This window comes from Thalassophryne amazonica, chromosome 20 (assembly GCF_902500255.1).
Source record: "Thalassophryne amazonica chromosome 20, fThaAma1.1, whole genome shotgun sequence".
NCBI lineage: Eukaryota > Metazoa > Chordata > Actinopteri > Batrachoidiformes > Batrachoididae > Thalassophryne > Thalassophryne amazonica.
Genome location: NC_047122.1, coordinates 41,950,540 through 42,094,718, shown reverse-complemented (window position 1 = coordinate 42,094,718; position 144,179 = coordinate 41,950,540). Strand labels below are relative to the sequence as shown.

The 144,179-nt window shown below is 41.8% G+C and overlaps 1 protein-coding gene across 2 annotated transcripts; it reads right to left on the bottom strand.

Moving 5' to 3' along the window:
- Positions 1-46,342: 46,342 nt before the first annotated feature.
- tshz1 (teashirt zinc finger homeobox 1) lies at positions 46,343-122,214 on the bottom strand. 2 transcript variants are annotated; one of them, XM_034160524.1, is made up of 2 exons: positions 121,707-122,214; positions 46,343-50,813 (listed from the first exon to the last, which is right to left on the bottom strand). In XM_034160524.1, the coding sequence occupies exons 1-2, from the start codon at positions 121,744-121,746 to the stop codon at positions 47,476-47,478; spliced, it is 3,378 nt and encodes a 1,125-aa protein (XP_034016415.1). In that variant the 5' UTR covers positions 121,747-122,214; the 3' UTR covers positions 46,343-47,475. The 2 variants fall into 2 exon arrangements, with proteins under 2 accessions (XP_034016415.1, XP_034016416.1); XM_034160525.1 differs by lacking the exon at positions 121,707-122,214 and adding an exon at positions 87,181-87,281.
- Between the last annotated feature and the right edge of the window lie 21,965 nt (positions 122,215-144,179).

Here is a 144,179-nt window from a genome sequence, read left to right as displayed (position 1 = left end):
AATTGTCTCCATATGCTTAATGGTGGAGTCTTGTAGTGGACACAGTGGAACACACTGCCCCCCACTTCAATATACCTCACCCCCAAAGTCATCCTGCTATCTTATTTGGCATTAGGACAAATTAGCTCCAAAACTACAGTACGGGAACAACTTCAATCCTCTTACGGATGTCTGACGTCTGAAAAGCAACCTGCAATTAAGAAGCTCAATTTAACAAAGTGCGTGTGATTAAGGAATTGCCACGGTAGCCTTAAGGAGGAGACAAATCTTATATATCCCTGGAAATGGCTCTATATCAGAACTGATTCACCAGTGAAATTTGAAGCTTTTAATAGATGGTATTAAAATGTTATCAAAAAACAAAAAACTTGTCACTTTGTTGATTCTTGCATAAAAATATATTAGACCAACAAAAGTCATTATTACCCAGAGGTGGGAAGAAGTCACCAGCCAGTCACTCTCAAGTCATGAATCAGCAAGTCACAAGTCTCAAGTCAAGTCACAATGACAAACAACTTTTTTCAAGCTGACTTGAGAATGATTTGACAGTGACTTCGTCCCACCTCTGTTATTACCACACTAATACATGTCTGTTTGTGTAGAAAGAACGGGGCTCAGTCTTAATGTGGCATCAAAGCCACAGTGGGAAAACACAAAATCTTATTTGTCTAATTTCCAGTTAATATATTTAATCTACACTGAATATAAAATGTCAGTGAGCTATAAGGACATACTTCATCCACTCAGCATACCCGCAGATGCCATCCTATTCACCATGGATATACTGACAGCCTATACACAAATATTGACATCAAAGAAGGCATACAAGCCATTCAAAAAAAAAAATTCAAAAATACCCAAACAAAAAAGACCAGACAAAGAACTCCTACAACTATTAGAAATAAATTTGACCAGGAATGATTTCGAATTCAATGGTGATTTCTTCCTTCAAATCAAGGGCACAGCCATGGGTAAAAAGTTTGCACCGGCCTAAGCAAATATCTTTATGGCTGAATGGGAGACCTCTGCCTTGGCTACTTGTCCAAAAAAACAAAAAAAAAGCAAGATGACATTTGGGGAGTCTGGACTTACTCCAAAGAGGAATTCAACCAGTTCTTGTCCTGTCTGAATAATCACAATAAATCCATTACTCTTAAATCCACCATGGACTTGACCTCGGTAAATTTTCTGGACACAACAACATACAAGGGGAAGAACTTTTTGGAAACCAATAACCTGGACATCAAAGTGTTTTTTAAGGAGACAGACACACATTCACTGCTTTACAAAAAAGTCATCATCCCAAGCACACCTTTGCAGGTTTGATCAAATCACAGCTATTATGCTTTCATAGAATATACACACACAGGGATGACTTTAAAAAAGCTACCAAAACATTATTCTCAGTCCTATATACGAGGGGATATTCCAGATCAGTCCTCAGAAAATCATACAAAACATTTCTGCAAACTAAACCCATAGAATATCTTTTTTTTTTAAAAGAAACTTAGGTGTACCTTAGTAAACACTAGTAGAGTTCCACCTTAGAATTGGAATGTATAATAGAAGATATACCTTACTGAATTTTCATATCAATATGATAAATGATGTGACTCTGATTTGACACAAAGTGCAGCAACAGTGAAAATTAAACATTCTTAAACAAAACAGTAATAATACCACACTCATTTTGCACTCACCATAAGGTTAGGATACTGTGCCCTCCAAAAGTATTGGAACACTTGGAATTTCACATATTTTAATTTGTTTATGTCATTTTAAATACAAGAAATACACAAAAAAAAAAAGAATTAACATTTCTAATTCAGATCTCTAAAACTTGATAAAACCTGTAAATAATAATCAGTTTTATTGCCAGTTTTCTTCAGACATGACAGAGGATGGAAACATGAACATTTCCAAGTCACTGAATATGTCTTGGACTTTATTTACACCGGTTATGAAGAAATACAAAAGTTTCTTTCACCAAAACATTAAATCTAGGCTTTCATCTCAAATGTACTTTATGTCAAATTGTAGCTGAACTTTCAGGTCTTCTTTTTAAGAAAATTCTCCTCTACACCACTTCATCAGGAAGCTGGATTTTATATTTTTAATTCATTTATATCAAGTTGTAGAGATTTGCTTTCAGTTTGAGTATATATTTGCAATAAATGCAATAAACAAATTAAAATGTGTGAAATACCAAGTGTTCCAATAGTTCTGAGGGCAATTGAGAAACACATCTCATATATAGTGCAGCAGATAAGAGAACATTTAGAGTGGAATCCTGCAAATGGTGATACAAGCATCAAATTTGACACAAATATTCCACAGACGTTAACTTTTTAAAAAAACTGATTGGCCACTTGAATTTTCAATAGGCAGCCAGGTTGGGGTCAACTGATTAATATCACTTTGAGTAGATGGAATCAGAATAAGCCAACAACAATAAGCCACCTGAATTAAAAGAGAAATGCTGCTTTTAACAACCTGGACCTCATTTCTGGCATAAAATAGGGTCGTTTACTCACCAGTATAAGTTTGGTGTGATTAGAAGTCCATAGTTCAAACAACGTGTTCAGTTCAAATCTGGAGCAAACATTTTTCTTTTTTGTGGTACACAGCACCAACTACTGGACAGGAGGATCCTACCAGTCAATGTGACTCACTGATTTCAAAATGCAGCTCTTTCATCCATACGTGTGATGCTGTGACATGTCAATCATATGTGTCCAATCAGATTTCAGGAGAGTCCAGTGAAACACCGGCTTCCGCTCTAGCTCCACCCATGCCAGGAAGTGTTTGACATTTGAACATTTCCTGTTTCACTGTGACTGATAAATTGGCACTTCCTGTTTGAGTGAGAGCTTGCCACTGAGTTCCCGCAAGATTCCATGGGATATCGTGTGTCAATCCATGAAGTGTTTGACATTTGAACATTTCCTGTTTTACTGTGGATTTGAAAATGGACACTTCCTGTTTAGGACGCCCTGTACCATGAGTGAGCTTCACGTTTTCCTCATGTAATCCCTTTTGCTCCTGTCTGCTATGTATTGTTGCAAGATTGCTAAGAGGAGCTGAGCTCCATTCTGCCCCTAGCAGAAAGGATCTGGCTATCAAACTACCACCAAAAAAAAAAAAAAAACATTATTCCTTAACCCTATACTAGTGGTCCAGCGATGAGGCAGAGGTCTTGAAATGGGAAGCAGGTTTCACTTATGGTTTTGCTTTATAAATAAAACTATTCCTGATAGAATTACTACATTAATGTAAACTCTTAAAATGTACAAAGTGATATATAACACATATCTGTTCATTTTAAAATAATGCACTCATTCTGAAGATTTGAATATTAATACACAGGTGCCCAAAGGGATTCTGGGTAAACTTAGCCTCCGCTCATACTGATTGGTTGACTAATTCATTCTATGTAAAAACTAACACAAGTGAATCAATGTAACATGTGTTAGTGTTTACAAATAAATGTGGTTTTGTAAAATATGTCATTTTTTCATTTGTGTAAAAAAAAAAAAAAAAAAAAGCATTTGCAAAGCCGAAAAGTCTGTTAAATTGTGATTCAGGCCATGTGATATAACCGGAGTCAAAATGCATAGAACACTGCCATCCACTGGTGACGGTTATATCACAGTGTTGTCGACCGCAGGATTTAAAAATTATCTGTAGGTTTCCAAAACCTGAGCGACCACACATGTGGAGATAAAAAAAAAAATCAGAGATCTGACAGGTTTAGTTGTACAGTGTGTGGCGTCATCCACATGGCAAAAACAACACACACGAACAGATTTCACACACGAACATTCCCAGGTCAGACACCTCGCTTTCTGATTGGCTGCATATCACATTTAGCTGCTTGCATCCTTCTGAGCAGATCAGAGTGCTCTGAACACACCACACACACGGCAGGAATATCTTATAAAATTATATTTAGTGTCATCACAATTGCCGGGGTCTCCTTCGGAAGGGGAAGATCGGGTCCGATGTCGGCCTAATTATCTTGCCATGTGAACCAGGCTTGCTGTTATGACGCCTCACGGAGCGACTTATTGATCAGTTATGACACCGCACCGAGCCGCTAACCGATCGGATGTTATGACGCCTCACGGCGCGACTGATTGATCAGTTATGACACCGCATCGAGCTTATTGAAAGAAAATTTGTCTCCCTAACAGGATAGAGTTGTGATGTCATCACGCATGTGCTTAGGCGCTGTCTAGTGGGATCTTGGAAATTTCTTTCTTTCTTTTTTTAGACAGATAAAAAATGACATATTTTACAAAAGCACATTTATTTGTAAACACCAACACATGTTACATTGATTCACTTGTGTTGGTGTTTACATAGAATGAATGAATCAACCAATCAGTATGAGTGGAGGCTTAGTTTTACCCATAATCCCTTTGGGCATCTGTGTGTTAATGTTCAAATCTTCAGAATTAGTGCATTATTTTAAAATTAACAGATATGTGTTATATATCACTTTGTACATTTTAAGAGTTTACATTAATGTATTGATTCTATCAGGAATAATTTTATTTATAAAGCAAAACCATAATTCAAACCTGCTTTCCATTTCAGGCCGTCTGCCTCATCGCAGGACCACTGTATCCTGTCAAGGTAAATGACACTTCTCTACAGCAGAGCATAGAGCGCACGGCGCACAAAGACAGAAGCGCTGGCTCATTGGCTGTTTGGGTTTGTGATCACCTTTGATTCTATTAGAAGCTCTTGTGGTGTTTAAACTTAAAATAAGCTTGTTAATAGCTGAGAGCGTATGGGAGGCAAAACTGAAAGTTATCGGTTAGCTGTAGCTTCCAATAAGTTTTTCGGCACTTTATCAGTTTAGCGTTAAAAAAAGATAACTTTTCAGTTAGCTGATTACCAGTTATTGAAGCTAACTTTTTGGTTACCTGTGCCCACCACTGTCTAAAAGGTAGTGAAAAGCCTATAGCCAGAAGGTTTTATCTGTTCCACAAGATACACAAAAATCCAGAGGTCTGGAGGAAACCACTTGAGATTCCTCAAAGAAGACTGATTGTCTCTGACTGCAGCAGTGAGACATACAGGATTGCAGAATATCTGGATCAACTCAATACAATATCATCAAAACACCCTAGTGATCTGAAAGACACCTATGTGTTTTTATCAAAGGTTAAGAATCTGCACGTTCCCACAGGAGCCTTTCTATTGACTAAGGACATAGTTTATACACAACTATCAATATAAATGCAGGTATGGAGGCTGTCAAACTCTCTCCAAATAGTCATGTCCAAGATGCTCAAACACATCCTGAAATGATTAGAAATCAATTTAAGACAGAATGACTTTGTAATCAACTCAAAATTCTACCTTCAGATCAAATGGACAGCCATGGGAAAGACATTTGCTCCTTCATATGCAAATAACTATATGGCAAACTGGGAATATTGTGCCTTGGCTTCTGCCCCGTTCCACACACTCCAAACAGGATTTTGAAACATTTGCAGATCACCTTATGCTCCATGCTTCCATAAAAATAAAGCACAATATTGATGACACAGGAGAATTTCTTGGACACCATCACATTCAAAGGGCCAGACTTCCAGAATACACACAACCTACAGACAAAGGTATATTTCTAGGAAACGGATACACATGCAGTTCTGTACAAAATGAGTTTCCATCCAAGATACACATACAGAGGACTCATCGAATCACTTGTGTGCTTCTATACAATGCTACTGGACCCTCAATTTCCCTGAGGGAGTCTTCCCAAGGGATCAATAAAGTTCTTTCTAATCTAATCTAAACTTGCTGAGAAAACAAATTTTAAGATCTCCAAGACTCTTTCACAAAAGACTTTTAAGATGGATGGATTCAGGTAGACAACCAAATTTTGTCTGTTATAATCAAAATCTGCTATATAAAATGGACAAAATCTGTTATATGTATGTAACAGATTAGTTATAGTCAGGAGGCGCTGAACTATCTACAGGGAATCTTTATTTGCGGGGTTTATGTATGTCCTTGATTAAAAGCCTGACCTTGAATAGGGGCGTGCCTCATTTAATGGCTTGGTCAAAACTTTGTCTGAAAAAAAAAGCCTTCCTTAAATAAATAAATAAATAAAAATTCTAGAAAATATGGATATTTTCACTATAAATTAGACAAACATATTTGGTCAGATTGTGTTTTTTCAGTGTAGTCTATGTTGCTGAGCATCATAAGACCTCCAGTTTCCTGAGTATTAATGATGCGATGCATTAATCTGAGATGTACACAACACCTGCTACTGGATGGCAACTGGGGACCGGCTGGGCCCCGTCCTCCCTCGGGAACCCGAGAACAGGTGTGGTGCCGGATGTTTACTGTGGCAGAGTTGCACTGGAAATGCCGTCACTTTCATTAATGAACTTGTCGAAAAACTGCACTAAATTTCTGATTTAAAGTTGGACTGATGTTTCTCAGAAGTTAGTTCAAGCCTCGCTTTGAAAACATTTGACAACACCTACCTCTGGAAAGATGGGGGTGACTGAAAAAAAGGAGAGCGAGAAAGAGAGAGGCGACGAGAGCAGCATATGAGGCGACGTTAAAACATTTCATATGAAAGGTGCGTCAGAAGAGGTTGTCAGTGCATTACCGCCAAGATTAAAGGGGTCTCTGTGTCTTCTGTCGGGTTCAAGGGAGACTGCATGAGGATTTGGCTCAGACTCTTAAATACCTCTGTCGACTATGATTTAAAAAACACTTCCAGAATAATTACGTTGACTTTTTTCATTGGTAGGAGCAAAGGTAAAACATTTTAAATTTAACTTCTACACCGTCAGTGTAACTACTCAATTGTGTTCATTCAAGCTGAAAGTTTGTATCCACCGATTAGGGCACAAGGCATAGAAAATATAATGCTAGACCGCTTAGAACTTCAGAGTTCAAGAGGAATTTAAGGTTACGAAATTAATGTGCCATCGTTTATCATTAAAAAAAACAAAACAAAAAAAAGAGTAGCCGTGACAAATGTTTCTTGAAGGAATCCTGCTAACAATAGCAACTTTGAAAAAATTGTTTCTGGCTTAAAACATACACAGGTCTACTTTGCTAGTCCTCACAGCGGATAGAAAACGTTTCATCAGCAGAAAGTGTCGTCGTCTTTACTACACCCCAATTTTACAACCAAGAATGTTAAGCTGGACCATTTGGAGGGAGGAAAATTGTGCACACATTGTGTTCTGTAAAGCAGTCAGCTGCACAGTGGGAAACCACCGACTGCCAGCGTCCTTAAAAGCAGAAGCTGTCAGCGCTGACAAGGTGGCTGAACCCGAGATGAGTCTGTCAGACGTCCAAGCAGCTGTGTCCGGTGCTGCTCAATGCAAACATGAGAGGACATTTGTATGGATTTGGCAGGCTGAGAAGTGACTGTCAAAACCTGGTTTCAGGGGTTGATGCGCACGCGGTATCTGTCTTACTTGTGTTGAAAATTTGTGCAGAGAAACAAAATGCTGAGCTGTTCCATGAGGCAAAAATGCAGCAGTTCTTTAAAAGAGAAACTCAATGATATTTGTTCAAGCATCAACCAGCCTGTTTGCAGTGGTGGACACAGTTCCCCTAATCTGCTAATTGCTAATTAGCAAAGCTAATGTTTTTGTTAGCAGATTAGCTTTTCAGATAACTTTGAAAACCATCCCCGGACCAATTTGCTTCTGCTACATTTAGTTCCTCTAACTTTCAATCCACTAACATTTTTTTTTTTTTTTTTGGCTGGTAAAGTGAGTAAAGTTTAACGTTTGGAAACCCTAAAATCATACATGTCTAGCTAACACTTCCGGTTCACAGGTCAAAGCACGCAAGCGCTGCTAAGAAGACACTGCTGTTGTTGCAACATAGAGCCAAAAGAAGATATATTGTGCACAAAAATGGCATGTAAGCAGCTCAAAAGTCAGTATTCTTATTTATTTATGTTTTTGTGCATTTGTGTTGTGTTTATGAATGCAATACGGGTGAGCCGTTAGTTACGTTAATGTTTATAAATATAATGTACAGGTAAACTGTGACTATTAATACTGCCATTTACTGTTTTTGATGAAGATGATGACAGTTTTTGGGGTTTTATTTTTTTATTTATTTATTTTTCATGCTTGTGATCCTGGGAATGTGCGGGTTATGTGACTTGACCTTTGAATTTACCCAACAGCCCCTGCGGCGCTTAAAGTCGAAACTGGCTTATCAGTAGCTGACAGTGTAATCCGATGTGGTCGCGACCAAGTCAGTGCTAAAAATTAGTGGTAACGTCTGCTATATATTTTTTTATCGGTTTATCGTTTAGGGTTATAAAAGTTAACTTTTCAGTTAAGGGATTAATGGTTATCAAAGCTAACTTTTCGGTTAGCTGTGCCCACCACTGCTTGCTTGTTTTCTCTCTATAGCATATTAAGTCGAGGTGTACATGTAATTATGTCGAAACATTGTGGTGCAGTCATTCTCACTTTGTAACTCCGCTTTTCCCCCCAGTTGTTATTTCAGCCTATGTGCAGAGGGCAGCATCTGCTGTGTGGGAACACCACAGTTCCCCTTTTAATAATTATGATGATGGACAATGACATGTGGATTGTACAAAGGTTATACAGTGGCATTGTTCATGTGCGGTCGGTTGTACATTGAACCTGAAGTGAATGTCAGTGGTACAAGAAACCTGCCTCTTGCTAACAATTCAGACTGGGTTACAGCAATAACACATGCCACACGTGTTTGAACAGCAGCAGATATGCCACCAGATGCTGCTGCAAAGAACATGGGTTTTCAACACAAGCTGAAAGTAATTTAGCCCCATTACAAAGTACCCTTTCTCTACTTTTGAATTTTGAAAAAAGTTCAGTGTTACATTGTATCAAAAATGCACCAAACCATGATATTTGATTGCTAATATTCCTAATATTTGGCATTTCATTTGTTGCAATGCCTTGCAAAAGTACCCATTGCCGTTTTTCTTATTTTCTTCCATTACAGCCCATAATTTAAATGGCGTTTTACTTGGATTTCACGCAGTGGACCTCCACAATATAGTCCAAATTGCTGAACTTGTTTAAAAAAAATTCTAAAAACTAAAAAATTGATTACGGTAACCCAAGTAAATCATTACTTTCACAGCGAGTTTCATTTAGACAAGTCAGGGAATGTCTAGTTGGACAATTCCAAGTCACTGAATATGTCTTGGACTTGATTCGCATCAACTATTCAGAAATACAAACAGTACGGTACTGTATGTTAAATCTGCCAGGAGGAGACAATTCTCCAGTGACTCTAAGTTATAGGCTACCATGGCTATAGAGAAACTGCATATCTGTTAAACTCATCAGTTATACAGCTTCATGATGGAGGGGAACAGTGAAGGATTGTTAAATTTCATCTACAGTTGCAGAAGACACATAGGACACTTGTAATAACACCAAGGCCAATGCCAAGGAAAAAAAGAGTCACAAGGTGCCTTAAAACCATCAAACGCCACTAAAACACAGTTATTAAAAGAAGTATTTGGACCACAAATGTGTGTGTGTGTGTCTGAGTGGAAGAAAAATAGTTTGACTTTCTTGTCAGTCATCAGTAAATCACAAATTCCTTTTATGTTTGAGCTTAATAAAACCAAGTGTTACCAAAATAAAGCTAATTTTATCAAACAGACATTAAGTCAGGCTTTTTAAAGAAGAAAGAAAATATAAAATGTCATGTTTTGGAATTGTTTCCTAACAAATGGACATATCTTTCCCACAGTAAGGAAAACGTAGCAGCATATAATAACACAGAGTGATGCTAAGCTACTTATTGTAAATTCTGCCCTGGAGAAGACAACTGTGCTCTCTTTATTTGCCCCCTACAGGGGCATGTACACATGACAACAATGAGAGAAAAAGCAGCAAAAATGAAGTGAAAAAACATGTGGATGCAAAATGAAGTGCCTGAAAATTGATTTCAAGTTCTGTCAGCGATGGTGAAGAAAACACTGAACACACACACATGCAACATCTCGCACAAACCGCCAAGAGAAAACAAAACGGTGTCATTAAAAATATAATAGGATTATGGTTTCTGTTTGTTTGTCACGGTGGATCAAATAAATTACAGTTAAGAGACGAGCTTAGAGCCACATTGTTATCGGCACTTCAGAAAACCAGGCAAACACACATCATTTGCATATTCGCTGGCTGCTTTTGAAATTCACTTTTTTTAAAATTAGTCTGTGTGTAACAATCACTTAATATCTGGAAACATTCTGACACAGAGAGCTGACACAAACACATCAGCATCGCCATTTAACACGGGATCACCGAACAGCGATGATACGCGTCGAAGTGGGAGGGAGATAGATGTTTGTTTGTTTGTTTGTTGGTGTAAAGAACAAAAACAAGACAAAAAGATTTGTGAGTGAAAGCTGTAGGAACATCCCCGAGTCCCAAACTTATTCACATCATCTCAGTGTGCCGTCTTATTTTTTTTTTGTTTGTTTGTTTGTGTTGTTGTTTTTGTTTGTTTCTTGTTTGTGAAGCAGAAGCTCACTGCTTCACCTTTCTGATAAACCTCACTGTCATCATCTGGAGATGACAGCAGCAGGTGGGCAATTCTATGATAATGGAATTATAATCACAACCAATTTTTTTTATGGTAATTTAAAATATTTCCCAGATTTTGCTCTCAGTGGAATTCCGTTAACATAGAACTGCTTAGTTTCCGAAAATCACTAAAGTCCCTGTGGCAAAGTCTTTAATACCCAAGTTGCTCCCAGATTACAGTGTATGAATGTGTGAATGTAAGGCATCACTGTAAAGCACTTTGAGCATCTGCATCAGATGGAAAAGCACGTTCATTCATTTTCTGACATGACAGATCCTAAACTAGAGTGTATTTGGAGTGTATGTGACTGCCAAGGCCCAACAGTTTTTTTTTGTTTGTTTTTTTTTAACTGACCTTCACTTTCTCCAGTAAAAAAAAAAAATCATCCTGGATACACATCCACTTCAAAATCGAATCAACTCTTACATAACACAAGGCCTGACCTGACCTCATATAGGCCAGTGAGTGTCATAAAAAGACATATGATGTTTACAGCAAAGAATATCTGAATATATCTATTTCAGTTCTTTAATGGAGCTGTACACATCAATTATAAATTAGTCTCAGATACTTGAAGCAAATTCAAAGCATCACATAAATATTTGTATTTTAACAAAATACAAATGCAAAAACTGATATCTATGAAAGTAAAACATAGACTTCTTTTAAGAAAATTTGACTTAATTTTTCCCTAAATAGAAAAATAATCTTGTCAAGCATTTTTTTACATAAGAAAAGTTTTTGCAGTGTTATGTTAAGAGAGATCTTTTTACTCAAACATGTAATGTTGAAGTGGTTTGTCTTCTCCAGCAGGTTTCAAAACTGCAAACTCCATTCTGCTATGATTCAACTCTGTCTCATTTCTAAGCAAAAATCTTCGCTGAAAAATTTGCATGATAAGGGAAATAATTATGCTAATATGCATCACCGAGTCCAACCTCAAACTTGTGCAAGACCTACTCTACATTTGCAGGTTTCATCATGATCCACAAAGTCATTGTGACCTCATCACGTGCATGAAGTTTCAGAGATGGTGCCACTGGTGGGCACAATTAAAACCGAAATGCTCCCAAATGTCAGCTATCTGAGGTCTTAGTGAGGTGACTTGGTGTTCCAAGTTTGACCTTGTTACACAAATTCTTTGTCAGGATATTGCAAACACAAGGTGTCAGATATTTGACCCCTCGGTGTCCATGATGAGAATCAAAATGCAACCAACTCTGAACTTGTCTAATGTTGGAGTGAGGTGACCTTGTGTACAAAGTTTTACCGAGATACACAAAGTCTTTGTGAAGATATTATGTGCGCATCCACGACACCATCGGACAGGTAGGCGCGCAGGCGCACTTAAGGAGTCAAGCAGAAGCAAAACCTGCTCTGCCTTTGGCAATGCAGGTAAATTGAAATGAAATAAGAAAAGTGAAGCAAACGGAGAGCGAAATGAAAACGCCTGTAACTGATTCCATCTCTAGAGCGAGTGAAGATGAGCAGTTTCAGGGAAAAATGCACATTTCAAACAAAACTGCCACCTCAAACGTATCGCTCGGATATTCACCATTTTATTTAATTATTATTATTATTATTTTTTACAGTAGTATCACATTGATATAAAACATGAAAACTACAAATATTTAAGCTGAGACATCAGGACGGACTGATGGGGGCCGGGCTGACAGCTGTCAATCACCTGATGCTGCAGCATCATTTTGCAGATGTGCTACGTGTTAACATTGTGACAGATGTACAGAAACAGCAGCAGCACAGGAACAAAGTGCATCTCCGAGATGCAGTGGTGTTCTTGTGCCTCCGGGTGTTGTACCTGTCCTTGTACCAGGTGGGACAAGTGTTTCCCTAAGTCATAAGGTGCCTTAAAATCAAGCAAACGCCACTAAAACACAGTTATTAAAAGATGGTTTTGGCGTCATCCTTACTCTGAGAGAACCACAGAAATACTGACGGGGCTGCTGCAAAAACCCTTGATGCTCTGAGCAAACAAGACTTCCTTACAACATTATCATGACATCAATCAATCACAAATATTTTGCTGATCAACAGAAACTTCAAATCATCCCTGTAGCCCTGTTGGTTGTGGAGCTACAGCTGAAAATATGTTTTCGCACCATGTTTTTCTTGGCCTTTGGTCTGATCATCTCCAAACCGCATTCATCTTGAGAAATGCGCCCAAGTAATATTCTGACCAAATTTGGTGATAATCCCTTCCAACCATAACTTTGCAACTTTGCCAAGTCATTGGTGCTCAGAGTAATAAAACAAGAGCAACCAGTGATTTCTGACATCTGCCAATCCGGATCCGGATCACTTCCAAAATTCAGTGGAGTCTTCCATGGCCTAATATGTATCAGTGATAAAAATTTGGTGAGAATCCATGAAGCAGTTTTGATGTAATCCTTCAAAGGCTATATAAAGTGAATCTTGATCCAGAATCCAGATATGGATCCAGATCACCTCCAAAATTCAGTGCAGTCTTCCATTCCCTAATATCTATCTGTGGTGCAAATTTGGTGATCATCCGTGAAGTAGTTTAGATGCAATCCTTCAATGCCTATATAAAGTGAATCTTGATCCACAATCCAGATCTGGATCCGGATTACCTCCAAAATTCAGTGCAGTCTTCCGTGGCCTAATATCTATCTGTGGTGCGAATTTGGTGAGAATCCGTGAAGCAGTTTTGATATAATCCTTCAAAGCCTATATAAAGTGACACTTGATCCAGAATCTGGATCCGGATCCAGATCCAGATCACCTCCAAAATTTAAGGGAGTCTTCCGTGGCCTAATATGTATCAGTGGTAGAAATTTGGTGAGAATCCATGAAGCAGTTTTGACATAATCCTTCAAAGCCTATATAAAGTGAATCTTGATCCAGAATCCAGATCTGGATCCAGATCACCTCCAAATTTCAGTGCAGTCTTCCATTCCCTAATATCTATCTGTGGATCCAGATCCAGATCACCTCCAAAATTTAATGGAGTCTTCCATGCCCTAATATCTAATTGTGGTGAAAATTTCATCAAAATCCATGCAGTAGTTTTGACGTAATCCTGCTAAGAGTAATCCTTCAAAGCCTATATAAAGTGAAACTTGATCCAGAATCTGGATCCGGATCCAGATCACCTCCAAAATTTAATGGTTTCTTCTATGGCCTAATATCTCTGTGGTGAAAATTTTGTCAAAATCCATTCAGTAGTTTTGACGCAATCCTCCTAACAGACAGACAAATAAGTGCAAATGATTTTAGATTTCAGCAGCATTACTGTCTGAATTTCACTTATCGTTGTCACTCATGGATAATTTGTTTCGTTTTCCTCAAAGTGACTCCCATTTGTAACCCTGATATCAGCGGCATGAGTGTTAAAAATGTTAAATAATCAAGAGGAATTCATTGGCCTCAAACCAGCAGGGAGACATGAAGTCAAACACTGTTCGATTAAAGACATTTATAATCTTATCAAACAGAGCAGAAGGCAAAATCTACGATAAAATGGTTTTCTTTTAGTCCAAACAAATGATTTTCTCTTCATATTTCAATCATTCACACAGACAGCAGCTCGGCTCCTCTGAGTGACACATTTACTTGGAAAACATGACAGGTAGTATTTTATTTTGCCTTTGTGATTTTTTTTTTCTTTTTTCTTCTTTCAAAAGAGAAAACATATTTGTACAGGCTTCGTACCTGTTGCAGCAGTTTGTGACAATTTCTATGAAAAGTGTCAAGATGGTCATTTCATAAAGCTTTTCAGGAAACTGCAGGATTAAACAAAAACTTGAACAAAAAGCTGCTAAATATCCAATATTATAAATAAAAAATGAAATAAATATGACAAATATAAACAAGATGAATTTGAACCTGCTTTGCGATGGACTGGTGACCTGTCCAGGGTGAACCCCGTCTCACTCCAACAAAAACCAACAAGCAAACAAAATAATCTCAATTTAAAGAGATCATGATGCCGATCATCTTCCCACCATATGCAAATTAGATGTGATTACATCATTGCATAACCAAGTGACTTTTAGCATCATTTCAGAGTCAGTAGTGACTTCTGATGAGGGTTTAAAAAAAAAAGTTTTTCCCTCTGTTTGTTTGTTTGTCTGTTTGCTTGTGAACAACTGATTCAGTTTTCAAGGTCATAGATCAAAAGGTCAAAGTCTGAAAAAATCTTGGAAAATTGCAAAAAATCCCTATTCTTTAACATTGAGAAAATGTTCAAAAATTCATAACTGTCAAAACAAACAAATTTCTTTCAGATTTGAGGGTGTTATATAGGATTATATCCTTTATCGACTGACAAGGTTTGATTTTGTGGCCATTTAAATTTTTCATTGAAAACCCCATTTAATGTATATTTTACATTATATCTTGACCAAACATGCCCCAATCACTCTCATATTTGAAAGTGAGGTGCAGACTGGCACTCACTATCGCCTGACAAAATTTGATCTGGATCTGATCCAGAGTACTTATTTTATGGCCATTTAAATTTATCATTGAAAACCCTTTCAATGGATAGATTACATTATATCTTAATCAAACATGCCCCAATCACTCTCATATTTTAAAGTGAGGTGCAGACTGGCACAGAATATCACCTGACAAAGTTTGATCTGGATCTGATCCAGATTACAGATTTTCTGGCCATTTAAATTTAACATTGAAAACCCCATTTAAGGGCGGCACGGTGGCTTAGTGGTTAGCACTGTTGCCTCACAGCGAGTAGGTCATAGGTTCAATTCCTGGGCCCTTTCTGTGTGGAGTTTGCATGTTCTCCCCGTGTTTGCGTGGGTTTCCTCCGAGTGCTCCGGTTTCCTCCCACATCCAAAGACGTGGGTTAGGTGGATTGGAATCTTTAACAAAATTGTCCATATGTGTGTGTGTGGGTGTGTCTGTGTTTGTTTGTCTGTTTGTGGCCCTGCGACAGACTGGCGTCCTGTCCTGGGTGTACCCCCGCCTCACGCCCTATGACTGCTGGGATAGGCTCCAGCCCCCCGCGACCCTTGATTGGACTAAGCGGTAGAAGATGGATGGAACCCCATTTAATGTATAGTTTTCATTATATCTCAACCAAACATACCCCAATCATGCTCACATTTGAAAATGAGGTGCAGACTGGCACTCTCTATCACCTGGCAAAGTTTGATCCAGATCTGATCCAGATTGTGGATTTTGTGGATGTTTTAATTTAATATTGAAAAGCCCATTTGGTGTGCATTTTGCTTTATATCTCAATCAAAAGTGCCTCAGTCACTCTCATTTTTCTGTTATGGATTTACCTACACCACCAAAATTGGATGGAGGTTCCAATTTTATGCCTGTTTGTCTTCCAGTTATCAGTCGGAAACCAAGTGCCAAACGTCAATGACAAATTATGCATTGCAATGATAACCAATGCTCTGTAAAAATTATCTGAAAAGGGATTCAGAAACTGAAAAAAGTTGGAAAAAAAAAAAACTTGACAACACCACAAAAAAAACTTCAATTCCAGTTCATGAACTAATGCATCCTCCTGACATTTGATCTAATTTAGCTCATGAAAAGCCACTTCTATCAGAACTTTGACCTTGAACGTTTTTTCCAAGGTAAGATTTTGTGGAATTGGAAACTAGTGTTGGCGGAGGTTTGCACACAAGTGCGGTGCTCTAGTTTTTTTTTTTGTTGTTGTTTTGGCCAACACTGGGATTTCCATACAGCGCATTACAGAAATCCAAACCTTGACTGCATCTTATTTTAACTTGAAATCTAAAACAGCTACTACAGGCTTAAACTTTGCTCAAAGCTTCTACATGCACAGAAAAATAACTGGGAATTTCTTAATGTTAAGCACAATATGGCCTCTTTAAATGAGAGAATGCAGTGCCTAAAAGATTGATAGGATCTGACTCCAGACTGGCACATCCATTGCGATCAAAATTAATCTGTAGTTTCTTCTAAACATGCAGTTAAAGCCGGTCCAGGTTTATTTTAAAAGATATCCCAGCAGTGTTGGCAGAAAGCAGAGCTGAAAGAATCACTGCATGCTCTGTAAAATGCACAACCAAACCTGTTTCCATCTCAGGGCTGTTGCGTAGCACTTTGTGACGTTTGATGTGTTTGCACGTTTCACCGTGACGTGCGTGTACATAAATAACACGACTCTGTTGATGTGTGTGTGCAGGCTGGGCCGGGCGGGGGTGTGTGCGTGCGTGCTCTTCCGCAGTGCTTGTCTTGTCGCCGCATTTCTCGTTGACAGGTCTGATCAGAAAGTGATGACAGCCTATGATTGTCAAAAGGCCTGTCGCTGAGTGGCAGCTCTGCTTTGGCATGTGCTACAGCTCTGCCTTATTTTCCACTTCCCTTCCCCCGGTTTTGTCACATCTCTTTCGCGGCGGCCGGGTTGGCTTAACTCGGAGTGAAGGTAAGAAGAGAACGCACAGGCAGCATTGGGGAACTCAATCTTGGCGTGTTGTGTTCAGGCAGTTGTAGATGTCACGCGTTAATACTCCCACGGTGGCGGGAAAGCGAGCCGGATAGTGACAATGTGGGAGTTAAAGCGGGAGTCGGAGAGCCAACTTTGGCGAGTGTCTTGACAAACAAAGCTCGAGCTGCTCCTCGCATTGTGTGCTGGACAGGTGTGACAAGAGTAATAAGTGAAGTTTGAAACCGAAAATCCTTGAATGCTGTATCAACAGGTTTATTTCACAATAAAAGTCTTATTTATTTTGGGGACGTGAGTTTTACTCAGTCCTTGCTCGATGCAAAGAGCCAAGTCCCAAAGCCTGGTTACACTGTGTAAAGTCCTGACAATTCATGGAATCCACAATAAGTTGCCGGACATAGCTGGATGTTAAAAGCACTGCGAGTGCAGCCTAGAGTGGGGAGAGTTTCTGACTTCTTCCCCTTGAATTCTGGCATTCACCAGGGATGTTTTTTGGGTCTCCAGTGCTTACATGAACTGGGTGTTGGGTAGGGTTATGGATTCCAGCAACTTGGTTCTCTTTGTCCCTGAGGACAAATGATACTATGATGTTTGTTGAGTCAATAAGTGCTCTTGAGGAGTCTTAGTGTCTGGATTTACAATCGTCCTGGATCAAGATTAAGAACCTGGCTTTCAGTAAAATCCTGAGCTCAGTCATCAGAAGTGTTCCTTTTGTGATGAAAGCATCAAACATGTTCAATTTTCTCAGCAGTGACATTCATGTCTTTGCCTTTGAGATCAAGCGACACTGGTGAAGTGGTTATGCCGTCACGAAGTCAGTGGACAGGCAGACTTGACACTGCCAATACCTTTGCAGGAAGTCAAAAGTCCAAGTCTTGAAGGTCCTAGTGTTTCCTGTCTTACTTTATGGTTTGAGAATTTTGTACCAGCAGTGACCTAATGGGATGACTGGATGTGTTTGAAGAATCTTTGGGTATCACTGGAATGACTTTGTGTCAAGGGGTTACTTAGGGAGGGTCAGATGAGGCCAATGACTTGCATTGTGATGAAATGTAAGTTATAAAATTTTGGCAAAATGGAATGCTTCCCTGAGCATGATTCAGTGTGCTGGTACCTCAATCCTTAAGACTCCGGCAACTGTGAAAGAAGAAGGTGATAAATGCGTATCACTTGACAATGGCAGATGGTTCTGTGGTGTGGTTGATCTAGCAAAGTGTGGCACCAGTGTACACTTCCAAATCAGACCAGATCTTCAGACATGAGAGTCTATAATCAAAATAATCATTAATTGCTGTCCAAGTGATCAATAAGACCTTCCGGAGACCAGTTAATGCCACAAAACCAGCTAGCTCCATCTGGTCATTAAATAAACGCTTGATGAAAATCAAACATCTTTATGCAGTATGTTCCACTGAACAAAATCTTGCTAAACCCCATTTACACCGAGTCCATGACTGAGTTGTGATCAAAAAATGGCCTCTGCTTGCCATCACTCTCATTGACTCCCACTGGGGTTGCAGGCCGGTCACAGTGGGGTCTCCATGGTCTTAAAAAAGGTCCCCCTTTGTTGCCATCACTCCCCATCGATCCCAGTTAACAGCTACATGGGTCTCATAATCGGTCTTGATAAACTCACACGTCTCAACTCACTCTCAGCTTGATCCTGTGGGTGGTAACAGACTTTTAATTGACTCTTCATGGGGTTGCATCAGTGATCACGAATATGAACATATTTTTCACTTGCACAATTTTGTCGCAATGCAAGTTTGGTGTAAACGCAAATAACAGACCATAACAAAGACCAGCCAAGACGTGAGAGCTGACAAAATGTCATGATCTTGTAGGTCTTATATAGGTCTCAGTCCGGTGTAGCATGTAGCAAGATGCAAAGATTTTCCACCCATCATTCACAAGGTGGACAGTGCCACTGAGTGGACAAAGCACCTCAAGGAGTATCCCTGTTTACTGTATAGTCTGGTTCAAGTAGATGGGCGGTAGTCATGACTCCATGTGCAAAACAAACTGCCCGTTTTAAACCTTTATTAGAGTTTTAAGGTCTCAGCGTGGATCTAAACACATGCAAATGTCCATCAGTAAGAAAACAGCTGTTTTGCTTTCATCATATTAACACGTCTTATTTATACATTTTAATACAAAGTTCACACCAGTCACTATGTTACTTCTCCTCTTCCACCCTCCTGTCACTTCCCTGTCGTTCCACTTGCACTGCGATCATAATTGCTAGATAGCTGTTAATGAGACATCAAACTTGAGCTACTCATCAGAGCTTAATTTAGGGGTTCAAAACAAAACTATTTGTCTTCGAACACAGTATAAGAAGACAAAGAAAGACTCCTGCTCCTCCTCCTTACCAACTTTACACAAGTTAGTTGTTGTTGTGGATCCAGGACATGACTTACCCTCCTTGGAGACGTTTGGCAAGGCACAAGTGACAGGCCAACATCCATCCGCCTCCTCAACTTGTCTATTTATATGTATATTCATATTCATGAGCTATTGGACCATGTGCTGTTGGCGATGCATTTAGCGTTATTGGAAAAACTGAATCTCGGTCCTCCCCCCTGGCAGCTGACAGAGAAAGATTGCAGTGCCCAAGTGACAAAGGACTGGCAGGCCCTGGTACTAAATCATCATATTGACGCAGGCGGTGAAAGGAGAGTCTCATCCCCAGACTTGTAAAAATGACTCTACCCTTCACTTTGGGCATTAAGTGGATTGTTGGTTTTTCTATTAATACAGCTCTTGAAGACATATGTCTTTGAGCAACAGAGGAATGCGCCCAATGTGATCAGTTCTGACTTCACTGCTTTTCTCCAACCTGTTTCAAGAACACTTTTGGCCCAAAGAGGAGATGTGGTCAAGTACAGTAGCCTTGCTTGGGAAACATACAGAATGCTTTTGTAGAACTAATTCATAGAACGTTGTAGAAACAGAATTGCATAAAAGTAATACAGAGCCAAATACAGAGGTATAACAATTATAAACCCCAACACTGTTACATGATAAATCATATTTAGTTAAGTCATACTGCATTAAATTACCCTACGGTCATATTAGCTACAAGCTACAGAGGCACAGCGAGCAGCTGCCATTCATTTTTAATCAGAGTAGCAACAAGAGACAACAGATGCCATACCACAAGCTAGGAGAGGCCAAAATAGATGAGAAGTCTACTTTATGCTGAGCGACTTTACATGCCGACTGATGGGCAATCTTAAAACGCACATGCTCATTATGGGTGTCGGAAAAAAATCGATTCACGTCCGAATCGCGATTTATTTATTACGATTCTGAATCGATCCAAAATGTTTTAAAAAGCATTTTTTAAAACATTTTCTTGCTAACTCGCTGCGTGTACTGTTTGTCAGGCACTGGCCTCTGTACTGCAGCGTCCCCGCGAGGGGAGGGTCCGGCGTGCTTCAAACATTCGTGAGCTGCAGCTTAGCATGGCGGACGAAGAGCTAATTCAGCCAGCACCGTCTTTGCTGAAGGCAAATGTTTTGGGTGCATTTTGGATTTTATTATTTGCTGTGTAAGAAGGAGCTTGACATGACTTATGCAGTGTGCAAAATTTGCAAAATGAAAGTCAGGTACTTCGGAAACACTTCAAATCCGCAAGACCACATGCTACGCTATCACCCGGAGGTAAAAGAGGGGAGCAGCGGTATCTGCTGACTACTGACCAGCGCTTCGCTAAACTGCCAGCCAACTCTGAACGAGCAAAGCAGATAAGTAAATTTACATCTAGAATCACTTGATTAACCTTGTAAAGCTGCATTTTCTTAAACATAAACATTTTTTAAGTAATATAACTATTTCTCAGAGCTCTTTGAATCAAAAATCGATTCTGAATCGAATCGTCACCCCAAGAATCGGAATAGAACTGAATCATGAGTTGTTGTACGATTCACATCCCTAATGCTCATGCTAAACACAAACTGCCCATAATAGTGTGAAATATGGTTTTATTGTCATCTTGACTTGTTTTTAAAGTAATAATTGGGTAAATCTTGGAATAGAGTTGCAGTGAAATGAAAGCAATCATGCACTCATATAGCATGTTAAATGCAGACAGCCTCTGCTGCTTGGCGCTCCACAGGAAGCAGCTTGATGCACATTGGTGTCTAAGCACAAAAATAATCACTTTGAAATATGAGGATCTGAGGATGGAGTGTGCGCTTTGCTGAACTGAGTACGGGTGGGGGCAAGGTGGCTCGGAGTCTCCTGAGCTCATGAAAAAAAAAGACATTTTGTGAGTTTGTTGAGCAGTATGTCTGCTTGGGTGGACTTAGTGCATGTAGGATGAAGCAATCAAATGAGGTGCAGCGAGTTGCCTCCGGGCACGTCAGTATCTTGTGAGATGGTGTTATATTTTATTTTGAAATGTTATTTAAACATTGGGCACCTTGTTTTTCAGTCAAGAACCATGTGCCAAAGATCATTGTTCTTTAAGTTCTTTAATCCTGCCCAGGGTGAACCCCGCCTCACGCCCCATGACTGCTGGGATAGGCTCCAGCCCCCTGTGACACTTAATTGGAGTAAGCGGGTATAGAAAATAGATGGATGGGTGGATAAATGAAAAGTAAAAGTATATTTGTCTCCCCCTTTTGTGGCGGTCTGAAAAATGTTTAAACCGAACGTTTAAGCCGAACACGATCACTGTTTTGTAGATTTCAGGTCTGCTGTGATGGACAAGAAGAAAACATTTGCAATGTGTTTGCATTGTCTAATTTCACATACCTATGCTACAGAACTACTTAAATATGGTAAGTGTGATGTTGTCTATCACACTCAACATTACAACACTTGATCACTTTTGTGCACTGGTGTCCTTCAACCTGATCAGTATCAGTATTTGGAGGATCAAAAATACAGAAAGAGTGAAGATGAGGCAGATAAAATGAGGCACTTTTGCCAGTTCAGCACTGCAAAGTCCACCCAGTGCTCCAACAGCAAAGTACGTAAATCCACATTTGCTTTGATACAGAGGTGCGTACTTTGCTTGCACGGTTCCAACACAGTGTCACGCAGTATTTACTCGATTGAAGAAAATGTCTGCATCAGAAGTACAGTAATATTGCCTTAATTAAAGGGGGAAAAGGCAGATATAACATATTTTAACACAAAGAAATCCAGCCCCTCTTATTGATTTGCAGCCTCCCTCCATGTCTATTCCTCCTGCACTTCTCTTCTTAGTTGTTCCTTCAAGCCTCTGACAGAAGCGCTGCACGTAAAGACACTGCTACCTTCGCATAATGCGGATGCACCTTCTGTAGGTCGAATGAAGCTCCTTCGACATGTGTCAGAAGCTTGCCGTGTAGGCTTGGACTAATGATGGCATGGCGGCCAGCCCACTGCCCCTCAGCATATGCCCACTCTCACATGTATGAGCGTGTGTGTGTGCGCACGCTGGGGGTGGCAGGGTTCGTCACGCTGATTAAAAGTAACCCCCCCCCCCCCACCTTCTCACAAAGCCGCTCAGAAAAAGACAGCGGGGAACATGAACCACTGTCAGGTTGGCCCAGATGAGGACACGGGATCCGTGTCACCTGAATTTACCGGCCTAATATGACAGCCGAGTTGTGATCCCTTGTCTGGGACGTGTCACGTTTGCAGAGTTTGGGCTTATTCTCATGCAAATGATGTCAGATTTGGACAGAATGTGAATGAGACTCGTCACACTGTCCAAGGGTCTAAAACGAGGCGCATGACAGTGGTTCCTAGCGTAGCTCCGGATGAAATGAATGCGACATTTGACATTCAAACCTGGCAACCAAATCCAGGAATAGTTCCAAATAATGAGGAATTTGTGAGTGGAACCAGAGTACCATAAGCGTAACCTATTTACCTTTCTCAGGTCCTAAATAGCACACATCCGATCTCCGACAGGAACACTCTGCAACGTCTCCCCCATGTTAAACAATACCGTTTACTCACAAGATCTGATTCAGATGATAAATTCCATGAAACAAAACTTTTATTAATTTTTTTTAAATATAAAAACTGGTTCTCAAGCTACAGGGCAGGTCTATCCCAGGTCTCTCCCGAGTGTGAACAGTCATAAGAAAGGTAAGAAAAATTGAATGAAGTTTAATCATGCTTTAACAATTAACATGACGAGGCTGCCGTGACACCCACAAGAAAAAATGAACAAAGTTTTCATGAGAAAGGAAACCTAAAATTCTATGATGGCTGATGGAGGCCACAATACTTAAAAATGATTGCAAACACGGACACCACAAACAAATATAAAGTATAGCACATACAATTTATTTCGATAATGCGTCTGCAGCAAATTCCAGCCCAGTCTCACGTTTTTTTTTTTGTGCTCCCGTCACGAAATGATTCAAATTTTCGTGATATTTTTTTTAACTCACTATTACTAACCCTACTCCTACCCCCAACCCTAACCATAACCACCCCACCCCCCCACCCGCTGCATTTTTAATTATGTGCAGCCATCATGGAATGAATTAGAATAAATTTGTGCTCCGATGACGAAAATTTTGCACTTTTCGTGACAATATGATGAACCAATAAATTAATGTATATTTCGTACTGCTGAATCACGACAATCCGTGAGACTGGGTTGGAAAATTCACATAACATACACAAATAAACAGAAACACAACACAAAGTTTCTATGGGGACGACTTTTACTGTTCAGTGCATCACAGCGCTCTATCTTCACCTGGAAGACAGTGAAAAGCAAGTTTCTTTCTTTATATATTACTTTGATTTTACTGTTAAATTTGCTATATTTTCACGTTTTATTATTTTATTTGCAATGCATTGAACAGTAGAAGTCAGTTAAACTCCACTCGGCAGCTTTTAGTACTTCATTTGCATTGTGGCTACGTGCACGTCTGTTTTTGCGTGCTTTGTGTGAATTTGCAGTAGACACATTATCAACTTAAACTGTTTCATGTACTGTAGGTTATATCTGCATTCTGTATGTTTGTAAGAATTTTTAAAATTAGCAAGACATATTTGATCACCTGTTGTACAAGTGATACAGATGGGGGTTTTTCTGCTTGTGTTTTCTACATTTGCTAGTATCTTAACTCTTAACTAGCGTGTTGTGGTTTCTCTTGGCAATTGTAATAATAATAATAAAAAATTGTACTAATCCCACATTGGCCTTTTGTCTTTAATTTTACTGGATTATTGTGTTTTTAATGTCTAAAACTTTGTGCAGAGGTTTAATGGGTGAGTAGCACTGTTTTTACAATGTCTGGAAAAAAAAAGTCTGAGAGTCAAAAATTTAATTTAAAAAATAAGGTTGTGGCTACAGGAATGGAAAACTGAATGCATATGGCTGTCTGATTGCCTTTATGTCTCCTGATCCACAAGACATGAAATTTCTTCCAGTTTCAAACTATTTCTTGTAGCTCTTTACATTTTGTACCATGAATTCATGTTTTTGAGTAAGATTCCATATGTGTAGACACTTAGAAAATAGTGATAAACTAAAGAAAGTAACACTGAATTAACAAAAATTTGGGACTTTTTAAGCAAATATGAAGAGTTCAGATGCAAAACCCAGTATTTCCCAAACCATAAATTTTTAGTTGAGTCCAACATCTACTTGGCTGTCAAGGGAACCATCAGTGTGCAAAATATGAAAGAATTTGAACAAAGTGTTTTCATTTTTTTGATAAAAGTCTGGGCATTTACAAATATGGTTTCCTTTAAATCTCCATTTTCAACTGCATTTTTCTCCATAAAAAAAAAAAAAATAATAATAAAAAAAAATACTTACTGGGTCATCTATGAGCAGTTTCACTGTCAAAGTGAGATGTTTATATCAAAACATGGAAATATTTCCACGTTCTGACACACCAGTGATGGCATTTTGCATCATACCTGCGAGCTTTACACAAAAAGCAAATAGATTTCTAAAAAATGTGGGTAAAAGGCTTTGATAGATCCTTAAAGACACTCCATCCATTCAGGACGCTGGCAGCCGTCATTATTCTCCAAATAATCCTCTTTGCCACTTCTCCATTCTTCAAGAGACTTCCCCTCAGCCTGATGAATTATGTCGTGTGTATCTTCCAAAACAAGACTCACTCCTGACAGGTACACAACACTTTACAAGACGGTTCTGACGGCTCGCAGATCTCAGCGGGGACAAACGTGTCAACCGGCTCTGGATTGAACTCTCTGTCCATGATGAGACATCTCAGGTGGATTTAAACCTTCAGTTTCACGTCATGTGTGGTGTTGAGGCCTAATATTTTTACTAAGTGTAGAGTACAGTGTTATTTTGCTGTCAGAGTGGTTCTGGCAAAAAGCAATGAAAGTCCCACCTCAGGTGTATTTATTTGATGCGTGTGAAATAGGGCTGCACAATTCAGTCCAAAAAAGGATTTGGCTGAACTTGGAGAAGATCGACTCAGTACATCAGGAAATTTTAAGTTTTATTTGTGATTGGATCACAAATAAAAGACTTTATGTTCAGGTGATCTTTTGTAGTCATACTTATAGTCAAGTATAAACCGAATTACACCCGATTACACTGGACAATCCCACATCACAAAAGTTGTGGTAGTATAACAAAATGCAAAAAAACAAAAACAAACAAACAAACAAACAAACAAAAATGTGGTTATGAAGGGCTCATTCTCAGCTTATGAAAACACATAAATTCATTGTTGCACATAATTATACACTAATAAACAGATGGTTATGAATACTATCTTATATATCACTAGCATGTTGCCCGTGGGGATCCACTGGCTCTAGATTGGTTAGTGCTTATAAAATAGGTAGCTGACAGTTTTCAAGGGTGGCAATAAATTGTGCAGTTTCTATAATGAGTTGGAATGGTGTGTGAATCCAGAATGTTTTTAGGTGTACCTTAGTACACACTAGTAGAGTTCCACCTTAGATTTGGAATGTATAATAGAAGATATACCTTATTGAATTTTCATATTAATATGATAAATGATGTGACTCTGATTTGACACAAAGTGCAGTAACAGTGAAAATTAAACATTTTAAACAAAACAGTAATAATACCACACTCATTTTGCACTCAACATAAGGTTAGGATACTGTGTCCTCCAAAAGTATTGGAACACTTGGAATTTCACACATTTTAATTTGTTTATGCCATTTTAAATATAAGAAATACAAAAAAAAAAAAAAAAAAAAGAAAAGTTTCTAAAATTATCTTCCTCAAACTCAGACTGAAAGCAAATCTCTAAAACTTGATAAAACCTGCAAATAATAATCCGTTTTATTGCCAGTTTTCTTTAGACAAGTCAGGGGATGGAAACATGAACATTTCCAAGTCACTGAATAAGTCTTGAACTTTATTTATATCAATTATGAAGAAATACAAAAATTTCTTTCACCAAAACATCAAATCTAGGTTTTCATCTCAAATGTACTTTCTGTCAAATTGTAGCTGAACTTTCAGGTCTTCTTCTAAAGAAAATCCTTCTCTACACCACTGCAGGAAGCTGGATTTTATATTTTTAATTTATATCAAGTTGTAGACATTTGCTTTAAGTTTGAGTTAAGAAAGACAATTGTAGAAAAAAAAATGTATTTGAAATGGAATGAACAATTTAAAATGTGTGAAATACCAAGTGTTCCAATACCTTTGAGGGCAAATGAGAAACACTGAGGAGCAGCATCTTACATCTCATATATAGTGCAGCAGATAAGAGAATATTTAGAGTGGAATCATGTAAATGGTGATACAAGCATCAAATTTGGCACAAATAATCCAAAGACATTAACTTTTTAAAAAAACTGATTGACCACTTGAATTTTCAATAGGCAGCAAGGTAGGGGCCAAAATTAAAAGATGCTCCAATCATATAGAAATCTACACCACATTATTTGCCTGATCATAAAGATTCCAAAAAGGTATAGTTTGGACAATCTGTGACTGAATGTTATGGAGTTATGAGGTAAAAGCAGCAAAAATGGTGACAAAGGTCAGTTTCAGTTTGTGGGTGATTCTTTAACTACGGGCACTATTGGCCTTGTAAATGTAATTTCCACCTCACCATTGCCTTACAATATAAAGCGCCTTGGGGCAACTGTTTGTTGTGATTTGGCGCTATATACATGTGCTCTGATGTCACTGTTTATCTCGATAGAAACTACCCAAACAATCTTTCATACAAACTGTTTAAAGGGACATTACATGTTGTGGTGGAAATTATGGCAATAGTGTGGGACAACTACATTTTGTTTAAAAAAATCACAACAGTTGTATGACATTGAATACCCCAATTATGTTTTGATTATTTTACTGATATTTTATTCAGAGATATTTTAAAACATTAGAAAAAATGCTTCTTTACCATTCATTTTTATCATTGAAAATCAAAAGTCTGGGTGTGGGACAAGCACAAAATGGCAATATTTCAATCAATCAATCAATCAACTCTTTTTTTATATAGCGCCAAATCACAACAAACAGTCGCCCCAAGGCGCTTTACATTGTAAGGCAAGGCCACACAACAATTATGAAAAACCCCAACGGTCAAAACGACCCCCTGTGAGCAAGCACTTGGCCACAGTGGGAAGGAAAAACTCCCTTTTAACAGGAAGAAACCTCCAGCAGAACCAGGCTCAGGGAGGGGCAGTCTTCTGCTGAGACTGGTTGGGGCTGAGGGAAAGAACCAGGAAAAAGACATGCTGTGGAGGGGGGCAGAGATCGATCACCAATGATTAAATGCGGAGTGATGCATACAGAGCAAAAAGAGAAAGAAACAGTGCATCATGGGAACCCCCCCACAGTCTACGTCTAAAGCAGCACAACCAAGGGATAGTCCAGGGTCACCTGATCCAGCCCTAACTATAAGCCTTAGCGAAAAGGAAAGTTTTAAGCCTAATCTTAAAAGTAGAGAGGGTATCTGTCTCCCTGATCTGAATTGGGAGCTGGTTCCACAGGAGAGGAGCCTGAAAGCTAAAGGCTCTGCCTCCCATTCTACTCTTACAAACCCTAGGAACTACAAGTAAGCCTGCAGTCTGAGAGCGAAGCGCTCTATTAGGGTGATATGGTACTACGAGGTCCCTAAGATAAGATGGGACCTGATTATTCAAAACCTTATAAGTAAGAAGAAGAATTTTAAATTCTATTCTAGAATTAACAGGAAGCCAATGAAGAGAGGCCAACACGGGTGAGATATGCTCTCTCCTGCTAGTCCCCGTCAGTACTCTAGCTGCAGCATTTTGAATTAACTGAAGGCTTTTTAGGGAATTTTTAGGACAACCTGATAATAAAGAATTACAATAGTACAATAGTCCAGCCTAGAGGAAATAAATGCATGAATTAGTTTTTCAGCATCACTCTGAGACAAGACCTTTCTGATTTTGGAGATATTGCGTAAATGCAAAAAGGCAGTCCTACATATTTGTTTAATATGCGCTTTGAATGACATATCCTGATCAAAAATGACTCCAAGATTTCTCACAGTATTACTAGAGGTCAGGGAAATGCCATCCAGAGTAAAGATCTGGTTAGACACCATGCTTCTAAGATTTGTGGGGCCAAGTACAATAACTTCAGTTTTATCTGAGTTTAAAAGCAGGAAATTAGAGGTCATCCATGTCTTTATGTCTGTAAGACAATCCACAATTCACTTCAAATCTGAAGCAAACATTTTTGTTCTTCTACTAAGGTGGGTTAGATGTTTTTGTGGTACACAGCACTAACTACTGGACAGGAGGAACCTAGCAGTTAGTGTGACTCACTGATTTCAAAATGCAGGTCTTTCAACCAGACGTGTGGTGCCGTGACATGACAATCATCTGTGTCCAATCAGATTTCATGGGAGTCCAGTGAAACCCCGGCCTCCGCTTTAGCTCCACCCATGTCAGGAAGTATTCAACATTAGACATTTCCTGTTTCAATGTGACTGAGAATTTCACTTCCTGTTTGAGTGTGAGCTTGCCACTGAGTTCCTGCAAGATTCCATGGGCTCTCGTCTGTCAAGCCAGGAAGTGTTTGACATTTGAACATTTCCTGTTTTACTGTGGATTTGAAATTTGGCACTTTCTGTTTAGGACACCCTGTACCATGAGTGAGCTTCGTGCAGCTGTGCGACGCTTTGCTCATATTATTATTTTATTGTATTATTACTTCTATTTTCTTATTTGATTTTTGAGTGGACCACAATGGAATTGTGTTTTCACTTTCTTGTGTCATCCATATATTTTTAATGTATTTACAGTTAAATTATGTACCTACGTTGAACTTACTAAATAAAATCATGCACACATGCTTTTAAGATGATTTACCACCCCCCCCTGCTGGATTGGTGTGAGAAGAGAATGTAATTATCAACGTCCATTGTTCAGTGTTGTTAGCTAATATCCGTAGTTTCTCCAAAAATATTAGTCCTATCAACATTCTGTTTTAGTGGCATTCATCCTTGACAAAAAATACATAAGCATAGCAAATGCCAAAAGTCAGCTTTCCACGGTTTGTCCATGATTGAAATTATATGCACGCATGCAGAGCTTTTTGTCTTTTCTGCATTCTGCCACAAGCAGGTGCTTTTATTTTTACATGCCCACAAACTGAGACGGTGGCGGGAGACGTCAAATGCACTACCCTTCTCACTCATGGTAACGGCAACATGACACTTAAGTCACTCATGGTAACAGCAACATGACACTTAACTAAACTGACTAAACTACAAAACACAATAAATCATTAACATGAACAACACTGCTAAACTAACATGAACAACAACACCAACATTTAAAATCCCCAAACCCTGAATTCCCATGGTGCACTGCAGCACAACGTCCATTATTCGCTGTTGTTACCTAATACTGCTAATTTCTCCAAAAATATTAGTCCTATCAACTTTCCTTTTTCGCAGTGTTCATCCTTGGCACAAAATACATAAGCATGTCAAACAGCAAATGTCAGCTCTCCCCCGTTTCTCCGTGATCTGGCACAGGTTTTACGCCGGATGCCCTTCCTGACGCAACTTCACATTACATGGAGAAATGTGGCAGGGGTGGGATTTGAACCCAGAACCTTCTGAACTGAAACCAAGCGCATTAACCACTTGGCCACCACCCCCTTGGCTATTATAATATAGATTGTAAATCCTACACACTGCTTCTTTAATGCAAAACCTTTTCTTCAGGGTTGTGTGGAGGTATGACCATGTTGCTTAAGTTCTCCTAAGTAATATGTGAAACAATCACAAATAACAGTTTATGTTCCTGATTTAATCCATTTTTATGCAGAAATAGTCTGTCTCTCTCACTGACAACTACACCTGCTCCTAATTTTTCAGCATCCAGTTTACACTTACCATGTAGCTCGTGGCATGTATGTCAAAAGCATATCATATAAGCAAAACAAAGATGCTATTTCAATTGATGGGTTGCGTCAAACTTCACCAAATTTTATTCAGTTTATCCCCATTATTGTCAATAATCATGATCAATAATCAGTAATGTCAATACTGACCCCTTATAAACTGTAAATATACAAGTTGATAACAGGATTTTTCTTTTCTTTTTTTGCTGATTTGCCACTCAAAATCTATCACAATTGAGGCAAAAACTCATCTGTGACAGTAGAATGGACAGAAGCTTGGTTTTCTGCTGTGGGTGAGTTTGTTTTATTGTCATACATTATAAACTAATCCTTGTTAGCTGTTTGTGTCATAGAAACAAATCCCATGTGCAGGCTTTATTTTTGCCACTGAACATGCTGGAAAGAAAGAGTTGTCTTTCAATGCGTTTTTACCAGGAAAAAAACTAAAAAACAAAAAACAACAACAAAAAATAAACGCTATATGTACATTGGGCCTAAGGTTGTAAAAGGTTTACGTGTCCTTTAAGTGTCTGTTTTCACACTTTCAACCATGTTTGATTTAAATAAGAAATATTACGCCTTTGGAACATGACTCTCAGAAACGTGTTTGCAGCTTTGCACTTTTCTCAACATATGTCTGCTAAGTGATTTCCATCTTTTTACTGTTGCACAGAAAGAACGTTGTCCGGGAAGAACTGAGGGACAACGCGATGAGGCTAATTCACCGAGTCCTCGCTGTTGGCATGAGCACACACAACATGCATGTCACATGGACTCAGACACTTCTCGCTGACATGTAGTACTTCATGGAGTTACAGATGTTGTACTGACTTGAAGTTCTCTGTTCAGATTATTATAAATGGATAACAGGCTGCACTGTGGCGCCTCTTGTCATCAGCGCACTTTTGTTTAATGTCATATTTGTGCTGCTGTCTTCTGAGCTTCAGTTTGCCTGGTAATGGTGATGACACGGAGCCAATTTATTTTCCCTTTGCTTTAAAGCAAACATGAGTCGCTAGAGAACAAAGTCGTATGTGAAGCTGTTCTTCCTGTTGTGAAGAAGAGACAAAGATGGCCTGTTTTACAGCAGCCACATGTCTGTGCTGTGTGTTTGGGACATCATAATAAGTGCATCAACTAACTACAAGGTAACTCAAACAGACCCATGCCTCTGCCTACCAACACATTAGGGCGGCCGGTCAGATTGTCCATTATTGTTCCGTTCAGCCTGTACACACTTACCCCAAAGTTATGACATATAACAGGAATGTTTAGTTTTGTTCATGATGTCATAAAGCAAGAAGATTATATTTTTGGATGGATGGATGGATAGCTTTTATTATCATTGTCATTACAACAACGAGATTTCCCACACTCACATTCCACAGACAAACAGCAATTAATCCACAGTTATTACTTGTTTACTGTAATAATGGCACACATCAGAATTAAGACAACACATATACATTTGACATTGTTTATGTGTACTACACTTGAAACAGTCCGTTTTCCAAATTGAGGCATGTGAGTGTGTGGTAGCCGCTGCAACTGGAGTCACGCCGCCTGCCAGCTTGGGAAGATCGGGGGCCTGCCGCGGGGGGGCAGGAAGGAGGTAAAAGGAGAAGCTGGAGCATGCTTCAGTCCATGTGTAAGTCACTTATTGTCTTTGTGGGTTGAGATAAGAATGGAGCCGAATAATCTCACCAAGGCCTGAATAAATTCCTCTGGAGGTAAACAGTGGGCAGTTTGTTCTTGAGGGTAGATAGCCTGGAGTGTTGTAGCTGAGCAGTGAAAAACACTTTGAACAGTTCCACTTCAACAACCAAATCCCAATTATGAATTAAGAATATTCTCAATTATGAATTAAGAATATTCACTGGCCTCTGAAACCTTCAGCTTCAACTGCAAGGCATGCATCAGCTCCAAGGTGTCATCCAATTTGCGTCTGAGTTCAAGAGTCAACGTAGTCTGAGAATGCACTGCCTTGCCAACCTCGTTAATCATGACGGACAAGCGAGGGCCCATGGTTCTTGATGCCGCCGTCTTGCCAACTTTCCGGTAGATCAGGGCTGTTGGGAAAGTGTAAGTACATGGACCCACAACAGGGGGCGCAAATGAACGGAGAATGGAATAGGTCAAATAACACACTTTACTGTTGTGAATACGCACAACAAGGACAACAGATCACAATAAAGGGACAAAGTCAAATTCACACAGGTGTCGTGTGGGCAGGCTCGAAGATAGGAGGCACCTCTCCAAAGTAGAACCGGAACCACACGGTTTCCTCCGCCACCAGACCCCGGGAATACTGGAGCCGCCAAGTCCCGAACTCCCAGGTGGCCACTGCCTCCGTGTGTCGGACCTGGTACTGCTGGCGAGGAATAAAGAACAGTTAAAAGAGGGCGCATTCGCACCCAGGAATCCGAACGACAGGTAAGCTACCTCCACCTCTCGTTGGGAAGTTCTCTCAGAGTAATGCACAAGTTACAAAGATCACTGTTAATCAGCTAGCAGAGCACGTTACCTTCTCGGTAGAAACGATATCTCGGCAAAGAGGTGGAGACGTCGTCCTGCTGATGTACTCCTGCCGATCAGATGATTGGTAAGAGCTGTTGCGGGTGATGCGTGACAGCTGTCACCCTGGCTGCTCCTGTGAGACGGCTGCGCCCTCTGGTGCCTGGAGCCCAAACTCCAGACAGGGCGCCCTCTGGTGGTGGGCCAGCAGTACCTCCTCTTCTGGCGGCCCACACAACAGGACCCCCCCCCTCAAGACCAGGCTTGTCCGGGTGGCGGCGGTAGAAATCGGCCAGGAGGGCCGGGTCCAGGATGAAGCTCCTCTTCACCCAGGAGCGTTCTTCAGGTCCGTACCCCTCCCAGTCCACCAAATACTGGAAGCCCCGGCCCATCCTACGGACATCTAAGAGCCGGCGCACAGTCCAAGCCGGCTCGCCATCGATGATCCGGGCAGGAGGTGGTGCCGGACCGGGAGTACAGAGGGGTGAGGTGTGATGGGGCTTGATCCGGGACACGTGAAAAACGGGATGGATCCACAGTGAGGCCGGAAGCTGAAGCCTCACTGCGGCTGGACTGATGACCTTGATGATTTTGAACGGACCGATATACCGGTCCTGCAGTTTAGGGGAGTCCACTTGAAGGGGTATGTCCTTGGTAGACAACCACACTGCCTGCCCTGGCCGGTACGTAGGGGCCGGGGTCCGCCGACGGTCTGCATGGGCCTTTGTCCTCATCCGGGCCCTCAGCAAGGCAGAACGGGCGGCACGCCACACCCGACGGCACTTCCGTAGGTGGGCCTGGACTGAGGGCACACCGACCTCTCCCTCAACCACCGGAAACAAAGGAGGTTGGTACCCCAGACATACCTCGAAAGGGGAGAGGCCGGTGGCTGACGACACCTGGCTGTTATGGGCATACTCGATCCAGGCCAGATGGGTACTCCAGGCCGCCGGGTGCGCGGCTGTCACGCAACGCAGGGCCTGCTCCATCTCCTGATTGGCCCGTTCTGCTTGCCCGTTGGTCTGGGGATGATACCCGGATGAGATACCCGGATGAGTTCCCGGCAGAAGCTCCTCCAGACGTGCGAGGAGAACTGGGGACCGTGATCGGAGACGATGTCTGTTGGGATCCCATGCAGCCGGACGACGTGGTGAACCAGGAGGTCCGCTGTCTCCTGGGCCGTCGGGAGCTTCGGGAGGGCCACGAAGTGGGCCGCCTTGGAGAATCGGTCCACTATCGTGAGAATGGTGGTGTTGCCCTGGGACGGCGGGAGGCCCGTGACAAAATCCAGGCTGATGTGGGACCAGGGGCGATGGGGCACGGGCAGCGGCTGGAGCAGTCCCGAAGCCCTGCGATGGTCAGCCTTGCCCCTGGCGCAAGTGGTGCAGGCCTGGATATAATCCCGGACGTCGGCCTCTAGGGACGCCCACCAGAAGCGCTGCCGGACAACTGCCACGGTTCTTTGCACCCCTGGATGACAGGAGAGCTTAGAGCCGTGACAGAAGTCCAGGACTGCAGCCCTAGCTTCTGGTGGGACGTAGAGTCTGTTCTTCGGCCCAGTTCCGGGGTCCGGGCTTCGTGCCAGGGCCTCCCGGACGGTTCTCTCTACGTCCCAGGTGAGGGTGGCCACGATAGTAGACTCCGGGATGATGGGTTCCGGTGGATCCGACAACTCCGTTTTGACTTCATCTTCATGTACCCGGGACAAGGCATCCGATCTCTGGTTTTTGGTCCCGGGACGGTAGGTGATCCGGAAGTCAAAACGGCCGAAGAACAGTGACCAGCGGGCTTGCCTGGGGTTCAGCCGCTTTGCGGTCCTGATATACTCCAGGTTCCGGTGGTCAGTGAAAACCGTGAATGGCACGGACGTTCCCTCCAACAGATGTCTCCACTCTTCAAGAGCCTCTTTCACCGCAAGGAGTTCTCGATTGCCGACGTCATAATTCCGTTCGGCCGGGGTCAACCTGCGGGAAAAGTAGGCACACGGGTGAAGGACCTTATCGGTCTTCCCGCTCTGGGAAAGCACAGCTCCTATCCCTGAGTCCGAGGCGTCCACTTCAACCACTAACTGGCGACTAGGATCGGGCTGCACCAGAACGGGTGCAGACGAGAAGCGCCGTTTCAACTCCTTGAACGCGGCATCGCAACGATCCGACCAGGTGAAGGGGACTTTTGGTGAGGTCAGGGCTGTCAGGGGGCTAACTACCTGACTGTAGCCCTTAATGAACCTCCTGTAGAAATTAGCAAAGCCGAGGAACTGTTGCAGCTTCCTACGGCTAGTGGGTTGGGGCCAGTCTCTCACCGCCGCAACCTTGGCCGGATCAGGAGCGACGGAGTTGGGGGAGATGATAAACCCCAGGAAGGACAAAGATGTGCGGTGGAATTCACACTTCTCACCCTTCACAAACAGCCGGTTCTCCAACAACCGCTGCAGGACCTGACGTACATGCTGGACATGAGTCTCAGGATTTGGAGAAAAGATGAGTATATCGTCTAGATATACGAAGACGAATCGGTGCAGGAAATCCCACAAGACATCATTAACCAAAGCTTGGAACGTCACGGGGGCGTTTGTGAGGCCAAACGGCATGACCAGGTACTCAAAGTGACCTAAGGGGGTGTTAAATGCCGTCTTCCACTCGTCTCCCTTCCGGATCCGAACCAGGTGATACGCATTTCTAAGATCTAGCTTAGTGAATATTCGGGCTCCATGCAGGGGCGTGAACACTGAATCCAATAGGGGCAACGGGTATCGATTACGAACCGTGATTTCGTTCAGTCCCCTATAATCACTGCATGGACGAAGTCCGCCGTCTTTTTTACCCACAAAAAAGAAACCTGCACCCATCGGGGAGGTGGAATTCCGGATCAACCCGGCGGCTAACGAGTCCCGGATGTAGGTCTCCATTGATTCGCGCTCAGGTCGTGAGAGGTTGTACAGCCTGCTGGACGGGAACTCAACGCCTGGAACCAAATCAATGGCACAATCGTACGGACGGTGGGGGGGAAGGGTGAGCGCCAGATCCTTACTGAACACATCTACAAGGTCATGGTACTCCACCGGCACCGTCCCCAGATTGGGCGGGACTCTGACCTCCTCCTTAGCCTGGGAACCGGGAGGAACCGAGGAACCTAAACATACCCGATGGCAGGTCTCGCTCCACTGAACCACTACCCCGGACGGCCAATCGATCCGGGGATTGTGTTTTAACATCCAGGGGAACCCTAAAATCACACGGGAGGTAGTAGGAGTTACAAAAAACTCGATCTCCTCCCGGTGATTTCCTGACACCACCAGAGTTACTGGTGGTGTCTTATGTGTGATTGGTGGGAGTAGGGAGCCATCTAGTGCCCGCACCTGCACAGGCGAGGTAAGCGCCACCAGAGGGAGCCCTATCTCCCTTGCCCATCTGCTGTCTAACAGATTCCCTTCAGAGCCCGTGTCCACCAGTGCTGGGGCCTTCAGGGTTAAATCCTCATAAAGGATTGTCACTGGGAGTCGTGTGGCAATATGGGTATGTCCCACGTGAATGTTTTGGCCCACCCCTAACCCAGTGTCTATGGGCGGGTGTTGGTGTTTTAACCGCTCGGGGCAGTCCCTTACTTGATGCTCTATTGAGCCACAAACAAAGCACGCTCCGCGGGCCAGCCTCCTCTGTCTATCTGGTGCCCTAAATTTGGCCCTGCTCATGTCCATAGCTTCATCAGCAGGGGGAGCTGTCACCACACGGAGCGTAGAGGCCGTGGAGCGTGGGGAGGGCGGAACTCGGTCGGAACCAGAAGGGAGAGGGACGGCGCGTGCCCGGCCACGCCCTTCGTCTCGTTCCCGACGGCGTTCTTCTAACCGATTGTCTAATCGTATAACGAGATCAATAAGCCCGTCTAAATCCCGCGGTTCGTCCTTGGCCACCAGGAGCTCCTTCAGGACCAACGACAGTCCGTTTACGAAGGCGGCGCGGAGGGCAGTGTTATTCCAGCCGGACCTCGCAGCCGCGATGCGGAAGTCGACTGCATAAACAGCTGCGCTCCGGCGCCCCTGGCTCATTGACAGCAGCACGGCTGAAGCGGTCTCTCCTCTATTTGGGTGATCGAACACTGTTCTGAACTCCCTCACAAACCCATCATATGTCAGAAGAAGCCGTGAATTTTGCTCCCAGAGCGCTGTAGCCCAAGCGCGTGCCTTGCCGCGAAGCAGATTAATTACATAAGCTATCTTACTAGCATCAGTCGCGTACATGACGGGATGTTGTGCGAAGACGAGCGAACACTGCATAAGAAAGTCCGCGCATGTCTCCACACAACCCCCGTATGGCTCTGGAGGGCTTATGTATGCTTCAGGGGAAGGTGGGAGGGGGCGTTGAACGACCTGTGGAACGTCACTGTTGCGCACAGGATCGACAGGAGGGAGAGCCGCAGCAGCACCCTGAGGGCGCACCTCCACCTGCACGGCGAGAGCCTCCACCCTGCGGTTAAGGAGGACGTTCTGCTCGGTCATTAGATCCAACCGAGCCGTAAAAGCGGTGAGGATTCGCTGCAACTCACCGACCATTCCTCCTGCAGACGCCTGTGCGCCCTGCTCTTCCATTGGCCGTTCAACAGCCGGTTGACGCCCCTCGGGATCCATGATGTTGGCCGAGATATCCTGTTGGGAAAGTGTAAGTACACGGACCCACAACAGGGGGCGCAAATGAATGGACAATGGAATAGGTCAAATAACACACTTTACTGTTGTGAATACGCACAACAAGGACAACAGATCACAATAAAGGGACAAAGTCAAATTCACACAGGTGTCGTGTGGGCAGGCTCGAAGATAGGAGACACCTCTCCAAAGTAGAACCGGAACCACACGGTTTCCTCCACCACCAGACCCCGGGAATACTGGAGCCGGCAAGTCCCGAACTCCCAGGTGGCCACTGCCTCCGCGTGTCGGACCTGGTACTGCTGGCGAGGAATAAAGAACAGTTAAAAGAGGGCGCGTTCGCACCCAGGAATCCGAACGACAGGTAAGCTACCTCCACCTCTCGTTGGGAAGTTCTCTCAGAGTAATGCACAAGTTACAAAGATCACTGTTAATCAGCTAGCAGAGTACGTTACCTTCTCGGTAGAAACGATATCTCGGCAAAGAGGTGGAGACGTCGTCCTGCTGATGTACTCCTGCCGATCAGATGATTGGTAACAGCTGTTGCGGGTGATGCATGACAGCTGTCACCCTGGCTGCTCCTGTGAGGTGGCTGCGCCCTCTGGTGCCTGGAGCCCGCACTCCAGACAGGGCGCCCTCTGGTGGCGGGCCAGCAGTACCTCCTCTTCTGGCGGCCCACACAACAAGGGCAGCAAATAAGCCAAAAAGTACCAGCCCTGCTGCCATGAGACCAAAAATGAATAAAATGAATAAATCCTCGACATCGTCAACGGAGAAAGGCGTCAAGCATGCAACACGCCAAGACCCCCAGGAGTCGAGGATACGTTCCATCTGGGCAGGTAGGATCCCCTGGTCCTGACCTTCTTGTAGAAAAAATGGTGTCAATAGTATTCAGAGACCAGCTGATCAATTCCATGGTTAATCCAATAGTAGTCCAATAGATCCAGAATCCAATATAGTTTTGAGGAATTCACAGTCTGGTGAAGTAGGGACTTGAAGGTTAAAGGCAGAGAGATAAGGGAGAGTGGAGGAGATGCGACCGCCCTCGTCGGAGTCCCAAGCTTTGTTTGTGATGTTGTAAAACAAAGTTAGATGTTTCTTTATGCCATCACAAGGCAAGAAGCATAGATTTTTCTATATGAGGTCATAATGCTGAGTAATTTGCTGTGGCTGGGAAGTGCAAATCAAAATTACAAAATGAAAAACATGTTTACAAATGGTAGAACACTTTTACAAGTCCCGAAACAAATTTACAAACAGCAGATTCTAACAAAAGGGGAATGTAACAAGATGGAAGAAGAATGTGCCAAATGACAGATTCTAATAGATGGAGAATGTACCAAATGCCGAATGAGACGGAAGAGGAATGTACCAAATGCTGAACATGATGGAAGGGGAATGTCTGTCATTTGGTACATTCCCTTTCTGTCAGAATCTATCCTTTGCAAATTTGTTTCAGGACTTCTTGTAAAAGTGTTCTGCCATTTGTAGGTTTTTTGCATTTTCCAGCCACCCTAGTAATTCAAAAATGTTTGTTTTTTCTGATGTTGTAAGACAGAAAGTTTTTTTTATGGAGTTATTTAGCAAAAAGGTGAGGATCTCTGTTATAGTGTCATGAAGCGGGTGATGTTTTACTTTATGACTTTTTAAGCCGGGCAGCACAGTGGCTTTGTGGTTCAACTGTTGCCTCATAGCAATGAGGTTTTGGGATTGCTTCCCACCTGTGGCTTTCTGTGTGGAGTTTGCATGTTTTCCCCGTGTTTGCGTGAGGTCCACCCAAGTGCTCCGGTTTCCTCCCACATTCAACAACGTGCAGGTTAGGTGAATTAGAAACTTTAAATTGACTGTAGATGTGCATGGATGTGTTTGTTTATCTATGTGGTCCTGCAACAGACTGGCATCCTGTCTAGGATGTACCCCACCTGATGCTGTATGACTACTAGGTTAGGCTCCAGCTCCCCCATGACCCTCAGTTGGAGTAAGCGGGTATAGAAAATGGATGGATGGATGGATGGATGGATGGATGGATGGATGGATGGATGGATGGATGGATGGATGGATGGATGGATGGGGGACTTCTTCAGGCAGGATTGTCAGGTGTTTATAGTGGCATAAGGCAGGAAAGTTAAATATTTCTTTATGGCACTAAGATAACAAGAGTCATTGGGAGAGATGGCATATCCCTTGGTCCCCACAAGATTACAAAGTGTCAGAGATCACCCCTATGCTAAATATGAACGAAATTTGTTAACTGGTTCTTGAGAAATCTTGCTAACAAGGGTGGCAATGATGATATCTTGAATATCTCACTGTGATCTTGAAATTGACTCCAAGGTCACTGTAATTGACTGGTCTCAGGGATCAACCAAGTACACATTTATGCTAAATATGAATGAAATTGGTCAATTTGTTCTTGAGATATCGCGCTACAAGCAAAAATGGGTGGACGGATGGACAAACAGACATGCTGTTTGCTATATCCCCCCGTAATGGGTTAACAACTTTAGGTTTTTGTTTATACATCATAAAGCAGGAAGGTTACATTTCGTCACCTTCCTAAAATATGGCCTAAGGTTACATTTTTGTTTATGCCCACTAAGGTAAAAAAGTGGTTTTCCTTTATGATGTAGCAAGGCAAGAAAATGTGTTTTTTTTCTCTTTATGGCATCATTGAGAAAGGGCATTTCTGTTATAGTGTCATAAGGCATATGAGGTTTTACTTTATGACATCTTAAGTTATGAAGTGTAGAGGTTTACATATAATGACATGGCAGGAAAGTCCCTGTCTGTCCGTCCATCTGTCTGTGCTCAGCATAAGTCCATCTCTCCATGTAATATGGAGTTGCGTCAGAAAGGGCATGTGGTGTGAAACCTCTGCCAAATCAACATGCAGATCCACCTTAGATCTGCTGTGGCACCCCGAGTGGAAAACAAGGGAGCAGCCAAAGGGACTTACTGTTTTACATGAGCAAAATAAATTTTCTTTGCATTTATCTGGTGCATTAAAGTTAACCATCTAATATATTTATACACCCTTTTAATTTAGCAACTCTTCAATTAGTTCGTTTGCTTGCAGCAGGTGCAGGCAAACATAGCCACTGGTGTGCACAGCTAACCCAAAAATTAGCTTTGATAACCACAAATCTGCTAATTGTAAAGTTATGACTAAAATACCTTAACTGTAACTAAAATATTCAGTTGGAGCTACTGATAACTGCTAAGATTTCTTATGTGAATTTAGCTTTTGTCACTAAAATATTTAGTTGGAGCTACTGATAATGGTTAATATTTATTATGTGAATTTAGCTTTGGATTGTTTTTTTTTTTTGTTTTTTTTTTTGGCTCTATAACATTGAAAAACACACCAAGAACTGAAATTTTAATATGTTTAGGCATGAATTTACATGTTTCCAAAAAGGTTTGGCACGCCAATATCAGATGAAGATCAAGATCTACATAAATAAATGAACAAATTAAATTAAATGCTCATTTACATTCAACCCACAGTTTGGTTGCAGTGCAGGAAGTATTAAAAATCATGAAAAATAATTTAAATAATCTAATTAATGTATTTATTCTGGGTTGACCGCCACAATCTCACAATTTATGCTTGTTGCCTTCATGCAATATGTCAGTTTTGCTTACTGGATTAGTGTATAAGCTTCAGTAGGAACAAACATGACTTTGGGTTCACAAACATTTTTGAGTGTAAACTTTATTACAAAAAAAGTTAGCCACCTTCAAATTAGGGGATGTTAATTTAGTTGACAATAATCAGTCTGCTAATGGTTTTCAAAGATAACTGAAAAGCTAATCCACTAGCATAAAAAGTTAGCTTTGCTAATTAGCTCTTAGCTGATTAGCTGAACTGTACCCACCACTGTGAATAGCTACTTTTGCTCACTGTAAAATTTGCCCACAACTGTGTAAACAAGATAGGAGTGATGTGTTAATACTAAAAAAGATTGAACTGACTCTTGGGCATGTATTGAAAGTTATTTTGTATCATTTCATGTTCTGTTGCATTTCATACATACAGCGGTTAATTTCCTCTGCATGGCGCTTTCATTGTGGCCCCTTCCTGTATTTCTGACTGCTCTTTCATACGTTTCTGTGCACGCCGAGTGCACTGGAAGGCAGCGCCACGGTGTTGTTTCTTGGGGAAAACGCCTCGGGCTAATGTTGAAGAGCTGCGTGGGGTGGAAGCGTGTCGACTTAAATTTCTTCAGCGGAGATGTGCTGCGGCCTCTTTTATCAGGCGTCTCACTCGCTGAACTATAAAGCTTAGCGCCGTGTTAAACCACCAAGCTTCGACAATTCCTGATTTTTTTCGTGACAATGTTTCATTCACCTTCTTCTCTTAAAAAAGGATTATGTCTGAATCTTAACCTGCTTGTGCACATTTGCTGTGTTGAAAAATAGCAACACTCTCCAGTTGCCACATCCTAAAAGGTTTAAAGCCAAACTCGCCATTGTTAAACGCAGACAGATATTGGTCTGCACTTACTGGCGGGTCTCTATAGTTTTTTCTCCATTTAAAATGATAGCACTGCCTTTCTGCTCTGCATGTATGACAGGTCCCTACACCAAAGGCACTCAGGCTCCATCTGGCACCTGAGGAGACTCAGCGCCTCGTCATGTCAGAGATTGGGAGCCTACAGGCGATGTTTGAAACCTGCTGCACTGAACACTTTCATACAGCTCTGGCTCAGAGTGACGGGTCATGTCACACATGCCGGCATTAGCTCAGTTGGACCTGAAATGCCGAATCAGTCTGCCTTTGAGGAGTGTACTGTGGAGTTTTCACAAGTCTGGGCACTCCTGAGTAGAGGTGGGCGATACCGGGAATTTTGGTATTGATCCAATACCAAGTAAATACAGGCCCAGTATCGCCGATATCGATACCGATACTTTTTCATATTTAAGCTTCATAGATCCAAAGGATCCAAAAGACCTAGGATAGAATTTCGCCAAACATTGTATGTGACAACAAAATACTTTATTATCACAATCAACATTTTTGTTTAAAAAAAAATGACTCAACACAACTTAAAACAAAATCTCCTGAGGTAGAGGGCTGACAAACCACAATACAAGGGTGCGCTGCTCCGTGTTGTGCGCAGCGCTGCTCTTACAGACAGAGAGGAGACTTTGATGAATCTACGTGCGCAGCAGTCAGTGCGTGCAGGAGAGAAAAAAAGCTTGAGTATCGATCTTTTTATACGAGGATCGTTCAGTATCAATACCAGCATTGGTATCGATATTATCGATATTAGGATTGATCCGCCCACCTGTACCCCTGAGGTTGGAAGGAATGGATGTTGGAGTGCAACCAAATGGTTTTCCCTGTGTTATTTACAAATTACGAATGGTCTTGAGACTGGGTTGAGGTGGAGTAATGTAATGTTAAAATGGGATGTCTAATATTTATGGCAGATTCACACAATTTAAGTAAACTTGGTATAAATGACAGAGGTGATGGAGTTGGGAGTGACGACCTGGATTTGTGCGCTGGAGTCATGAGAGGAAAAAGTAAGTAATATGTTGCCTCTGTTGCTCTCGAGGGCAGAACTTTTTTCAGTTTGGGAGGAACAATGTTTTCGTTGTGGTCCGTTTTGTGTCAAGCCTCCAAAGCTAGGGTTGATTGCCCAGGAATCACATGACCATTAGGCACTGAGTATCAGTGAAGAGATAAGGTGTCATAACTGGCGAGAAAGAACTGAAATGCCACAACACTTCATTAACATATATTAATATTTTAAATGAGTATTACTTCGTACATATCGTGCACTGAATAAAAATAATTGTTGAACCAAGCTAATAAAATAATTAGGTTTATCCAATTAATATTTATGCCAATTTAAATTCATTTTGACAACTTAATTTCCTTGAGTCTTACCAATTCAAGCAATTTAATTAGGTTTTCTTTTTTTTTGTCCCACTGTGATTGTGCTCTATCCAGGCTGGAATTTGTGTAGAATATAGTTTTTGTCATGCATCAAGTACCACCTTTTTGGCTTTGAGACAATGACATTTTACTTGATACAATAAGGGAAATGCTTCAGATCCTTCACAAGCATTTTTGTTCATTTGGACAGACTCTTCAACTGCTGCATGACAGAACTGCAGAGAAATTTATTAGAAACCGTACAGGAGATAACACAAATGCGATAGGGCAAGCACAAGAGGAGAAGTGAGACGCCTCATTAAATGCCTCAATCGTTGAGAAAAAAAATGCAGAAAACTCCTTTTCCACAGGATATGATAGAATCTTTCCAGACATGTCTATGTGCATGGGATTAGTATAAACTGAGGTAATTTCTACAGATCGTTTAAAGAAGGTAAAAATCATTGGAATAGTTACTGACACACTAAGCACACAGTCGATAAAAATAACTGACATGGCGCACTGTTGGTGCCACACCTCTGCTCTACTCACCTGTTAACAGTTGCATCGTAGGGGAGAAATCCCATTTTCCACAAATTGCTGAAAATTAAATACAGCTCTAAATACACTCAAATACATTTTCCAAATTTTAGGGCACCTTCACACATAGTGCAAATATGTACAACTCAGGGCCATGGGCGCAATTTGGTGGGGGATAGGAGGGACATGCCCCCCCACCTTTTCAACCGGGGGGACAGAATATGGTATGTCCCCCCCACCTTCTGACATATGTGTGTGTACTTGAAACATGCTATGCCAGTCTTATGTGCAAACCAGGTCAGTCTTATGTGCAAAACCATGTCAGAATAGTATCTTTGTTTCTGCAAGTTTGTATTTTTAGCAGCATTGACACCTGTTTCTTGTTTGTCACATTCGGAATTTTCTGGGGCTGAATTTGCCCAGATTTGAAACCAAAAATAGTTGCCGCTAGGGACTAGTATCTACACATAAGTATCAATGGACCATATGCTAATTTACTAAATTCTGAAAGTTAGAAAAGGAAATCAGAAAAGTGTTGTCATTAGTGCCACTTCGAAAATTAAATTCATGATAAGTAATGTATCCTAAACTTGAAATTAAATTCATGATAAGTAATGTATCCTAAACTTATGATCTGTTGATTTTTCAAACTTATGCAAAAACAAATCTTGAGAAAAAAAAATACAGTATGCGATAGTTAATAATTATTAAGAGCCTGTTCTTTCATATTTATGAAAACATTTTACCACATTGCAGTTGTTTTTTTTTTAATGAAAACTCAACCTATCATTCTTTTTGAGTTCTACACATGTGGTGATACCTTATTTACACCAGGATGTTAATAAAATCAATGCTGGCTATTCTCAGAATAAAGTATTTATATCCACAGTTTCAAATTGCATAAGTCAAAAGGTGTCCACTTTATGGTCTTCTCAGAATATTAAACTTACTGTTCTGGATGCTCAGAATGCATCTAAGCTTATCTAGAAACTGTTGGCTTGTGTTAATTTAACACTGTCAGTGTTAGTTTTACACTGGTGAATTTACTGTGTAACTAGCCTAGTTTGTGAGACCTGCCTACTCCTACCAGATTTACCATATAGTACCCTACGTGTTTATATTTCTTAATAACTGATGAAAATGAAATACTCAGTGACTGGAGGAGTAAAGCAAATTGACTATAAAAATACTTAGTCTGTCCAAATTACTAATCTGTAATCCCTATATATTGAATTTTGTTAATGTGAAGTTGAAAGTCTAAACTACAAGCACATCTTGACTGACTGAGTTTTTTTTTATTTTTATTTCAACTCCATTGTGGTAGTGTACTGAGGTAACATTTCAAATGTCTCTCTGTCCAGATACCTATGAACCTGACTGGAGGTTTAAGAAGTTGCAGAGGCGACTGTATGTCAGATGGTAGAATCGAAGGTTAAATGAAAGTTTGGTGGGTTTGATCCCTTTTTTCCATTAAGTGTCAGATGTATCCTTGTGCAATACACTTAACTCCAAACTTCTTCAACCATTCGCCCTATTGATGTATCCCATAATCCCTTGCGTGCCAGATAGTCGCTGCAGTCAAACAATATAGAGAATCAACACAATGACAGTTGTAAATTAATATTATACTACAAAAATGTATTTTTTTTTTTATGTTTTTCGTCACATTAATAAGAGACTGCTGCATGATACCCTGAAAACTTGCTAAAACAAGTATAACAAATAATCCGTGTCTGTTACGTTTAATCTGCGTGGAATTTAATAAATGCAAACCGAATTTCAGACATATATATATATATATTAGTCTGGAACAAAGAGGACAAACAGTGTTGTAAAGAACAATAATCAAGACATTAAAGAGCAAACTTCACTTTCCCCCAGAAAGACATGAACACGAAGTGAGTGTAGCTCACAGCAACTACCATTGAAAATAACAGAGAAACAGTCTGTGATTCTCACGTTTACATAAAACAAACGCAATAACAACGTCTATAAACCCAGAGAATATATTCATGAGAGTTTTAAGCACAATATAAAAATAGTTTTATGTTGCGATGTTAATGGTGTTGTCCGTGTGCAGCGGTTAAAGTGCAGCCCGATCAGCGCGTCTCAATGCAGTTCTCAATGTTACTGAGATCTCGCAGCGCGGCGACCTCTCCAAGATTTTGTGGGATTTGAAACGTCAATAGGGCGAATGGGGCACATCAACAAGAAAAGGAACTTTAAGAAGAAATTGTACAAATACAACATGGAATCCCTGCTCCAGAATTGAATACTTAAAATGTATTTAGACAAAAGAAAAACAAGGACACTAATAAAAATCTTTGGAATAAATCACTGGCTTTCAAGTTCAGTATCTCTCACTTGGAATTTAAATACTCCCAAAAACCATTCAACAACTTTTAATCCAGAACATGGAGTTTATTTTTACAATTGTGGAATAAAAGGACGCCATTCTAAATAAGTGGGCCAAAGATAAAACCCGGATCATCTGTCACTGAGTGAGAATTAATATTTTCAATGTTATGTACAATATCGTGCATGAGAACAGATGCCGGTACAGTTGTATCATTTCATATAAACCACATTGAGGGCCGACTTTTCACTGGAAAAAATGACATAGCGGTCCAACAATATCTGTAGGTTTTTACACATTTCTCCCCCGTATTTGTCTAGAAAATAACATTATTAAAAAATGCACACAGTACAAATCATGTTGAACTGTAAAGAGCAAGATATCCTGAAATACATGTTTACATAGTTTTTGATTATTCCTACAATACGTTTTAAACTTTGTAAGATTTACAACTGTAGCTTCACAACAATAGAATCGAGCCTAGTAATGCAAATACTGTACACGTTGAAACAACCAGAAAATGACAATTTACGAGAAAAACAACAATTATAAACATGTTTCGTAAGAATTTGTGAATTGTGGCAAAAGCAAAACAATATCAAAAGAACAAAGTTCAATTTCCCCAAATTTGGCATTGACGACATTTTTTTTTAATATATTTCTTCAATATTTTACACGTATTTAAAGTGTTTAAACTTCTGTTTAATGCAATTCCTTCATATAAATGGCTATTCTCAAAACATTTGTTTTATCAGAAGGGCTCCAATTTTATTAGACACATAAACACATGCACAACCTGTCTCATAAATAATATGCAAGTTCTGTGTTGAAATACATTTCTGAAACTTAAAAGAACAAAACGGCAATAAAATAAGAGCATGGTCCAGTTTACAAAGAACAGATGGGCTACTCCCGAAGGCTCAGATACGATGCAGTGCATTAAGGAAACAACAATCAGTGTGGCTGCTGCGCCACTTTGAATTTGGTACGCTCGTGTCACCAAAAATTCACCTTCTACAGCTTCCATTTCTTTTTTGTGGCATTAAAGCTACCATTTGCTTTATAACGATGTCTGTTGTAACAATTCTTAAGCGGCACCTTTACACCCGACAGGTTGCAGCTTAGACGAACAGTGCAACAGCAATCTCCCTGAAGCCATCATATTTCTCCGATTTCACTGTTTGTCAAACTTTTCCAGCTCTTTCACAAAAATAAGATGGTCCTCGGGAGATTTTCCATGTGTTTTGCAAAGGTGCAATTTGATTGCGTGTTTGCTCATGAATGTCCGATTGCACAGTTTGCACTGAAATATTGAGCAAGCATCCTCATCTGACAGTCCAGATGAATTCATGGTCTTGTCTTCTATTCTACTTGCTGCTTGTTTTTCGATTAATTTTACAGAAAGTTTTGAGAGGTCTTTCAGGGTAAACCCAAGGTGGGACTCCAGATGATGAATGTAGGAGGAAGGAGTCCTAAACTGGGATGCACAGTCACTGCACAAAAATAGAGGTTGGCCAGAGTCAATGTTTTTAAGAAACTTCGTGCCCCCTGTCCGTTTTAACTGGTACTTTACATTGGCCAGCCAATGTGAGATAGTAGTCATGGACAGACCAGTGAATTTACAGATGTGGACACGTTCCTGGGGTCCTAGGTCACTAATTATAAACTTTCCCTCTGGAGTCTCCCTGAGACTAGAGGCAAACTGGGCCTGGAGGATCAGGAGGTGCTGAGGATTCCAGTTTGACTGTCGACCTTTCCGCCTGTGGATGGGAGAGAGCTCCTCCAACCCATCCTCGAAAACACAGCTGTCGATGTCAGATTTCTCTGAGATGGAAGACGGTGTTGTAGACTTTGGTGTCAAATGGCCAGTTAGATTTTTCACCATGTCTGATATATCCATTAATGCATTTTCCCGTAGAGGCGGAGATGATGACTGGGAACATTTTTTGAAAAAAGGTTTGTTGCTGTTTACACTGTTATTTAGTGTGGTAGGACCACACTTATTTGCACCTCCATTGGTTGTTTTGGATTTTGTCAAATCAATGGGCTGATCGTCATCATGGTATTGATTCCCAGGTTCTGCTTGCTTAACCTGAGCGGAATTGCTCATCTTATAAAGCACTGCAAATGGATCTATGAATGGCGTGGCCACTTTGGCAGCTTTATCCAAGTGATTGTTCATGATCGACTGCAAAGCACTGAGAGGGTTCACGAGTGGTTGTTCAGGAGAATGATCTGTAATGATGCTCAGGTTATTGCAGCCGTTGCTAATAGTTTTCTTTGGTGAATTAGCTTCACGTTTTATCTGCGTATCTGATTTACTCTCTGCTGGCTCACCATCTTTGCCTCCAGACTCAGTCTGGTCGCCCTCAGCAGAGTTTTTTATTGCCTTCATGTTATCGGGATTGGGTGAAGTGTGCTGGTCCACAGGCATTGGCAGTGGTGACTTTGTCAACCTGGACTTGGATTTGTTCTCCACAAGCTTTTGCTTGTTTTCATTCTTCACTGAGATTTTCCCTGTTACTTTCTCCACAAGCTCCTCCATTGCCAGGACGTTGCTCTTGTGACTCGGAGGTGGAGAAGGGCTATTTGGAGAATGGATCAGCATGCCCATGTCGGAGGACACAGCCTTCAAACTGTTGTTGCTAAATAAAGGCTGAATCTGTGCACACGAAGGCAAGCCAGACTTCAGAGACCCGTGGAGTTGATAGGCAGCATGAATACTTGGGTAACCCCCCCAGGTTGGTGTGCCTGTCTGGGCCTTGCTGATTGCACTAGATACTGTGTTCTCTAAAGACTTCAGAATGTCCAGACCACCTTTAGGTGTCTTCTCCAAATCTTCTTCTGTCAGATATTGGTAAGAGCTTCCCTTCACAGCGTTATTATCCTTTTCAGGCAACTCTTCCTTTTCCTCTTTTATTTTTTTCTCAGCATCCCTCGATTCTAGTTTCTCTCCCACTGCCTCATCCTCTTTCTTTTCTTCTATCTTCTCCTCAGGGCTGTCTGGGTGCAAGGGGGAGTCAGACTGCTTCCCATTCGGAGCTGGAAGTCTTGTGGTAGTTGGTGGCAGAGGAATCGACTGAAATTTGTCTTCAATTACAGGGTCAAAAACTAACTGCTTCCCCTTTTTAGAGGCTGAATTAGTGACTTTAAGAAAGTGTCCCGTGACCATCATGTGTGCAGTCAGTTGTTGCAAGGTGTCATGTGAACTGCCACATTCCATGCATTTGAGAATTTGTGCCTTGCGTGCCTCAAACTGCCAAGTATAGCTTGCGCCATTTTGGTAGCCATATCGATTATTTGGCGTGACGTAGGGATTGGCCCCCTTTTGGTCTTTCAGATTATCTCCCAGGAGTATACCAGATGAGACAGACTCTGGTGAGCTTGGCGACATCAAGTCTTGAAATGCTCTTTTTTTGGTTGGGGGTACCAGTTTTGTAGTGAGGGCTGGCATCGGCTCTTTTAGAGGCACTTTCTGATAATGTTTTGTTTTGATCATGTGGACACTAAGGTCTTGCAAGGACTCAAAAGAGTGGCCACAGTACATGCATTTAAGAACTTTCTGGGCATCTTCCTTGCCTTCCATCTCCAGCAGAGAACGTTTGCGTGGTTTGGACCACTTCTTACCTCTGTCTTCCTCTGTGTCTTTATTGTCGTCACGATAGTGACCAGTCTCATTCATATGCACCGTGAGTCCAACTAAAGTGTCATAGGCTGCGCTACAGTCCTTGCACCTGAACTTGCTAGCACCGGTAAATACTGGGCCATAGAGCTTATTGTTCTGCCTGTAGAGCTGCACAGTGCTGAAAAGGCTTGGTTCAGGGAGGAGTTGATATGGAGTCTGCTGTAGGGTTTTGGCCAAAGCTGCCTGGTGCCAATCATAGGCAATACCTCCTGCACTGCCAGGAATTACACTGGTGCCATTGCTGTTGCTTGAGACCGTTTTTGTGGTGGTACTGCTGGTGGTAATATTAGTAGTCGGTGAGGCATTGCTACTGCTACATTTGTTCTTCACATGGACGTTGCTCTGACTGTTAAGGAACCCATTGCTCGCTTTGTGATTGCTCCCACTACCATTGCTCATTGAAAGGTTGCTCTCTTGCTTGCTTTTAAGCATGTCCAGAGCAATGTTGGACCAGGAGGTATCAGAGATCAGATTTGCATAGACGGCTTTCATTTTGGCAAGACTATCCTGCAGTGAGAGGCTATTAATGGACTCTGGACTCTCTCTACCCTGGTTCCCTTCTACCTTGTCTTGAACATCACTGAAGGAAGAAGTAGTCTTAAGGTCCACCAACTGATCACTGCTGGTGCTGAGGGGTGACGCATATCCTGCATCAGGGTTTGTGCCAATGCTGATTGGAGAGTTCTGGCAGCTATACCGATCTTTTGCATCCTCCTCATCATTGAGCAAATAATCTGCATCTTGACCATCCAGAGAGAGGCCATCATCCTGCAGAAGTTCCTCTTCATCGACCTTGTCCGCTTTAAATTCATCTTCAGGCCCATAAGCTGAACGACAAGAAACACAAGGGAAAGTGATATTAAACATTATTTTTCCACACGTTCACACAGCAAACAAGTTAGAATGACAGTGTAGAATACGAGGTCTATTAGAAAAGTATCCGACCTTATTATTTTTTTCAAAAACCATATGGATTTGAATCACGTGTGATTACGTCAGACAAGCTTGAACCCTCGTGCGCATGCGTAAGTTTTTCCATGCCTGTCGGTTGCATCATTCGCCTGTGACCAGGCTTTGAGTGAGGAGTGGTCCACCCCCTCGGCGGATTTTCATTGTCAGGAAATGGCGGACTGATTTGGGCTTTTTTTCCATCAGAATTTTTTCAGAAACTGTTAGAGACTGGCACCTGGAAACCATTCAAAAAATTTATCTGGCTTTCGGTGAAAATTTTACGGGCTTCACAGAGAATAAGGACTGTTACTACAGCTTTAAGGACGGCTTTAAGGACGCTCGGCGCGCCGCGCTCTGTGCCGCCATCGAGAGCCACAAACCACCGGATCATTTCTAAACAGATGGCTCTGTGGAGCCGGGACCGTCGTGTGCACTTTCTCTGGTTATCACAAGAGCTGGACATCAACCATTTTCCGGCAGATTTCACTTTTAACAAGAGATTTTGTCATGGAAAGCCCAGCGGAGGCTTCGCGCATCACTGCTGATGGAGCGAGACAAAGGAACACCTCCGTTTTGGTCTCACAGGACAGCTTTGAGATGGCGTTCAGACAGCTGTCTGTGGTTTTTCCATCGAGTGATTATCCGAGAAATTGTGAATGTGCCTGGACATGCCAGAACATGTCCCGTGAGGCTTCATCACTGTGTTGCTGTGCGCCATGCGGCACCGCTGTGATGCGCGAAGCCTCCGCTCCTCTTTCCATGACAAAAACTCCTGTAACAGTGGAATGTGCTGTTCATTTCCAAACTGGACGCTGTGTTTTATCCGGGACGTTGTCTGACTAGCACAGGAATTGTGAAAAGACGTGGACATCAGCACTTTTTCGCCACATTGAGACAGATGTGTGGAGGAATTCCGCGCGTCGCGGCGGTGCCGCATGGCGCACAGCAACGCCGTGATGAAGCCTCACGGGACATGTTCTGGCATGTCCAGGCACATCCACAATTTCTCGGATAATCACTCGATGGAAAAACCACCGACAGCTGTCTGAACGCCATCTCAAAGCCGTCCTGTGAGACCAAAACAGAGGTGGTTTTGTCTCGCTCCAGTAGCGAATCCATCGTGACGTGCGAAGCCTCCACTCGGCTTTCCATGACAAAATCTCTTGTTAAAAGTGAAATCTGCTGGAAAATGGTTGATGTCCAGCTCTTGTGATAATCAGAGAAATGGCACACGATGGTCACGGATCCAGACAGCCATCCGTTTAGAAATGAAATGGTCATTCAGCCTGTCGATGGCGGCTTCGGAGTGCGGCGTGCCCCACAGCCGCTAGGGGCCGTCCTTAAAGCGACAGTAACACTCCTTATTCTCTACCAAGCCCGTAACATTTTCACCGAAAGCCAGATAAATTTTTCTAATGGTTTCCAGCAGCCAGTCTCTAACAGTTTCTGAAAAAATTCTGATGGAAAAAAAGCCCAAATCATTCCGCCATTTCCTGACAATGAAAATCCGACGAGGGGGCTGGACCACTCCTCACTCAAAGCCTGCTCACAGGCGAATGACGCAACCGACAGGCGTGGAAAAACTCACGCATGCACACGAGGGTTCAAGCTTGTCTGACGCAATCACACGTGATTCAAATCCATATGGTTTTTGAAAAAAAATAATAAGGTCGGATACTTTTCTAATAGACCTCGTATACCTATAAAAATGCAAAGATTTGTTTTTTTTTTCCAATAATCCCTGCAGAGGACACAGATTTACAATAATAAAATGGAAAACATCCACATATTGACAATGATAGATTGTCTTCTTCACTGCACTCTGTAATGAAGCTTCTGAACACTCCAACTTACAAGAGCAAAGAGCAGAGATAAGTCGCAGAAAGGTTTCCATAAGCTTAGTTTGTTAATGATACCTGTGATGACTGAATAATTTCAGTGTTTTCATCTTATATAAAAATGATCAGAAAAATTACATTATTTTGCTGCTACAGAGAAATCCTAATCCTAAATTTATGCTCAAATTTTATTTGCTTTATTCCACGAACATGCCACGTGCAGTTTGGATTCACAAGGAAGAGGTGGTGGTGACACAGGGAGCCAGCTGAATCAGCTTTGCCAAGCTGTGGCTGGACGGGCTTAGCTTGGCATCGGCTGTGGAAGTTTTCACAGCGTGATGTCAGGAAACGGCCAGCAGACTCAACATGATTTGTTGTTACTGCAAAATCCACATGGTGGAAAATGTGCCATCTTACAAGGGGAGGAAAAGAGCTGCAGTATTAATATAAGACATGCTACACAGCGCATAATGTAGTGGATCAAGAATAGGACACAAAACCAAATTTCATCTGTGAGGGCCTGAATGAAGTGGTCTATACATCAACAGTATCACAAAGAGGAAAAAAATGAATGCTGCCTTTTAAATGGTGCATTCTAAAGCATTTTTTGTCATTTTTCCGTGTTTAATTTCATCCTTTGTTGTTGTCATTATTATTATTATTAATAATAATACAAATTTATATACATATATATATATATATATATATATATATATATATATATATATATATATATATATATATACAGTGAGGAAAATACTGTAAGTATTTGAACACCCTGTGATTTTGCAAGTTCTCCCACTTAGGAATCATGGAGGGGTCTGAAATTTTCATCTTAGGTGCATGTCCACTGTGACAGACATAATCTAAAAAAAAAAGAAAAAAAAAAATCCGGAAATCACAATGTATGATTTTTTAATAATTTATTTGTATGTTACTGCTGGAAATAAGTAACTGAACACCTGTGAAAATCAATGTTAATATTTGGTACAGCAGCTTTTGTTTGCAATTACAGAGGTCAAACGTTTCCTGTAGTTTTTCACCAGGTTCGCACACACGGCAGCAGGGATTTTGGCAAGACTATCCATACAGATCTTCTCCAAACCTTTCAGGTTTGGAGTTTCAGGTCCCTCCAAAGATTTTCTATTGAGTTCAGGTCTGGAGACTGGCCAGGCCACTCCAGGACCTTGAAATGCTTCTTACGGAGCCCCTCCTTACTTGCCCTGGCTGTGTGTTTGGGGTCATTGTCATGCTGGAAGACCCAGCCATGACCCATCTTCAATGCTCTTACTGAGGGAAGGAGGTTGTTTGCCAAAATCTCACAATACATGACCCCATCCATCCTCCCTTCAATATGGTGCAGTCGTCCTGTCCCCTTTGCAGAAGAGCACCCCCAGAGTATGATGTTTCCACCCCCATGCTTCACGGTTGGAATGGTTTTCTTGGGGTTGTTCTCATCCTCTAAACATGGTAAGTGGAGTTGATTCCAAAAAGCTCTATTCTTGTCTCATCTGACCACATAACCTTCTCCTATGCCTCCTCTGGATCATCCAGATGGTCACTGGTGAACTTTAAACGGGCCTGGACATGTGCTGGATTGAGCAGGGGGACCTTGCTGCCCTGCAGGATTTTAAACCATGACAGCATCATGTGTTACTAATGTAATCTTTGTGACTGTGGTCCCAGCTCTCTTCAGGTCATTGACCAGGTCCTCCTGTGTAGTTCTGAGCTTTCTCAGAATCATCCTTACACCAGAAAGTGAGCTCTTGCATGGGATCCAAGACCGAGGGAGATTGACAGTCATCTTGTGTTTCTTCCACTTTCTAATAAATAATCATAACAGTTGTTGTCTTCTACCAAGCTGCTTGCCTGTTGTCCTGTTTTCCATCCCAGCCTTGTGCAGGTCTACAGTTTTGTCCCTGGTGTCCTTAGACAGCTCTTTGGTCTTGGCTATGGAGGACAGGTTGGAGTGTGATTGACTGAGTGTGTGAACAGGTGTCTTTTATACAGGTAACAAGTTCAAACAGGTGCAATTAATACAGGTAAAGAGTGCAGAATAAGAGGGCTTCTTAAAGAAAAATTAACAGGTCTGTGAGAGACAGAATTCTTGCTGGTTGGTAGGTGTTCAAATACGTATTTGCAGCAGTAACATACAAATAAATTTTTAAAAAATTATACATTGTGATTTCTGGAATTTTTTTTTAGATTATGTCTCTCACAGTGGACATGCACCGAAGATGAAAATTTCAGACCCCTCCATGATTTCTATGTGGGAGAACTTGCAAACCGCAGAGTGTTCAAATACTTATTTTCCTCATTGTAAATAAATATATATATATATATATATATATATATATATATATATATATATATATATATATGTGTGTGTGTGTGTGTGTGTGTGTTTAAGGATTTAAACAATGAGAAGCCGTGCATTATACGGTTTGAATGCACGATGCGGAGTCTAAAACACAAAACACTCCACGAAGTGCATTCAAACCGTATAATGCACGGCTTTGAGTTGTTTAATCCGCTTATACCATGGTCCCACACAGTGAGCTAACACACAAATATGTATTTAAGTTAACAGAACTTGATAAAAATGCGTAAGTATTTGGGACTATTTTATGCCAGTCTCAAGATATTTTCATCCTTGGCAACCGTTCTCTTCTTCTTTCCCGTCTTTAGTCTTGTCCAGTTCATCCGATGTAAATCTTTATGCCGTTGATTTTGCTGTTCTTCTTGTTTGCTCTCCTCCTCTTCCCATTCCTCAAACATTTTATTTTGGCCAAAAATATTAAAATTCACTTGGAAATCCATGTTTTATCGTGTTTCTGTCATTCACCTGTCAAAACACAGCTGATCTGTGCCAACTGATTTGCGTGTTGCTATGGTGACGACCAGAGTGGAGTGATATTACAGTGACTTAACTTGCCAAACTATGTGTGCGTATACACAAAAATAATGCACACCAGTTAGACATGTAATTCTCACTGACCATGGTATAAAATAAAATACAAATAATAATAATAAAAATAAATAAATATATACAGTAGTGTTCAGAATAATAGTAGTGCTATGTGACTAAAAAGATTAATGCAGGTTTTGAGTATATTTCTTATTGTTTCATGGGAAACAAGGTACCAGTAGATTCAGTAGATTCTCACAAATCCAACAAGACCAAGCATTCATGATATGCACACTCTTAAGGCTATGAAATTGGGCTATTAGTAAAAAAAAGTAGAAAAGGGGGTGTTCACAATAATAGTACCATCTGCTGTTGACACTACAAACTCAAAACTATTATGTTCAAATTGCTTTTTTAGCAATCGTGTGAATCACTAAACTAGTATTTAGTTGTATAACCACAGTTTTTCATGATTTCTTCACATCTGCGAGGCATTAATTTTGTTGGTTTGGAACCAAGATTTTGCTGGTTTACTAGTGTGCTTGGGGTCATTGTCTTGTTGAAACACCCATTTCAAGGGCATGTCCTCTTCAGCATAAGGCAACATGACCTCTTCAAGTATTTTGACATATCCAAACTGATCCATGATACCTGGTATGCGATATATAGGCCCAACACCATAGTAGGAGAAACATGCCCATATCATGATGCTTGCACCACCATGCTTCACTGTCTTCACTGTGAACTGTGGCTTGAATTCAGAGTTTGGGGGTCGTCTCACGAACTGTCTGCGGCCCTTGGACCCAAAAAGAACTATTTTACTCTCATCAGTCCACAAAATATTCCTGCATTTCTCTTTAGGCCAGTTGATGTGTTCTTTGGCAAATTGTAACCTCTTCTGCACGTCTTTTATTTAACAGAGGGACTTTGCGGAGGATTCTTGCAAATAAATTAGCTTCACACAGGCGTCTTCTAACTGTCACAGCACTTACAGGTAACTCCAGACTGTCTTTGATCATCCTGGAGCTGATCAATAGGTGAGCCTTTGCCATTCTGGTTATTCTTCTATCCATTTTGATGGTTGTTTTCCGTTTTCTTCCACGCGTCTCTGTTTTTTTGTCCATTTTAAAGCATTGGAGATCATTGTAGATGAACAGCCTATAATTTTTTGCACCTGCGTATAGGTTTTCCCCTCTCCAATCAACTTTTTAATCAAACTACGCTGTTCTTCTGAACAATGTCTTGAACGTCCCATTTTCCTCAGCTTTCAAAGAGAAAAGCATGTTCAACAGGTGCTGATTCACACCTGTTTGTTCCACAAAATTGACAAACTCACTGACCGAATGCCACACTGCTATTATTGTCAACACCCCCTTTTCTACTGTTTTTTAATAATAGCCCAATTTCATAGCCTTAAGAGTGTGCATATCATGAATGCTTGGTCTTGTTGGATTTGTGAGAATCTACTGGTACCTTGTTTCCCATGTAACAATAAGAAATATACTCAAAACCTGGATTAATCTGTTTAGTCACATAGCACTATTATTATTCTGAACACTACTGTACATATATACTTGTGTGTGTGTGTGTATATATATATATATATATACACACACACACACACACACACACACACACACACACACACACACACACACACACACACACACACACACACACACACACACACACACAATGCTCATACGGCCGAGGGTATTTTAGCATTGCATTATATTTTGATAAGGTCTTCAATTTGGGATTTTTGTCCATTGTTGTGGTGCACTTTTTTTATTGGAGTTTCTTTTGTTGAGTGTGCTGATTCCTGGGAAAGACCAACATAAATAGTTATTATTATTATTTATCATAATGAATGTGTGATTTTTCAGCACTCTAAGAAATGAAACAATTTTGTTAATTTTAGGGATTTAAGTAATAATGTTTAATTTGGTTTAATTAATTTCAACTACAATATTTTTTGTCCTTAATTGCCAATGTTATGTGGAAAACGTTATCTTAACTTTATCAATAAAATTCAACATTTTATTTCTTAGAGTGAGGATATAAGTCACACGAGAGTCTATGTCACAGTTCCAAAGTAGTTAAAAAAACAAACAAACAAACAATATGGTAAATAGGTTTTAAGATTTGCTTTAAAAGATTCACTTCCTAATTACAACAGGGAAACTGTTCCACAAAGTAGGAGCATTTTAGGCAAAGGATCTGAAGCTTGGTGACTTCCTTTGGGGGGCATAGCCACATGTGGGGGGGCTGGTGCTTCTCCAGCCCCCTTTCCTCCAAACTACCCGCTCCAAGACATATGGAAATCATATTTGAAACTAAATCGACCTAAATTTTTATCTGGCTGCTTGGAGCCCCGTGAGAGCGGATAAAAAGATTGTGAAAGTAGATTAAGAGAGAAAAATAGAAGGTTAAATGTGCAACGGCAGCTCCCCCCCGCTCCCCCCACTCCACCCAGCACTCATATGATGCTTGTCTGAGATGCCAGGATCAGTCTCCAGTGAGAAGGCAGATGCGCTGTCAGCTTCAAACAGCGTGTAGCTCTCGATCCTGTAATCGGAATGGACATAATACCTGATGTTTGCGAGATGCCAGTTACTGCTGCAGGTCCAACAGCTGGAACTGTGGATGCTACAAAGCAGAATGGTGCAACGTGCATCTTTGTACTTGTTAAATAATCTTATTTTCCACCCTTTATTACTCTCAAAGCTTCATTTTGCACAGGCCAGAGTGAAATTATTTATTACTGCATCATGGTGTTTTTCACTGTATCGCAGGATTTTGTGAATAATGCAGCTTTCTTTCAACACCTGCACGTCTAGATGCACAACCGAGTCCGTCGCAGTGAAATAAATGCAAGACTGAATCTATTCAAAGTCACAACGGTGAGAAGAGTTCAAGACAAAGCAGCTGACAAAATGAAAGAAATCTGACAGCATGACAAACACACACAGACACTAAATTTGAGTTTTTTGTGCCATTCTCCCTGTATTGCCTCGACAGGCGTCAGTGTCAGGAGTGTGTCAGTGTCAGTCTGAGGTGTCAGTGTCCACACAAACAAGTCTGAGAAGAGGTGGGAGGGGAACCTAACAACAACAAACACAAGTCAGCCATTTTTTTTTGCCCCCTCTTCGCTCCATCTGTGCTCGGCGCCTCCTTCACCATCTGTGTCAGAAGAGCTGCGGGTGCCACCGCCGGCTAATAAGGCAATCAGAGATGGAAAAGATGCTGACACAGCGGCTTTCGAGCGTCACTCAGAACAAAAGAGGAAGAGGAGAAGAGAGAGAGCGAGGGATGGGGAGGGGATTAAACCGAGGTGGAGGCGAGGAGGGGGAAGGTGTCTGTTGTGGCTGTCAGTCGAAAAAAAAAAAAACCTGTAAGCCCACTTTGTGCTGTCAGGCTGGATCGGGAGACGAGGGGAAGTTTTCAAAAGAGAGGAGAAAGGATGTGTTTAGGCCAGAGAATACAAGGTGTGTGTGTGTGTGTGTGTGTGTGTGTGTGTGTGGGTCTGATGAAAAGAGGAGACATGAAGGGGAAACAAGTTAAACAGCATCCAACCAATCACGCATGAGATGGCAGTATGATTTTTTTTTTCCGTCATGTGTGTGGCTGAATGTGTGCATGTGATGTGTCACAGTGCGTCAGGTGCATGCGGAGTTGGTGTGTGTGGTGGTGGTGGAGGGGGAGCGAAGCCATCTGGGTGTGGAGAGGAACCTGTCACTACTGTTGAGCCCAGAGTCCAGGATTTCCTCCTGCAGACAGATGACACCACAATGGGAAGTGCACACACACACACACACACACACATACACACACACACACACACTGCGCTGACTAAATTGCCACAGACGCCAACACACGTGGCCAAAGTGAAAACTGACGAGAACTCTTCATTCTGCTGCAAGTGGACACTCGAAGAAAACAGCTTAGTCCACTGTGCTAAGGACTGGATCTCACTACAGGTGGTGGTCGGGGGGGGGGGGGGGGGGGGGGGGGTGGGGGGGGGGGTGGTGACTTGGTTAGGTGTGCAGAAAGCCCCTACTGAGGAGGTCCAGGGGCATATGCATACTTAATATCCCTTTTTCCCTGCATTCTAAGACAATCTGGGAAGCTCCTTATTAACTCTCCAGTCATCATTTTTCAGTCACCCTTAGTTCCTTGGTTTATGGAAGACCTTTCCCATATGTTATCGCACCTTTTGTCAGTGGCCTGGTGGTGGTGTGGTGATGGGGGGCTGTACAATCCCTCAGTCATCCCTCTGGACCCACTCACTTGCACTTACTGGCAATTTCATTAGGGACACCTGTTCAACTGCTCATCAAAGCACATATTTAATCAGCCAATCAGGGTGTAGAAATCCATTACATTTAGGCATATAGATATGGTCAAGAGGATCTGTTGCAATTCAAACTGAGCAATGTAGGCTGATTTAAGTGTCTCTGAAGATGTTGTGGTTGGTGGTGCCATCTAGAGTGGTTTAAGTGGTACACAAACTTCTCATTTACAGAGAATTCCATAATTAACTATTTCTGAGGCTTTCCCAAGAAGAAGAATAAACATCCTGTGAGCAGTGGTTGTCGGTGTAAAAATATATTGTTGATGGCAGAGGTCAACGAGCCGATACAAGCTGATAGAAGCAGTGACTCAAGTAACCGCTCTATATGACCAAAGTCTTCAAAAGAGTAAATGGAAGACTGTGTAAATGTTGTCTGGTGTGATGAGTATCGTTTTCTGCTGAAACTTCATGATTGGGTCAATATGAAAGCGTGGATCCATTGTACCTACAACCAACAGCTCATGCTGCTGGTTGAATGGGCACGTAGCTATGTGATGAACAGTGATGCCGGTAATGCATTACTCTAATCTAACCACAATTTTTAGTAATGAGTAATCTAACGCGTTAATCGTTCCAAATCGGTAATCAGATTAAAGTTACTTCTCCAAGTCACTGTGCGTTACTATTATTTTTGCAATGTGGGTCGATAGCAGCATTAAACTTGGTCCGTGGGCAGGAGGTCAGGGTTCGACTGAACTGCCCACTTTAAGCGAGCTGTGAGCTTGTCATCCATGGTTTTCTGCAGCAGCTACGACTCGTCTTCACCTCTTAAAGCACCTCTTACACCTGCACTGAGCTTTACAAAGACATTTTTTTGCTTTTTTCTCCTTTATTTAGAATTCTGAGCTGAGCCGCTCCGTATCTCTTCGTTAAAAACAGCTGATCCTCTGCGACACGTCAACAACTAACACTATTTTCCACTCAGATGCACCTAAACTCTCTTTCTGAGGAGCACATGATGTGAAAACGCAATAAAACTTTCTTACCTGTAAATCTGGTCATGTTTTCTTCATTAATAAATGTTATCCATTCTTTGTGCTCAAACGCCAAAGCAGGGGCAAATCCAGATGGAATGGGGGTATGGGGCAAGGATGTGCCCCCCCACAACAACCCTAGATTAAAGGTCCAGTTTTGAAGCCTTTTTTACTATAACTACTACTACTACAACCCCTGGCAAAAATTATGGAATTACCAGCCTTGGAGGATGTTCATTCAGTTGTTTAATTTTGTAGAAAAAAAGCAGATTACAGACATGACACAAAACTAAAGTAATTTCAAATGGCAACTTTCTGGCTTTAAGAAACACTATAAGAAATCAGGAAAAAAAATTGTGGCAGTCAGTAACAGTTACTTTTTTAGACCAAGCAGAGGGAAAAAAAATATGGACTCACTCAATTCTGAGGAATAAATTATGGAATCACCCTGTACATTTTCATCCCCAAAACTAACACCTGCATCAAATCAGATCTGCTCGTTAGTCTGCATCTAAAAAGGAGTGATCACACCTTGGAGAGCTGTTGCACCAAGTGGACTGACATGGATCATGGCCCCAACACGAGAGATGTCAGTTGAAACAAAGGAGAGGATTATCAAACTCTTAAAAGAGGGTAAATCATCATGCAATGTTGCAAAAGATGTTGGTTGTTCACAGTCAGCTGTGTCTGAACTCTGGACCAATTACAAACAACATGGGAAGGTTGTTAAAGGCAAACATACTGGTAGACCAAGGAAGACATCAAAGCGTCAAGACAGAAAACTTAAAGCAATATGTCTCAAAAATCGAAAAATGCACAACAAAACAAATGAGGAACGAATGGGAGGAAACTGGATTCAACATCTGTGACCGAACTGTAAGAAACCGCCTAAAGGAAATGGGACTTACATACAGAAAAGCTAAACAAAAGCCATCATTAACACCTAAACAGAAAAAAACAAGGTTACAATGGGCTAAGAAAAAGCAATCGTGGACTGTGGATGAAAGTCATATTCTGTGATGAATCTCGAATCTGCATTGGGCAAGGTGATGATGCTGGAACTTTTGTTTGGTGCCGTTCCAATGAGATTTATAAAGATGACTGCCTGAAGAGAACATGTAAATTTCCACAGTCATTGATGATATGGGGCTGCATGTCAGGTAAAGGCACTGGGGAGATGGCTGTCATTACATCATCAATAAATGCACAAGTTTACGTTGATATCAATTGAAAGGATGTTTGGGGATGATGAAATCATTTTTCAAGATGAGAATGCATCTTGCCATAGAGCAAAAACTGTGAAAACATTCCTTGCAAAAAGACACATAGGGTCAATGTCATGGCCTGCAAATAGTCCGGATCTTAATCCAATTGAAAATCTTTGGTGGAAGTTGAAGAAAATGGTCCATGACAAGGCTCCAACCTGCAAAGCTGATCTGGCAACAGCAATCAGAGAAAGTTGGAGCCAGATTGATGAAGAGTACTGTTTGTCACTCATTAAGTCCATGCCTCAGAGACTGCAAGCTGTTATAAAAGCCAGAGGTGGTGCAACAAAATACTAGTGATGTGTTGGAGCGTTCTTTTATTTTTCATAATTCCATAAGTTTTTCCTCAGAATTGAGTGAGTCCATATTTTTTTCCCTCTGCTTGGTCTAAAAAAGTAACCGTTACTGACTGCCACAATTATTTTTCCTGATTTCTTATAGTGTTTCTTAAAGCCAGAAAGTTGCCATTTGAAATGACTTTAGTTTTGTGTCATGTCTGTGATCTGCTTTTTTCCTACAAAATTAAACAACTGAATGAACATCCTTCGAGGCCGGTGATTCCATAATTTTTGCCAGGGGTTGTACTTATAATAATAATAATTTCGACAAGTAAAATGTTTAGAGAGAATTTAAATGTTAGAAAAATGTTAGAAAGAATTTAATAGTTACATTTATAAACAATGCAGGTTAGAAATTGCACGTTTTACTGTTACAGTGCTGTCAGCAGTTAAATATGAGGTCAAGAAAGACGTCTTTATTTTACTTTTTATAAAACAAGTATTTATTTTCATTGAAGTCAAGAAAGGGTGACTATAAAGTGAGTTTTGGCAAAACAAGTATCATTGTCATTTTGAGGTGGCAGAGGGTTATTGTCAGCAGCTGGGGAAAGTAACTAAAAAAGTAACTAGTAATCTAACTTAGTCACTTTTACAATTGAGTAATCAGTAAAGTAACGGAGTTACTTTTTCAAGGGGTAATCAGTAATCAGTAATTGGATTACTTTTTCAAAGTAACTGTGGCAACACTGGTGATGAATATGAAACATCATGAAACTTTGTTGTTGCATAAAAAAATCTATGTTTAATTTTATCAACTATGTAATTATCAAGTTACGATCTTTATTATAAAAGAAAGAAAAGAAAATGTCTTTGCAGGTGTATACCGTCTGGAACATGACAATTCAAAAACAGTCAATAATATAATAAAATGTTTGAAAAAACCTGAATAACCCACCAATCAAACACTCTAAAAAGTTAAACTTGGTCACACATTTTACTTATTTATATTGAATCTTCAACATGAGCACCCCCACCCCACGTTTTACCTTTCAAATGTGTCAAAATGCTTTACACAGTACTGTCTATAGAAAAAATGTATTTGGGGGAAAACCATTCCTACAGACACGTTGTAAGGTACATTGCAAAAAGCCAGGAGTCTGAAATGACTTGAAGTAAGCAAAAATTTCTCCCAATAGAACAAATACTTTGTTTTTGGAAATTTATAGAAATGAGAGAAACCGAATGATCCGCACAGCCACAGCGCTCCGATACAAAAAAAAAATAAATAAATTCACAAAAGATAACGTTTGTAGTTGCTGCCCGAAACGTTCTTTAACGTATCTTTAACAAAAGATAAATGTACATTTAACAAAAAATAAATGTACATTTATCTTATCATTTTTATTTTATTTTGTTAAATACAATTTTTTCTGCATCAGAGCGCTGTGGCTGTGCAGATCATTCGGTTTCTCTCTTTGGTATATTTTTTGTGTTTTGGATGTGTGTGTCTTTATTGCATCACTTACAATTTCTGTAAATGAGTCAGATTCTAACAGCACTTTGAAGTATATGAGGCTATCTTGTCTGTATTTAAGATGCTCTGAGTTTTCAGTTTTGTCAGTTTTTGCTTTATAACTGTCTCATCATGTGAAATGGGGAAAATAAATAATTCTAGCAATATTTTCAGTATAAAGGTTTATAAGCATGATTTTTTTTATGTATTTATTTACTTATTATTGCCCGACAGCACAAAATAAAAGCAAAAAACATGTAATGACCTGGTGTCAGATAATCTGCCCATTTCTTGGAAATGACCTGAAATGGGGTCAGAGATAACTTAAATATGACACGACATTGCCAACTATCAACACAACTTTTGCCTGCTCTTTTACACACACACACTTTCCTCTATAAACCGTCTTCATTTATTCATGTTGTCTCACAGAAGAGGGCAATCCCAGCCCTCATTTACAGTGCTAATGTCCAATTCCGCCAGCTTTCACCCTGCTGATTTAGCCAGCGTGGCGGACGGCGAGGCTCCCTCGCACCATTTAGCCGCCCTTCAGAACTGGCGCTGTGGCGTGGCAGTCTTATTTCCCTCTCCCGTTTCGCTTTGTCACCAGCCCCTCCATTTGCTGCCACTCACCTCTGATAGCTTTGGACAGGCGTGATCAGTGCGTGTCACTGACCTGTGCAATGTTCCAGAGTGTTTGTGTGTTTCAGGCTGTAAATAAAATGACATTATTATTTCCTCCATCATATCATGTAGAAAAGCCAATTGTGGTAATACTTAGCATGTCAGGCAATCTCACTTTCTGCTCCCATATTCCTCTTTATTCTTGCTCTGATTCCTGTCCCGTAGCTTAGGTTTTGAAGGACCTGACACGCAGTTGCTCACAAACTGTTCTGCAGCTAAAAATGTGTAAAATAACTCTTTGGATCACTATTGGTCAATCAAGCTTTCCGCCTGCCGCCTGTTACCTCATCTGTTGCTTGACATTCCAGGAGCTACTTTGTACCGCTAATTTCAGGTGCATGTTTTACATCCTCACCTCTCGTGACACCGTGTAGAATTACATCGTTCTGCGTAGCCGTGAATGCCCTGATGGAGCAGCCACAGCATGCCGATCACACCAAAGCCATAACCTCCGATACTGAAGAATAAAGAAAATGCATGAGTGCCAGTTTGGGGTGAATGGCTGTTTGAGGCTGGCTCCATAGGGGAAATCACTCCCCATAGACCCCCATGTTAAAATGTCCAACTTTACAGCAGAAATAAACATGAAAATTTTTGGTTTTGGTTTATAGCTAGTTTTCACGCTCATAACAACTATATGGGAGGTGAATTTTTAACCACATATAACTTATAGGGGTGCCAGAAAAAATCAATTCACGTCCGAATCGCGATTCTTATTTATTACGATTTTTTAAAAAGCATTTTAAAACATTTTCTTGCTAACTCGCTGCGTGTACTGTTTGTCAGGCAATGGCTTCTGTACTGCAGCGTCCCCGCTAGGGGAGGGTCTGGCGTGCTTCAAACATTCATGAGCTGCAGCTTAGCATGGCAGACGAAGAGCTAATTCAGCCAGCACCGTCTTTGCTGAAGGCAAATGTTTGGGTGCATTTTGGATTTTATTATTTGCTGTGTAAGAAAGAGCTTGACATGACTTACGCAGTGTGCAAAATCTGCAAAATGAAAGTCAAGTACTTCGGAAACACTTTAAATCCGCAAGCCCACATGCTACGCCATCACCCGGAGGTAAAAGAAGTGGAGAGCGGTCTCTGCCGACTACTGATCAGCGCTTCGCTAAACTGCCAGCCAACTCTGAATGAGCAAAGCAGATAAGTAAATTTACATCTAGAATCACTTGATTAACCTTGTAAAGCTGCATTTTCTTAAACATAAACATTTTTAAGTAATATAACTATTTCTCAGTGTTGTGTGGGCCGCTGAAGAGGAGGTACTGCTGGCCCACCACCACCAGAGGGCGCCCTGCCTGGAGTGCGGGCTCCAGGCACCAGAGGGCGCTGCCGCCGACGAAGGCTGTCAGGATGACAGCTGTCACCCATTACTGGACACAGCTGACTGCACTCAGGACGGAGTATATCAGCAGGACAGCGTCTCCACCTCAGTGCCGAGATATCGCCTTGAGCCTAAGGTAATCTTCTCTGCTGCTTATTTAAGTAAAATATTATAAATACGTGTTAAACCTTTCAGGACAGCTGACTACCGAAAGCCGAGTGATCGGATAAGTACTCACCTTCCTGCTTATTGTGACAAGAGGTGGAGGCGGCTTGCCCCTCTCATCTACTGGGTGCGGTCGCATCCCAACCTGTGTGTTTGTGTTCTTTCCCGCCAGCAGTACCGGATCCGACGAGCGAAGGCAGTGGCCACCTGGGAATTCGGGACTTGGCGGTTCCAGTACTTCTGGGTTTCGGTGGCAGAGGAAATCTGGGTGGTTCCGGTTCGACTAGGACGGACGTCTCCTACCTTCGGGCCTGCCCACAGGACACCAGCAGATTTCGGCTTACACCTCCAAATTGTGCATTATTGTATCAGTTGTGCTGATTTCACAACAGTAAAACTTGTTATTCACCTTTCTCCATTGTCCGTTCATTGCGCCCCCTGTTGTGGGTCCGTGTACCTACACTTTCACAACAGGATATCTCGGCCAGCGTCATGGATCCCGAGGGGCGTCAACCGGCTGTTGAACGGCCAATGGAAGAACAGGGCGCAGCGGCGGCTTCGGGAGGGGTAATCGGTGAGTTGCAGCGGATCCTCACCGCTTTCACCACTCGGATCGATTTCATGACCGAGCAGCACGTTCTCCTAAACCGCAGGGTGGAGGCTCTCGCCGCACAAGTGGAAGCGCGCCCTCCGGGCGCCGCTGCGGCTCTCCCTCCCGAGGACCCTGCGTGTGAGAATGACGTTCCACTGGTCGTTCAACGGTCCCTTCCTCCGTCCCCTGAAGCATACATAAGCCCTCCAGAACCGTACGACGGCTGTGTGGAGACGTGCGCGGACTTCCTTATGCAATGTTCGCTCGTCTTCGCTCAGCGTCCCGTGATGTACGCAGCTGATGCTAGCAGGGTAGCTTATGTGATAAATCTGCTTCGCGGGGAGGCACGCGCTTGGGCTACAGCGCTCTGGGAACAGAGCTCACGGCTCCTTCAGTCTTACGACGGGTTTGTACGGGAGCTCAGAACGGTGTTCGATCATCCCAACAGAGGAGAGTCCGCTTCAACCGCATTACTGTCCATACGACAGGGACGTCGGAGCGCAGCTGCCTATGCAGTCGCCTTCCGCATCGCGGCAGCGAGATCCGGCTGGAATAGCACTGCCCTCCGCGCTGCCTTTGTAAATGGATTGTCTCTGGTCCTAAAAGAGCACCTGGTGGCTAAAGACGAACCGCGGGATTTAGATGGGCTCATTGATCTGGTCATACGGCTTGACAACCGGTTAGAAGAACGTCGCCGGGAGCGAGGCGAAGGGCGTGGCCAGGCACGGGTCGTCCCTCTCCCTTCCGGGTCCGGTCGAGTTCCGCCGTCCCCACGCTCCTCTGTTCCGGCGCTCCGTGCGCTTACGGCTCCCCCTGCTGACGAAGCTATGGACACGAGCAGGGCAACATTTAGGGCACCTGAAGCACAAAGGAGGCGGGCCCACGGAGCTTGTTATGTTTGTGGCTCGAGTGAGCATATGGCAAACGACTGCCCCGAGCGGTTAAACTCCAACGCCCGCCCCTAGAGACTGGGCCAGGGGTGGGCCAAAACATTCACGTGGGACACACCCACATTGCTACACGACTCCCAGTCACGATCCTGTATGAGGATTCAACCCTGAAGGCCCCAGCACTGGTGGACACGGGCTCTGAGGGGAATCTGCTTGACAGCAGATGGGCCAGGGAGATAGGGCTCCCTCTGGTGGCTCTTACCTCGCCTGTGCAGGTTCGGGCACTAGACGGCTCCCTACTCCCACCAATCACGCACAAGACACCTCCAGTAACTCTGGTGGTGTCAGGTAACCACCGGGAGGTGATCGAGTTCTTCGTGACTCAGGCCACCTCCCGTGTGGTTTTAGGGTTTCCATGGATGCTGAAGCACAATCCCCGGATTGATTGGCCGTCCGGGGTAGTGGTACAGTGGAGCGAAACCTGCCATCGGGAGTGTCTCGGTTCCTCGGTTCCTCCTGGCTCCCAAGCTAAGGAGGAGGTCCGAGTCCCGCCCAATCTGAAGGCGGTGCCAGCGGAGTACCATGACCTCGCTGACGTGTTCAGCAAGGATCTGGCCCTCACGCTACCACCCCACCGCCCGTATGATTGTGCCATTGATTTGGTTCCAGGCAGTGAGTTTCCGTCCAGTAGGCTGTACAACCTCTCACGGCCGGAACGCGAATCCATGGAGACCTACATCCGGGACTCATTAGCTGCCGGGTTGATCCGGAATTCCACCTCACCGATGGGCGCAGGTTTCTTTTTTGTGGGTAAAAAGGATGGCGGGCTTCGTCCATGCATTGATTATAGGGGGTTGAACGAGATCACGGTTCGCAATCGATACCCGTTGCCCTTGTTAGATTCGGTGTTCACCCCCCTGCATGGAGCCAAGATGTTCACCAAGCTGGATCTTAGGAATGCGTATCATTTGGTTCGGATTCGGAAGGGAGACGAATGGAAGACGGCATTCAACACCCCCTTAGGTCATTTTGAGTACCTGGTCATGCCGTTCGGTCTCACTAATGCTCCCGCGACCTTCCAAGCGTTGGTAAACGATGTCTTGCGGGACTTCCTGCACCGGTTTGTCTTCGTATATCTAGACGATATACTCATCTTTTCCCCGGATCCTGAGACTCATGTCCGGCATGTCCGTCAGGTCCTGCAGCGGTTGTTGGAGAACCGTCTGTTTGTGAAGGGCGAGAAGTGTGAGTTCCACCGCACTTCTTTGTCCTTCCTGGGGTTTATCATCTCCTCCAACTCCGTCGCCCCGGATCCGGCCAAGGTTGCGGCGGTGAGAGATTGGCCCCAACCCACTAGCCGTAGGAAGCTGCAACAGTTCCTCGGCTTCGCTAATTTCTACAGGAGGTTCATTAAGGGCTACAGTCAGGTAGTTAGCCCCCTGACAGCCCTGACCTCTCCAAAAGTTCCCTTCACCTGGTCGGACCGGTGCGAGGCCGCGTTCAAGGAGTTGAAACGGCGCTTCTCGTCTGCACCAGTTCTGGTGCAGCCCGATCCTAGCCGCCAGTTAGTGGTTGAAGTGGATGCCTCGGACTCAGGGATAGGAGCGGTGCTCTCCCAGAGCGGGAAGACCGATAAGGTCCTTCACCCGTGTGCCTATTTTTCTCGCAGGTTGACCCCCGCTGAACGGAATTATGACGTCGGCAATCGGGAACTCCTTGCTGTGAAAGAGGCCCTCGAAGAGTGGAGACATCTGTTGGAGGGAACAGCCGTGCCATTCACGGTTTTCACTGACCATCGGAACCTGGAGTACATCAGGACCGCTAAGCGTCTGAACCCCAGGCAAGCCCGCTGGTCATTGTTCTTTGGCCGTTTTGACTTCCGGATAACCTACCGCCCCGGGACCAAGAACCAGCGATCGGATGCATTGTCCCGGGTGCACGAAGAGGAGGTCAGAGCGGAACCGTCGGATCCCCCGGATCCCATCATCCCGGAGTCCGCTATCGTGGCCGCCCTCACCTGGGACGTGGAGAAGACCGTCCGGGAGGCCCTGACCCGTGTCCCGGACCCCGGAAACGGACCAAAGAACAAACTATACGTCCCACCAGAGGCCAGGGCCGCAGTCCTAGACTTCTGTCACGGTTCTAAGCTCTCCTGTCACCCAGGGGTGCAAAGGACCGTGGCAGTCGTCCGGCAACGCTTCTGGTGGGCATCCCTGGAGACCGACGTCCGGGACTACGTCCAGGCTTGTACCACCTGCGCCAGGGGCAAGGCCAATCACCAAAAGACCTCAGGGCAGCTACAGCCACTGCCCGTGCCTTATCGCCCCTGGTCCCACATCGGCCTGGACTTCGTCACGGGTCTCCCGCCGTCCCAGGGAAACACCGTCGTCTTCACGATAGTGGACCGTTTCTCCAAGGCGGCCCACTTCGTGGCCCTCCCGAAGCTCCCTACGGCCCAGGAGACAGCGGACCTCCTGGTCCACCACGTCGTCCGTCTGCATGGCATACCATCAGACATCGTCTCCGATCGCGGTCCCCAGTTCACCTCACATGTCTGGAGGAGCTTCTGCCGGGAACTGGGGGCCTCGGTCAGCCTGTCGTCCGGGTACCACCCCCAGACCAACGGGCAAGCAGAGCGGGCCAACCAAGAATTGGAGCAGACACTACGCTGTGTGACAGCCGCGCACCCGACGGCCTGGAGTACCCACCTGGCCTGGATCGAGTACGCCCACAACAGCCAAGTGTCGTCAGCCACCGGCCTCTCCCCGTTTGAGGTGTGCTTGGGGTATCAGCCCCCCTTGTTTCCGGTGGTCGAGGGAGAGGTCGGTGTGCCCTCGGTCCAGGCCCACCTACGGAAGTGCCGTCGGGTGTGGCGTGCTGCCCGCTCTGCTTTGTTGAAGGCCCGGACGAGGGCGAAGACACATGCAGACCGGCGGCGGGCCCCGGCCCCCACGTACCGTCCTGGGCAGGAAGTGTGGTTGTCCACCAAGGACATTCCCCTTCAAGTGGACTCCCCCAAGCTCCAAGAACGATACATCGGTCCCTTCAAGGTCGTCAAAGTCATCAATCCCGCCGCAGTGAGGCTTCAGCTTCCGGCCTCACTGCGGATTCACCCAGTGTTTCACGTCTCCCGGATAAAACCCCATCACACCTCACCCCTCTGCACCCCGGGTCCGGCACCACCTCCTGCCCGGATCATCGACGGGGAACCGGCTTGGACCGTGCGCCGGCTCCTCGATGTCCGTCGAATGGGCCGGGGGTTTCAGTACCTGGTGGACTGGGAGGGGTACGGCCCCGAGGAGCGCTCCTGGGTGAAGAAGGGCTTCATCCTGGACCCGGCCCTCCTGGCCGACTTCTACCGACGCCATCCGGACAAGCCCGGTCGTGCGCCAGGAGGCGCCCGTTGAGGGGGGGGTCCTGTTGTGTGGGCCGCTGAAGAGGAGGTACTGCTGGCCCACCACCACCAGAGGGCGCCCTGCCTGGAGTGCGGGCTCCAGGCACCAGAGGGCGCTGCCGCCGACGAAGGCTGTCAGGATGACAGCTGTCACCCATTACTGGACACAGCTGACTGCACTCAGGACGGAGTATATCAGCAGGACAGCGTCTCCACCTCAGTGCCGAGATATCGCCTTGAGCCTAAGGTAATCTTCTCTGCTGCTTATTTAAGTAAAATATTATAAATACGTGTTAAACCTTTCAGGACAGCTGACTACCGAAAGCCGAGTGATCGGATAAGTACTCACCTTCCTGCTTATTGTGACAAGAGGTGGAGGCGGCTTGCCCCTCTCATCTACTGGGTGCGGTCGCATCCCAACCTGTGTGTTTGTGTTCTTTCCCGCCAGCAGTACCGGATCCGACGAGCGAAGGCAGTGGCCACCTGGGAATTCGGGACTTGGCGGTTCCAGTACTTCTGGGTTTCGGTGGCAGAGGAAATCTGGGTGGTTCCGGTTCGACTAGGACGGACGTCTCCTACCTTCGGGCCTGCCCACAGGACACCAGCAGATTTCGGCTTACACCTCCAAATTGTGCATTATTGTATCAGTTGTGCTGATTTCACAACAGTAAAACTTGTTATTCACCTTTCTCCATTGTCCGTTCATTGCGCCCCCTGTTGTGGGTCCGTGTACCTACACTTTCACAACACTCAGAGCTCTTTGAATCGAAAATCGATTCTGAATCGAATCGTCACCCCACGAATCAGAATTGAATTGAATCGTGAGATGTTGTAAGATTTACATTCCTAATAACTTATTGGTTTAAGGTAGTTTAAGTCATAAAGTTAAGAATAATTCTGAGTGTATTCGCTTTGAGTAACAGCTAATGTGCAGAGGTCAGGGCCCCACTACCAGAGGCTGCTGCTGATGCTAGCTGCTGGCGACTTGACGCAGCTGAGTTGACTATTTATACACTGAGAATTTTATTAGAAATATCTGGGATAATATGGCTTGCTATTTGGTTAATTGTACAAAGGAATCATCAAAGACGTTGCTGCTCCAGTATTTTCATTGAGTGAAATTTTATTATTTCTTCATATGTTACCATCGTTAGCACCATGTTAACATTAATTTAAATCTGTTTGAGTTCTTGTGTGACGTACAAAAGTTCAGGAACTTGACCAGAAGTACTGCAATTTGAAGAATAAAATGACCTTTTCCTAAAGTTATACCTACCCTGTAATCTGCAATTACCTTCAGTCATATTATGCTAATAGGCTACTTAAATGGGTTGTATAGCATATTGTAGCGACCCTGCAAATATGTTCAGGTTGAAAATGTTATGAGATGTTCTGGGTTACTGACTGTTTGTAAATGCATTGTTGTGTGTGGGGTAAAAGACAGGTATGTGATTGGACCAGATGGGGAGGGGCGGGCTAGAGAGCAGGAGTATAAAGTGTTGGTGTGTACGTGCAGATTTGGCCTCCGTGAGTGTTGAGCTGTGTAGTAGCCGCTTGTGCAGAGACAGCTGTATTGGCGTGGTTGTGGCCGACAGTAACCATTAAGTTTCCATAAAGAGACGGTTGTTCACGTCTATCTCGTTCTTCCTTTCGTCACGTTCAGTTGGACGCGACAATATTTTAGCACTGGTTTAGCCTCATTAGCCTACTGGCAGTGAAAGCAACAATAACCACTCTGAAGCTGTTTCCTGAACTACGTTTACAATTCTTGTTATCCTTCTGTTTTTTTCTTTTGTCCAGATCTCCCCTGAGTCAGCGTTGACATGCCATGACAGTGACTGCAGTCTATAAATCACCTTTTCCATGGACTGTCAGTGAGCGCATGTTGTGAGATGAAATAACAGCCATTATTATCACTTTACTGAGGCGTTGCTAGGCCGGTAGCGTAGATTTACATCGACGCTACCTGGCTATACCTGCCCACAGTAGCGAATGAGTATTGGCTTACCCGCCCGCTGTGCGTAAACAAATGACATCATAGTGCACGTGTAGCTCAACAACTGTCCGCAGAGGAAAAGATGAAAAGGCGAGAAGTGTGTGTTGGTCCCAATATTTTAATGCCGGATGATTTTCTCATGGATAGTACGACAATGAACAGCAGCAAAAGCAGCTAGCTTGATGAGGAATTTGGAGAGCAGCGCGCCAGCTGACACGACAAAAGTTAAAGTGAGCCAACTTTTTATGTCCGCGTTTGCTGGGTGTCGTGCGTGTTGAAATGACATTAAATACTGTTAATGTGATTCCACGTGTTGTGTATCTCAGTAAGTGATAATAATGCAAATAACATGCTGTTGTCGTGCGGTATGCATCTTATGAGTCCCTCCGTCCATGTCGTCACCCAAAATGACAGATATTCGCCCGAGTTAGATGAGGGCGAATATCTGTCATTTTGGGCGACTGGGCATGGACGTCTGGCCTCTGAAAATGCATACCGCCCTCCAAAAGCATGTTATTGTATTATTAGCTCTTTGGGACCAGAGCTTACCGCAGTTTGTGCTAGACGCCGCTGAATGCAATGAGTATATGCTACCCCATTATTTTGCATAAGTAATGCTAGTTAAAATGTATGCAACTGAGATTCTTAGGTAATGTTGAGATTTAAATCAACATAACACTTTTTTCCCAGCAGCAGATATCAAATACAGTGAGTTTAATAAATTCAGATGTCAACATTAGGCTGCAACATCACCAGCCATATTGATACAACTTTTTTCAAGAGTGGCCGTAGTTTTGAAATCTGAAAATCTAAATTAAAAATAAATAAATGAATAAATAAATAAATAAATGAACATCCGTTCTTTCACAGGTCTCCTTTTGAATTCACCTTGATGGTGATGCCCCCGTATTAAACAACAGCTGCTCTCATTGCCTAGCAACAACCACTTGATGGATGACCCCAAAGATGGATAATTACTATGAATCACTGTGGTTGTGTAGAGAACAGAAGGAGAAAATCACAGAAAGAACAAAAGACTTAACCACAGTTTGGACGAGTGCATCTGGTGCTTAGGAGTAACCAGTAAACAGCAGGATCACCCTGATGCTAACGCTGCGCTGGCATTTATGCTGTAGTAATGCAGCTGAAACCTCCCCAACATGCCCGGCTTAAGCGGCCACCCTTGTTACTTTCTGTCTGTGCTGTTTTCTTCAACAAATCCTGATGTTTGGATGCTTCTTTTCTCTGTCATAATGAAACACCCTTGGCTGGTTACAGCACAACAAGCTAAAAGTGCGTGCCATGCTAAACTCAAAACAGAACTTAAATTTGAGTCAAATGACCAGTGACGTTGCGAGACTTACTTTCATTAAACGGAATGTTCGAAAGCAGGCAAAAAGACTTAATCCCAAAATGTCCTGAAAATTTTACATCTGTTTTAAAGACTTTAACTGATGTTAGCTTAACCTTGATTAGAACCGTGTTTGCTAATGTAATGTTAGGCCAAGGGCTGTCTTTCAAAATGAAGCTGTTTTGTATGAACCCTCTGCTGCATTGACACACCAGCTTGACTAACATCGCATGCTCGTTTGATGTGCAAAATGTGTTAAAGGTGTTCAAAAGAAGGATGAGATACAACAGGACTACAGCAACATGAGAATATTACTGTAGGTGACGAATTTGATACTCGCCAGCAATCACTGTCAATGCTGAGCTCACCGAGTTACATCAATCTATCGTGGTATTATACACTGTCAGAGAAACGTAACAAGTGCTTCAAAACAGATAGTAAAGATTGCAGCTTCAAATGCCTCAGACACTTGAGACACTGAGCTCATTTCTGTGATATTTTCATCAACCATCTTGTGTAAGGAATTGCCATTTTTCCGTGTGCTTGTACTTATGGGTGACAATTGATTATTGTAAATGGAATCTAGTAGCATTTTCTTGAATACTGAACATGAATATTGACATTACTGCTTCAGTTTTTCAGTTGGCTTGTGCTATACTGGTACATGAGGAGGGCTGCAAAATAAACAAGAGTAAACAGAGATTTCTGACGTCCACCAATCCGGCTCCCGATCACCTCCAACATTCAGTGGAGTCTTCCATGCCCTACTATCTATCTGTGGTGCAAATTTGGTGAGAATCTGTGAAGTAGTTTTGAGGAAATCCTTCAAAGCCTATATAAAGGGAAACCTTGAGCCAGAATCCAGATCTGGATCCAGATCACCTCCAAAATTCATTGGAGTCTTCCATGCCTTAATATCTATATGTGGTGCAAATTTGGTGAGAATCTGTGAAGTAGTTTTGAAGTAATTGTTGAAAGCCTATATGAAGTGAAATTTTGATCCAGAATCTGGATCCAGATTGGGATCACCTCCAAAATTCTGTGGAATCTTCCCGGCCCCAATATCTATCCGTGGTTAAAATTTTAAGTGAATCCGTGAAGTAGTTTTGACGTAATCCTTCAAAGCCTATATAAAATGAAACTTGATCCAGAATCCAGATCCAGATCACCTCTGGGGGCAGTGTCACATACAGTATCAGAAGAAGAATAAGGCCAGAAGCAGAAGCCAGGACATTTTTAGCCTGTTAGCATAGCATAGGATAGCAGAGCAGTTTATTTCCAGCATTGAGTTTATCTATTATTTGGCTATGGTTCCAGCTTGTTGTCCATCAAAGACAATACACTTTTACGAGTTGTTCGGGTGATGTCAGTATACGTCAAAAAAGCTGCCATGTCATTTGATGATCCATCATTTCTTATTTGTGTTGGCAAGAAGTGATGCAGCTCTGCAAGGCTAAAAACAGATCTTCAAGGCATTTTAACAAGCAGAGTAACAATCTTTCCCGCTATGAACCGGTATGATGGTATTTAGAAATTTTGAGTTGAATGTTAATTTTCAACCGGTTTACTGGTCCAAGTCCACGTTGGGAGTGGTTAATTTGAAACCAAAAACCATGTTTAGGTGTATAAAGTAGATTAAAAATAGACTTTTTGTCATATGAACCCTTTTATACAATTTTGCTAAATTCCTCCTACAGATTTACAAGCTGTTCCAAATGTACATCAATGGATTCTGCAGTTAGTTTTAAGAAAAAAATTGAGTGATTCAGCATCACGAAATATACTGTACATTAATCTATTGGTTTGTGATATTGCCACGAAACGTGCCACACTTTCTTAGGGGAGCATGAATTCATTCAAATACATTCTGTGATGGGAGCCGAAATGAAAAGTGATGCAGGGGGGGTTATGGTTAGGGTTAGGCGGAGGGGTAAGGTTAGTAATAGTAAGATTAGGAAAAAAACCTGTCATGAAAATGTGACTCATTTCATGACGGGAGCACAAAAAACTTGAGACTGGGTTGGCTTTGGGAGCGGTTGAACGCAACTAGTGTTGCCAGGTGTGCTTCTTAAAAGAAAATATGGATGTGCTTTTTAAAATTCAAACAAACCAAGAAGGTATTTATTTATTTATTTATTACAATATTCAAATGCAAAAACAATCAACATGAAGTTAAAGCTTGAATTTGTTCCTACAAACATAACATCCCCAAATCATGGAGAAATTGTGCTGAATTAGATTGTGTTGTGATTATTATTTTTAAAGACGTGAATTGAATTTTAGGAAGTGCAAGAGGAAAACAAGCAAAGTCACTTTTTTACTTGCTTTCACAGCAACGGGTGCTTGTTTCCCTTTGCAGTTATGGCAACAGTGAGCTAGACTGTGTTCATAAAATTTGCACTGGTTGTCACTAATGTGACCGCAGTATTACATTTGCTTTTTGGACTTCTGATGGACAGATACAGTATGTTTTGGGGCTTCAAAATAAAATTTGGTCAAATGACTAATGGCACAAAACAACACATCCTGAAGGAACAGTGCCAAAGAAAACAAACTGTGTCGAGGAAGGAAGAAAGGAAACGGCAAAGAATGAATGATGGCACCAGTGAAGGGTTTTAGTGCAGGAAAGAAGACGGGGGTTAGGTGAGGAGAATCACAGACATGTATGTTTGTGCATGAGTGTACGTACGCAAAAGTGACACAAACAGACGTGCGATGCAAAGATAAAAAAAAGAGAGAAAAAGAAAATGAGAGGGCACGGGGCCAAAACAGGGTCACAACCTAACCAGTTCCGTCTAGTCGAGTCCAGTTGCACAATAAGCCATCAATCAAGCTTTGCTGCGCTGTCAGCGTTCCCTTCAATTCACAAAGGCCATCCTCTCTGTACAAAACACAGACTCACACAAAGACACAAAAACATACAGACACACTTCCATGCATGTCGAAACACCTTAGAACACCATCAACTCTTCTTCAGCCTCTCTATGAGTCAGCTCACAGTTTTGGTTTCATCTACGGAAACTAAAACAACTACAAGGATCCTGGATCCAAAATATGTTCACATTCAAAATAAAACCTCTCAGACATTATCCACCTGCTCAGCAAATTACATCAACGAACATTTTTGAGTTAAATGTTGCTTTGTAACAAACATTCTTTTTGATCTCAGTTCCAGAATACATATTCTGGATCACCAAAAAACCGCATCACTTATTTCCAGGAACATTATCTACCTGCTCAAATGTCAAATGTCATTACGTTATGAGTTATCCTGTTAATACACAAACAAACAAACAAAGTCTGGTGAAAACTTCACCTCGATGGTAATAGATGTTTTCATCCCAATTTTTATGATGTAATAAAACTAAGGGCTCCTTCACACAGAACATGAAAGACGCAGAAACTAGAAGAAAATCTGTGAACCAAAAACGAAATGGGGAACCACGAAACATTGCACTTGCTGTCGGGAGGGACACACAGTTGGACAGGCATGCACGAAACTGCGGCGACGGTTTTGTGCACGCTCGTGTTCGCACGCACAAACACAGTGCGAGCATGTGGAAAGTTGCACACACAGCAGCGGAGGAAAAAAAATTAAAACACCACAATTTATAATAATTATGTTTTACATGAATTACCTGATGCACTCGAGCTGGCCGGCTCCCGTGTCATGAAGAGTCAGCTCTCGCATCGTGAACACATCAGCAGTGATCCGCTGCAAATGTGATATGTGTTTTAATTATTACAATGTGGGGAAATCCCACAGTGACACGTGCCTTGCGGGGGCATCCCATGGGGTGATTCCTGCATGGCACAATATTCAGCAGCTTTGCGGTGCGCTGACACGCCAGTCAGCCGAAGCAATGTTTTAATTTAAATCCCACATGAGGACAGCATGCCAACGTCCGCGCTTCATGCTGTAGTTATGCAACTTAATTTCCTACAAACCACTACAGGTGTTCCTGAGCTGTGGCTTGCGAGCAGAAATATTTGAACACCTGCACGTCACAGGGGAACACGCCCACCTCTGTCAGCGGACAACGTCGGGTTACAGAAAAAAGAGGCTCACTCTCTGTTGCTTTGTTCTGTGATTTTAATTTCATGTATTATTATGTGTTTGTCCTGCATCTTTCTGACGTCTGTGTTGTAAAGTAACACCTTGTGTACATGGTCACGTCCAGCTGTCAGTCAGTCGGCGGTCAGCTGACAGGTGCTGTATGTCCTCAGCAAAGCGTATGAGCAAAGCGATCACACAAGAATGAGTTCACACCTTCACCCTTATTTGTTTGATTTAATTTCCTCTCTTTCTCTCTGTCATGTAAACTGCAATTCACATGGTGGAAGTGACATCCACTGGCTAGGCGACTTCACAACCCACAACATAGTATATTTTGTGCACAGATGATAGCCGGTCCTCAAGAGAACGTGAGCGCCCACGCACACAGGTGCACTGCATGTTCTCCAGCTGAGGTGCAGGGCACAGCGGTCAGCCGGGACCTTCAGCCGCAGCTGACAATGTTGAATTCATGATGTGTTTATGTATGTGTGTTTGTGTGTGTGTTGGTGGTGGTGGTGGGGGGGTTGATGACGACACATCCACACGCCATTCGGGTATGTGTGTGTGTGTATGTGTGTGTTTGTGTTGGGGGGAGATGGACGACAACAATGACGACACATCCCACAAGCCATGTGTGTGTGTGTGTGTGTGTGTGGGGGGGGGTTCGGCACAGTCACACCAATGTGTGTTACTGGGTGTGGCACTTTGACACTTTTCACAGACAGGTCGAATGTGGTCATCTGCTGTTTACTATCGTACCAGGTGCGCGAATAGTCCCGTCTTTTCTAAGTGTCCAGCCAGGGGTGTTAGATGTTTGTGTGCGACACCTGGAATTTGCCCGACACCTGCCAAGAGGGGGATCGAATGAGCACGTGCAGGGCATTCGCTGTCTTTCAGCTGCTTGTGTGTGCGAACATTTGTGGTGACAGCTGTACATGGCGTTTGGCGGCTCCGATTTTTCATGAATGGCATGCAATCCCTCCTTTGTGTGCTAGTCGGCTTCAATCATGTTATGTGTGAACAGGCCCTAAAACAGGACTTATGGAATGAATGAGGAAAGGAATTTTTTTTCTCCATTCTGAGTGTATTAACTTTTCATACTTTAGAATCCATGTTTGATTGGTGGTGATTAAGGAAGGGGGGGGGGTCTGACACCCCTAATTAACACTTGGAAGCTCTCCCAATCCCCCCAAAAAAGGCAAAAACAAAAAGTTAGTAGGTTTCAAAACATATAACCTTTTTACCCGCAATTGTAAATATTACCATTTTTCCCATATTAATGCCTGAATCTAATTTCAGACACTCTGAAAGTGGACCATACCATTTGTTAATGTTTGTTGGCCATCTCTTATACCTGTCTGACTCTCATCATTGCAATACCTCTTTTACTACTGCCAAATCGTCCTTTGATGTAAATGTCATTTTTTTTGGTATGCTGAAGAAGGACAGTGATGCCAAGTTGGCTAAAAGTTTCGCTCCAATGCTCCTCAGTGCGCTCCTGGAGGTGTTCCACCTGCTGCTGCGCCTGATGTTTGGAAAAACGAGCGAGGCGAGAGCCACATGAAGCCACACATCTGGGTCTCTCCGACTCCTCCTCCTCTCTGTGCCACTCCATGGCACAGAGCTCAACGAAGCATGCAGTCACAAAGTTCTTCTGCTGTGGAGCAAACTGGAGCAATCTGAATTGTTCAGCAGCTGATGGATGAATATGGGTGTGTGTGGAGACAATTCGCCTCATTCACAACATGACAGAACTTAATAATGCGCTGTTACATGCAATAGTGCGCAACAGTGCACAACAGTGCACAACAACGCGGAAACTTATTCTTGACCGTGCGTAATGGTTCCTGATAATTCTCCAGCAACACATGCCATTAATTGTAATGCCTGGTAACAGGTTACAGCAGTTCCTGAGGACACCTGAGGGCATTCGTGACTTGTCATCGTTATGTGTAAACGCACCTTAAGACTCAAACTGAAAGAAAATCTCTACAACTTGATATAAATTAATTAAAAATATAAAAGCCAAGATGATGGGTTGCATAAGTAATCAGCCCCTTTGGTATAATACCTGTAAATAATCAGCTGAATTGCCAGTTTTCTTCAGACAAGTCAGGGGATGGATACATGAACATTTCCAAGTCACTGAATATGGCTTGAACTTTATTTACATCTGTTATGCAGAAATACAAACAGCATGACACTCTATGGTAAATCTGTGTGGAGTAGACAGTTCTCAAAAGCTGAGTGACTGTGCAAGAAGGAAAAGAGTGAGGAAAGCCATCAATACACCCAGACAACCTGGAAGAAGTTACAGGCTTCTGTTGCTGTGATTGGAGAAATTGTGCATCGTGCATGTTTTACATTTTGTATCCCCAGTTATACAGCTTCTTAATGAAGTGGGACAGAGGATGTTTTTCTTTCACCAAAACATCAGTTGTAGGCTTACATATCAGATGTACCTTCTGGCAAATTGCAGCTGAAGTTTCAGATCTTCTTTTTAATAAAATCCTCCTCTATAACACTTCATTATGAAGCTGTATAACTGGGGATACAAAATGCAAAATATGCACTATGCACAATTTCTCCAATCACAGGCAGCGAAGCCTGTAACTTCTTCTGGGTTGTCTGGATGTCTTGGTGGCTTTCCTCACTCTTCTCCTTCTTGCACAGTCACTCAGTTTTTGAGAACTGTCTCCTCCACACAGATTTACCATAGAGTGTCATACTGTTTGTATTTCTTCAAAACTGATGTAAATAAAGTTCAAGACATATTCAGTGACTTGGAAATGTTCATGTATCCATCCCCTGACTTGTCTGAAGAAAACTGGCAATTAAAGTAATCATTTACAGGTATTATACCAAAGGGGCTGATTACTTATGCAACTCATCATCTTGGCTTTTATATTTTTAATTAATTTATATCACGTTGTACAAATTTACTTTCAGTTTAAGTCTAAGGAAGATAATTTTAGAAATTTTTATATTGAGAAGCCTGATTTACTTGTTGTATCTGAAATGCCATAAACAAATTAAAATGCATGAAATACCAAGGGGCTGAATACTTTTGCAAGCCACTGTAAGAACAAGTCAACAACAATTTTTAAAAGGTGTGACTAAAATAGGGCTAAATATCACAACTTTATTATTTACTTATTTATTTAGAGACTAACACTAAGACTAGAGGAAATTATCTTGAATTTTCATTGAGCATAACGACAAAGTAATGACAATAAAAAGATGAGGGATGCATCGTTCCATGTTTTTCAGTCCATAGCTACAATTTCATGACATTTTAGTGACATTACTTAGACAATGGGATAATTAGCTAATTGATATCAGCTGTGGTTCACCTCTCTACAGCCTACTGGCTGTGGAGAAATTCTGGATTTTTTTTTTTATCAGTTGTGATGTAATTTCATGACATCTTTCTGACATAATTATGATGTTGTTACTCATACCATTTCATTACAAATGAATGACATTTTGAAAAAAAAACTTTACATCATCTCTCTAGCCCTATTAGTTACCGAGATACCCTGGAAAATGTTTTTTGGATTATATTGTTGAGAACCTTGACCTTTGACGAATCTGCTCAAAATGTGCCTCATCTTAAGGCACTCACCCAAGGTTTGGTGTAAATTGGGGCACCAGGTTCACAATTATTTTATATATGGACACACAATTCTATTCTATTTATTTATACAACACTAAATCACAGTGTAAGTCACCCCAAGGGGCTTCACAAGGATAAGCCCGATAACAATACCCTGTAAGACACCTGGTAAGGTTGATGACAACACCTGGTAAGGTAAGATTGATAACAGTACCCGGTAAGGTCGCCTGCAATACCAAGTAAGTTTGATAACAATACCCGGTAAGGTTGACTGCCGTACCTGGTAAGGTCGACAACAATACCCAGCAATTCTGATTACAATATCCAGAAAGATTGATAACAATACCTGCTAATGTTGATTACAATACTCAGTAAGGTCAATTGCAATACACAGTAAGGTTGATTACAATACCCAGTAAAGTCAATAACAATAACCAGTAAGGTTGATTACAATACCCAGTAAGGTCAACTGCAATACCCAGTAAGGTTGATTACAATACCCAGTAAAGTCAATAACAATACCTGCTAATGTTGATTACAATACCCAATAAGGTTGATTACAATACCCAGAAAGTCAATAACAATAACCGGTAAGGCTGTTTACAATACCCAGTAAGTTCGATAACAATGCCCAGTAAAGTTGCTCACAATATCCAGTAAGGTCAATAACAATACCCGGTAAGGTTGATAACAATACCCAGGAAGGTTGATAACAATACATAGAAAGGTCAACTACAGTACCCAGTAACGTCGATAACAATATCTACAAGTACCTGCTGCTGCACAGGACAAAAAGACAAACCAAAACATTCTTGTCAGAACATTAAAATGAAATTAAAATTGGGTAACAAAATTAATAATGCTTTAAAAACAGATGAGCAACACAAGAACGGCGGGGATTTAAACAAAACAAGACCTGAGGGATCTACCGTTACCCCTCATGTTTCCAACATGCACACAGAAATACATCTTCAACCTTAAAAAAAATATAAATAAATCATAAAGTCCCTTCAGAGAAATTAATTAGAATGCTCTGCTGCCAACCCTCAGGGTAGGATGCTGCTCAGGACAACCAAACGACCCCAAACATTTTGGTGCTTTCAAGCACATGTGTCACCAGGGAAATTCCCAGCAATTGTGCAACATCAGCCCATTATCCTTTATGCATCGCCACATTTTCGTCTTCATTTTGCCCGCTGAAGGGATGAGTTTAGTGCTGTCGTCTGGCGCTCCATTAAGAAAAACTTCTTTCATTTCGGGACTATTTTTGGATTTAAAGCATGACGAACGCTGTTATAAAAAATAATAAGACAAAAGAACAGGTTACTGATCCACTCTGTGTATGTGTGTGTGTGTGTGTGTGTGTGTGTGTGTGTGTGTGTGTGTGTGTGTGTGTGTGTGTGTGTGTGTGTGTGTGTGTGCGTGTGTGTGTGCGCGAGTGGGCTTGTGGGAGTTTTTCTTTTCCCCTCTGATGATCATGGCTATAAACTGACAAAAGCAGAAATGATAGGAGGGAGGGATTAGGGGGGTGAAAATGCTCCCCAGAGAAAGTAAATTATGTCCTGGGCTCTCGAAGTGGACTAGTATCTGTAGTCGTATCACCCTAATTGTGTCTGTGTAGGTCTGTGTGTGTGTGTGTGTGCCTGTGCGTGTGTGTGTTTGTGTGTGTGCACAAGGATATGAAGAGCTTCACAGTCAGCAAGAGGCAGGAAGAGAGGAAGCAATCCTTCAACAGAGCACAATATCAGACTGCGGACAGACAACGGACGGCTGGAAGGTTCTGGAAACAAGAGAAAAAGCCGCCTCCCTCACATTTCTTTTTCTGCGCTGCCTCCCAAAGTGCCCTCCATCTAACACCAACACACACATGCACACACATAAATGGCACCATAACTCTATAGCCACAATCAATCAGACGCATTCGTCTTCAGTAATGTTAATGGAAGGGATTTGGGGTTGGACGGGTGGAGGACAGGGGTAAAATAGAGGCTACATGACTCCACAACTGACCTCAGATCAGTCTGAGGTAATAAGGGCTGTGTGTTGGAGAACAATTCAGTCTAAGAAATGGAGAAAAGACAGCAGTACATTTATTTACACATAAACATTTAAGGTTAAAATCGTAAGAGAATTTGAACATTTATTTGATCCCCTAGTCCCCCCCTAGTCCTTTTGTTAATTTCCACCAAACCGGAGGTGTGAATGATGATCCACCCCAGACCTGTCGTGAAAGCCTTTGTTTTGAGGTCATCATTGAAATCAAGATAACCCAGTCTCACGACAGTTCATGATGGGATTACGAAAAGTAAATCGATCTGTGAGAATGGGGTGCTTTTTGTTATTGGGGCATGAAATGTGGGGTGACACAGGTGGTCTGGAGGGGTTATTGTTAGGTTTAGTGTAAGGGAGAGACTACATTATGGTTAGAGTTAGGAGAAGGGGTAGGATTCGAAATAGTAAAATAAAAAAATTGCATCATGAAAATGTGACTCATTTCGTGACAGGAGCACACACAAAAAAAAGACTGGGCTTGATCAAGATCCTGTCTAACTGTGTGTTGTCCTGCTCCTCCGAGGACCAGGTGCTGATGTCTATCACACTTGGTATGTCAGTGAAGGTTGACCCCAAAATTGCTGTTAATTAACAGATTTTGGCAAAGGTTTGATTTTGCTTTCCAACCCATTTTGGACCAAATATGCCACACACTGTGTGGAATCCAGAACTGACCTGGCAAGGTCAGCCAGAGGTCAATCATTGGATAAAGGTCAAGGTCACTGGGGTTAAATGTCAGCTTGCCGTAGCCATTACTGCCTTTTTATTACCTTATACTTGACTTATACAACAAAATTCATTTTCATTTGCTGTTTTTCTTTTTTTTTGGGGGGGGGGGGGGGGGGGGTCTGGGTCCAAAGGGAACTTTTCCTCCTTCTGGTCCCTCCCTCAGTGGTGACTGGTCACATGACTGAACACATCACTTTGAAGGGATCAGCCCAGTGGTCTCAATTTTTCCCTGAGCTCATCCACTACTTTCACAGCTGTGTGGCTAGCGTGTCAGTAGCATGCTAGCACTATCGCTACCAAATTGTTAATTCATGGGCATTGTTTCTAAACATTTCCATTGATATGAGGAAATAATATGACCATCTCTACATTTTCATTGCTAAAACAGAAAGCCACTTAAAGAGGGTAGTATTTCATCGAGCAAGATCTAATCTGTAAATCTATAAAACTATCCCAGGACAATCTTGTGGTCAAAAATCATGTCTGTGTAAATGGGGCTTAAACAACTGGCTCAACACAGTGATTACATTAATACATTATAAGGCAGTAAGTTTAAGCTTTTCTTTTTGACATCACAAACAAGAATATGAGGTTCCCTTTAAGACCTTTATGATGTTAAGAGGGAAGAGTGTTCAGATTACCGCCATCATGATGTCAATAGGCAAGAATGTTGGGTTTTCAAAAAAATGGACTAACAATCCATCATGTCTTTTTGCTCTATTCCTATTTGGCAAAGGTAATAAAAGTATCACCACTGCCCGCTATTCTAATCGTAAGCTTCTCTTTATGCTAACATTAGCGGTTCTGTGTGTATACGTATGTATGTGGGTCTTTTCTGTATTATGAGTTGCTTAGATGTTGGCATGTTGGCGCCCCCTGTTGGCATGGAATGACATAAAAAACCCTCACTTGTTCAGGATAATGCAATACGTGTGAAACTAAAGTTAAATCCTCTAGCTTCTGGTATGTGACCTAATTTGAAGGTTTTAGGACTTCATGTTGTGCTGTTTGAAAGTGGGCGGGACTTAGTGGGCATGCAGACGCTGGATGGTCACACTGTTCCTCCTTTGTTGGACCAGCCTCTTAAAATGAAGAAATCTACACACAACCTGAGACAAATCCTGCTTTATATGATGGAAATGGTCACCTGACTGCTAAAGCTCATGAGCTTGGATTAAATAATGTACACTCCTCCAAGATATCATCTGACTTTTAAGCACATTTTATCATTTTCATAAAGAGGTTTTTAAATACAAACCCATAAAAGACCTCGAACACATATCTGAAGTACAAGCGTGGACGTGAGGATTTATAAGGTAGTTTTTTGGATGCTAGTTCTGAAGGTGTCAGGAGGTCAGCCATGTGTGGGGGGCATGTCTGTACATCCAGCATCCGTGGGAGGGAGACTGATGGCTGTCAGGTTGCATCTGGCGGTGAAAATAAATGAGGCTTATGAAGACAAATGAACAGGCTGCAGAAAGAGTAAACAGGGCCGGGGGATTAAGGCTGAACGAGTGAAGGAAAGAGGAGAACAGAGGGATTGTGTGCACGAGGTGTCACGGATATGAAAGGAAGGAGATGGAAGGAGAAGGAGCAGTGTTGCCAACTAGCAGAGTGCGCTGTGGGTAGCCAGTGACTGTTCATTAAGTAGGACAGGCACACAGACATGCCTGCTGCTGGCAACACTACAAGCTTCTGTGGGTGCACGTGTGGGTACGGGTGTGTTTTGGAAGGCCACCGCAAGACAGTAAAAAAAAAAAAAAAAGAAGAAATTTTGTGTGCCTCACCTAAAATGTTTAGTAAGACGTTTTCTATCTCTGAAAACACACACACGCGATAGAATTTAAAGGCAAGCAGACACGGCGTGTGATCGAAGGTGTGCGTTTCTGTGGTGCGTTCTCGCCATCGATTTATCAGTGTCTATCCCACGACACACTCCCCTCGTTGTGAGCGGAGGAAAGCTCTCGGGGGGCTTTTGTCACACGGCGGTCTGTTCTTTTCCTGCAGCTTGGCGCCCCTCGTTTGACAAATGACACATGTCATTCTGTCAGCCCCTGCCATCCGGGCTGGGAGGCCCCGAGCTGATGTATGGCCACCCAGGCTAAAGGAAATCAGAGTGTTTTGGCAGCGCCCTGACAACAACATACGTGTCTCCGGGTTTGTCCGTGCGTGTGCAAACGTGTTTGTGCCCGTCGTTGACACCCAGTTGCGCGCGCTTATTAGTGAGTATGTATTCCTGCGTGCGTGCGCGTGCTCTCAACCTGTCAAGCGGACGAGCAGAGGGAGACAAATCATCGCCATGGCCGCCCCAGCTGTTCCCCAAATTTGGTGCGAGGAGGAGAGCGAGTGGAAAAAAAAAAAAAAAAAATCCGGCTGTTTGAGTTTTAAATGTCTGAAGCTTCCCAGAAACTAGAATGACTGAGAGGGCCGAGCGTGCACGTGCACATGCGCGCTGAGTGAAAAACTCCAACGGTGAAACAGGAAGCGACAGAAGGCGAATTAATTTAACAAACACAAATACACATGCTTCAAACACGTGTCGACTCACACGAGCACAAAATCTGGAATTTAACCCAAACAAACTGATGATAATGTAGCAACACAATACAAGATGCTTTAAATGACTGTTATTTATTATTTATATGGATTTATTGCTGTCCTTATTAACAAAAATGATCAGAATGATTATTTTTTTTCAGTCGCTACATCTATATACTAAGTGTGGACGTCCCGTTTGTTTGTTCTCAATGTTCTCTGGATCTGCTCACCTCACACATCATCTCTACGCTCTTCCCATATCCTCTGGAGGTACAGACGCACATCATGTCTCTTTATAGCATGGTCAGTGAGAATTCCATGTCTAACTGCCGTGCATTATTTTTGTGTATATGCACATGTAGTTCGGCAAGTTAAGTCACTGTTATAATCACTCCGCTCTGGTCATCACCATAGCAACACGCAAATCAGCTGGCACAGATCAGCTGTGTTTAACAGGTGAATGACAGAAAGGCAATAAAACATGGATTTCCAAGTAAATTTTAACATTTTTGGTCACAATAAAATGTTTGAGGAATGGGAAGAGGATGAGAGCAAATGAGAAGAACAGCAAAAGCAACGGCGTAAAGATTTAACATCGGACGAACTGGACAAGATTGAAGACGGAAAGAAGAGAACGGTTCTATCCTTGCGGGCTGCCGAGCGCTCCACATCAAAACAGCGAGCGTAATTTCTGGACCTGTTGCCAGAATTGGCCGCAGCTCCACACAGCAGAGAGGGGGGCGGTGTGAGTGGCTCGCTGCGGCGCGAGCCCGCAGACTCGGTAAGCACATCGGAGACAAAATATCTTGAGACTGGCTTAAAATAGCAAATACTTACACATTTTTTATCAAGTTCTGTTAAATAAATGTTTGTGTGTTAGCTCACTGTGTGGGACCATGGTATAAGCGGATTAAACAACGAGAAGCCGTGCATTATATTGTTTGAATGCACTTCGCGGAGTAACACCACTCCGCTTCGCATCCTGGTGTTTTAGACTCCGCGTCGTGCGTTCAAACAATATAATGCACGGCTTCTCGTTGTTTAATCCTTACTTCACAAATCCCCTTAATTGCCCACATTTTGCGGTTAATTAGAATGGCAATCTGTGATATACCGCCAATTTCTGCCAGATGGCGTTTTCGCCTAGCGAGTATGAATCCGTCCAGCTTCCATGTACGATATTCAATGCATTGTCACTGAGCACTACTTTTTTTTCATCATTTCATCAAGGTGGGTCATTGAAAATGATCTGAAGATGTTTTCTCGGGCAAAAAATCCACAGATTACAAATCTGCCATCACATTTGTAACAGTTAATATGGTTCAGGCGCTACGGGCCCTGTTTTGATGCCGAAAATAGCCCCCCCAAAGGCATAAAAACACAATAGTTTTGTGAAAGCATTGCTTCTTAATTACTGCAAACAAATGTCAGCATGTTTTTGTTACACTTTCTTTCCAGTCTTGCTTTGAATTTCGTACATTCTCATAATTTATTATAATCTGTCATTCCCATAATACTTCAGTATACACTAGGTGGCGCTGTTACTGCTGCAAATGTCCCTTAGTGCCACCTGGTGTTGTGATAGATAACTTTTATTGACAACTTCATTACAATCAGAAAAATTAAAAGTTACATCCATTTTCATTACACTACAGAGTCAGTCATTTCATAATTATTAGGACTTAAAAAATTATGAAGTTTAACCTTAAATAAGAGCTCAGTGTGTCTGTTATAGCTGCTACTTCAAAATGCTTTAAAAGCTTTCTTTTGGAAGCTAATATGTTGTCTCAGTATACTGCTGCACACTTTCCCGGGTCAGTGACTCATGATTAGTGCACTCTTTCTTCACCGTTCGAAGGACACGTACTTTGCTAGTAAATAACTAACTTCATAACTGAAGTTATGAAAGTTTATTTTCATCACATTGAAAACTAGAAGCACTCAGAGAGTGCAAACCTCCGCCAAGGCCATAGGGTCACTGACCCTAAAGAGATTCCCTCCTTGGCACAGTGATCTATTCAACAATTCAGTGTTACAACCAAAACTATGATACATACACTTTTCTTTCCTTTATATTTGACATCCTTGACCATGAAAGTTGCAGGCTGTGCATATGTGCACCAGAGACAGTCCAGCACATAGTAACAAGATGCAAGATGCACAACCAATTGTCGGGAATTGTGTGCAGGAACATCTGTGCAGCGTATGAATTAGATGTCCCTGAGTTTCGATGGGAGACGCCACCAAAGGTGGTTGAGAATGACAGGGCTAAGGTCCTGTGGGACGTCAAATTCCAGACAGACAAGCAGCTGCTGGCCAACCAACTACACATAGTGATGGTTGACAAGGGAAAGAAAACCACGGTTGTGATCGATGTGGCAATCCCAGCTGACAGCAACATCAGAAGGAAGGAGCACGAGAAAATAGAGACATACCAGGGGCTGAAGGAGCAACTGGAGCAGATGTGGAGGTAAAGTCCAAAGTGGCCCAGTGGTAATAGGAGCACTAAGAGCTGTAACTCCAAAATTGGAAGACTGGCTCCAGCAGATTCCAGGCACAACATCAGAGGTCTCTGTCCAGAAGAGTGCAGTTCTGGGAACAGCTAAGATACTGCGTCAAACCCTTTTTATTTTTTTCAAAAACTATATGGATTTCATTCATATGTTTTTACATCAGACATGCTTGAACCCTCGTGCGCATGCGTGAGTTTTTCCATGCCTGTCGGTGACGTCATTCTCCTGTGAGCACTCCTTGTGGGAGGAGTCGTCCAGCCCCTTGTCGGAATTCCTTTGTCTGAGAAGTTGCTGAGAGACTGGCGCGTTGTTTGATCAAAATTTTTTCTAAACCTGTGAGACACATCGAAGTGGACACGGTTCGAAAAATTAAGCTGGTTTTCAGTGAAAATTTTAACGGCTGATGAGAGATTTTGAGGTGATACTGTTGCTTTAAGGACTTCCCACGGTGCGAGACGTCGCTCAGCGCTCTCAGCCGCCGTCGTCAGCCTGTTCAAGCTGAAAACCTCCACATTTCAGGCTCTATTGATCCAGGACGTCGTGAGAGAACAGAGAAGTTTCAGAAGAAGTCGGTTTCAGCATTTTATCCGGATATTCCACTGTTAAAGGAGATTTTTTAATGAAAGACGTGCGGACGGATCCGCGCGTCGGGACGCAGCCGACGCGGTGCGGCGGCACAGGAAAAACACCTCCGTGTTGATAACCATTTGTAAAATCCAGGTGGCTTTTGATGGCTTTCAGTGGAGTGAGTATATGAGAAATTGTTTAACAGCAGGACATGTTCCAACTTGTCCTTAAGGCTTCCAACAGAGGTGTTTTTCCTGTGGCAGAGTGTCGCGGCGGCTTTCATTAAAAAAATCTCCTTTAACAGTGGAATATCCGGATAAAATGCTGAAACCGACTTCTTCTGAAACTTCTCTGTTCTCTCACGATGTCCTGGATCAATAGAGCCTGAAATGTGGAGGTTTTCAGCTTGAACAGGCTGACGACGGCGGCTGAGAGCGCTGAGCGACGTCTCGCACCGTGGGAAGTCCTTAAAGCGACAGTATCACCTCAAAATCTCTCATCAGCCGTTAAAATTTTCACTGAAAACCAGCTTAATTTTTCGAACCGTGTCCACTTCAATGTGTCTCACAGGTTTAGAAAAAATTTTGATCAAACAACGCGCCAGTCTCTCAGCAACTTCTCAGACAAAGGAATTCTGACGAGGGGCTGGACGACTCCTCCCACAAGGAGTGCTCACAGGCGAATGACGTCACCGACAGGCGTGGAAAAACTCACACATGCGCACGAGGGTTCAAGCATGTCTGACGTAAAAACATATGAATGAAATCCATATAGTTTTTGAAAAAAATAAAAAGGACCTATACTTTATTGACAGACCTCGTGTACATATATATATATATATATATATATTAATGTCTCTTCCTGCTTTGGCATAACAGTGACAGGAAGCAGAAAGAGGAAGGTACATGAAATGAATGCGACTGAGCTTGGGACTCGACCTGTGAACATTGTGGTAAATGGTCAGAGTCATACCCTCAAAATTACCAGTTCACTTTTAACGAGATTTCTCTTCACCAAGCCATCTGCTGATCCAGACGATCCTCAAAACTACACCCGTGCAAACATTTTCCCATTGGAAGATGGTCCCACCTGGAGGCTGTGAACTCTATATGACCCCGTTTGATTGGGCGCGGGCCCAGTTCCCTCCCCTTCTCCCACGGAAAAGAAGCAGGAGAAGAAAAAAAAATCCAAGCGTCATTAAGCTGTGAGTGATGAGTGGCAGCCATGGTTGACATCCTCCCCTCTCTCTTTTCCCTCCATTATCCAACTGCTTTCACCGTCTTTTTTCTTTCGCTGCCAATGGTTTGATACTTTTCTCTCTCACTTTAGTCTCTTTCCTCCATCCTTCAACCCCTCAAGTCATTTCTCTTTCAGTCTTTTTCTGAGCCTCCTTTTTCTCCTCACTCCCTGATCCCTCCCTCCATCGCTTCCCTGGTTCTTTTTGTCTGCTGTCAGTCTCTCTCTCCTCTTTTTTCACCCCTTTATGCCCCTCCTTGTATTACTCCTATTCTGTGCTCCTCTCTCACGCACAAGTACAATAGTGTCTCACGCGGCCCGATCAGGCTCCCTGTCCCTGGTCCCATAGACACTCATCTCCTCCACATAATCACTCAAATACTGAGAGGAGTTTTTTACCATTAGAAACTCGCCCCTCTACAAGTGCATGGTTCAGAAAATGCAAGAGTATTTTTAAATAGACTGACTATAACATTAATAATGTACTTCAAGTTCAAGTGGAAAGTTTCAAGCAGAATAATGTGCAAAGCTCTACACAAGCAAACATCAAGACAACAATAAAACAAAATTATGCATCTAAGAATAATTAAATCGATCAAGTGCAAATGAAATGTAAAAAACAGCACATATAATCAAATAGGATAAAATTCTGAAAATAATTATAGGCAGCAGAAAATGACTAGGTTTTAATAAGTGGACTTTCTAATGTTAACTGGAAAACTCTTCCACAAAGTAGGCTCCTCTCCTGTGGAACCAGCTCCCAATTCAGATCAGGGAGACAGACACCCTCTCTACTTTTAAGATTAGGCTTAAAACTTTCCTTTTTGCTAAAGCTTATAGTTAGGGCTGGATCAGGTGACCCTGAACCATCCCTTAGTTATGCTGCTATAGACGTAGACTGCTGAGGGGTTCCCATGATGCACTGTTTCTTTCTCTTTTTGCTCTGTATGCACCACTCTGCATTTAATCATTAGTGATCGATCTCTGCTCCCCTCCACAGCATGTCTTTTTCCTGGTTCTCTCCCTCAGCCCCAACCAGTCCCAGCAGAAGACTGCCCCTCCCTGAGCCTGGTTCTGCTGGAGGTTTCTTCCTGTTAAAAGGGAGTTTTTCCTTCCCACTGTAGCCAAGTGCTTGCTCACAGGGGGTCGTTTTGACCGTTGGGGTTTTACATAATTATTGTATGGCCTTGCCTTACAATATAAGGTGCCTTGGGGCAACTGTTTGTTGTGATTTGGCGCTATATAAAAAAAAAATTGATTGATTGATTGATTGAAAGTAGACATATGATAAGAAAGGGCTTTAAAGCCTGCAGACTTGTTTTTAACCCTGAAGATACACAGCAAGCTCACATACTATGACTGCAGGGCAAGAGAAGGCACATAAGGTTTAACAAGTAACATGTAATTTGGTCACTTTTCAAAGGGGTCAGAGTCATCAATAAAGTCAATTTAATGTACAATGGTTCATTTCAGGTCAGCTTGGTGTATAAATCTCATCATTTCAGGCAGTGAGAGCTATGAGCTGGCTATTAGAAGCAAGTAAGAGACAAAACAAAACCAGCTGATTTCAATAGACAATCAATGCAGACCGAGGTGGTTTTCATCAGACGGCCAGTCGCGGAAGTATAAATTCTCGCCTTCGGATTGGCCACTTTGCCAGAAGTGACATGGTTCCGCAGCAACCCATATTCACACATATTTAATAAGTGCAGAAGTTAGCCTTAAGTTAGCATGCATGCTAACATCCACAAAATGTCTTGTAAATCACTCCAGAGGTGTTATCAGGTGATAGAATGAGCATTTTCAGTTTTAGAAGTGTTTATTTCTTGCTAGCTTTTACATAATATATGACAAAGAGGTTATATTTACACACAAACAAAACAGACTTTGAAGCTAGCTAGACCAGCTACTGATGTCACGGTGCCACTCTACTCTGTTTGGCTGTTGCCCCCACCCTTCAAAACAACAACAAAAAAGGAATAGAATGAAACCGAGTCTGACTTTTTAACCTCTTAAACTACCTCAACAAAACAGTGTGATTATGTTGAATTAAAAGCCCCAAAATGCAATGCGTCCACTAGACCTAGCAGGACTCCCTGTGTAACAAAAAACTAAGATCCTATAACAGTTAAAATAGGTCAAGGTTAGTCATCTTTGAATTTATCCAAGGTCTCTCTCTGTCAGTAATAGGACTGGATGCTGAGTACAGACAGACGGACAGACAGAAGGATTTTATTTAACTTACACAAAGTTTGAGAGATTTATTTTCACTTTCATATGAAAGAGCATAACTGTATTTTTTTGTACAGGGATGCATCAGTTCTTTCATATTGTATTGATGTTCTAAAAAATAAAAACATCAAAAAGGGCACGTATTTCTGTACTGTGATTCCAACGCTTCCTGCGCGTCTTCTGAACCCATTTCTAGTCAAAGTTGCCTAAACATGCAGGAAACATTTTGATGCAAGATGAGAACTCTTATAAGCAACAAACAGTTCTATATTTGTTAATAATTTAGTGCCGTTGCAAGCCTTTGGAATCTTTATACTTTTAGTTGAACCCCTTAAGACTGAATTTTTCTCCTCGTTTCAAATGCACTGATGTTTTGACGGTAGAAGAAATGGAATGATGTCCTTTTTTAAAAATCAACAACATATACATGCAGACATGTACCACATCCTCCTACTAAAACTTAACTTACTAACAGGTTCAGTTGTCAGTGTCCATTTTTTCTGATGCACATTGCAAAAATAGGAAACATAGCTGAAATTAATTCAGTAATTAGTCATTTTTTTTATGCACTGTAAAAAAACAAAATAAAAACAAAAACCTAAAGGCAGAAACAACTCATCTGAATGAGTCTGTTGAACTCTATCAGGAATACTGATGTGTTTATTTCACTTGATGGCCCACCTTCATCTACCTATAGTCATGGAAAGGGTCATATCACATCAGGATAGTGGCAGGAAGGTATGTTAATTTTCCTCATCATTATGATCCACTTTTCATTACTACTGCATCATATGCCCCCATCAGGACAAACACAAAGAAACTACATCTAAAAACAACAACAACAACAAAAAACAATTGGCGTGTGAAGGAAACATCCATCAAGCAACTCTGTGCACACTGTCAGTTTATATTTTTGAATTTTAAAACTTCTGAAAGATGTGGATTTACTTCTCTGGGTAATCTAGAATTTAAAAAAAAAAGTGTATCAGTAATTCACTTATATTGTAAGTTAATTGATCCTTCAGAGTATTGATAGGATTAGACAGAACAGAATATTGATAGGATAGAATATTTGATTGGAATTTATTTATACATCCCCCAGTGCAGGAAGAAACATCCATAAGATTTTAACAGCCCCATAAACATAAAAGTGAAAATACATTTGTATGGTGAAAAAGGTGACAAACCATTAAATTAAAAAGAACAGAAAGCTAAATGGAGACCATCAGGTTGCACTGAAAATTACCAATGTAATTGAATTACATCATTCAGACTAAAAATTGATTAAATCTAGTAGTACGTTCAGAGATGTGCAGCCCACCAGCAGTATTTAGAATAAAGAGATATTCAGGGTTAACAGTCACCTGTTTCAGTGAGTACAGCATAGCCAAGACTAATTCTGTTCCTTGATATCTGAGAGCAGTTATTGTTAAAGTGGGACAGGTGACTTTGAATGAGATGACAAACGCAATCATAAATTTAAAAAGACATCAGCAGCAGCCAAGGAATGACTCACACAAACAGTGAAACCTGGATTGTGATCATACTTAGACTTTCAATGTAAAGATACATAAATTACAATAATAAATATCCTGCTGCTATTCAGTAAGTGGACAGATACGAGGTCTATTAGAAAAGTATCCGACCTTATTATTTTTTTCAAAAACCATATGGATTTGAATCATGTGTGATTACATCAGACATGCTTGAACCCTCGTGGGCATGCGAGAGTATTTTCACGCCTGTCGGTTACGTCATTCGCCTGTGGGCAGTCTTTGAGTGAGGAGTGGCCCACCCTCTCTTCGTTTTTTTCATTGTTTAGGAATGGCTCAGAGACTGCTGCTTTGTTTGATAAAAATTTTTTCAAAACTGTAAGGCACAACTGAGTGGACACCATTCGATAAATTCAGCTGGTTTTCGGTAAAAATTTTAACGGCTGATGAGAGATTTTGGTCTGGTAGTGTCGCCGTAAGGACGGCCCACGGCGCCTGACGGCAATCTGTGCTTCGAGGCGGCAGCGTCTCGCCGTTTCAAGTTGAAAACTTCCACATTTCAGGCTCTGTTGACCCAGTAAGTCGTCAGAGAACAGAGAACTTTCAGAAGAAGTCGGCATGAGGAGTTTATTTGGACATTCCATTGTTAACGGACATTTTGTAATGAAAGAACGTGCGGGCAGAGTCGCATGTCGGGCCGGACCCGACCGCGGGGGGTCGCGACAGGAAAAACACCTCCGTTGGAAACCTTAACGGGCAAGGTGGAACATGCCCAAGCTGTTAAACAATTTCTCAGTTACTCACTTGTTGAAAGCCATCAAAAGCCGTCTGAATTTTACAAATGGTTTTCAACACGGAGGTGTTTTTCCTGTCGCGGCGCACACAGATTCGCCGAGTCGTCACGGAAATGACTCTGCGAATTTGCGCGCACGTCTTTCATTAAAAAATGTCCTTAAACAGTGGAATGTCCGCATAAAGTCCTCATGCCGGCCTCTTCTGAATCTTCTCTGTTCTCTCACGACGTCCTGGGTGAATTAAGCCTTAAATTAGGATGTTTTCAGGTCGAAACAGGCCGACGACGGCGCCTGGAAGCGCTGCACGATGTCCCGCTCTGTGGGAAGTCCTTACACCGACAGAAACACCCTATAATCTCTCATCAGCCATTAAACTTTTCACCGAAAACCAGCTTAATTTCTTGAATAGTGTCCACTCGGATATTCCTCACAGGTCCAGAAAAAATTTTGATAAAGCAACGCGCGCCGTCTGGAACAGCGTGTGAAACAAAGGAATTCAGCCGAGAGGGCGGGACCACATCTCACTCAAGGCCTGCCCACAGGGAAATGACGTCACCGACACACGTGAAAAAACTCACGCATACACACGAGGGTTCAAGCATGATTGGTGTAATCGCACGTCATTCAAATCCATATAGTTTAAAAAAAAAAATAAAAGGGTCGGTTTATTATCTAATAGACCTCGTACATTCAACAGAACTTCACACAGCATGTACACGCAATAACTGCAGTACTACATTGAACAAAACAGAGCAACTCGATGAAAACTGAAGACTTTTGTACAAACAGAGCAACTCGATGAAAACTGAAGACTTTCGTAAGTGGCAATTCGCAGATCACCAACAGCCACAACAAGTGCAGTAGAGGTGGGCGGATCGGTCCTAATATCGATAAAATCGATACCAACGCTGGTATTGATATTGAACGATCCTCGTGTAAAAAGATCGATACTCTACTTTTTCTCTCCCGCACGCACTGACTGCTGCGCACGCAGATTCATCAAAGTCTCCTCTCTGTCTGTAAGAGCAGCGCTGCGCTGTGTCACACAACACGGAGCAGCGCACCCTTGTATTGTGGTTTGTCAGCCCTCTACCTCAGGAGATTTTGTTTTAAGTTGTGTTGAGTGATATTTTTTAAGCAAAAATGTTGATTGTGATAATAAAGTATTTTTGTTGTCACGTACAATGTTTGGAGAAATTCTATCCTCGGTCTTTTGGATCCTTTGGATCTATGAAGCTTAAATATAAAAAAGTATTGGTATCGGTATCGATATCGGTGATACTGGGCCTGTATTTACTTGGTATCGGATCAATACCAAAATTCCCGGTATCGCGCACCTCTAAAGTGCAGTATTGTGATAACGCAAGCACCACATATTGTACAAATTTCACAAATAAATAAAAAATAATGCCAATGCAACATGGCCAAAGCAGATGAAACAAATAAAGAAACTAATAAAATAAAATAAAAAACAATAAAAATATAAATAAAAGTAGGTGGCACAGTGGCGTAGTGGTTAGCACTGTTGCCTCACAGCAAGAAGGTTGTGGGTTCAATTCCCACCTGTGGCCTTTCTGTGTGTTGTTTGCATGTTTTCCTGTGTTTGCATGGGGGTTCTGGCTTCATGCAGGTTAGGTGACTTTAAAACTGTCCGTAGGTGTGTGTGCGGGTGTGAATGTGTTTGTGTGTATGTCGCCCTCTGACAGATTGGCATCCTGTCCAGGGTGTACCCCGCCTCTTGCCCTATGACTGCTGGGATAGGCTCCAGCCCTCCCGTGACCCTTAATTGGATTAAGCAGGTATAGAAAATGGATGAATGTATGGATAAATAAAAAAAAAAAAAATGCCAATGGCACACAGCTAGAGCAGATGAAACAAATGAACAAAATAAAAAAAAACAATAAATAAAAAAATAACAAAATATAAATAAAAATTACAAAAAAAAAAATCATGTTAATGTCACACACACTCACACACACCAAAAAAGAGAATAAATACAAACAAAAAGTTTGCTTATGCAGTTAAATAAAAATTGTATAAATGTATGAGGGATTTAATTCAATGAATTAACTAAAATACTAATTCCTTTATAGGCCCTGAAGCAGATAAGGTGTTGGTGTTTATATTCTGTAACACGGAGTGGATCCCTTGACAAGACAAGACCCTAGTCCACGGCCAAAGCTGGTCCCATTTTCCAGCTGGGTGGACTGGAATAATACAATTTAACCATCTTGTCTTCACGCACCAACCCAACTGTCTGTACACAGTCAGGTCCACAAGCAGTAGGACAGTGACAATGGTTTTACCTCCCCATTGCAGTGAAACAATCAAGAAGAGCTGCTTCAACTTTAATTCAAGGTGTTTGACAAAAACATTCCATGAACCAAACAGGAATTACAGCCACTATTACATAATCTCTCCATTATCAACAGCCATAAGTAACTGGTGAAACATAAGGATTATTGTTGATACATATCACCACTAACACAGTTTTTTCAAACAAGTCCGGGGATGAATGCATGAACATTTTCCAAGTTACTGAATATGTCCTGAACTGCATTTATATCTGTCATTTAAAAATATATATATAAACAGCATGGTATTGTATGGCAAATCTGTCTGGAGCAGCCAATTCTCAAAAACTGAGTGACCATGCATGAGGAAAACTGGTGAGGGAAGCCACCAAGTCAACATAACTCTGGAGCTGTAGGCTTCTATAGATGTGACTGAATAAAGTGGAGACAGTTCCACTTGTGCCTGTTGTATTACCAGTCACATGTTCCTGGTAAGGTGGAAAAGAGAGAGAGAGGGAAAAAAAAAAAAATTCAGATCATACTTAGGCTGGATTCTGGCATGTGTCTTCTTAGATCAAGAGTTTGTAGCATAAGAAAACCTTGAAACCTCTAGAACCTGCTTGTAAAAAGTTATCATGTGTTAATACATACATTTGGACAGTTAAATTAGGCTTGAACTTTTTCAGAAGCAAAGATATGTTTAAAAAAGAAAGAGAAGAGAATCCAAGATGGTGGCTATTTTGGACGCCATCTTGGATTTTGAAAAAGCCACAAGGGGGATGTTTGAATGTAATTCCAATGTTTCCGTGGACATATAGTGAAAAATTCAGCTTGTTCTGCAAAATGTTAAATTCAATGTATTTAGTTTATACAGCGGCAAATCACAGTGATTTCGAACAAAATCATAGATTTGATATCGGCCTATAGTTTAATATACTAGGGTCAAAATGTTCAATATGTGGCCATTTTGGAGCTAAACCTCACAGACAATCTGGCAAACTGTAGCTGAAATGTGACTTTTTTGAAAGAAAACTATCTGAAAAAGTGATAATTTGTATGACTCATCCTTATATGAAGTTTGTCCAATTACTTATGTCCTCTGTGGATAAAAATGGCTAATGCAGTATTTTAGTTAAAGCAACACTACAACCTTTTCTGGATTATATTAATACAGTAAGGAGGCAAAATGATAAAAAATGATGTCACTGTCCAACTATTTATGGACCCGACTGCATACAAACAGTCAGTTGGGTCGGTTTGTGATTTACTGAATGATGAGAAAGACACAATGACAGAGGAGAGGTTTGGGCCTCCTGCTGTTCTCTCTGAGACAGACGACTTAGAGGAACAGAGCCGAGCTTATACCCCCTGTGACTGTCACTGTCTGAGACAATACGGCGGCTCAGGAAAGATTTGGGAGGAATTTTTGGTGTAGCATGTGGCGTTGCTCGTTTTTATAGGAATCCCGAGACAATATATCCCCTTTTGACTGCTCATCAACTAGAGCCCTGAAGCTGACTGCTGTTAACTAATTACTTTGGGTAACCCTAAAGGAAACTGTTGTCAAAGGAGTTTTCTTTCATAGCAAACCGAATAATGTCCAAATCATATGTCCCACAAACAGAATGTGCTTTGATTGTGTTGCTGTGCTTAATGGATAGCTGTCTGCGGGAATAAAAATAGGGCTTGGAAAATATGTGACTGTCATGAGTTTCGACTTCAAAGCAGATGATTCAGACTGAACTGCCCTGTGACCTCTTAAATTTTTACAACTCAAAAATGTGACTGCATAAGACTGTTGAGGGAAAAAAAGACAGAAAGAAAGAGAGCGAGAGAGAAAAAAAAGCTTCTTGAAATATGACCATAAGGCCAGTGGGCGTGAAAGGGCAGCATATTCCGCTCTCCTTTTCAGATGTTCACTTCATGTTCTTGTAACCAGTTCACTGACTCTTGAGCATCCGGTAAGAGAGCGATAGATGAGGGTACGACACGGGGAGAAAGATGAAAGAAAATATGAGTAGGGTAGAGGACAACTGAGTCAGTAAGATGAAGATTGATGACAGATAGGAAGATGAGAAAAGGCTTACAGGGACCGAGAGGGGGCCACTAATCCACCCCCCAAAAACTGAGGTGACTGAGAACTATAGGCCAAGACAAAGGCGATGTGGCGCGACACCAAGCTGCAGCAATAACCTTCCACCGCGTCTGCTCTCAAGGACAACAGTGTCGTCTGTTAACTCTATCTACTCCCAGATGGCTTATCTCCAGTGAAGTACTGTCCAAAAAACGATATTCATTGCTTTTCAACCGGCCTTATCAGTTAAATAAACACTCCTTAGGGGATACAAATTTCCATCCTCTGACTTTTGTCCACTTGCACCGAGTGCTGTTTGGATTTGCTGACTGCAGCTTTTATCAATCACCGTGTAATAAAAACGTGAGCTGCCCTTCTAACGATATATTTCTTTTTTTTTTTTTTTTGGAACAACCGATTGATGCTTTAGAGATGTGTAAAGAAACCACAGGTGCCCATTCTGCAATAATTAACTGTGCAGCCACAACATCACTTGATCCACACACACATATTTTACTGGAAGACTGAACCTGTTACCCTGCTAGTAAGTTGGGGTTTAGTAGGAGACTTGGAGTAGCCACACTGGTTCTGACTGCAAAGCCACACTTTCTTAAGAACATACTGAGCAAAAACTTCCAACACAACAAAAAAATGTGAAAATATACTGTACTGACGAATAGTTATTATTCCTGGTTCAAAGTCAGTTCAAAGTCAAGACTTTAAACCAGGTCAAGTCACAGACACCAGAAATAACTGATATGTTAGATTAGATTAGACAAAACTTTATTGCTCCCTTGGGATGACTCCCTCGGTGAAACTGACATTCCAGCAGCATTGTATAGCAGCACACAGGGTAAGAAGCACACAGAGCATTAAAAAGTGAAAGTTAAAAAAAGAAAAACAACAAAAAACAGCTTGCAAATATAAATATAAATGCACAAATACGAGGTGTGTTAGAAAAGTATCCGACCTTATTATTTTTTTCAAAACCATATGGATTTGAATCACGTGTGATTACATCAGACATGCTTGAACCCTCGTGGGCATGCAAGAGTTTTTCCACGCCTGTCGGTTACGTCATTCGCCTGTGGGCAGTCTTTGAGTGAGGAGTCGCCCACCCTCTCTTCATTTTTTTCATTGTTTAGGAATGGCTCAGAGACTGCTGCTTTGTTTGATAAAAATTTTTTCAAAAACTGTAAGGCACAACTGAGTGGACACCATTCGATAAATTCAGCTGGTTTTCGGTAAAAATTTTAACAGCTGATGAGAGATTTTGGTCTGGTAGTGTCACTTTAAGGACGGCCCACGGCGCCTGACGGCAATCTGCGCTTCGAGGCGGCAGCGTCTCGCCGTTTCAAGTTGAAAACTTCCACATTTCAGGCTCTGTTGACCCAGTAAGTCGTCACAGAACAGAGAACTTTCAGAAGAAGTCGGCATGAGGAGTTTATTCGGACATTCCATTGTTAACGGACATTTTGTAATGAAAGAACGTGCGGGCAGAGTCGCATGTCAGGCCAGACCCGACCGCGGGGGGTCGTGACAGGAAAAACACCTCCGTTGGAAACCTTAACGGGCAAGTTGGAACATGCCCAAGCTGTTAAACAATTTCTCAGTTACTCACTTGTTGAAAGCCATCAAAAGCCGTCTGAATTTTACAAATGGTTTTCAACACGGAGGTGTTTTTCCTGTCGCGGCGCACACAGATTCGCCGAGTCGTCACGGAAACAACTCGGCGAATTTGCGCGCACGTCTTTTTATTACAAAATGTCCTTAAACAGTGGAATGTCCGCATAAAGTCCTCCTGCCGGCCTCTTCTGAATCTTCTCTGTTCTCTCACGACGTCCTGGGTGAATTAAGCCTTAAATTAGGATGTTTTCAGGTCGAAACAGGCCGACGACGGCGCCTGGAAGCGCTGCACGACGTCCCGCTCCGTGGGAAGTCCTTACACCGACAGAAACACCCCATAATCTCTCATCAGCCGTTAAACTTTTCACCGAAAACCAGCTTAATTTCTCGAATAGTGTCCACTCAGATATTCCTCACAGGTCCAGAAAAAATTTTGATAAAGCAACGCGCGCCGTCTGGAGCAGCGTGTGAAACAAAGGAATTCAGCCGAGAGGGCGGGACCACATCTCACTCAAGGCCTGCCCACAGGGAAATGACGTCACCGACACGCGTGAAAAAACTCACGCATGCGCACGAGGGTTCAAGCATGATTGGTGTAATCGCACGTCATTCAAATCCATATAGTTAAAAAAAATAAATAAAAGTGTCGGTTTCTTATATAATAGACCTCGTATAGCAGATGTTGAATTTCAATTTTTTCAATTTATTTTCATTTATATAGCACCAAATCACAACAGAGTTGCCTCAAGGCATTTCACACAGGTAAGGTCTAACCATACCAACCCCCAGAGCAGCAGTGGTAAGGAAAAACTCCCTCTGAGGAAGAAACCTCAAGCAGACCAGACTCAAAGTGGTGCTTGGGCCATGATACAAAACATAAATTATAGAACAATTCACAAAACGAATATACAAGAAATGCTGTTGGTGCACAGGACAGGAGGGTTTTCAGCACAAATGCCACACCCATCTCTGGATGGAGCTGAAAGAAAAAACAGAATCAGGCATCAGAAAGACAAGAAAAACAGTATAATTTGCCAGGATTAAACAACATGAAAAACAGGATACTAAAATGATCGCCGGCCACTAGCCCTAAACTTCACTAAAAGACCCAGAATTTAGGTAAAGTTGAGGCTGCGGCATGCTCGGTTTCCTAATAAAATTAATTAAAAGAGTAAAAAGCACAGAACTATACTATGCCAGTATGCTAGCCATACAAAAGGGAAAATAAGTGCGTCTTAAGTCTGAACTTGAAAGTCTCCACAGAATCTGACTGTTTTATTGATGCGGGGAGATTATTCCACAGAACAGGGGCACAATAAGAGAAAGCTCTGTGACCCGCAGAGACACAAAGTAGTCCTCCACCCTGAGAACGCAAAGCCCAGCCCAGTACGTAAGGTTTAATTAGGTCGCTCAGAACATAAATGAAAACAGAAACAAAATTTTTAAAGTTCCAGAACAGATTTGTTTATTTGAAAGAATGCTAACAGGTTAGTTATATTTTGTTATTTTATGACAAATTAACATATTTTCAGCTTGCAATAACTTGGTGAGTTCACATCTTACTCTAAACATCATGCATTGTCTTTGAATGTCGTGGATAAATATACCAACGGCAGACAATTCAAGTTTCCAACCAAAAGAGCAAAATACTATGCAATGAACCTTTTATATGCTGGTTCATATGTTAAATATTGGCTGCGTGTGCGAGCCCTACGGTCAGCACTTTGCACAATGCCAACAAAATGGTGTCCATGGTGTGTAAATACACTCCACATTGAGAAATTCCCCCCAAAAAAGTTTCACGTCTCATAATTAGTTTGTCTGATTGTAACCTCTCTTCATTGGCTCCCTGTATATTTGAGATCACATTCCATGGTGTTGTTAACAGCAGTATGTCCTCTAATTTCACACAACTTCACTGTACCAACCCCCTGACCAAGCACACAAGCAACAGTGGTAAGGAAAAACTCCCTGAGGTGTTTCTGAATTCATGAAGAAACCTCAAGCAGACCAGACACAATGGGTGGCCATCTGCTTTGGCTTTGACCATCTTCTACCAATGACAAAATAACACAACAAAGAAATGTCAAACATGCAAAAATGGAAACATTAAAGCTAAGCAACCATATACATATAAAATACAGTAATCACACAAACTGATGGCTCAATTAACACCCATACGGTAAATGGAGTGCATTTATATAGCGCTTTTCCATTGCATCAGACGCTCAAAGCGCTTTACAATAATGCCTCACATTCATCCCGATGTCAGGGTGCTGCCATACAAAGCGCTCACTACACACTGGGAGCAGCTAGGGGATTAAGGATCTTGCACAAGGGCCCTTATTGATTTTCTGGTCAGGCTGGGATTTGAACTGAGGATCCTCTGGTCTCAAGCCCAATGCTTAACCGCTAAACCATCACCTCCCCTGTAGAGCAGAGCCTCCGTGAATGGATTTTTGGCAAGCCAGTAATCTATCCTGTTGATGCTGTAAACCATTTTGTAACAGCTGTTTGAAAGGGTCAGGTCAGGGTCCATATGTTGATGTCCACATCTCCACATCCACCACACTAGGGCTTGGATGGCAACCACCAAGAACACAGCTAGTCCATCTCAAACGCTTGGAGGTATCCACAGCCAGGTGAAACATGACCTTGCCCTTGGCCTTTTCCAGTTGCTGAAGTCTTCAACACTGAGGAACCTACATGGTGCATCATACCCAGAGAAATGTGCCATCTGTCCAAAATATCATATTTGACATTCCCTCACACTGACAGTGATACTCCATATCTTAGTCTCCCTAAGTAAGCTTCATTTGACACAAAGTCATTGCAGAGGTACCTCAGGATACTCCAAACAGACCTAGTACCAAAGACATCCAGCCATCCCCTTAGGTGTCTGGTTAGGGTCCAATTCTCACAACCATACAGCAATACAGGAAGAACTAGGACCCGAGAGACTCGGACCTTTATTCTCCTGCAAAGATATCAACATCACAAACTCAATCACAGAGGAACCAAAGACATGAATATATCACTGTACAAAGTTATACTAAATATGTGAGAATATCCCAATCACAAAGATCAAATCGGTGCTACGTTGGAGGTTTTGCTCAGTACGTAAACTGTAAACAACTGATGATGCTTCTTAGCATGACTTCTGCTGAATGATGCCATGTCGGTTCACAGCTTGGAACATCACAGTATTTTTCTTCACCATTTTCTACAACTGTTTCAAGCCTCCCTGCAAATGTCAGATATTATTAGCATGCTCCTTTGAAGTGACGAGTCATTGTTAACTGCAAGCTAAGAGTTGAAAGGTAAAATGCGATACCGACACTCTTAACACACTGTGTGCCACTTCACTTACGCTCCAACATCTTTAACCTGCAACGTGACATGTAGGTGGCTTCTAAATTTCAAGAGATAAAAAAGTGCTGGCCCTTAAAATGGAGGAACCCTGCTGCTATGGGAATTGTGGGGAGTCGACGGGGATCCTGGGAGGCAAGAACAGAATGTTTCATTTGGAAGGAACATGAATTACACACTTTGAACCAGAGAGCTCCATGTGACAGAGAGCGCCTCATTCTGAGAAACAACTGACAAGAGAATTGTACGCTTTCCTTAAAATCATGACATTTTACTGGAGCGTGGTTTCTGTCAGCCCACTTTTTTTTAATACAACAAATGATTTTTAATAAGTAACAGTAAAATGTTCATCTTTGGGGTCTTTCACAGACTTGTTCAAGGACAATCAAGCTCTGTTTAAATACCAGGTAACAGTAGAGTACATATGCGTGCAGGTACAGTAGAGGCATGGCGGAGTATAGCGAGAGGCGTTGCACCAACATCAATCAATGGGCAAAATAATTGCTAATACACTGGTTATTGACTACGTACTCAATTTCTGCGGTGACCGTTGGTAATCGTGAAGATTGCGACAAGGGTAAAGTGCTATTTCTCAAAAAGGCACAAAGACGGACAGCCAGGAAAGAATAAAAAAAATGGCAACGGGGCCTCGGTCGTAATTATTAACTGACACCTGTCAAAGGAAGTGCAGCAGTCACAGCTGCGATGGGACGGCGGCAACTTAAGTCCTGTTCATCTGTCACTTTTAATACCTTTTCTTCACAGCCCCACTTTCTCTCTGTCACTGACGCTCACATACACCTTGTTTTGGTTCAACTCACAAGCTCAAGGTTGGTTAACGGAGAAAACTTCGAGCTAAAAGGACAACTCACTCACCTTGACACGGAAACACTCGCCTGCACTCACATAGCCTCAATGCAGCATACAGCAAAGATAACAAACAAACAAACAAAAAAACTCAGAGGACATGCTGTTATTTGGCTACAGGAGACGACTGTTAGCCTGGCCGCCATCTTATGTAGGTAAAAATATGCTTGGCTGTGCCTAAACAAAACAGTGATAGAAGATGCATCTCATACTTACAATCAGGTCCACAAGTACTTAAATAGTGGTAATATTTGTAAATTGCCTCCATGCATCATCACAGTGGAAACAATATGTGCCTCTACTTTTAAGATTAGGCTTAAAACTGTCCTTTTTGCTAAAGCTTATAGTTAGGGCTGGATCAGGTGACCCTGAACCATCCCGTAGTTATGCTGCTATAGACTTAGACTGCTGGGGGTTCCCATGATGCACTGAGTGTTTCTTTCTCTTTTTGCTCTGTATGCACCACTCTGCATTTAATCATTAGTGATTGATCTCTGCTCCCCTCCACAGCATGTCTTTTTCCTGATTCTCTCCCCCAGCCCCAACCAGTCCCAGCAGAAGACTGCCCCTCCCTGAGCCTGGTTCTGCTGGAGGTTTCTTCCTGTTAAAAGGGAGTTTTTCCTTCCCACTGTCGCCAAGTGCTTGCTCACAGGGGGTCGTTTTGACCGTTGGGGTTTTTCCGTAATTATTGTATGGCCTTGCCTTACAATATAAAGCGCCTTGTGGCAACTGTTTGTTGTGATTTGGTGCTATATAAATAAAATTGATTTGATTTGATTCTAGTGTAGAATGATAGCTTTAATTCAAGCAGTTTAACAAAAAACTACCTCATGAACCATTTTGGAATTTCAACCATTTCCATACATACTGCCTCCATTTTCAGAGAGCATAAATAACTGGATGAACTAAGTACAAGGACAGTTTGTTGCACAAATCGTCACTTTTCCAGCTAGTGTTCATTCATTAACTCAGGGTTGGGGTGCCAAAAAGGGCAGAATAAGGTGAAATATTCTCAGGGCCCATGATTGACAAGGGTCCAGAGGGGCCCCTAATACAATTCTAATACTTCTAAAATATTATGGGGGGCGCCCCTGAGTCAGGGGAACAATACATGAACATTTCCAAGTCAGTATGTCTTGTAGAACCAATCTGTCTGGAGTAGGCAGAACTCCTTCATAATTGTCATGGGTGCTTTGGTGGCTTTCCTCACTACATAGTTTCAATCTTGGACAGTCTCTCAAATTTGAGAACTGCTGGCCACACAGTACCATGCTGTTTGCGTTTCTTAATGATCAATCATTCAGTTCTCTGTCTTATCTAAAGAATAGTTGCTGTAAAAGTGATATATTGCATGAACAATAAACCTCATATTTTGATTGCCCAAGTACTTTGAGTGGCTGTGTATAAAAATGGGTGCAACTAAATGAGATATTTTTGTTGAACTGATTGAATTAAAGCCAAAAATCTACACAACAATTGCATCTTGATTGTTTCATTTCAACTCCACTGAGGGGGCGAAATAAAAGTTATAGGCCTAACTCTTATAGACCTGACTGTGGATGACACATACAGTGAAGGACTGCTGTATGTCACAGATGGAAACAACAAACACGCTGTGTACACTAGAAAGGAAGCTCCCACCTTCATTATGTCATGTTTCTGTTTTGTTCTGTCCATTTCTTTCTTTTTTTCCAACACCTGTATGTTTAATATATTCACAGGCGTTTGTGTTGTGCGCTGAGTGTGGACAAGCACAAGCTGCTCAGTTGAGATGTTTGAATACCTAATTCTTTGCTTCACAGTAAAAGTGTTTCAGTGGTTTACTAGCAAAATGCTTTTAATGTGAAGTGACAACAGGGTAAATCAGTCTGACAAATGAAAATCATGATGCTGCTTTCTGATATGACTAAAAGAACAGAAAAGTAAGCAACAAACTGTTACATAAATAGCTGGAAGTTTTTTTTCTTTTTAAAGCTGCACCTTTTCTCTCACAGGTTGTGTTTTAACGTTGGCAAGTTCACGTTGGCACAGGACACAAAGTGTCATGTCAAAATAAATTTGACTTACACTTTTGATTTTGCCAATATGGTGCAAAGCTTAAACTCCTCAACAACACTACAGTGAATCCTTCTCCTTACACCGCACATTACTTTACATTCCCAGTTATTGCTGAAACACTGAGACCAACAATTATCCCATAAACAGTCTGTCGATCATTTTCTCAATTCATGGATTAGTTATTATGTCTATAAAATGTCAGAAAACAGTGAAAAACATTGATAAATATTTATCAGAGAGTAATATGATGCCTTCAAGTGTCCTGTTTTGTCCACAGCCCTGATGTAGATATTCAGTTTATTGGCAGAGAAGTATGTGCTCTAAGAGAACATACTTCCATCAACACTTTGCATATATCTATGTGACGACAAGAGATGAATATTTGCAGGACAACACTAAATTACAAATCTGAATTTACTGAGCGTTGATGAAAGGGTGGAGTATGGCCCAAGGAAGAAACCACAAACTTTGGGAACAGAGTAAATTAAGGGGGCAGACCCAGGAATTTTCCCAGCACTTTATTTAACATTGCAAGAAAAGGCATTTTTCAACAATTTTGTGAAATTCTCAAGAGATAATGTATAGACATTTAACAAATAAATATGTGAATAAACAAAATGAGGCATATGTAGAGTGCTATTACCAACACTATTATCTCTTGAGAAATTCACCAAAATGTTAAACAGACAGATCTTTATTGGGGGAGGGGGCATACGGTATATACAGTGGAGTGCTATTATGTACATTTTCTGAGAATTTCACAAAAATGTTGAAAAAAAATGCTGTAAAAAAAAAAAAAAAATCCACTACAAAAGTTCCTGGTTTCTTCCTTGGATCATACTCCAGAAAATTGTTTTTGTACTTTTTACACAGTTTTCCTAATTGCCAGACAAATGGCACTGAAAACATAAGCTCTTTATCAGAGGAAAAATAAAACAAAAAAATATTGACATTCAAGAAACTGAAATCAGAGAATTTGGACCTTTTTAAAAAAAAAAAAAAAATTACAAAAAATAATTAGGTTGATTATCCAAGTAGTTGTTGGCTAATTTAATAAGCGATTATAATCTGTTAATTGGTGCAGCTCTAGTACACCGTGGGTTTTATTTTGTGGCCATTTCAAACTGCAAGCAGGAATTCTTTGTGAAGAGGAAACAGAACCAAATCAACAACGAGGTCTATTTATGCTTTAACTTAAAAAAAAAAGGATTTTATTTCTTTACCACCACTATGTGTGTAGTACACTACTGGTAAACAGGTTTGCCTCTGAACCTCATTAAGCTCAGGGATAGTTTTACCTCACTGCCGCAGTGGCGAACGCCTTCACATCGTCACCCTCATTCCGGCACATTTTCAATCTGACCCTCTCCTTTCCGTAAGAACAGTCATCGATCTTCATTTGTCACTTAACCTCCATGCAGATGAGGATGCAGAGCGTACTTGTGCGTATTAGTGTGCGTCTCTGACTTGCTGAGTGTCTGCCGGCTCTGTTACCGATGCAAATGAAAATGCAGATGTAGTGGAGTGTGGGATAGCAAATATATCCACTGACTGCTTCACTCAATGTCACCTGTTAATGACACTTTGCACGTGCCGCCTTATCGCACCATTGCGGACATTTCACGTCCACAGACTTGTACAAACTCCATCATGCTCAGTCAGGCACAAATAACAATATACTGCATGTTTTTGCACTTGTCTGTAGTGTTCAATTCATACCCCCCTCCTTCCTCCACATACTCATATATTTCAGACTCAACTCCTGACAAATATCATTAAATACGTTATCAAATCCAGCCAGATAAAACCAAGATGAGGTTCCAATCGTCATTGCAACTTCCTACATGACAGCTGACGTGAGCTAAATTTCTGCAGAGGAATGATCCTGCAAACAGCATAATATTTGTCAATGCTGCTTGACCCTCTGAGATGTCACCCATAGGTTTTCGGAAGACACTCAAATGGGATGCTCAAATGGATTAGCTTTGGATATTGCCATTTTGGCAATGCCTGACTCTGCCCAACTGCCAGCCAACACATAAATGGGTAACAGGGGTGGAGTTTGGACAAAGCTGGTGTGACGTGGGAAGGATGAATGAAGGTGGAACACACCCACCCATAGACGCCTTTACGGTGTCAAATCTTGCACGCAATCACGTTCTCGCTGGGGATGCCGAGATTTCGTTGTCAGTGTAAACAAGCGTTTGAGGGTGGTGGAGTGGAGCAACAAGCAACTTGTTTGCAACATTCCGCCGTTATGGAAGTGAGTTCAACTAAAATATGCATTTAGGTGTTTAACTAAGATCATCGTGAGTCTTTAATGTGAGTTTTATAAAAAAAAAAAAAAAAAAGTGTGTTGCTGTTAGGGTTGCGTGTCGGAAACTGGTTCTTTTCGGGTATCCTTAAGAAATTATTCGATCCATCGACATGAATAGCTTTTTTGCTTAACAATTCCCTTATCGGTCCTTCAGAGTGGCCGTTGTTTTTGGGGGTATTTGTAGGAAAATTATCATTTCTCTACACTGATTACAGATCCTGCAGCGGGTCTGTATAATCAACCGTTTCTGCTAGAGGTGGGCGGATCGATCCTAATATCGATAATATCAATACCAACGCTGGTATTGATATTGAACGATCCTCATGTACAAAGATCGATAATCAAGCTTTTTTCACGCACTGACTGCTGTGCACGCAGATTCATCAAAGTCTACTCTCTGTCTGTAAGAGCAGCGCTACGCTGTGTCACACAACACGGAGCAGCGCACCCTTGTATTGTGGTTTGTCAGCCCTCTGCCTCAGGAGATTTTGTTTTAAGTTGTGCTGAGTGATATTTTTTTAAACAAAAATGTTGATTGTGATAATAAAGTATTTTGTTGTCACGTACAATGTTTGGCGAAATTCTATCCTCGGTCTTTTGGATCCTTTGGATCTATGAAGCTTAAATATAAAAAAGTATTGGTATCGATATGGCGATACTGGGCCTGTAATTACTTGGTATCGGATCAATAGCAGAATTCCCGGTATTGCCCAGGTCTAGTTTCTGCAGCGCGGCTTTGCTTTGAACCTTGAACCAATGAAGCAGTGCTTCAAGCTTCGATCTGCTGCTTCGTTGGTTCTTTGTTTTATTTCGCTTTATCTTCATTTTCCCCCACTAAAACCCTAAAATGCATATGTCTATGAGTAATATTTGCTTTTTTTTTTATGTTAAACTGACCCGTTATGGTCTTCTGAAATAGTTGATAGATGTATTTTATAACTTAAAAACGGGACCGATGCTAATGCATTAGCATGTCTATGGCATTTTCAATGTTACAGTTAGCATTAAGCTGAACCATTATCAAGCCTCCCTCCCCAGTGCGCAAAGGATTCTGGGATACTCTAAAACCGTGAATAGGCAACCATAGTCTTGTTTGAACACCTGCGTGATATCGTGGGAGATAGCTTGCACAAGTCCAGCAACACTTCTAATGGAAAAATGGTGTATTGTTTTGTTTTCAGCTGCAATCACTGAAGCAGTCGTGAAAAGTGTTTTTTTTTTCTGGTTCCCAGTGAAGAATGGAAGATGAGGCAAATGGGAGACGTTGTGTCGGTAAATGTTAGCCTACACAGCTACACAGAGTAGCTGCATTCTCTCACCTGCAAAACCGCCTCAAAGTGTTTGTGCTCCGGGTTATAAACCACCCGCAACACATGTCCACTTTCCCACTACATTGTCACTTTTTCTTTGCATTTTGACTTTGTTTGCGTGCAATTTGCCCAAAAACTCAGAGAAAATGCCATGTTTTTGTCCCCGGAAGTAGAAATTATATGCGTCATATTTGACCCCTTTAGCGTCCACCCTCAAATGGGACTGCGCTGCCCATTTATGACATTATCAAGTGATGTGCTCACATATGTCTGCTGGTGGTGAAAGTTTTCTGGGGCTTTTCCAGATGTGGAGTGTTTTCTGCTTTTTATACTGGATCCCATGATGCATTAGTCTGCTGACACACTGTATTAAAGAAAATGCTAACCAGAGTTGATTGATGCTAATGGTTAGCTGTGATGCTATCCCTTAGAAATGCAGTTTGCATGGTTACATATCCTAATGCTAACCACAAGTGTGTAACTATGCTAATGCTAACCACGGTTAACATTATGTTCACTAGGGCCAGTCAGTCAAACGCATTATGTCAACCTAATGGTATCTGGTAGAAATTGCGCTACACTCCACAACCCTGAAAATTTTGTGTTTTTACACACACAAATGTGTGTACAAATTATCTAAAAGAGTAGCCAATTGATTTTGACAAAACTGAGATAGAACAGACGATGAAATGTTTCCTTAACAAATGGATAACTACTTTCTTTACAATTAAAAGAATTCTACATTTAGAAGAATTCTAAATGACTAACTCCAAAATTCTACACTTTTTCTAAAATGGTAGACTCATTTGGATCAATTTAGGTAAAGTTAATTTTTCTGTACAGAAACAGCCGCTAATGGGCAACAGACACACTTGGACTTGGACTAAAAGGGAGTTTTTCCTTCCCACTGTCGCCAAGTGCTTGCTCATAGGGGGTCGTTTTGACCGTTGGGGTTTTTCTGTAATTATTGTATGGCTTTTGCCTTACAATATAAAGCGCCTTGGGGCAACTGTTTGTTGTGATTTGGCGCTATATAAATAAAATTGATTTGATTTGATTTGACTTTGCATTAGCTTAGCTGTCGCATTAGCACAGAATCGGTGTGAAAGTTAGCTAGAAATGATTCTGTGCAAACTTCGTGTTTGAAACAGACATTCAAATTAAGATGATGTTAATTTAACGTACTGTAACAGGAATGCAAAAAAAAAAAAAAATCCCAGAGTAGTTGGGGTTAGCGCACCGTATGTGCCGCGAGTGTCACGTTTAGTTAAGACTGAGGAATCCCAACTTCAGCTAAAACCAATCAAAGGTTCGCTGTCAGATTTGCACGAAACCATACAAAAAACAACCCCACAAACACGAACAGGACATTGTTTCTCACTGGTCTACTCTGGAGCGTTAGCGCTGCATTTACACGTCACACCTTCCAACCCGCTCCTGGTGAGTTCATGGAACAAATGTGGGCGGGGACACGTGAAGTGGCTAAGTTGATTACAGCAAAGCAGCTCGCACACTTGACACCTCGCTGAATTTGTCAGCATTAATCGTGGAGCCCTGTCACTGATCTGTCAGCTACCTGGATAATTAGGGACCAGAGCTAACGATGCCGTCAGGAAGTAGGGAAACTCAACCACCACCACCCCCATCCCAACTCATAATTAAGAGACACTTTTTTGTTTAGTGACGGTGGCAGAATCTGGATTTGTTTTGGAGAAACTAACTAAAGCAGGTGCTGATGAGAAAAAAAAAACAAGGTGCTGTCTGTGCATCCTGTTTAGTACTTTATTTTTCAGAGGTTTAGTCGTTTTCCGACTGCTGTAATCAAACCTGTGTTACGCTAAGCGACAGAGACGGATCATTAAAATGCAGCACTGAAGTCTGTTTGTGCAAAGGACCGAATGATGCGCACGCTCTTATGCTCTGCAACTGTAAAGATAAATTTATTATGAAAAATATTTAATGACCAGTTTCAAGTGAGTAACCAAACCCAGCCAGTCACATGATATTTAAGAAAACAAACAAGAGAAAAAACTGCTTCTTCTCAGTGTACATGGAGGCAAAGCACAACCGATCTTAAATGATGCAGATTAAAACAAATAAAAAAAGAAATAATCCGATTAAGATGAAAAACGAATGTTTATTCAGGGAAGATATTTATGAATAAACAGATTTGAAGCACAGATGTAAAAACTGTATTAGTTACCTTGTGTGCCACAGTTTGTGCAGGGTATTCACTCATCTGTGTGTGAGCGTGTGTGTGTGAATACACAATAATATACAGTGGCTTGCATAAGTATTTGGCCCCTTCGTATTTCACGCATTTAAATTTGTTTATGCCATTTCAAATACAAAGAGTAAATCAAGCTTCTCAATATAAAAAAATTCTAAAATTTTCTTCCGTAAACTCAAACTCAAAGCAAATCTATGCAATTTCATATAAATTAATAAAAAATATAAAAGCCAAGATGATCGGCTGCATAAGTAATGGGCCCCTTTGGTATAATACCTGTAAATAATCAGCTTCATTGCCAGTTTTCTTTAGATAAGTCAGGTGATGGATACATGAACATCTCCAAGTCACTGAATATGTCTTGGAATTTATTTACATAAATTAAGAAGAAATACAAACAGTATGGCACTCTATGGTAAATCTGTGTGGAGCAGATAGCTCTCAAAAAGTGAGTGACTGTGCAAGAAGGAGAAGGGTGAGGAAAGCCACCAAGACACCCAGACAACCCAGAAAAAGTTATAGGCTGCTGTGGCTGTGATTGAAGAAATTGTGCATAGTGCAAGTTTTGCATTTTGTGTCACCAGTTATCCATCTTCATGATGAAGTGGTACAGAGACGGATTTTCTTTAAAAAAAAAAAAAGACCTGAAAGTTCAGCTACAATTTGCCAGAAGGTACATCTGAGATGCAAGCCTAGATTTGATGTTTTGGTGAAAGAAAATCCTCCTCCACGAAGCGGAATCCAAAATCAAAACGACTGTTATGGCGTACCAGAAAGTCTGGTGGTTGCAATCTCTCCACTCCTTTAAACCACGCCTTTTCTTTTTGTATTGTTTTATCCCCTCTTTTAGAAATAGTCCACAAACTATCTCCTTTGCATTTTTCCTCGTCCACCGTGTTTGTTTACTCCGAAGTCCCATTTAATCTCGAGAGATTTTGCGAGATTTCCTGTCTGACCTGGGAACGTTCGCGTGCGAAATCTGTTCATGTGTGGTGTGTTATCTTTACGCCACACACTGTATGACCAAAGCTGTCAGATCTATGATTTTTTTTTTTAGCTCTGTGTGTGGTCTCGCAGGTATTGGAAAATTTGTAGGAAAATTATCATTTCTCTACACTGATTACAGATCCTGCAGCGGGTCTGTATAATCAACCGTTTCTGCTAGAGGTGGGCGGATTGATCTTAATATCGATAATATCAATACCAACGCTGGTATTGATATTGAACGATCCTCATGTACAAAGATCGATAATCAAGCTTTTTTCACGCACTGACTGCTGTGCACGCAGATTCATCAAAGTCTACTCTGTCTGTAAGAGCAGCGCTACGCTGTGTCACACAACACGGAGCAGCGCATCCTTGTATTGTGGTTTGTCAGCCCTCTGCCTCAGGAGATTTTGTTTTAAGTTGTGCTGAGTGATATTTTTTTAAACAAAAATGTTGATTGTGATAATAAAGTATTTTGTTGTCACGTACAATGTTTGGCGAAATTCTATCCTCGGTCTTTTGGATCCTTTGGATCTATGAAGCTTAAATATAAAAAAGTATTGGTATCGATATGGCGATACTGGGCCTGTAATTACTTGGTATCGGATCAATAGCTGAATTCCCGGTATTGCCCAGGTCTAGTTTCTGCAGCGCGGCTTTGCTTTGAACCTTGAACCAATGAAGCAGTGCTTCAATCTTCGATCTGCTGCTTCCTTGGTTCTTTGTTTTATTTCGCTTTATCTTCATTTTCCCCCGCTAAAACCCTAAAATGCATATGTCTATGAGTAATATTTACTTTTTTATGTTAAACCGACCCGTTATGGTCTTCTGAAACAGTTGATAGATGTATTTTATAACTTAAAAACGGGACTGATGCTAATGCATTAGCATGTCTATGGCATTTTCAATGTTACAGTTAGCATTAAGCTGAACCATTATCAAGCCTCCCTCCCCAGTGCGCAAAGGATTCTGGGATACTCTAAAACCGTGAATAGGCAACCATAGTCTTCTTTGAACACCTGCGTGATATCGTGGGAGACCTACCTACGTATTGGAAACCTACAGACAATTTGAAAATCTTGCTGTGTGAACCAGGCATTAGGTGGATTGGAAAATTTAAAATGTCCGTAGGTGTGCGTGCTGGTGTGACTGTGTTTGTTTGTCTATATGTGGCCCTGCAACAGACTAGTGTCCAGTCCAGGGTGTACCCTGCCTCACGCCCTGTGACTGCTGGGATAGGCTCAAGTCCCCCTGCGACCCATAACTGGAGTAAGCGGTTGAAGATGAGTGATTTTTGCCAAACTTGGTGGAAAATTCTGTGGGTTAGTGTTTCAAGATAAGTAACTTTTGCAACAGATTGTTCAAAGGACAAACAGAACATAGGATCCCCCCCCTCCCCCATATCCACATCTACCACAATAATATTTCCACTACCAATGTGGCTAGAGATCTGACCAAATTGCATTCTGATTAGTAAAATATTTGCGATTTCTGCAGTTGAATTTTAATCCATAAATACTTGCACAAAAAATAGTGACAGAGATTTTGGTCCAACAATCTGCTACACAACAAATGAAAGAAGACTGGCGTGCCAACAAACAACTGCAAAAATATGGCACAGAACAGGAATGTATGGAAAAATGTAGCTGACAGGGGTGTGACCGGATCCGAGTAGAGAAGAGCCTATTAGAGAGCTGAAAGATCCACCCAACAGACCTGACCACACTGGAATCTTCACATGGAGTTTCTGTAGCTCTACCTGGCACTCCAGAACAACACGACCCAATACCCCATCCAAACCCCAAGCTAGACTAGTCAACGTCTACTAAGACAGACAGCCAACCAGAGATCTGTGCTCAACTGATATGACTTTATGATGAAGTCCTTCTCTTTTTTGGTGGGGGGTGGCGGGTGTGGCTTATTGGCTTTTTGATGAAGGTCACCACAATGGATCCGGTGGAGATCCAGATCAGGATTGGGTGCAAATTTGAAGCCTGATGCAACTCCAGTTTTCCTGCAGCAAAACTCCCTTTTGTTCCTGAGTGGTCTCCCAACCAAGTACTACTCAGGAAGTACTGTGCTTCACTTTTGGGATCTGATGGGATCAGGTGTGTACAGAATGGAATCACTACACATAGTCTGGAGTAACATATAGTTAAAAAAGAAACATAGTCTGGAGTAACATATAGTTAAAAAAGAAACCTGACCAACAACAGAACACCTTCCTTGACTACACGTGGTCTCTCGATGCTCGCTGGGTATGCTGCTGACAACAAGTATTGTTAATTAATATAAAGCATATCTCAATGAGCACCAGGTATGATTTTTTTTTAGCAAAACTTCTCAGAACAAACTACTTTTATGAATCTTTTTCATAACAGCAACATATATTCAGCACACATTGTCATAAAGAATCTCTCTCAGTGCTAACAAAGTTTGTAAAACCACCAGCTGGTGTCTTAATCTGTCACAAAGTGGCAAAGATCCATGAATCATCCCCTTGTTGGACACTGGTCACAATCCCCCCCCATTTGGGATCACCATTTAAAATCGTTTGAAATAAACATGGCACAGTGTAATTGCTGGGATACAAGTACAGCAAATACAGTCATTTATTTCTGTGACGTTTATCGCAAAAGCAAATACACATCTGGTTGCTTCAGTTCAATTGATTTTAAACTTTAAAGCTGCTGATGCAAAAAGCTGAATAACTTCCACAGTTGCCAGTCAACAGAAAAATTCCAAAGTCTACATTCATCATCTCCTTTCTTTGGACAGTAAAGTTCTGGCAGATCGATATTTATCACCTCCTGCCTTTTCTGAACACAAAATGCTCAACGAGCGTTAAATATCCCTTCTATTTATTTTTTTGGTGTTTACTTTAAAATCCACCTCGTATCACATTCATTCCTTATTTTCCTCGTACACTTCAGCTCCCATTAATTACCCGAGTTGTTGAGTTAAATCCTGCACAAACCTTTGCTTCAGCGAAAGCGAAAATGACGAAAAACGACTGCAGCAGAAAGCTCTCCGCTTCTCAAATTGCACTGCACTCAAGTTGACTGCCAAAACTAACAGATGCAGTAATGTGGTTCCAAATGAAAGAACACTGATGTATTGTCAGCGGTCGTAAACCGGAGGGCGCAGCGCTGTTACACGGTCTAAAATCATCACTGCGCCTGAGGAAACACAATCTGACTGAAGTGACAAAGAACTATTGAAACGCCTCTGATGAATAACACTGAACATTTTATGAAGCTGCCCAGATATCTGCACTGTGAAAGCCTCCTGGCATGTTCACCACTTCATAAAGGAAGAGGTCTAAACCAGCCAGCAAACTCTGCTAAAAGTTTGACCATGAGTGCCTGTGATGACACACACACACACACAAAAAAAACAGCAGGGTTGGGATGACTGATGAAAATCATTCGTCGACTAGTTGGGTATCATTACTCATCGACTAGACGAGTCGGCAACTAAATTTGACATTGAATGAATTAAGCCAATTTTGAATCTTCATGGTGAAACTCAAATGTGACATTTTTTTAAACATATATGAGCACAAAATCACAAATACAATGCAGACAACACCTGCATTCACTTACTAGGCATAGACGACCCATTTGAGCCGACTAACTCACCTGTGAAGCGAGTGGTGGCAGCAGGTCTATATTAATTAAATTTAGCCTTTATTTAACCATGTTTCTCCCGTCGAGCTCTCTTTTGCAGGGGAGACCTGCGCAATTATAAACTTTCCAATTCACCGAACCTGCACGTCTTTAAATGTGGGAGAGAACCCATGCAAACACGGGGAGAACATGCAAACTCCACACAGAAAGGCCACAGGTGGGAATCGATTCCATGACCTTCTTGCTCTGAGGCAACAGTGCTAACTGCTAAGCCACCATGCTGCCATTTTTTTAAGGGTTAAATGAACTTAACAATGGCTTTCGACTAGTCAACTAATAAAAAATATTTGACTAGTCAGATGTTAGATATAGTCACAGTCGACGATTACGACTATTCGTCCCATCAGTAAAAAACAGTCAAAAGCCGCTGCAGAAACAGAATGGATGACCACAAGGGAAGTGATCAGAAAGCAGCAGCACTTTTTTTTTTGCTTCTCTTTTAGGGATTTTTTTTTTCAATTTACAGACTTGTGCTTCAAACATTTCTTTCTATCATCACTAAAGCCTCGCGTCAATTAACAATTACAGCCCCGTCGAGTTCAAAGTCTTTTCCGTCACAACCTTGATTAAGTCTGCTTAACCTCACATTTCCAACGCCTGCTTAACATTCTACAGCTGTTTTATTCAGCTTTGGTCATTACCACTTCAGCTTCAAAGGCTCGGCTCCCCGTCACTCTTGAAACGCATGTCAATCACACACCATGTCTCCCACGGACATCAAATAAAATTTGGCCTAAAACGCCGCTTCGCTCGCTGAACAGTTCACGTTCTTTCGACTTACCCAGAACAGCCAGCCTGACTGAGAACACGGGCGCCGGAACAGAAAGAGCGGCGATTACTGAAGATCGAACTGTAGCCGCTCACAGTCCCCTAAAGCACAACAACAAAACCGCCACATCCAGCACAAACACTCACGCAAAATGTGCAGCGGCGTGAAAAATGTTAAGACATTCACATTGTCGAGCACACCTGCAGTTGTATTCTGTGCAATGAATGAAATGAAAACTAGAACTGCTTTTAAAGTGTTACTCCAGTAGAGTTAGGTGGAGGTGCCCATTGACAATTTGTACAATTTGTAATATCACCATGTGTTCCCGTAGTATTTAATACTATTGACGCAGGATTTTTCCCAAGAAAACTTGACAGATTGATACAGTGGGCATAGAAATGCCTGAAATAGTCGGAAGACAACATGAAACAGAGTTCTATCATAAGTAACTGTAATACTGAAGTTATTATTGTATTATTATCATCATTATTATTATAATACTTAAAAAATGTCTTCTTATGATTCTTCTTCTTATTATTATGTATTAAGTTTGCTGTACTTTAAAAAAAACAAAACAACAAATATCAAGATGGTCACTGGCATCATCTATGTAACAGTGATGCCACTTATTACAGTGTTATAACAGCTTAATTAGCTGAGCTTTTCTGGTTAAATAACTACCATACTGAACTAAGTTTCAGGTGCATTTCAAAATAAAAGAGCAGCTTGTGAATTGCATTGAGCATTTTGTATTTTGCAAAATTCTAATGTGGATTTGTCACCAAGGCAAGACATTTCAAATTAAAAAAAATGAAAAAGAAAAGAAAGAGTGAGTTTAAGAAATAGTGGGTTTAACTCACAAAATTGGGTTTTTCTGATTGGACAAAGCCCCAAAGGAATCACATGTACTCAGTGTGAAAATAAGATGGGGGGGTGGGGGGGGTGGGGTGTTATTAGAAGACAGACGTGCCCTCTTCCTCCTCCCAGTGCTTACGCCCATGGATTTACATGCTGTTGGTATGGGTACAGAGGTCAGTTTAGGAGCATGAATTGACCTCTGCAGTTTTTTTAAGAGCTTATTTCTGTCTGAGCTCCTCTCTGATCTCAGTACTGTGGGGACCCCTCCTCCCCCCGCCTTTAGGGCATTAATCGCAAACTATTTATCCCGCTTGAGAACTTTTCTTTCAATTTGTCTTTTCACTGCTCCTCAGTGGGGTATAAAAAAAGTTATCCTTTGAGGGAGTCCAGCTGCCGGGCGCATGCGTGTCTCCGAGGTGAATGATTTACTGATGTTTATCAGGAATGAATAGATCAAAGGCAGTCGCATGACAGGCGATCAATCAAGCATCAAATCAAGGAAGGCAACTCTGGAGGCTGAGAACCAGAGCGCGGCTGTTTCTTTATTTTACACTCTTACAAAAAACAAAACAAAACAACAACAAAAAAAAAAAAAAAAAAAAAACAAGAAGAGGAAGAAGAAGAAAGATGTGAGATGAGTTTCGGGAACTTGGATGCTGCGGATCAGGAGCTGCTGAGCTTTTCTGCAGAGCCAAATTTGGCACCGTAGCGCGGCTGCGTAAAAGAAAACAAATGCCAGCGCCGACCAAAAACAAACAAACAAACAAACAATTGTACATTTTTTTAACCTCAGGTGCACTTTGTGTGCGCTGTATAATCGTACTGATGTGTTTGGGTGCCGTTTTGTTTTTGTTATGTTTTTTTTAATCGCGTCTAACCGTTGGGTAAACTTTTGCGCACTGAGGCGCACTGTATCCGCTGTTCATGCGTCTCGCTTTCGGAGGAGGGGATCCGGATCGGGCTTACCTGATGACCGCCGCGGCGCTTGCTGCTTTCTCCTCGGCATGCTGCTGCAGGACTTTCCGCTGGACTTTTCATGCAGAGATCAAAGTACCGGATGAGCTGGAGACGAAACCGAGGAGGCAGCGGAGGAGCTGAGAAGTCTGGTTTGTCTGCGTGTTGTTTTTTCCCCCTCTGTCTTCTCCCTAGTATGTCCGGTGACAAAAATGATAAATGTTCACACTTTTGCGTCCGGTAACTTCTCCCGATCAGAAGCACTCGTGTTGGTGGAAAACTGACGGAAAGCTCCGAGCGGATTTGGGAGAATTTTGGGCAGCCGCCTGGGTTCCTCGTCCAGTTTCCATGGGAAGGAGAGGTTTACACCCCTCTGTGGACTATTTCACACATCTATCCGCGTCAAAAGTGAGACGGAACGGGCTCCTTGTGTGCGCTGATCTCGATCCGAACCTCTGCGTCCGTCCAGGTGGCGACTCTCTGCTACGAACGAGGGAAAAGAGTGAGACGTTTAACCGCGCGTCAATCAGACGGCGCCAACCGTCAGTTCACACCCAAAAAACGCTCATACTTACATATGCGCGCGCGGACACTTGACGAATTCCTCAGAAGGTCGTCACAAAGCCGGCGCGCGGACCCGCCCTCCTCCGGGCGGTTGTTGTTTTTTATTATTATTATTGATCCTGAAGCGCGCGCGTCGGGCGTCCCTGGATTCTCCGCAGTGAAATGTGCGCACATTTGGTGACGCGCGGCGCCTTCAGACAGCTTCCACTGACAGACAGACACATCCAGCTGCCGTTCCGGCCTCTGTTTTACTCCACCCCTCCGCGAGCGTCACCCTGACAGTCAGAGCCCACCTGTCAATCTGCTGCTCCAATTATTCACCGGCACTCATCTCCGCGCCTGTCGGTGTCATGCGCACGCACGAGAAAAACAGTCTCGTTGTCACAGATGTTACATTTCAAGCGGGTGGCGGTTGCACTGCGTTATGGTCATGATACAGAGATCGCTGTTGGAAATCAACCATAAACCCGGTGTAACAAAACAATCACGAAAACTGCACAGTGTGCGCTGAAAACTGGAAGACTGCAACTTCATTTTTCAAGCAAATGCACAAGAAAGCACGTGCGTATGCAAGTACAGATTTTACGCAAAACGCTCGTTCAGAAGGTTTAGTGTGTTGCAGTGCCAAGTTTGGAGGGTGGGGGGAGGGGGGTAGAAATATTTTGGGTGACCTCTTTTGGGGGACAAAGGAGGCTGCAGATCGATTCGTTCCACCTTTTTAGTAAGTTTTCTTGTGAAGGGGAGGGGCTCCGAATCCACAAGAGGCACCATTAATAGCCGACACTCCATCCTAACTATTAGCCTACGTATACACCATAAAGTGTTTAGAAAGGGCGCACAACTAGGCTAATGTTTTCTCAACTCACACGGCGTGATTTATCCACGCAGTGGATGGAGCTCCTGCCGGATAGAGAGAGAGAGAGAGACGCAAAAAGTTTTATTTTCATCACTTCTGCAAGGCGCGTTTGGTGTTTCAGGAGCAATCGGACTTTTTAGGAAATTACTGATTTACGCACAGACTCTACGCCGGGTTTTTGCTGGAAACTGGACTACAAACACTCTGCAGCCAGTCCAACTGAAGAGACGGTGAGTTTTAGAAATATCTATTGTGTGGGTTTTACGGTGAACGGCTTTTAAATCAGGTATAATCTCCCGTTACGCACAGATTTCTGCGTCTTTACGCACGGGGTTTTTTGGGTCATCTCCAGTCAGCAGCAGCTATTACGAAGTCTGCTGTCGTTTATTATGTGCTTGAAGAAAAAAAAGCAAGTACCGCCCCAACATCTGTCTGTCCGCTGTCTGTCAAACAGTCCTGCCCACTGATTGATGGAGACGACTGACGTCACCAAGCTTTAATATTTTCACCCCATATAGAGACAGAGAGAAAGACGGACATATTGAAGTTCACAAATTAGTTTCTCTTGGAGATGTGTTGATCCATATAAATAAAATTATTTCAGACTTGTGAAATTTATTTATTTATGTTAAAGTCATATATATATATATATACACACAACGTTTATATTTTGTTTATATTATTATTATTGTCTGGTTCTCCCCATAAGATCGTTCAGAAAATTACATTAAGAATGTGTATTTAAACTGCTTAGCTATAATTATTATTGATTTCAGTGGAGGAGGATGATAAATACACAGCATTGTGAGAAAAATAAACAAATAAGCGCTAAGATACTAATTTTAATATAACAACAGTTTACTGTTTCTTTGTAATAATAATAATAATAATAATAATAATAATAAATCAAATACAAACTAGATTATGCTCTTAAACTTGGTTTTATTTTGACTTCTTTAAATTTCTTAAATGGATAGTGTGTGTGACTTAACGTTACTCCAGAAAGCGAAGGAGAAGAGAGAACTAGAAAGAAAGGGAAAAAAAAAAGACTCCCAACAGAGGATTTTATCCTGAGCCAGCAGGGGGGGCCATGTGGTTCAGGAGGCAGGGGCAGTAACCATTCCTGCATCTGAGAGGCTGCCGAGTGATACCATTTCATTCCACAATAAACAGTTTTTCTTATCATAATTACACATTTCTCTTACTGTTAATTGAATTTTAAAAAATTAAATTGCTTTCTTCTTTGGAAAAAAGAAAACAATTGTGAAAGCAGATCAGAGTTATGATTTGATTTGTGTTTTTGTGAGCAGACAGCTGTGCCATTTTGAACAGAAAAAAAAAACAATCATACACGCAAACACAATATCATGTTGGAATTTTAAAACAGACAAACTGCAAAATTTCACAATTTTAATGTTAAGTGTGAGACAAGAACTCTTGAAAATTGATGCTTTTCTGTCCTGTAACCTTTGACCTGAAATATGATTTACGCTAGTTTGGGGCAGACAATCGCATATTATGAGAAATTGCTGATCCAAACTATTTTCACCCCCCCCCCCGTGGTGCAAACTGTCATGTTTGTGTGCGTGCATGAACAAAAGCTTAACACACAAACGGTCAGTTTCCACAACACAAATCACCTTTTCTCCAAAATGTGCCAGACAAGCAACAATGTGACAAAAAGTCATCTGTGGTTCTCTATTGCTGTCCATTAACATGCTTCCTGGGGGCTAATGGAAAAAAAAATCACGCAGTCATAATGTATGTTTGCCTGTGTTGTTCTTTTTTTTTCTAGGCAATCGGAAGAGAAGCCACACTGTGCAGTTTGCTGTATGTTACAGTGAAGCAGGCTGCCTCATCAGGTGAGGGGCAACATGAGAAAACATTAGAAAAACAGAAGAAACATGCTGATGAAACTAATTTATTATTCTTATCTTATTAATCTTTCTATTTTCGCTTGCAAAAAAAAAAAAAATCATACAGGAACATTAAGTCTGCGCAACATCAACAAACTGTAAACTGCATGTAAAATACATCACATTCAACTGTAAAATGTGTCACCTTTCATCAGTCATCACACTACCTTAAAACCGTTCTTTGATTATTTGTAAAATATCTAATATGCGGTATTTTTAAATAAAAAAAAAGGTGTTGGGCACTGTTATTTTCACACTTTTCGGCATCCTTACTGCATTGCAAACCTTTATTATGACCTTCTATATGATTTCTGACAATTATTATCACTGCAAAGGAACTGCAAAATCAAATAAGATAAAGTGATCATCAAGGACAATCTGGCATAATTTAATTTAGGTATTAAAAATTTTTCGACTGCATGCCATCCAGTGAAGATTTATTTTTTGATTATTATGTTAGATTTTTGATATAGTTTTTTTTTCCCCTCCAGGGGCAGTTAATTTGTGCAGAAGTTTCGTTTGGCAAAAACAAATGCAGGCTCAGTTATATTTATACTTGAGGATATGCATTACATTCTGGCAGAGTGTAGACACAATTTGCGATGACTTGAACCATAATTTAATGCCTACCTCTTAATAGCGATAAATAATTAATGGTGCAGTGCATATTTTGGCCCGTGGCTAACCACTCAACTTATTTTGCAGCCTTAACCCTCTGATTTGAAAAAGGCTCGAGCTTTTCTGGCACGCACATATGAGAGAAGTATACACACACACACACACACACACACACACACACCGCTGATTCATGTCAGAGTTGTGGTGCATTTGAACATCTTTTTTTTTCCCCCTTTGCAGATCTCTGTGATATGCTTTTCGACAAACCTCTTTCATGCATAAATCCGCCACTGCGGCCAACTTCTCAACTTTTTCACAGTGGACTGAAACAGTCAGTAATCTTTTCCCGTCGTGTCATTCAAGTAAGTTAACATTTGGAATGATCAAGTCTTACGATAAACACTCCTCCTCATAATCTCCAGTAATTGTCGATCAATGACACGTCCTCTCAGATTCCAGATGTTCATCGACACTCTGAGTTTGAGAATATAGAATAAAATTTAATAAAGAAGAGGATCCAACTTTGACACCATCTATATCTCCACATGTATCAGATAAGATGGTGTTATTAAAATGCCAACTGTGAGTATGGAGAGAAAAGGTTTCTGATACTTTATAGAGATTTACTGCTTCATGACTTGTTTAATGTGAAGACTTAAAATATGTTGCTGTAGTTTGACAGTGCAATTAAAGGTTTGTAATCCCAGCCTGGGATTGTGGATTTTGTTGGTTTGGACGAGAAATCTGATGAAATGCTGCAGTGATGGCACATGCAAGTTTATTAAAAGATTACAGTCTGCAGCTCTTTATATTACAGGGATGAGAACGCTCAAAACTCCAGCATGCACGTGTTGTATTTGCACGGCACAATAAAGCATGCATAGTGTTTTTATTATGTTTTCCTTTCAAATGCAATACGTTAAAGGCAAAACTTTTTCTGAGCTCTCAAACAAAAAGCGAAGATTCCCTGATTCCTGCAAAAACCCGCGGCTGAAGAACGTGACATGTCGTGTTTCAAAGTACCATCTTTCTAACACGTGCTCCTTCTCTCTCCTCCTCCCCTGCCTTTTGTTTTCGTTGACATGTGCACACCAATTAGCATTTTTCAACCATTAAGGAGGAAGAGGCGGCAGCCAAATTCTGGTTTCAACAAGCTCTTTTCCGCCAGACTTTAAGCCAAGTGGAAAAAAATTTCAAACATTCAGACTCAGTATTATCCTCAGTGTTAACATGATATGATTTTAATCATATAACAACTTCCAGTAGTCCTGAAACTCTGTGACAATAAAAATGTTTGTGCTTCAGTGGAAGCACACAAATCATATTTTATATATACTATATATATATATATATATATATATATATATATATATATATATATATATATATATATATATATATATATATATATATATATAATAGACCTCGTATATATATATATATATATATATATATATATATACAAGGTCTATTAGAAAAGTATCCGACCTTATTATTTTTTTCAAAAACCATATGGATTTGAATCACGTGTGATTACATCAGACATGCTTGAACCCTCGTGGGCATGCGAGAGTTTTTTCACGCCTGTCGATTATGTCATTCGCCTGTGGGCAGTCTGAGTGAGGAGTGGCCCACCCTCTCGTCGATTTTTTTCATTGTTTAGGAATGGCTCAGAGACTGCTGCTTTGTTTGATCAAAATTTTTTCAAAACTGTAAGGCACAACTGAGTGGACACCATTCGATAAATTCAGCTGATTTTCGGTAAAAATTTTAATGGCTGATGAGAGATTTTGGTCTGGTAGTGTCACTTTAAGGACGGCCCACGGCGCCTGACGGCGATCTGCGCTTCGAGGCGGCAGCGTCTTGCCGTTTCAAGTTGAAAACTTCTGCATTTCAGGCCCAGGAAGTTGTCAGAGAACAGAGAACTTTCAGAAGAAGTCGGCATGAGGAGTTTATCCGGACATTCCATTGTTAACGGACATTTTGTAATGAAAGAACGTGCGGGCAGAGTCGCATGTCGGGCCGGATCCGACCGCGGGGGGTCGCGACAGGAAAAACACCTCCGACGGGCAAGTTGGAACATGCCCAAGCTGTTAAACAATTTCTCAGTTACTCACTTGTTGAAAGCCATCAAAAGCTACCTGAATTTTACAAATGGTTTTCAACACGGAGGTGTTTTTCCTGTTGCGGCGCACACAGATTCGCCGAGTCGTCACGGAAACGACTCGGCGAATTTGCGCGCACGTCTTTCATTAAAAAATGTCCTTAAACAGTGGAATGTCCGCATAAAGTCCTCATGTCGGCCTCTTCTGAATCTTCTCTGTTCTCTCATGACGTCCTGGGTGAATTAAGCCTTAAATTAGGATGTTTTTAGGTCGAAACAGACCGACGACGGCGCCTGGAAGCGCTGCACGACGTCCCGCTGCGTGGGAAGTCCTTACAGCGACAGAAACACCCCATAATCTCTCATCAGCCGTTAAACTTTTCACCGAAAACCAGCTGAATTTCTCGAATAGTGTCCACTCGGATATTCCTCACAGGTCCAGAAAATTTTTTTGATAAAGCAACGCGCGCATCTCGAGCAGCGTGTGAAACAAAGGAATTCAGCCGAGAGGGCGGGACCACATCTCACTCAAGGCCTGCCCACAGGGAAATGACATCACTGGCACGCGTGAAAAAACTCACGAGGGTTCAAGCATGATTGGTGTAATCGCACGTCATTCAAATCCATATAGTTTTTAAAAAAAATAAAAAGGTAGGATAGTTTTCTAAAAGACCTCGTATACATATATATATATATATATATATATATATATATATATATATATACATATATATATATACACACACACACTGAATACAAATTTTGACAACATGATAAGTTAAAGCCTATAGTGGAAAGCACATGTATAGTGATCAATTCGTATCATAATCGAATCATCATTTTCACAGCCAGTTTTATTTCACCAGGTTAGGGGATGGATACATGACTATTTTCAAGGAGCATGTGAATCATTAAGCAGTGCAAACAGGATGTTACTATATGGTAAATCAGTCTGCAGGGGGAAGGTCTCAAGAACTGAGTGACTGTGCGACAAGGAGGCTAATGAGGGAAGCCATCAAGTGGTTATAGGCTTCTGTGGCTGTGATTAGAGAAACACTGGAATTTCTCTTTGTTGCACAATTAGTTATAAAATCATCACGATGAAGATAAAAGGTACAGATCAAATCTTAAGTCTGCTTTTGACTCCCATATGAAATCTCAGTGACAGATTGTTAGAAGCACATGGGAGACTCAAACCTACATACTGGAACTTTTCCCAGCAGTCACAGGGTGTGAGACAGGGTAAATTACAACAAAATCAATTATTACAGCAGCTCTTCATTATAGAGCAAAAAGTTATATTTATTTAACAGTGAATATAGTTTTGCCTATCTGGCTATTTGACTTACAGAAGTATTTTTCCTTTTCTTTATTATTGTTTATGCACCAATAACACCAGTTCAAATTTCTTGTATGTGACAACTGACTTGGCAACAAATTCAATTCTGATTTACGCTTTAAAAAAGTAAAAGTGATATTTGTACACAAAAACTGGACATTCAGGCAAGAGTTTGTGGTCAACTTTTTTTCTGGAAGTCACCCTACATACCCAATCAATTTAACAATGTGACTCTCAAATTGAACACATCTCTCGTTTGAAGGGGGGGGCTGTTCGCAAAGAAATCAGTCAGTGCCGCCACTCCGCTGTACATTAAGGGTAAAAATGTCCCTAAAAAGGTCCTTTTGTGACATTAAAATGACTTGTGTGTGCAGCGTTGGTCGATCGGTGCAGTCAGAGGCATATATTTATGAATAGGAACCTTTAATTAGGGCTTGTGTTTCCTCCACAGTCACATTGAGGGATGGTCCTCGCCGACATTCATTAATGATAATCACCAAGAGCGATGGCGTAGCTACAGGCCAAGTCTCAGGGGAGCCGACACTTGAAAAGAAGCATTAAATTACACACAGGGACTCTTTAATTGCAAAAAGGAAAATATATAGCCATCATTGTTAAATATGATCTTTTGGAAGCCTTCACTGCTTCACAGATTAGTCTCAGACTCTCTCATCCTTAAACTCTATAGTGAACATAGAACCAGACGCCACACGACCAGTTTGCAGAAACCAAATTCTTTACACTTTTTCATCAAGTGATTTTTTTTTTCCACCCTCAAATATTTCTAGACGTTTCGGTTATTTATTAAAAAAACAAACAAAAAAAAAATTCCCAACAAACATAAAAGATTCTCTTTTAGACAGTTGTGCAGGAACACATGTGCACGTGCACTCGTAACCTAATTGTTCAGACTAATTAATCACAGCTGACTCAACGACAAGGTCAGCGAGGTGACATTCTCAAAAAACAAACAAAAACAAAATTCTGTGTCCTTGTTCTCTTGCATTTTTCCATCCCGATTATATAAAACATAACAGGCGTCTCAACTTGCTGCTTCTTCCGTTTTTGTTTCTGTCTATTCTTTCTCTCCATCAAATCTTCTCTTCCTTCTTTTTCCTCCTCTTTCCACTCTGCTTGAATCCAGTGATTACTTCTTTTCCTCTATGCTTTGTGGCTTTTGCCTTCTTTGCACTCTTTTTTCTTATTTTTTCTCTTTTTTATCATGTTCTCTCTTTCTCTCTCATCCATTTGTGCACAACCCTTCCATTCCTTCACTTTCTCATCACCTTTAAATCTCTCTGTTGTCTCATTTGCATTTCTTCTTTGCATCTGTTATTTCCTTCCTTCCTTTCTTCCTCTCATATCACTGCTTTCTTTCTTTCACATTCCTTCTTTCAATCTTCCTTACTGTGTCACATCATTAGTCTCATCCGTTCATCTCATTGTCTCTTTCTCTTCCTTTTCATTGCTTTCCTTCACATCCTTTTACAGTGTTTTCTTTTCTGTGTTGTCTTTCTTTCTTCTATCTCATTGCTTTTTCACATCCCTTCTTCCAGTCTCAGTGTCTCATCTCCTTCCATTTCATCTCATTCTTCTTCTCCGTCTCCCTTGCTCATTCTCTCAGTTCATTGCTTTGTTTCATATTCACGTCTCTTTCAACCTCATCCCTTTATTTCTGTCTCACTCCTCATTCTCCTCCCTTCTGTGGATCTCTGCTTTTTCTTTCACGTCCCTTCTTTCAGTCTAATCCCTTGTTTTCTCTCTTTGCATCCCTTGTTTCTGTCTCCTGGCTTTCACTTCTAATTTTTTTTCCCATCATTTTTCCGTATATCTGTCATAATGTATCATTTCTTTTTCCTCTCATCACTTCTTTCCCCCTTTCTGCATGTACATTCTTCTCTTTTCCTTCCATACTCACTCCATCTTGTCCCATCCAACTCTATCATTCTTTCACCATTCGTTCAGTATTTCCATCCTTCCTTCCTCTCTTTCATACATTTCCATTCAATCAGAGTGAATTCAAACAATGGCCACCGGTCTTCATCTGCCCCCCCCAATCTGTTTTTTTTTTTATTGCTACACTTCTTTCTTCCTCCCTCCTTTCTTCCTTCCTTTTTTTCATTAAAAAAGAAAAATCTGATCATGCCAATCTGGTTTTTGAACGCAGGGTGTAACTTGGCCCATATCTATTTTTACCTGTTGGCGGTGTGTGTGTGTGTGTGGGGGGAGGGCGGGGGTGTGTGTTCACAGAGGTGTGAGTGGGCATGCTGGGAAAGGAGGAGGGTTCGGGGTGGGGTCACAATGCTCCATTAATCAAAAAGAATGACACTCAAGTCGTCCCTGACAACCATCCTGCCATCAGTACGTCTACTCCTCCCTGCCTCCTCCTCCTCCTCCATCCCATTCAAACAGGATAACTTTCCTGATTGGGGGGAGCTGGCGAGGTGGGGGGGAGTTGCATGGACTTTATTAATCAAGCATCTCAGACTAATTGTTATGAAGTGTCACCCGTAAATTCTCCATTTGGATTTAATAATCCTGCAGGCAGACTTAACAATGTCTGTCGTGTTGGAGTTTTATTGAAGAGGCTTCGGAGCGACGGAGGCAGAGGGAGACGCGGTGACACAAATAGCTTCTCAGCGGACAGTCCCTCTCCACATGACAGTTATGAAATACAATTATCAGTGAGATCTGCTTAAGAATTCATCAACTGCACCTCTGCCTTCCAAAGTCACAGAGAGAGAGAAAGAGAGAGCGAGAGAAAAGATCCAACACACAAAGCAAGTCTAAAGACGAGACTTTTCCCCTGCAGCCGTTACACCATCGCATCAGTGTTCCTGAGACACGCCAAGTCACCGTAAAGCTCTCTGAACGCACTCCACACATTATATTAAGGCGTAAATCACAAGGTAATCAGGGGATGTGGCGAATGACACACCATGTGCAAATCTCAGCGATGGTGAGTGGTTTGTTTGAAATGTATACCTGCTGCTTTGTATCAGCCTCAATAATAGCACTTAATCTCCCGGTGCGGTGAAAACATACTGTCACAGAACTGTACAACGCCCTGTCAGCTCTCAAAAGTCATACTATCATAAAACACAAATGATTTCAATCAGCTGTCGTCTAATTGCAGTGGTAGCTTTTGAAATGAGCCGAGGACGGCCACGATGTAGGTTGACAGTGTGCATAAAATTAGCATAGCTTTGCATATCGCAGTGCTATTAATGGCAGTTTTATTGCAGACGGCTGGGTTTTCCTGGTTTCTTTTTTTTTTCAAGGTCGGCGTCTCAGAAACATTAAGGACAAATCCTGGTTTGGTACAAAGTGGGCCACGTGATGTTTTTTACTTTTTGTTGAACAAAATGGAGATAATGTCTCCATCAAACAGCTGCTTTTGGCTTAAAACAAAGACGCTTCTGCAGGAAAGTTCTGGGATAGGAACAGGCTGGTACAATGTGGTGTGAAAATGCCACAGTTCTAAAACCGCTATGATTTCCCCATCTGGTGGAACAAAGGCTAAAAACACACCCAGTGTCATTCCACATGGTTCTGATCATGCTTTTCTTGTCTATTCACATATCTGGGTTAATTACACACTCCTCTACTGGCTCCCCAATCAACCCATCCATTCACACAAACAACACAAACAATATGTATTTCAGCTTATTCAGTGATTCTGTTCCACTGATTCATTCATTAGCCAATACAAATTTAAATTTGCAGCCTGAGCAGCAGGAAATGTTTAAGTCAAGCTCTGTTCAGTTCTTCCACCTCTCTCCAAACTGTCTCCTTTGCTTATTACGTCTGCCAAGGACGTAATAAAATCATTGGTGTTTATTTGCCTTTCTATCTGTCTGTCAGCATGGATTTCATCAAAACTACTGCATGGATTTTGATTAAATTTTCACCACAATTAGATATTAGGCCATGGAATACTCCATTAAATTTTGGAGGTGATCCAGATCTGCAGCCGGATTCTGGATCAAGATTACTCTTTATATAGGCTTTGAAGGATTACATCAAAACACAGATTCTCAGCAAATTTGCACCACAGACAGATATTAGGACATGGAAGTCTGGAGGTGAGATCCAGATTTCACTTTCTAGGCTTTTAAGGATTACATCAAAACTACTGCATGGATTTTGCTGAAATTTTCACCACAATTAGATATTAGGCCAAGGAAGACTCCATTAAATTTTGGAGGTAATTCAGATCTGGATCTGGTTTCTGTATCAAGATATCTGGATCAAGATATAGGCTTTGAAGGATTACATCAAAACTAGATACTTCATAGATTCTCACCAAATTTGAACCACAGATATATATTAGGGCATGGAAGACTCCACTGAATTTTGGAGGTAGTCTGGATCCGGATTCTGGCTCAGGATTTCACTTTCTAGGCTTTTAAGGATTATGTCAAAACTACTGCATGGATTTTGACAGAATTTTCACCACAATTACATATTAGGCCATGGAAGACTCCATTAAATTTTGGAGGTGATCCAGACCTGGATCGAGATTCTGCATTAAGATTACTCTTTATATAGGCTTTGAAGGATTACGTCAAAACTACTTCACATATTCTCACCAAATTTGCACCACAGACAGATATTAAGGCATGGAAGTTTCCACTGAATTTTGGAGGTGATCCAGATCCAGATTTCACTTTCTAGGCTTTTAAGGATTACATCAAAACTACTGCATGGATTTTGCTGAAATTTTCACCATAATTAGATATTAGGCAATGGAAGACTCCATTCAGTTTTGGAGGTGATCCAGATCTGGATCTGGATCAAGATATGGGCTTTGAAGGATTACGTCAAAACTATATACTTCACAGATTCTCACCAAATTTGAACCACAGATATATATTAGGGCATGGAAGACTCCACTGAATTTTGGAGGTAGTCTGGATCCGGATTCTGGCTCAGGATTTCACTTTCTAGGCTTTTAAGGATTATGTCAAAACTACTGCATGGATTTTGACAGAATTTTCACCACAATTACATATTAGGCCATGGAAGACTCCATTAAATTTTGGAGGTGATCCAGACCTGGATCGAGATTCTGCATTAAGATTACTCTTTATATAGGCTTTGAAGGATTACGTCAAAACTACTTCACATATTCTCACCAAATTTGCACCACAGACAGATATTAAGGCATGGAAGTTTCCACTGAATTTTGGAGGTGATCCAGATCCAGATTTCACTTTCTAGGCTTTTAAGGATTACATCAAAACTACTGCATGGATTTTGCTGAAATTTTCACCATAATTAGATATTAGGCAATGGAAGACTCCATTCAGTTTTGGAGGTGATCCAGATCTGGATCTGGATCAAGATATGGGCTTTGAAGGATTACGTCAAAACTATATACTTCACAGATTCTCACCACATTTGAACCACAGATAGATATTAGGGCATGGAAGACTGCACTGAATTTTGGAGGTGGTCTGGATCCGGATTCTGGCTCAGGATTTCACTTTCTAGGCTTTTAAGGATTATGTCAAAACTACTGCATGGATTTTGACAGAATTGTCACCACAATTACATATTAGGCCATGGAAGACTCCATTAAATTTTGGAGGTGATCCAGACCTGGATCGAGATTCTGCATTAAGATTACTCTTTATATAGGCTTTGAAGGATTACGTCAAAACTACTTCACAGATTCTCACCAAATTTGCACCACAGACAGATATTAGGGCATGGAAGTTTCCACTGAATTTTGGAGGGGATCCAGATCCAGATTTCACTTTCTAGGCTTTTAAGGATTACATCAAATCTACTGCATGGATTTTGCTGAACTTTTCACCATAATTAGATATTAGGCCAAGGAAGACTCCATTCAATTTTGGAGGTGATCCAGATCTGGATCTGGTTTCTGGATCAAGATATGGGCTTTGAAGGATTACGTCAAAACTATATACTTCACAGATTCTCACCAAATTTGCACCACAGACAGATATTAGGGCATGGAAGTCTCCACTGAATTTTGGAGGTGATCCAGTTCCAGATTTCACTTTCTAGGCTTTTAAGGATTACATCAAAACTACTGCATGGATTTTCCTGAAATTTTCACCATAATTAGATATTAGGCAATGGAAGACTCCATTCAGTTTTGGAGGTGATCCAGATCTGGATCTGGTTTCTGGATCAAGATATGGGCTTTGAAGGATTATGTCAAAACTATATACTTCACAGATTCTCACCAAATTTGAACCACAGATAGATATTAGGGCATGGAAGACTGCACTGAATTTTGGAGGTGGTCTGGATCCGGATTCTGGCTCAGGATTTCACTTTCTAGGCTTTTAAGGATTACGCCAAAACTACTGCATGGATTTTGACAGAATTTTCACCACAATTACATATTCGACGATGGAAGACTACATTAAATTTTGGAGGTGATCCAGACCTGGATCCAGATTCTGCATCAAGATTACTCTTTATATAGGCTTTGAAGGATTACGTCAAACCTACTTCATAGATTCTCACCAAATTTGCACCACAGACAGATATTAGGGCATGGAAGTCTCCGCTGAATTTTGGAGGTGATCCAGATCCAGATTTCACTTTCTAGGCTTTTAAGAATTACATCAAAACTACTGCATGGATTTTGCTGAAATTTTCACCACAATTAGATATTAGGCCAAGGAAGACTCCATTCAATTTTGGAGGTGATCCAGATCTGGATCTGGTTTCTGGATCAAGATATGGACTTTGAAGGATTACGTCAAAACTATATACTTCACAGATTCTCACTAGATAGATATTAGGGCATGGAAGACTCCACTGAATTTCGGAGGTGGTCTGGATCTGGATTCTGGCTCAGGATTTCACTTTCTCTGCTTTTAAGGATTACGTCAAAACTACTGCCTGGATTTTGACAGAATTTTCACCACAATTACATATTAGGCCATGAAAGACTGCATTAAATTGTGGAGTGGATCGGGATCAAGATGCTGATTCTGGAACATTTCTTATATTTTCACCATTTTGAGGATCATCTCAAATCTGCTTGATGGATCTTGACAGAATTTAAATCACATGTGGCTAAAGGAAGACCCTGTTAGTGTTGGATGTTGTGAGTGATCCAGATCAATATGCAGGTTCTGCAGCAAAAACATACAACATCATGATGTAAAACCAAGATCAGGAAGACACAATTTTGTTTCAGCTCGTGAATTAAATATCTTGATCAGTTGGACCATTCTGGATCAGTATGCAATTATTGCATTGTGTTGTGGAATCTGGATCCAGGTCAAGTCTGGGTCACAATGTGAATCACATTTTATTTTGAATCCTCGTCAACCCTTGGCGGATGTCAGAAATCTCAGATTGCTCTTGTTTGTTGCACCGACTCGCCCCCTGATGGCTCACTCACTCTATGGTCTTCTCTCCAAGTTGTCATACACTAGGAAATGCCATAGTTGGTTTCCAAGAGAGTCATAAGAGAAAGAGAAAAGAACTGGTGCATTAACGGTGAAATGTGCCAGCAGAGTTGTGCATTACCACAAAGTGTGTATTGCCGTATTTTTTCCTAAAGTTTGACAGTCACCAATTTGCCACCCTGGAACTGTTGACAAATGACCAATGTGACAGAAAGAAAAAGACGCCGTCTTGCCATCGAACAATCATGTGACTTTTTTTTTCGCCCGTTAAGCATGCTTTTAACTGTGTGCTCTTCCCTGCCAGATATCATCCTGATCAATGACGCCTTGCGTGGTGAAAAATCACGATTGCCTGAGGCGCGGTAAATGCACTGATTCATTCCCCCGTCTCAGACACCTGTCAGCTGACTACATCACCGCTGTTAAATCTGAGCCCCGTCACTAATTGCACTCATCGGTTAGTGACGTGCGACTTCTGAACGACTCCTTCACTCTGTGCTCATCTTTCTTTTTCGTGAATTGGGTTTACTAATTCAATGAGTTTGAATAATATTGTGACACACGAGCTCTGCAGGAGGCGAGGCCGCAGTCGAGGCTTCAGTGTGTTTGCGTGTGCTGCAATAATGTGATTACGGCCGCCGTAAGCAGCACAAATTATTACAGCTGTCATGTAAACTCTTTAACCAAGTTAGATTTGAATTAAGCTCATAATCCGAGTGTTCAAAACTCGATTTAAAGAGCATGATTTCTCCTCAGTCTTACAAATTGCTCATCATTGATCCTGTCATTAGCCTCATTTTGAACCCCGCAGACGTGAAGAACATACTGACATCAGTCCTGTGTGTCTGTGCTCAACACAAAAAACTGCTGCTTTGACTCTTCAGTCTCTTCCACATTAACATTTCTTTAAAAAAAAAAAGAAGCTCCTTTATCATTTAGATTAATAGGTTTGATTAAGAGGGTGGAGCCAGGAATTCATTTAAACCATTGTCGTGCTTTGAGCATGAAACGGGGAATAGTGTCAGAATTCCCCTGGATCCTGGTTTTGTCTTTTAGCCAGTGCCATGTGTTAGTTTCTCCACCAGATGGTGCCCTCAGTTATTTTTCAGACCTGGATCAGATAAGTGATTGATTATTGAGAGACTATTTAAACCCTGACTTTCTGTTCAGTAGTTGCCAGATACTTGTTAGCATTGCCAGACTCTTGCAGACCTTCCAGGTTCTTCCAGAGCCACAATCCACGATCCAGACCTTTACCAGGAGAACCACGCCTGATTGCCTCTCTGTGACCTTGACCGTGTCTTCCTGCTGCATGCTTAAGAAGCCAGAGCTTCACACAGCTAAACTTCAGGTAACCTGGCCTCTGTCTAGTTCCCATATTCGGGGCGTACTGTCTTTCCTGGTTTTCCAGACTATTCCTGCGCTGCTCCCATGCTGCCCTGGCTCCTGGTTCTTGGCTTCCTGCACAGCTATGTCACTTTGGAACTCCTCGGCTCTCTGCTCAGAGTGTGACTCTGCGACACGCCAGTTAAGCGCCTCTTCATCTTAGTGGGATCCTGTTCTCACTTGTTCCTGTCTGTGACTGTGCTATGATAAAGAACTGTTCCAAGAACTCTTCCTAAGAACTGCATGAACTCTGATATCAAACAATTAAGAACCCAGCTGTATGAAGTCCTGCTTAATTGGAACTGCGTCACAATGAGCAGCACTTGACCTCTGACCTCAATTTATGAAGTGTGAACAATTCCTGAACAGTAAACCTTATTTCTTAAGAAGACAACATTATTTCCTCACCTCTGAAGCAACCTGCGTTAAGCCTTTTGTGAACTGACTGTTTTGAGATTCCAGCGTTATGAGTGCATTCACTCACCCTGTCTGTCTTTATTACCCATAGTTCCTGGTTTTGGAGGTGAGCGTTCCACCTGGTCATGGTACCTTAGTAATCATTCTCCAAGACTGACCCGGGATACTGCAGCTCCCTATTTTCACTGGCAGGATGCGGGCCATCTCTCCATACGGCAGGCACCCCAGTGCAGCACCTTTTATTTATTGTTTATAAATAAATATTTTCCTTCATACTCCTTCCCGTGTCCAGCTCCCTGCATTTGGGTCCATTGCCTGAAATGGTCCGGTTCTGTCTGGACTCTAACCATAACAAATAGTGTCTGAATCAATTGTTGCACATTTTGTTTGACATGGAACAGGACAAACTGACCAAGATTTATTTGCTCCAAACTTAGGAACCGGTGTCTTACATTCAGGCACTCTAATTAAAACATTGTGGATATTTTAGCTGCTTTTCCTCCATGTGGATCAGTTGGTATTTCATCATTTTCCAAAGCAAATTACTTCAATCATTGTTTCAAGCTTTTTGAGTCAGAGAATCATTACAGGCGCTAATGTAATAGTGGAAGATCTGCAAAAAAGAAGTAGTAGAGTCGGGATATAAAAGCCTTTAAAAAAAGAAGAAAGAAAACCTGCAATATAACCCAGTTTATCATAACTGACTCTGTTAAAGCTGTGCTTTCATCTACTGGGATAGTCAGTTTCATTTCAAGGGAAATCTGGACAAAGGTAAAGAGTCATAACCTGTTGATGGTAACCAAGTGAATGGCATTTTGCAATGCCTGGCAAATTGGCGCACCACCAATAGGAATGGAACCTCAAAACACAAACAAATAGGAAAACAGGGCATATTACAACAACTAATTCTAATCAAAACATGTTGAGGAGACACATTCACTCACAACTCATTTGTCATGCCCCCATCACGAAAAGCACTCGATTTTTGTGACATGTTGTTTTTATTATTGATATCTATAATCTTCCCCTTCTCCAAACTCTAACCATAGTGTTAGTGTCTAGTCTTCTCTAAACCTAACCATAACCCCCCCCACCCCGATCCCACATTTCACAAAATTAGTTCATTCCTGTGTTATGAAAAGTGCCCCATTTTCTTGCCCCCAGCATGAACCCATAGATTAATGTACTTTTCATAACCCAGTCTCAGGAACTACCATGAGATTGGGTTGCACAGAACTATGTACTTGACTTTCACATTGTCAAGGAAAACTAATCTAGATTTTGGTTATGTGCATGATCATATATACAGTTTTGCTTCAGAATGTCACAACTTAGAAGGCAAACTGGGAAAAGTAACCCATCTTTAATACATGTGGCTGAGGTATGCATTCTAATGAGCATCCTAGTTTAGGATTTGCCAGACTATATAGTCTGTCAAACTCTTGGAAATGCTTTATAATCATGTCACTATAATACGCATTAGTTACTTGGTAATAAGGCACTTAGAAGGCCACATAAGTTCTTGTCAATGTTACATTTTAAAGATTATACAAGTGTAAAATAAACATGTTAAGCACCTATGACTGTTTAAGATTAATTACAGCTTTGATTTTCTTTGATTTATTTATAATAGCATTACAAACACATTTATTGAGTTTAACTTCCCTTAATTAACTATCTTAATTATATCATTGTTTTACCTTTACTAGACTGTTTTTGTTCCTTTCGGAGATGGATCTGTATATTAAAAGCCAAGTGGCCTCTACACAGTAAAATCACCAGTGTAAAACTAACACTGACAGTGTTAATTTAACAGTGGTGGTTTTACTGTGTGTGTACGTGTATGCTTGCATGTGTGTGGCTTCGATCACAGAGAAACTGTGGAGAGCTGACATTTGCCGTTTTGGTATGTTTATGTATTTTGGGTCAAGAATGAATGCAGCGAAAACAGAAAGTTGATAGAACTAATATTTTTTGAGAAATTAAGGATATTAGGTAACAACAGTGAACAATGGACTTTGATATCATCATTAATCAGTCTCTGGTAACCAGACAAACTCTGAACAAAGGAAATATCTCATGTGCAAGCTAATAAATGCAATTATTCACAAAACTTTCTCATTTTAATTTCCTGCACTTTCAGGTAAAATCATATAGAAACTTAAATTTATTACCACCCCTGAAAAATATCAGTTACCTATTTTATAAGCAATGCCCAATCTAGACCCCATGGATCCCCACGGGCAATGTGCTAGTATGAAATTAATTATGCATTTATTAGCAATCAAATTGTAGGTCCTGAATGTAAAGCAAAAACAGTGTCTAAAACACTGATGCTGTTACTAACACTTATATGGTCTTAACACTTGATGATCATAAGCATTTTATAAGGACGTTATTCCTACCATATCTGCACATTGGAACCCCCCCCAATCATCTTAAGCCCACCCCTTTGGTAATAAACACTGGTTACATACCCATCCTAATTTAAATAAATATTTTATTAAAGTTAATTAAACACCCACTCTAAAATAATTCAATTCAATCCCAACACATCCTGAAAAGCAAAAAGTATTTATTTATTTATTTTTTGGCTTGTTGCTTTCACATGTTACCTGTGACAACATCAACAGTGTGCACTGGTCTTTTGGGTGTGCACACAATGTTCTTTATATATATATATATATATATATATATATATATATATATATATATATATATATATATATATATATATAAAACCAGTAGTATGAGTAGTTGCATGACAATGGCATCAATTTGAGAGTTTGCAGTACAATAGTTGAGCACAAGGAGGAACAGATCTGGTGCAGTCTGGCACTAAATGGCTGACTTACTTGTGATGAAATCAGACATTTTATTGAAATATATGAAGGGATAGGAATTCCGCTGAATGCAAACTTCACCCTGTGCTTGTGCCAGCCCAGTTTCACGTTTTCTTTTCATGTCTCGGTCACAAACTTTTTTTTTGCTATTTATAATCTTCCCTTTCTCCTAACGCTAAACATCACCATAGCATTAGTGTCTACCCTCCCCTCACCCCAACTCCCCCAGACCCCTCCCCTCATTTTGCACCCCTGTCACAAAATGAAATTGTGCCCCCGTCACGAAAAGCTCCCCATTTTTGTGCCCCCGTCACAAACCCATAGATTAATGTACTTTTCGTAATGCCACCACAAACTGCCGTGAGACTGGGTGCATCTGCCCACCCTGTTTTCAGGCAGAATTTTGCATAGAACACCCCGGGCGTTCTGATGTGTGGATACAGTACTTAACTAACACTTGTTACAAGAACCTTAATATAATGACAAAACATCCCGAGTCTGGGGAGCAATGTGAGCAGACTCTCCTCCGCTCATATTGCTCCCCAGACGAGGGGCATTTTGTTTTTATACCTGAGAAAACTACTGTATTTTTTTCGAAAATTATATGTTAAACAAGATTATTCATCTTTAAAACATTGATTGTGTGAGTAGATGACAAATTCATATTACGCGCTGATCGGAAATAGTGAAGGAAAATAGTTCCATAAAACATGGATCCGCTACAATGGATACAGGGGTACTGGATCCATTAGAAATCTAGTTGATCCACACAACATTGAGGTATAAAAAGCATTTCCGTCACTAAACCTGATGTACCAACCGTTACAACACATGGACTTGTATGACCTCTATTAGCTTTAATTTTCAGCAGTGATGGCAATTCTGCCCTATCACGTTTTCAAATCAAGCACCCGCGCAAAATCGGAAGAGGAAGATACATTTTTCATATGGAAAAAGAGAAAATTCACCACCTCTGCAACCCCCACCGCTCACTTCAGTCTGCCCCAGTGGTCAAGGACGGCGGTATCAGTAGGCGTCAGGGTAGGCCCCATCCATCAGCGGGGTTTGGGTAATGGAATCAAGCGGTGACAATGATCATCAGCGCTGCAAACAATGGCCCATAAACATCCCCTGACAAGTGGTCAAATGCGACAAAAGTGAAGTGGTGGGGGGGCTGCTGCAGGAGCACGTGCACATGCATGAGTCAGTCGGACGAGAGGTGAGGAAGATATCACCCTGAGGATGAAGCAGCGGACTAACACGCTACCTCTGAAAACAAACGTCCCCAGTGGGTCGGAGTTCAAACGAGTCCACTCCTCTACTTCATCTTCTGTCAGGTCTTTCCTATAAGCTGACTTTTTATCAGATCGCTGGGAAGAGAGCGAGCTCGCCAAGGATATAAAACTTCACAGCAAACATCTCAGCTCGAGCAAAATAGCCTCAAAATGTGGCCAATCACATCAGTCAGCACCCAATTAGAGAAAATTAAAGAGTTGCTCTTTTAAAAAAAAAAAAAAAAAAAAAGCAGATAAGTTGCCATCACAAGAAGCAGTTATTGCTTTTGTCACTACAATTTTTTGTCAGCTGGTTTCACTCTGCAGCCCGAGTGCACTGCACGTGCCCGCCAGTTTAATTAACCGCCATTTGTCTCAGCTTTCCCTCTTTTCTTCTATTTATCCACATGTCAGGAGTAACACTGGCCAATTAGTGCAATAAAATAGTTTAGCCTAGTGGAAGGCCTAGAAGAGGACAAACCAAACTCAAGTATTGGCGTGTTGCATTCAGGTGCTCTAAATAAAACACGACAGAGTATTTTAGCTGCTTTTCCTACGTGTAGATCATTTGGCATCTCAGGCTCATCGCGCAAAGTCATTGACGTCAATTAACGCGGTTTAAACGGACTCTGATATTTGGGCACAAAAACCCAAACAAAGCGCAGCTGGATAAATGGCGCCTCTATGAATTACTAATTGTCAAATTATTAAGTGGCAAGGCACACATCTAAACTCGTCTTTTGTCATTTGTGCGTTTATTCAGAGGACTCGGAAAAAAGGCAGCGGCATGCAACGACATCATTAACGCTTCCTCCAAATTGAAACAGTCATCAAGAGTGTATTTAAATGTCTCCGGGAGTTTTTTGTTGAGTGCAAATGACATGTTGCTCGTTTTGCTGGTGGCTACATGACTGATGTGTTGGATGAGACAGTCCGTTTTGACGTGTTTGAAGGCTCCGGGTTTGAAGTGTATGATTCTGAAGTGCCAGCATATGCTTAGTGAGATAAGTAATTTGACACGCAGACATCACAGCCTGCAAATCTTTCGTCTGGCTGCTTCGAGTGTCCACGCCGGATGCTTTTTTTTTTTTTTTTCTTTGCGTCTCCAAACGAACACTTTACAACTGTCACAAATGACTGTCAACGTACAAATGACACACAAAAAACGAGCTCATTTTGAAGACAGATTAGACAGCTGTCATACCAAAAAAATAATACATTTATCCAGACTAAAAATACTGTGAATTTGTTCAAAACAGTTGAAAATTAATTTGCTACTTAATCTTCCTTTTGGCATCATTACAGCGATTGAATTAACTCAGCTTTCATTTGCAGACTTTGAAATATGGTGCAAAATCTGAAATGATGGTCATTGAAGGCAGCACAGCAATAACACAGCCACTCGAAGAAAGAAAGAAAGAAAAAGAAAGAAAGAGAAAAAAATAGAGTCCCCTGACTGAGCTACCTAACACGAAGAGACAAACACATCCCAGAAAAATTCTGCTGCTGCACACAAGTACGACACGGCGAGTACATGCTTACACACGTGCACGTTTACACAGCAGCCGCAGGGGTCAGAGCTGCAAACGAAGTCGCTGACATTGTGGCACTTTTTTGGCAGCGCTGTGCAGGTGTCGTCTGCACACCGGCTTCTGAATAAATGGATCTGAAATGATTTACCGAGGGTGTCTGCCACCCGAGCACTGCCTCCACGCATACACGTGCACAACCTCCTCCCCTCTCCGTGCTCATCATCAGCCAAAAGAGA

Bases quoted from the DNA above. Each gene is read 5' to 3' on its own strand.
- tshz1 (XM_034160524.1), bottom strand. From the start codon at position 121,746: ATGCCGAGGAGAAAGCAGCAAGCGCCGCGGCGGTCATCAG. The intron at 50,814-121,706 runs GTAAGCCCGATC...CTTGTCGTTCAG, and splicing joins AGCGCCGCGGCGGTCATCAG to CTTATGGGCCTGAAGATGAA.